Genomic DNA, 139370 nt, shown 5'->3' with positions numbered 1-139370 from the left:
CGCTTATCGGCCAAAAGTGGTTCTCGCCGGGGGCGGCTGGAGGCGGGGATGTGCCGTGTTGCCCCTCGCAGGGCGCGCCCCTAATAATTCTCGCTCTTGTATCGAAGTCTATCTGGCCACTTTGGCACCTTTGGAAGAAGACAAGATCGGTGTGCCGCAGGTGCATGTTGGACAGCATCACATTTTGCAGCCTTGGCTCATTGTCAGGCAGGATTTTTCCACAAGCAAAGAGCATCGCCCTGCTTTGCACTCTGCTTAGTTTGTTGATATTTTCCTGCGTCGTCGGGTAACCATGGTCAAATACGCGATTCTTTTTACGCGCGGCGTGCACCCTCGCAAATTACGCGCCGCAAAGCTAAGCCGCTGCGCCGCTTTCGCCCGCACGATGTCTGTGTGCACACGCCAGCGGAGGTCGCGCACAATGAGCACCCCGAGCAGTCGCTGTGAGTCCGCGTATTGAAGGGGCGCATCATCAAGGACGTACTCAAAATGCAAGGATAGCCGCGCGCGCGTAATGTCCATGATTTTTGCACATTCTTGAATTTAAATCCATGCCATTATTCGCACACCTAATTTTCTATGTTGTTGAGTTCATCTTGAAATTCATTCGCGTCTTCTTGGCACGAGATCTTCTTATGTATGGTGGCATCGTCTGCATATTGCACAAGGGTGCATTTTTTCAGGGCGTCGGGCAGGTCGGAGACGAACACGTTGAACATCAAGGAGCCCAGAACGCTGCCCTGTATCAAGCCCAAAGTGACTTTCGTAGGCTCGGAGCACAAATTAAGTGCGACCGGCCAGGAATTTTTCCAGCCACTTAAGAAGCCACCCTTTAACGCGATAATACTCAAGCTTGGATTTGAGACGCGCGTGATTTACTTTGTCAAAAGCCTTGCTACAATCTAAGAATGCCGCGTGGATATGATCTTCTCGTCCAGTGTCACCGTCCAGTCGTTGATTGTTGAGCAGAGTCAATCAGCTGGACAGCTGCTGCGTTTTGCTCTGAAACCGTGCTGGCAGTTTGGGAACACTTTTTTGTCGTCTAAAAATTTGACCATTCCGTCGCGGATAAATCTCTCGAGCGTTTTTCCAACCAGTGATGTGATGCTTAATGGGCGGTAGTTTTCCATGTTGTCTTTCGGGTTATCATTAGGAATTGGTGTGATAGCTGCTGTTTTCCAGTCAAGAGATTTATTAAAAATATATGAGAGGCTGATGCTGAGTGCGGCCGCGGAGTGACGCAGAATTGCAGCTGGCGAAGTTGATGGTGTAGGGGTTAGCTAAAATCCAGAGAAGATCTTATTGATTAGATTATTTACGTTTACTTATTCGAAATTGCTTCTGAGCCGAGAATATCTGTACTATTACCTTTTTTTAGTAACAACTTTAAATTCTTAAAGTTTAAGTCCGAAGTATCACCTGTGAAATGTATTATTAAACCAGTTAATTATATTGATTCGCAGGTGCGGTCGAAAGATTGATTGAAATCCTCAAACACAACGCTCCGAAAAAAGGTAGGAGCTTACAGGAACTACTCGAGCCCCTTCTTATCTCGTCAGAAGAAAAAAGCGAGAGGAGTTTGCTGAATTCAACTCTGCAATATCACCTCAATTTTCCAGACTTCCCCAGACATTTTGTCAAGCTCAATTTTGCATTGAAAAGCAAAGAAAATGTTGCCCTGACTAGAATGAGCTTTGATGATTTGTTGGAACAAATGAAATCGTCACAAGAAGCTCAAAAAATATGGCTATTGAGTTCAGTTGCCGGCGCAGGAAAAACCACCGTTCTCAAAGAAATCGCTTTCCAGCTTGGAAAATCCGATCCACACATCAAAACTTTGTGTGTCCAACTAAAAAAGAGCTTATTCTGCACGGCGTTAGAGACCTACAACAGTGCGGTTAAATTTCTCGCAGAAGCCACGCGAAACTCTTCAGAAGACATCAATGATTGGATTCGGAAGAAAAGAGCATTCGTGTTACTTGATGGCTTCGACGAGGTCTGTCCACAGTACAGGTCGAAAGTTTTAACTTTGTTAGAAGCTTTGGAAGTAAAGAAGATTCCTCTGTGTGTTAGTACGCGCCCACACGAAGCGAAAGCAATCATGGAAACTGTCGAAAATGCAGTTATGATAGAGATCGAACCACTAAACGAGGAGCAGCAAATTGATTTCCTGAAGAATTTGGGGAAGAACGAAGAAGAAATTGCGCCATTTATAGGTAATTTCCCTATTAAAGACATTCTGGTAAACCCCTTGCACCTTTTCTTGCTTGCCAAGAGCAAGACTAAAGGAAACCTATACAAAATGTATGACAATGTGGTGCGACAGAAGGTGAAGGAGTGCTTGGCCGAAAAAGTCTTTGAAAGACAAGAAGAGGAAGCACTGAGCAGTCTCCGACTTATAGCCTCTCGCTTCATCATGGAATCCAGTCTGGTCCGTCCAGAGTTGCAAGATTTACAAAAAGTAAACAGCGATTATGGAGTTGCGACAGTTTGGAATGGAGAAGTTAGGTTTCTGCACCAAACGTTTGCAGAATTCCTCAGCGCCCAAAAATTCATTGAAGATTTCGAGAAAGAACCAGCTTTTTTCAAACAGAGTTTCTCGGAGGTCAGAAAATTCATAGATCTTTTTTATAGTTATCTTGAGAAGGACGGAGAAAAAAGAGAATTGAGATTGCAAACAGCCGCTCTCCTTACTCTTGCGAGATCACTCGGCCCGTTATTTTTCTTGAAGAAGGTGGTTCAAGAGAATCTGCAGCACATTTTCAAGATCGTGAAACAGCACATTTCATTTCGCGACGAGTTCAATGCTTCGATTTGGATGAAGCCAAGCCCAGACCTGTTCATAAGTGCAATTGGAAGCGAGGAAATCGCCATCGAACTGCTGGACATGGGGGTTCTCGACCTGAAGGGTTTGGAGCAAAATTTATCCGACATCCTGCTGCAAATCGAGGAACACAACGCGGTTGGAACCTTTGAAAAACTCAAACTGATATTCCCTGGTTTTCGTGACATAGTCGACGCCTGTTATTACCATAATGTTGAAATGAGAGAACCACTCCGGAAAGTAGGCATTAAAGCGGCTAGAAGAAATAACGCCAAACTGCTTGAATTGCTACTGCAGATCGGAATTGGAGCGTTCAATCATTTTGAGGTCGAGGACAGCTTCTACAACGCATGCAAACACGGAAGTGTCGAATGTGTCAAGGTTCTGCTCAAATACAGGAGAAGAATTGACGCGTATTACGATCCTTTGACTGTTGCTGCCAGAAACGGTCACCTGGACCTGGTAAAATATCTTCTCGAGGAAAACATCTGCGGATTTAAACGAGATCCGGAAACGTTGAAGGTGGAAGGGTTGGTTCAAGAGTGGAATGCGTTCCATTTTGCTGTCAATGAAGGTCATAAAAGCACAGCAGAATATTTGTTATCAAAGAGTCCTTCTTTGGTAAGATGCAAAACGCAGGACGGCACAGCTCCAATTCAGATGGCAGTTCGTCAAACCAATGTGGAAATGCTACTCTGGCTTGCAGAACACGACTTAGAGTCCTTGAAACCAAGCAAAGAACGAAAAGATTGGTCGGATATTGATCTTTCCTACTTCGAACACTTCTTGATGCTTCAAGGTGACGTCACAGCAAAAGAGGAAAGAGGGAAAACTGCTCTGCACTGTGCCGCAAAATACGGATATCTCGAACTCGTTCGCAAGCTAATAGCCTCTGGGGCCGATGTCCAAGTAAAGGACCAAGAAGGATGGAACGCTTTGCATTACGCATGTTGCAAAGACATCAGATTTGAAATAATTGAAACGCTGCACTTAACGAGCACACTATTGTCAAAAGAAACTACGAATGAGGGAAAAACGGCATTGCACATCCTAGTTGAGAACTGCGAAAACGATGACAATGCTTTAGAAGCTGTGCGTTTTCTGGTTGAGGAATCTGGAGTGGACGTTGACGCTGGGGATAAAAGAGGGCGTACAGCATTGACAATTGTCCTCGAGAGAGAATTGAACAGAGATTTCTTTCAATATTTGATATCAAGAAGCGTGAACACTTCGCTCAAGGACAAGTTCGGGCGATCGGCTCTTCACTACGCCGCCATGACGGATGACTCGGCTGCGTTGCAAAAGTGGATAAAACTTTGTGGAGACTTGAACATTAGAGATGATTTAGGACGGACAGCGCTTCATTTGGCTGCTGAGAAAGGAAATTGGTGTTTCGTGCGGAACTTGATTCAATCAGGATCCAACCTTGGTGCAACTGATAAATTCGGTCGCAGCCCGCTGATGCTTGCATGCGAAAACACATATACGGATATCGTTGAAATGTTGCTGAGCCAAAACTCGAGCCTCAACATTCAAGACTTGGAGGGGAACACCGCGTTGCACTACGCAACCAAGTCAGGAGAATTGAATTTGATCAAAAAGCTGCTCGAAAAGGGCTCTGACGTGAATGTCAGAGAGAACAATGGATGGACAGTGCTGCATATCGCTGTAAGAGACAACCAAAATGATTTATTGCAAAAGTTGCTCGAATACAAGGCCGACGTCAATTCTAAAGAAAAATCCGGCTTGACTGCGCTTCACCTCGCCTGTCAAAGTTATCCAGGACTAGTGCAAAAGCTGCTCGATCACGGAGCCGACGTGAACCTGAAAAATCCATCAGGATGGGCCGCTCTGCACGTGGCCATTCAAGAGAATTGTCCGGAGCTGGTTGAGCAGTTGATCAATCACGGCGCTGACGTGAATATGAAAGGAAATAATGGATGGGTTGCTCTGCACATTGCTACTATTAAAAACAACGTAAACTTGCTTCGAATCCTCCTCGAATCTGGCGCAGATGCAAACCAAAAAACCGAAAAAGGAATGACTCCGCTGCACCTAGCCGTGATTCAGCAAAATAAGGAATCGGTGCAAATCCTACTTGACCACGGGGCTGACGTGAATATTAAAAACCAAGATGGGTGGACCGCCCTGCACTTCGCAACGAAAAATAACTGTCCAGAATTGGTGCAAAAGCTGCTGGAACATGGCGCCGACGTTCGTGTAAAAAACGAAGATGGATTGACCGCTCTTGACCTGGTCGCAGGAAGAAACTACCTATTTTCAGCGCAAAAGCTGCTCGACTACGGTGTCAACGAACAAAAATTAATCACTGCGCATCGTGTTCAGAGAAGACCTGTCCCAGCGGAAAGTGAATTTAGTACATGCATCCTGCTCTAGACATATTTTGGGCTTCAGTTTAGGTATTTGATTTCACATTTTCCACATTATTTACGTTTTTTTTTGCATATAATACCTCTTAGTTAGATTCTTTGTTTAAAGTTTCCTCTTGATGGTTTTATTATTGTAATTTGAATAAAAGATATCGAATATTGTCGTTATGCTTTTCGGCCTGCTCTGTCCTAACGGACGCACGCCAGCAGACCTAGTGCGTTCGCCGGGACGGGAATGTCTCGGGACTCCCGGAATCTCCCGGGAATTCCCGGCGCCAGGACCGACATTTTTAGACGGGAGCCACGGTCGGGACGGGAGCGGGAAAGTTTTTCCGGGAGCGGGAATCCCCGGGAACCTAGTAAAAATTCATATTCACAACTCGCTTTTAGTTTGGCTAGAATGATTAAAAAATAGTTAGGAATGTTTTGTATATTAGATATTTTTCACGGTTTGATAACTTAATGAACTATCCTAATTTTAATTTGTGGAGTTCAAGCTGTAATATTTCTTTTCTGTCATTCACTATTAAAAATACTCAATCACTACTAAAAATGTTACAGATTTTTTTTCATTGACGTGTGATGATTCTCGCAACTTAAAAAAGTTGGGACAAAAGTTCTTGATCTAAATAAAATGCAGTTTTGTAGGTTTTGTTTTGGTAATCTCTGCATTTCTACAGAAAATTGAATTTTTTAAAAACGTAGTATTTAACGTGGCCCAGTAAAAATTGCGTCCGTGAACTTTTCTATCAACAAAAAGTATAATTTATAACTTGAACACATAAAAATAAAAGAGCATAGTATGTTTGTATTTATAAATATGAGAGCTAAGAATTAATTAATTAACTTATAAGTGATCAACGCAGATGTTGTCTACTTTCGATTTTAAAATTTTTGGCGGGAAATCGGGAGCGGGAAGAATCGGGAAAAATATTTGGTAATGGCACCAGGAAATGCCGGTAACAGGAAACATTTTTTCGGGACCGGTACTCCCAGGGAGAAAAATTTGCTCCCGAAGAACGCACTGAGCAGACCCAAGGTGTAACGCGCGGCCGCAGGCTGCGACCCAGAAAACATCGTTATATGTATAAAATTGGATTATCTTTTTTAACATGCGTGACATTTAACATTAACGTTATAAATGCCCCATTTCGCGATCGATATCTTTTTCTCTCTGTTCAAAGTAAAAAACAGTAATAAAACTTTGTCCAAGCGATTTCTCTGATTTAATTGCTTGACCATTTTCTAGACCTATTAAAGAACAAACAGAACGAAAGATATGAAGTAATTGAAACATTTTATCAATAATCTGAGGCTCACTGACGAGGTGCGGCCTCTTCAATTTAGAACAGATTAAACTGTTATCTCTCGTTGCGTGTTGCCCGGCATAACTCATTTTTCTGCTCCTGTTGCCGGAACCCACAGGCCCACTCAGTTTCAGGATGAGTAATTCTCACCGCTCAGCAAGCAAAGATGCAAATCCTATTTCTGCGGCGTATTTTAATTTTTTCCCCTCTCGCTGCTGCGTGCTATGACGATTCTGGAGAGTTTTATTTGCTTAAGAGAAATAGTAGTTCAACTGATCCTGCTTTGGCCACCTGATCTGACTGTCAAAGGAATTAGAGAAAAAGAGTAGTATTAAATATGAGAGACGATTGATCCTGAGAAGCAGCAATTTGAGAGTGCTCGGCGAGATCAAGACGCCGCTCCAGTTCCGCGAGCTGTAAGTTATATAAGAGTTCAAGCGGGTACTAATCATTTTTTGTTTAATTGCATTAGTTCGCAACAAATATATGCAAAATATCATTTACTTATCCTATTTTGTTTTGCATTTCTTAATAAAATATAATATAATTTTATTGGTCTAGGTAGTTCAATTATTCGTCAATTAGGGTTCGTACTGTAATACATACACTAACTATTAAATTCACAAATCACGAATATTAATATTGTTCACTGAAATAATCACTTACAAAGTTGCTATGTGCTGAAGGTTAACGAACTCCTAATTGTGCGGCCGATCCGAGGGAGCAATATTTGCTGCTACCGCACACGTTTATCTGCGAGTTTTGAATAACTGCTTATAAGGTTAACACGGATATACTCAGGCAGCCAGGGGAGGAGAGAGCGCCACATACAGCCCCCGGACTGTTATGGTACTTTGGTGACCCCGACGTGACGCACGGAAATTTGACCTTCCAGGGCAGCCCAACAACTTCAGATATTCCTACAGTCTAAAATACTTTTCAATAAAAACTTTTGTAAAATCTATACCAGCGGGGGCCAGATGTGCGATAAAATTGGTTCGCACTGCGGAAATCCAAGATAGCGTCTGAATGTGGGAAACAAAAAGTTCTCTTTGGATTGCCGTACGAGTGTCAAGAGTTTGTGTTTATGATCCAAAAGATGCAATTAATAGTACGAGGAATAAAAATTATGTCATAATATTCACGAAAACTTGCTTCTTTTCGCGCACTTTCACGTGACCACTGCTTCACTGGAGTCACCGGACGCCATATCTGCGCGTCACACGAATCTGGCCCCCGCAGAAATCTACAAAGAATTAAAAAGTTCCGAGAAGGTGGATCTAGAGTATCCAAGTAAAGAGGCAAGCTTAATCAGATGCCAGCCCACTTATCGCCTTCGCATACAAGTTTTCGGCGAAGAGCTGATTTCCAGAAGAGATATATATTCAAATTTTCTTGACGTGATATGTTATCTCGTGTGTTGCCTCTCTCGGCCACCTCGGCTTCTCTTTGAATATTCCCGCTAAAATTCGCATGCAAGGTGGGAAAATGACGTCTTGTCTGATAAGACTTCTCTGTGAAAGTCTACAGCATCAGTGAGCAGGCGTGCGCTACACTGAAAAAGTCTCATCACGCTAGACTGTTCATTCGTCACCCTTGCAAATAGGTTCGTCTGTTTCATCGCTGCCTCACCTCCAGCTCTAGAGGAAGTTTTGGCTTCCGCGGGTGAGTTTTGGCAAAAAAATCTGTTCTTTCTGTTAAAGTTTATTTTGCTCAGCATATAATTAATTAAATCTTACGAAAAGTCTAAGAGAACCTAGGAAGTATGTTTTCTCTTAATTCAGAAGGGCGCATTTTAGAATAATAATTATATTTGAGAAAATTAATCAATGGTTCGACAAATTTAAGTCAAAACTCAGTAGTAGTAATTTATTAGCCGATAAAAAGCACAAGGAAATCACCTTGGCGAACAAAACTAAAAAAGTCCTACTTCTAACGTAGACATGCGCATTAACTTAATACCGATATTAAGCTGATAAGAACTCGTACTTTTCTCTCAGCTTCATGATAAGACTTTTTTAGTCTAACCCGTATATTGTACAAGGCTATGTGCCGGGCTCACTGACAAACATTTCTAAAACCACGGGCCTGATTTTGCAGAAGGACGGAAGGTCTGTTTCCAGATTCAACCTTGCCTCTCTTTCCATCGCGAGAGGCGCTCATTGATCAAAACGTGAGAAGCAAATAATTAATGAAGCTATTTGTATTTTTTTTTGCTGGTAGGATAACATGTATTTTTTTATTTAATTATCAATCTCCATTCGTGGTCCTATATGTGTTAAAACAGTAAAAATATGAGTGCCATATTGTTTACAATTCTAAAACCTGAAGCATAAAAATAATTTTTTATTACACACTCCATAAGATGTAAGACTTTTCAAAAGTCTACCTTTTTGGCAAGTTAATTCGCAAGCAACAGATGACGCTGTGTCAGAGGAATGTAAGACTTTTTGTGCCTTATCAATCAAATTCTCTGCGTCGATGTCGATGCTTCATCGGTCTAATCGGAACGTACTATCGGTGGGCGGGCGCGACGATGGTGCCTAATTTTACGGCGAGTCTAAATAATTTAAGCTTTTCACCCCGCGGCCAATAGGAGCCAAGTTATTAATTTTTTTAGGCAAAGAAACGTGGTTTAGACAAATCATATTTTTGCGGGGCCCACGCGTGGCCTCTATGGGCTCGACGGGCCGCTTACTCTCCGAGATATTCAGGATCGAAGGCTAAAAACCTGGCAAAAATCAAAACTCCCATTAAAATAACAATAACACACAGTTCAGATAAAAATCAGAAGAAATTGTCACTTCCTGCGTTGATTTTGGGGGTTTGGGGGTGACGAGGGCGCGCGGGGGTTCCGATGGAGTCAGATATACGCAGAAACTTAACACGAATTGCACCAAATATTGGTTTTTGACCGTATACGACTCATAGGAGTCGAGCTATGATTTTTTTAAGGTGAAAGAACGCGATTTGCGACAGTTCAAAATTTTTGTTTTTGGGGGTTGGTCGGGGCCCCGAGGGCTGGCAGGCGGTGAATTTTATGCCAGTCGATGCGCCTCGGTGGGGCGCATCCGCCCATGTGCGGTTTTGCAAAATCAAACCATTTTTCCAAATACCACAAATTTTTTTTAGCGAGATTTAATAAAAAGTCAACATTTTCAAAAATTTATTGCACCCGAAGTTTAGTCGTATATGTCGCCTAGCCATCTGAGCTAGGTATCAAATGAAAATCATTTTGTGAGAGTTTTATCAACTTGGCGGTACTCTAAGTTTGAGTTTTGAGGAAGTGGAAAATTCGTGTTTTTGCGAAAACTTGCACATGACTCACGTTTGGGGAACAAATTCAGCATCAACGGATGGTTGATCGACGCGAAATTTATCTGGCAATCATTCGAGACCAATTACGACCCGTTTCCATTGGCATATTTTTACAAGACCGATTTTTAATATTAAAAAACGTGATTTCTTAACTTTACCCATAAGAACAACACGGGACATCGAAGATTGGTGATTTTTTTCGAAATTCGGACCCATAATGTATTGCTACCCGCTTCACCCAACGCGGATGACAAACGCGCGTCTCCAAACCAAATTTGAGATTTTTTTAGCCCACTAAAAATTAAAAATTTGTTTTTTCGGGTTTTCCTATGAAGCGCGTCTGACAATGGTTTTTTTTCTCAAAATTCAACCGCTAATGCTATCCTCGAACATTACCCCTCATCAGATAGATCTTTGCTTCGGTTTTCATGGGAAATACCCTGACGACCTTTTTCAAGGTACCCCGACCTGAGATCGCTTCAGAAACGTGTTTTTGATGTTTTTCCCACTCTTTTCGAGCACAGTTGGCGGTACTTGGTGCAGACTTTTCACCCTCACCCGCCATCGACGTTCCTCAGGCTCTCCTAGAATTTATATATTTTTTTCATTATCTCTCGCCGCTGCGTGAAATGCGCAGGCGCGCTGGCTGCTTGCATGCACGCCACTTTCTCTATTTATTTCAATATTCGAATTTTTACGTAGTATTGCCGACCACGAACCCTCACCGGATGTCTTTTTTTCGACCTTTACCTGGAACACCAAAACAACCTTTTTCAGTGTACCCCGACCTGATATCCTGACCCCGGGGGTTTTAATGCTTTTTCTGCATAGTTTCTGGCACATTTCCTCGCCTTTTGCTCAGGTCGCGCAACCTTGAGACTGTTTTGTGTGCGGTTTTTCCGGCATCATCGCTGGTTTTTGGCTCTTTCAGTAGTGCGCGGGTTGCGGCATTCGTTGCGGTTGAGCGCTGGCGTTGCACGAGGGGTGGCGGAGCGCAGGCGGTGGCGCCGACTTTTTCGGGCCCAATAGAATAATTAATTTTCAAAATTATTTCTTTACTCTTCTTTCGCCTTATCCACACGAAATGCATGGATTTATTTTTGTCAAAATTCAGCCGCTCGTCCGACCAATATCGATGGATTCGTCTCGGAAATGGTTTCAACCTGCCCTACCCTGACGACCTTATCAGGGACCTCGACCTGACCTTCGCTCCCGTGCCGGTTTCGTATGCTTAATTCAGCCATTTCGAGGACACTCGACGGTGCTTGGCCAAAACTTGAAAATCTCGAGGCTCGCAAAGCTTCGCCAGGTTGCGCAACTTGACCTCGCGGCCCGACGCGATACTCTCACAGAGCAGCCAAGCGCTTTTTACGTGTATGTATGTAGGAGCCATTCTTCGATTGATGCCTCTAACTCATTGATGCGTTTTCATTTGAAACAGGTGCAAACTGTCAATGCGTAGCAATGTAACACCAAGCTGAAGTGAAGACACAAAACGAGATGCTCATTCCTGTCTTCATAATCTCGGCTGCACTAGTTAGTCTCATAGTCCGTCTTCTGGGTAAGTGAGATTAAATAATTATTCAAACCTATATTTTGTTTATGCTAACTATATGTTGTGGATTTAACGATGAAATAAAAAACGCAACACCTGATCGTGTTTATCTCAAAAAGGAGATAAAATTTGAACTATTTGTCTTTTTGTTTTATCTGGTTTTCTAGTGCCAATATATGGTTTGATTATGACAATTTTACAGGTTACGGCAAAAACCGCAACTTGGATAAAATTATTGAAAGAGGTAAGGACAGAATAATCTAATTAAAAACCTTACGGTTATAGTGATGTTCTCCTTAGTCTTGTTTCATGTTAGGAGACCTTCCTCGGTAATTAAATTAATACATTGGTTGCACCATTTGGTAGAGAATTTTTCAGAAAATAAGTGACCCAATATTCATGTTTCGACTTCTAAAATACAGTATTTGTCCTCTCCAACCACCATCGTGCATGACTCTTTTGAAAAACCGCGTTTCGGATATTTTCCAATTATTGACATTTGCGTCATTTACAAAACAGCAGTAAAATAAAAATTCCAGGTTGGAATCTGGGTCAACCCTTGGGACCGGCTAAATTTGGCTCTTGTGGTTTGAATGGAAAACCGGACATGTAAATTTGTTTAGTATTTTTCAAATAGTTTACTAATTTTTTAATTTTAAACTAGTGTTTTCGTCCTTGTTGTCCACTACGGGTTTCCAAAATCAAAGTACATTCGAAAATGCAACGTGAAGGATGTTGAAAATCTCAGTACAACCTACGAGAACCGAAATTGTATTTTCCGTGAACTTTCGTCGCCTACAATAGAGGAGTTGTTTGGACTTCTGGATGATCGAGATAAGTTTCTGCGCTTTTTCGGCTCCGAAGGTATGCCAACAACTACCAAATTGTTTCAGCAGTGTGCCAAGTTATTGTTTTAATTCAGTGATACCATCGGCGTTGGTGCTCTTTGTCCTCTCTCATGGTGAGGAAAATGGCACCATTTGGACCGACCATCCCTTGCGCCAAAGCAGTGGCGACGATGAGAAATTTATTAAATTTAAAATTGATGACATATTATCTCGTGTAGCAAAATGGGATGGTTTCGAGGAATGCATGAAGCTTTTCAATTTCGGTGTAGGAATGACTTGAGCACAATCAAAGATTACTAGTATTAAAAATTTGTTAAATATCTACAGCCTTGCCGTGGAGGGCTTGAGGAAGCGATAAACGACAATAATAATCAAAATCGTCAAATTAAAGATATCAGAACCTGGCCAAAAATGCACAATTTGTATTTGTTTTATTCGACAGTTGAAGGTGAGCTTTGATTATTTCACGAATATCGGGCTTAATTTCAAGTTTCGTTAAAAGGATCCTTGTCGAACACTGATGAAAAGCATGGTTCTTGGTTTGTGAGGGCACACTGCCAGACACTGAACAATCTAGACAGAAATGTGTCAATTATATCATTCTTGACAATGGTACAGAATTGCATTCACCAAATGTCTCAAAATCAGTGGGGCCAAGAAAACTCTGGACAAACTCCAATAATAGTCACGTCTACTCACGATGCAATATTCGTCATCCATAGGTGAGTGTCCGTTGTCCGTTTGGTGTCGCCTTTTTAAAGCCAAAATAGACGATTCAGCCGTCATATTTTCTGAAAACGAGCAAATTAACCTTGAGATAACAGGGATGGCTGATTTCCAGGACATCTCCAAGTTTGAATCATGACGGAACTGGAGACCAAAGTCAAATCACAAGAAGTATTGCACCAATCGCATCGTGTGACTGGAAATCGTACCAAGGACGAAACATATCAGGTCTTCGAGCCAATGTTTTGTGTAATCGGAAGAATGGTCACGTTGAGAGGATGACGAGAGCTTTAAAAATGCAAGGCTTCAAAACAAGTGCACGGGAGCTAACCAGAAGCGAACTTAAACTAAGCTTCAAACAAGGTCAGTGACTGCTATGCCAATATAGATCTCAGTTTCATTCGTGTTTTATGTTATCAGTTCATGAGTCTGATTTCAATGTCGGCTGCTTTGTGACTTGTCTCTTCGCCCCAGTAATTGAAGATGAAACGACGAAACAAACTTTCGTGCTTGTGGACAAAGAACTAGTTCCAGTCTCTGAAATTTTGCAAGACTTTTATGAGCCTTTTAATCATAAACTGAACGGAAAGCCATTCGTCTTGATCATTATTGACCAGCAGGTGGAGGGAGAACAGATATCTGGACATGACGGTGTAAGTTTCTTTGTGTCAAATACATTTAACAAAATAAATCATGCAACTTTAAATTTATTCTAGCCTCGAATCCAGAAATTTGAAATCCCGGCAACTCGACATAGCGGCTTTTTGGCTCTGATTGTGAAATCTGAAGGTATATTTTCAAACCTTTTTCTTACGTAAATACCTATTGTTATTATTTTATGCAGAGACTCTAGATAAATTGATCGGAATCTTCAACGGCACCGAGCTGAGAAAAAGAAGCCTTCAGGAGCTTTTGATGCAATTGCTGGTTACCGAAGAAAAGCACAGCGTTCGCTTGATCTCAACCCTCCAGTTTCTTCTCTACCTACCTGAATTGGCAAGAGCTTTCACCAACCGGAACTTCAAGCTGAAGATAAGTAAACGCTCATTAGTAAAGAAAATTGACTTTGATGGGCTCCTGAAAGAATGTTTGAAAATTTTTAAGAAAAGCAGAATTTTGCTTTTCACTTCCGCCGGTGCTGGAATGGGAAAAACTAGTTTACTATTAGAGATTGCGCGACGAATTGAACAGCAAAGACACTCTAAAATCGAAGCACTGTACATATCCCTCAGAGAAATTTCTGTGTATATCACTGGCATGCCCAGGGATAGGGATCAAATCCAAGTTCTTGAAGATATCACACATAAATCTGGAGAGAGCATACAGATTTTGATTCGGGAGAAAAGGATTTTCGTTTTTCTTGACGATTTTGATCAAATTAGCGAACTTGACCAAGAAAATGTTTGTGTATTAGTTAAGGCCTTAAACGAGCAAGGAGTTCCCTTTATTATCGGTGCGAGACCTCACCACGCAAAACAATTTCGAGAAAACGCACATACCGTGGAAATTGAGCCTATGAATGAAAGGCAGCAGATCGAGTTTCTGATGGCTCTCGGTCACAAGGAACATGAAGCCAAAACCTCGCTAGGACCCATTCAAAGCCACGAGATACGTGGTAATCCGTTCCATCTCTGTTCAGTTTTGAAGTACAAAGTTGATCAAAACTTGTATAAAATTTATGAGATTTTACTGAGAGCTTGTGCAAAAATGTATTTAGAAAGGACAAACCAAAGCTTGGAGAACCCGGAGGTCGAAGTGCACTTAAACATTCTTCAGCAACTAGCGCTTTGGTATGTTAGCGATGCCGGACCCAGAGACTTGGTTGACTTAAAATTAGGTCAAGTCAAGGATTTCGGTATTGCGATTGTTTTGGATGGCCTCGTGACTTTTCACGATCAAATAATCGCTGCTTTCCTGATTGCAAGGAAACTGTTGAAGGATATTGAAAAATTTGTCCCTTCTGATGTTTCTTGGTTCTTCCAAATACGTCACCAGGAAAGCAGAAAATTTTTAGATTCCTTTTACGCCACTTTAACAGGAGAAGTAGTCGAGAGGCATAGAAAGTTTTGGCTATCCGTTGCAAAGGGAACCAACTCGTGTGAATTTTTAACCCTGGTGTGCGATGAGAATCTGATAAACATTTTCGACCTGGTGAAGGATCACTTGACTCTCCACGCTTCGATTGGCTTGAGATTTAATCCAGGGCTATTACCAATAGCAGTAAAAAACGAAGCAATTGCAGTTGTTTTGGTGCCCAAATTCGATACAATGAAACTGGAGGAAGTTATACAGGAGGTTTTCACCGAAATTGAGGGGAACAACGCCATTGGCTTCACAAAAAGTCTGAATGCTCAATTTCCCAACCTGGCCCACTTGTTAAAGAAGCATAAATTGTCCGTAGGATTTGCTGCGGTCAGAAATGATTTCAGCCAACTCCTTGTACTGATGTTAGAATATGGCCTGACTGGGTTAGCAGAAAATCAAAACCTTCTTCATTTCGCCTGCATGTGTGGTAGTGTCGGGTGTATCCAAGTTCTAATCCGTTCTGGAGCTCAAGAAGCTGTTTTTGAAGGAGGATCGCACGACCCTTTGATTGTAGCTATTACGTATGATCACCTGAATGCAGTAAAATACTTGACGGAGAATCATTTTGGCGGGATCAGACGAAACAGGAAGACACTGCAAATAGAAGAGTCAACAGACAACATGAATCCCTTCCATCATGCTGTTTCCAAAGGGCGATTGGACATAGCCAAACATCTATTCTCGATCAGTCCAGATTTGATAGGGATCCGAACAGCAGAAGGCAAGACTCCCCTTCAGTTGATAATTGAACTCGAAAATGGAGAAATGCTGGTCTGGCTGGTAAAAGATTTGAAAGTCGACCTGAGTTCTTTGGATTTGGATCCAAGCAACCGTTTTATTAACGAACACGTCTTCATGCTGAATTCTGACGCCAACGCAAGGGACAGTACCAGAAAAACGCCACTTCACCACGCTGCCGAAAAAGGAGGTCCTGAACTTGTTCAAAAGATCGTCGATTCTGGAGCCAACGTTGAAGCCATGGACGATGATGGTTGGAACCCTGCGCATTGTGCAGCTCTCGGAAAGCAAGTTTTGGTGGTGATGAAGCTTCTGCTAAGCAAACGACCCTTATTGGCGAGAGAACTGACAAGAGATAGACAAACTGTGCTACACATCCTGATCCAGAACTTCAAGAAGCACACCTCTCAGAGTCTTTTTGAGATTGCAAAATTTCTGGTCAAACAAGCAGGAGTGGACGTCAGAATGAAGGACAGGCTTGAACGCAAGGCCGTGATTATTGCTCTTGAACTCAGCTTGGACGACTCAATAGTCAATCTCCTGATGGCGGCAGACGACGACACATCAATCTTGGGTAAGCAGGGCAGCTCTTGTCTCCACTATGCGGTCATGTGCAACGATTTGGAAGCAACTAGGAGGTGGATTTCCTTGGATAGAAGCCTGTTGATGACAAAAGACCAATTTGGACAGACGGCACTACACTTGGCGATGAAATTAGGAAATCTAGACATTATCCAGATGCTGATCGATGCTGGGGCCGACTTGGAAGCAACTGATAACCATCAGCTAACCGTGCTTATGTACGCGTGTCGAGAGGGAAGGTGGGACCTGGTCAAAATGTTGCTCATTGAGGGCGTAGATCTCACCAAAAGCGACCGAGCAGGTAACACAGCTATTATTTACGTCGCCCAGTCAGGGAATAGGCTCTTGGTGCGCAACTTTCTCGACTTTGGCAGCAACATTTCTGTGTTGATAAAGTTGGACGAAAATGGGAAAAACTCCCTGCACAGAGCTGTCTTGTCAGGAGAATATTACTTGTCGGAAGAACTGCTCAAGCGTGGGGCTGACCCAAATGCACTTGACACAGAAGGAAACACTCCTCTGCACTACGCCATCAAGCAAGACAGTGAGAGGATGGTCAACATTCTTCTCGACTTCAAAGCATTTTTGACTTACAAGGACAGGAATGGACAGAACTATTTGCACCAAGCAATGAAGATCTCTCCTAACATGGTCAAGCTTCTGCATGGAAAAAATAGCAAACTCGTCGCAGAAGCGGATAACGACGGAAACACCTCTTTGCACCTCGCAATCAAGAACTGCGAGAGCCAGCATTTGCGTGAAGTGGTTCGCTGGCTTGTCGAGGAAATCAGGGTCGACGTAAATGCGACCAACAATTCTGGTCAGACTGCGTCTCAGCTTGCTTTAGAGCTAAATGTTGCCAACATTGATGAAATCGCACACATTTTGACAACGGTGGCGCTTTAATATCGAGATTTATTTTGCTGTCTTTTTCATTGATATATTAGTTCACTCGAATTCATTTTTCAAGGCATTTCTGAAATATTAAAAAGCGCTCCTCCTGAATTCTCCAAGTGTTACACACTTTCAGCAAACTGGGTTGGAAAATTTGTGCTTTAGTTGGTAAGACCGAAATATTGTTCGCGTATCTTGTGATTGTTGTGCCAATAATTGTCATCAACATTCAATGTTGTACATAGCTATTTCTCGATTAAAGAATATGTACATATGTTACTTGCGAGGTTTTATTCTTTTCCAGTGTGACTAACAAATCAAAATAACCATATTAATTTCAATAAGACAAATCAACAAGGATGAAAGAGCTGTTTTGAGAGTCGGAGTCCATCCTGCTGTTTGCCGATTGCCTTAATTTTATTTAAAAATTTAAGAAGTTTGTCAAGGGGAGTATTTAGTGTTACTGTATTGCGGCATGATGGGAGGATGCCGCGGAAAGGAAGAGAATGTCTACGACCTGGCTGCAACGAACCAGCATCGGTGGAAGTCCAAGTCTCATCCGAATTGAACATTTTTACATGCGAAAATTATTTGTTTTATTTTCACCTATAGTTGATTAAATTTTTCGTGGTTAATCTTTTTAAAATCGAACTATACAAAGGTTTAACATTTTTAAATTAAATAAGCAAGATTTAAGTTTAAATTATTTTTAATACAAATTTTAGTTATGCAGAAGTTTTAACTTTTTCAGTCTGACCGGCGTGCTGAAATTCTGGTAATTTTGTGGGTAGCGGCTTTACCTTTCTTGCAGGAAAAGACTATATATGGAGCAGAATTGATTCTTGCTGTTAAAATTTTAAAAAGATTGAGACTCATTCTTACATTTTACTCCCAAACACCGCAAATTCATAAAAAAAACCTCCCAAGTCAATAATCAATTTTTGAAAGCCACTGCAGTGCAGCCGAGACGTTTTGGTTATTTTCTTCCAAATTGTATTAATAATGGGTTGAATAGAAAGAAAAGTCGAGGTTTTGGTCAGTCAACGCAGTGAATATATTTATATTTGAGTGGTGGTCGTTGGTGGATGAGGGCAGGGAGGAGGGGAGGGTGCGAATCACAGACAATGGCTAGACGTTGATTTGGAAGGTGGTGTCCCTGGTGCGCGAGAGGCGAGGCTTGCGGCCGCGGTCGCACTCGGCCTCGCTCAGCTCGTGGTGCGAATCGGAGAAGCGGCCTGGCTGCTGCACCCGCTCGCACGCCGACGCTCGCTTCGACGCCAGACCACTGAAACACGAATAAAAATTTTAAATCGAAATTAACCTTAAACCAGGGTATTTTTTGGTACATTCTTTTGAGGGAATGTTTTTAAAATTAATATTTTTAAAATTCTGGAAAATTTACAAACTCAGGGTCTTTTCCCTGAGGTCAGGTTGAAGACCTCCTAGCAGGTAAGTGAATTTTGATCAGTTTACCTGAAGGTGGTCTCGTCAGTGTGGCTGGAGTAGCCGCTGGAGGTGCGCACCTGGCGCTTGCCGGCGACCTGGCCCTTGGGCTTGGGCTTGCGCGAAGGGTACGACTTGCGGCCGCTCGACGGCGACGTCTCGGACGACGAGGTGGAGTCGCGGTGGACGCGGCGGTGGCGGAACGACACCATCTCCTGCTCGACCTCCGAGTCGCTGCCCAGGGTGTCGTACTCGGAGATGGGCAGGTGCAGCGTCAGGATCTTCTTCACCTCCGAGTCGGTGCTGCCCAGGTTGTCCGACTCCTGGCTCTCGGCCTCGCGCATCCGCCCGCCTTTTCTCCGCACCTTGCTGTACTCGCCGGCCACCTCCTGCTTCTGCCGTAATATCAGGGTCAACCCTCGTCAGGTCAGCGACAAAATAAGCTACACTCACGTGTCTGCTCTTGTAGGTGTCGGCGGCACCCGGCTGCTTCAGGTCGTGGTACACGAAGGAGCCCTGCACCGAGTGGTACGGCCCGCTGTACACGTTGCCGCTGTACGTGCTCTCGCCGTACGGGTTTTTGCTCAGCTGGAACGTCGCGTACGGACAAATGTCCTCGATGTAGTCTGCAATCAGTTCCCCCCAAAAATCAGGGCTTTTGTTGGACAATAAAATAAATAATTAAACACGCACCCGCAGAGTCCTGCGTCTTGTAGGAGGCGGTGTCCAGGCCCTGGTGGGCCACGCGCACCGCCAGGTACTGTTGGTCCCTGTTCTGCTGGTTCTGCAGCTGCGCCAGCGACGGCGACTCGCCCATGTGCGCCGCCTGCGCCACGTGCCCTGAGGACGCGCACGAGAGATTAGTGAGACACGCCAATGGCGCCTCAGACCTCTACTTACTCTTTCTCAAAACTAGCAACCACGAGACTACGAACAGAGCGAGGAGGAAAATCAGGGCTAATGCCACTGACACTATCACTGCGGCATTGGCGTAAAAAGGCACGTGGTCTAGGTGCTCGGTGGGCGCAGGCTCTTCAGGCACGCCCGACACTATCAGATGCATTGCTCGATTATTCTATTCGCTTGCGAATGTGCCTTCCCACCCCTCTGGCTCGGAAAGGGTCGAATTATAGTTTCAATAGAGTCTGAAGGTGACGGAAAGTTCCAGTGCGCATAATTAAAAAGCACCAATAGGTTCTGCGCAGCCCGATTGCATCATAATGCGTAAATCCGTAAAATTCGACCTTTTCGAGCCAGATTCAGGGCGGGAGGGCCAATCAGGGATTGGATCAAGCAAACAAACCTGCGTGCGGCGCCATGGTGAGGTTGTACTCGGCCTGGGTGGCGCCGGCGTTGTTGAAGGCGGTGACCCTGAGCAGGTAGCGGCCCGAGGGACGCAGGTCAGCAATGCTGAAGACGCGTTCTGATGGCTGCACGTTTGCGGACGCGAGTTGCCACTCGCCGCCGCGCAGGTCGCGCCACTCGACGCTGAAGTACAGGATGGGACAGCCGCCGTCCGCCCACGTGTCCAGCCACAGCGTCGCCACTGTCGCGTTGCTCGTCAGGAGCTGCGCCCCTGTCGGCTTGATCGGCGCTGAAAGAAGGGTATATATAAAAATCCGTTGACTATTACCGCCCTGACAATAACTTACTGGAACCTTTGGTGGTGGCGCTGACGATGTCACTGGGGAGACCGGTTCCAATCCGGTTGTAGGCGGTGACGTAGAGCTGGTAGTGGGTGCCGCACCAGAGGCCCTTCAGCAGGTGCGTCTCGACATTGCTCTCGATCTGAAGCTCCTCCCAGTCGCCGTAGTCTCGCTTGTAGTTGACCACGTAGCCGAGGACGGCGCTGCCACCGTTTTTCTTGCTGCTCCACTGCAGTTGCAGTCCGTCCGCCTGCGCACCCACCACCGCCAGCACTGGTGGTTCTGGAGGAACTGAAAATTCAGGGTTAAGGAAATGTCCACGTGTTTTAACTAATTTTCTCACCCCTAACTTTGACGTGGTAGGAGATCTCGTCGGATCCTAGCGAGTTCTCGACCTTGCAGGTGTAGTTCCCTTCGTCAGAGCTCTGCACGTCCCTGATGGTCAGCGAACCGTCTTTGTTGATCTGCTTGCGGCCGCCTGTCTCGAGAGTCCGGCCTCGCAGCCGCCACCAACCCTGTGGACTCGGAACGCCTACCTTCTTGCACGCCAGTTGCAACTCCTGCTTCCACGCCGTCGCCATTTCCCGGCCAAAGGACAAAATCCGTGCCGGCACTGTAATAAAAAAATAATTAGGAAAATGGTGAAACATAATTAATATGATTTACCAATGTTTGAAGGTGGCACGATGACAGTCTTGGTAGGTTCGCCCTCGCCAACGGCAGTGGAGGCAGTGATCCAGAACTTGATGGTGGAGTCGTCACGGACGAGCTCGTGGCTGTCGGCGGCGGGGTTGAGCAGCTTTTTGCGGGCGCCGTCGCCTCCTTCCTCGACGATGTACAGCGTGAATCCGGTGAGCACGCCGTTGGGCTCCGGCGGCGCCATCCACGCCACCACAACTTTGTTCACCGCACTCACCACCGCCTTGATTCCACCTGGTGCAGATGGAACTAAGGAACCAGGGTTAATGGGGATGGTTGAAATATTTTTGAGTTTAATTTTACCATCTTCCTCGGTGCGGCAGAGCAGGGCGTCGCTGCGGACGCCATCGCCACCGGCCGTAAACGCGAGGACTGACACGGTGTAGTTGGTGAACTTTGCAAGGCTTTGTAGCGTCGTCTTCAGGGAGCTGGTCACCTTCGTTTCTGCCCCTTCACCGTCTGCCAGGTAAAATTTAATTAGAAGGGTTACAAAAGGTGCAAATTTAGACCTTACCGAACCACTCGTCAACGGCCTGATGGGTTACTTTATAGCCCTGAATGATGCCATTGCGGCCCTCGACAGGTGGCGGCTCCCACGTCACCTCTATGCTTTGTGACGTTGACTTGCGGCACCTTACGTTTTCAGGGGACATGCTTGGCGCTGAAAATAAGATACGCACATTAGTCATTTATCTTTTGTCAGAGGAGTTTGCGACTCACCATCCTCAAGGGTGCGCGCAACAACGGGAAGCGAGGGCGGTCCTGCGCCCTTGCTATTGTAGGCCTGAACGACTAGTTGATAGGCAGTGAACCGGGCGAGGCCAGAGAGCACGAGTCTTCCTCCAGCACCTGCCTCGACCGTCTTGAAAGTGAAGGGTGGCGCTGAGGCCATCCCTGTGGATGACAAACCACTGTCGGTGGCCGCCCGGAAGCCCACGTAGTAGCCGAGGATGTTTCCGTTCCACTGGTCACGTGCCGGCGCCTCCCACGACACCAGCACTTCCGTCGAGCTCTGCGCTTCCGCTCGCACGTCCTGTGGCGCTCCACTAGGCACTGGTAACAAGCAAAAGGGGATTTTATTGAACTGTTAGAGAGTCAAGGGACAAAATGGACGTGACTGCGCATGGAAAAAACTTTTAGAAAGCTACTGCGCAGCTATATTGCGTCACATTGCGTAATATTATAAAATTGTTGATTAAATGATAGAACGGCCTACCTTCCTCGTGTGTGGTGACCTGGATGACCTCTCCAGGCTCTCCGAGACCTAGTCTGTTTTCGGCCAGGACGCGAAGGTGGTAGGAGGCGGCAGGCGCGAGATCGCGCACCGTGGCCGTGGTGAGGGTGGGTGGAACGGCTACCTTGGCCGGTGCTGCACCCCAGGCCTCCGCCACCGGCTTGTACTGCACCAGGTAGCCCGTGAGCGGACTGTTGCCTGCGTACGGCTGCGTCCAGGACACCGTCAGCGACCGGGACGTCTGCTCGCCCACTCGCACGTTTTTCGGCGCCTCAGGCACCTCCTAAATTAACAGTTTTTAGATTCAATTTCCTCTGCCAATTGTGTAGAGCCGTACCTGGACGATGAGCTGCACGGTCATCTCGTCGTGTCCAAAGGCGTTGGTGGCGTGGCAGGCGAAGAGGCCGGTGTCGTGTCGGTAGGCATGGCTGATGCCCAGCTCCGACACCATCCCCTCGTCCAGCAGTTGCTCGCGAGTCGTGTAGCGAGCATCTGCCACCCGCTGTCCACCCACGCGCCAAACCAGTTCCATCGGCGTGTCGCCCAGTGCACTGCACTGCAGGTGGGCCTGCTCACCCTTCACCACCTGCACCTGCTTGCTCTTCTGCGCGAAATGCGGTGGAGCTATACAAAGAATATTTCTTAGTGACCGTCTTTGACGAAGTTTCTGAGCACACCAATCGATTCCTTAGGGCCCAATTAGGTAAAATGGTCCAGCGCAAACGTAAGAACTTTTTCCCGCCAAAACAATATGAACGTATTTGCGAGAACTGCACATGCGTGAGAGCTGGTTTGATCACTTGCAGAGAGACCACCTGTACGAATGACTTGATTGGCCAGCTCTGACGCATGCGCACTTCTCGAATTTACGTTCATATCGTTTTGGCGGGAAAAATAAATCGCAGGTTGCGCTGTACTTTTTGATCGGAAAAAATCAACTAAAACTAATTCGACCCTCAGGAATCGATTGGTGTGCTCAAAAACTTCGTCAGAGACCGTCTTTGATGAAATTTTGATCGATTCCTGAGGTTAGGTGACCGAAAGTTCAGCGTGATGTACGTAGCATTGTGTTTTGGCGCCAAAAATCCGTTGGAGCTATGCTACGGACGTAACGCTGAACTTCCGATCGGGAAATTTGGTCATCTAACGTATAAATCAAACCTCAGGTGCACCCTTAAGAACTCACCGTTGACCTTGAGGAAGACGACCTTGCTGACGCCGGTGCCGATTTCGTTCTTGGCCTCGCACACGTAGTGCGCCTCGCTCTCCTTGCCAACGTGCGTGAACTCGAGCGAGCCATTTTTGTGCAATTTAGCGTTGGGCTCGAAGAGGAAGTCCTTGTACTCGCCAGGAGCGTTTCCGTCCGCCCGACGCCAGGTCACGTTGGGCACAGGGTAGCCGTCGGCCTGGCAGTGCAGCACCACGTCGTGTCCGGAGGCCACGCTCGCGTCGCTCGGCTCGATCACCCACCGCGGTGGAACTAGAGGAAAGGTTTAATAAAAGGGAAATAAAGAAAATCGTGACCTTACCATTGACTGTGAGGGGAACGGTGAAGGTGACGGTGCCAGCGACGTTCTGGGCGATGCAGGTGTAGTCGCCACTGTGGGCTGACGAGATGTGTTCGATGACGAGCGAGGCCGAGTATTCGTCGAGGCGGCGGGCGACGGCGGCCAGGCCAGGCGACGGCAGCGGCTGCCCGTTGCGTTCCCACCTGAACGTCACCGGAAGGTCGCCCTCGATGATTTGACAAGGGATGGCCGCACGCATCCCTTCGCGAAGGAGGTTCGTCATCGCCGGAATTGGCAGTATTTTCGGCGGCACTGCGGATTTAATTAAAGAGTCAAAATAACACACAAAGGTGAAAAGTTAAATAAGCAACGCGCGGATGCCGCACAAGTGCTTTTAAGAAGATCAACTTCTATGGCTGCCTGAGTGTTTCTTCGACAACAAAGGAGAAAAATCACTACAATTTAATCCGCTTATCCTGACGAGAAGCTATTTTGACACACTGGCTGGGGAAAGATTTGCTTTAAAGACCGTCTTTGACGAAGTTTCTGAGCACACCAATCGATTCCTGAGGGTCGAATAAGGTATAAAGTGGATATTTTACCAAAGAACCTTTTTCCCGCCAAAACAATATGAACGTATTTGCGAGAAGTGCGCATGCGTCAAAGCTGGCTTGAGCTCTTGCAGAAAGACTACCTGTACGGATGACTTTAGCTCTGACGCATGCGCAGCTCTCGCATTAAACGTTCATAATATTTTGGCGGGAAAAACGTTCGCCCATTGCGCTGGACATTTTGATCGGAAAAAATCCACCTTAACTAATTCGACCCTCAGGAATCGATTGGTGTGCCCAGAAACTTCGTCAAAGACGGTCTTTAAATGTTTTCTTAATATTTAAAAATTATTGTTCGGTGCATAGTTCAATTTACCTAGTACTTGGACCTCCACGTCGCGTCTGGCCAGGTGCTTCTGCCTGTTCTGCGCCTGGCACGTGTAGGTTCCAGCGTCGGCCGGCCTCTGCGCATGCTCAATCACCAGCGTTCCGTTGGGGTAAACGCGTTGCCGGCGGTTCATCGGCAGCACCACCCCGTCTGTAAATGTTTAAAATAATATTTATCATACCCTTCTCCCACCCTGATTTCAGGTTACCTCTCTCCCAGGTGATGGACTCGATGGGGTGTCCGGCGACAGGGCACTTGACGATCAGGTCGGTGCCGGCGACGGCGGTGATGCGAGGCATCGGCCGGATGAACGGCAGGCCGTAGACGTTGATTCGCGCGCTGTGCGACACCTGCGCCACCGCGTTGCGCGCCGTGCAGGTGTACTCGCCGCCGTCCTCCTCGCGCAGGCTCGAGATGTTCACGTGGCTGATCACGTCGTCGTGCACAGTCACGTACTGACCCACGAGAAATCTGCAACACATTCATTTTAACTTGCTGGATCTCAGGTCACGTGACCTGAGGAAGGTCTATGAAGGGCAAGGGTAAGATATTGTGGCTGGATATTGGAAAATGTGCTCGAAATTACGGAAATAGCATTAACAACCGGCCTCGTAGAGGATCTCAGGTCGGGGTACCCTGAAAAAGGTCGTTATGATATGCCAGATCAAAGCCCCGTCCAATGCCTATCCGATGAGGGGTCGTGGTTGATGATCGGACAAGCAGCCGAATTTTAATAAAAATAAAACCAAATTATTTAAAAATTTTGACTTTTTTGAAACATAGGTAGAAAAAAATTCGTAGTAATTCGAAAAATGGTCAGATTTTGGAAAACCGAACACGGACGGGTGTGCCCCACTGAGGGGTATCGATTCGTGCTAAAATCAGTGCCGTCCGGCCCAAAGGGCCCCGTCTGGACCCCGAAAACAAAAATTAGAAATGTCACAAATCGCGTTTTTTCGACTTTAAAAATTATTAACTCGACTTCTATGGGTCGTCGAGTAGAAATTCAAAGTTTTTTAGGCACGCAATTAATTTTTGCGTCTTTAGAATCAATCAAATTATAATTAAAGTCTTTTGGGATGTCCCCAAAATATTTTACTATTATTATTTTTTAAAAATCTTCAAAAATAATATTTTTACCTATTATTGTCAGGTACAGGGAATCCGTCGAGCGTCCAGACGAACTGGGGCGGCGGGTTGCCAGTGGCGACGCACTTGAGCGAGACGGCGGGCCCTGGCTGCAGGGTCTGCTCGGAGAACCAGTAGACGAGCTCCGGGCTGGCGTCGCCGAGCAGCAGCTGCGCCGTCGCCTGCGCCTGCTCCCACTCGTTGGACACGAAGCACTGGTACATGCCGTGGTCGTCCTTCAGCACCGGACGCACGCTCAGCGTGTCCCGCCGCGACAGGTCGAACCGCGCGTCGCCCGCCACTGGACGTCCGTTCCGCAGCCACGTCACTTGCGTCACTGGACTCCCGCCAGCCACACACCTGCAGACAATAATCGTAAAAAATAAATGTTCTAAAAGGTTTCCTTTCAAAATTATTCAGGTTGATTTTTTAATTTTTATGGTTCAAAATGCTCTGTTTTGGCATATTTAGCACCTTATAAATCCAGTTTTTGATTACTTAGAAAGCTGAAAATTAGTATGACTTGAGAAAAACACCCTGAGATTAAACTCGAAAGGTTTCGGACCTGTAAGGTTGTTGTGGAAAATTTAATTCACAGTTGAAAATCGTGAAAAATGAGTTTCTTCACCTCCACATCAATCAAATAAGCATTTTTAAGGTATTATAAAACGCGCCCTGAGAGAAACAGAGGTCTAAAATTTTGCATGATGGTTTAACTGCACCCTGATATCAGGTTAAAATGATTTTTGAACTACTGGATAATTTAATTAAATTTAAATTTTAATTTTAAAAACGCAAAAAACGACATTTTAACATTTTTTTTTAATTTTTTCAATTTAAATTAAAATATTCTCACCTGAACACGGCCGCCTTTCCGACATCGACGACCTGATGCTGAGGCTGGACGTGGGCTGACAGCGGCGCCGTCACCGTCAGCGCCACCTGAACAGTCTCCTCGCCAGCCGAATTATTCACCCAGCACAAATACTTTCCACGGTCCTCGAGACGAACCTAAATTTTATTTTGAAAAATGATAGGTTGAAATTCAGGGTCAGGGTAAAACGCACCTTTGAGATTCTTAAGAGACCTGGCGCTACCAGGGAAAGCCGCTGACCTACGGCCACCGGCAGCAATTGCTCGCGGTCCTCACGGTACCACCTGAAAGTTGATAAATAGGTTGAAGGTTCAGGGTCATAAAAGATCAGGTGGTGTCTTTAAGATCCTTCAGGTGAATGTAATAAAAAATTTTAATATTTTAAAAAATAAAAAAAATTTGTAAAATTTGCTCCAGGAGACAAGTTTGATCCCTTATAAATAATTTTCAAAGTGTTCCAAAGGGTTCAGATTTTTCAGGGTCATACATCTATAACCTAACTTATAATTCCGAAGGTTTGAAACCTCTTGTGTTCCTGAATTTTTTTTAATAATCTCTTAAAAAACGAAAAAAAATTATTTTTATGCAAAACATTTGATTCAGGTGGCATATTCTACCGTCCGCAAATTAATTTCAAAACGCACCAGAGTATTAAAAATTTCCAGGGTGATATTTATGCACCCTGACTTTCAGTTCAGGAAGTTTCAGACTTTTAAATCCACATGAATATGAAATATAAATTTTCAAAAATCGAAAAAAATTATTTTTATTTTCACTAGAAATTAATTTTTCAGTACCTGTAGCTGGGGACAGGGTAGCCCTGAGCGACGCAGGCAAGCGTGACGTCGTCGCCGACGCGCACCAGTTTGGCCGAGTGCTTGTCGACGGTGATGCGCGGCTGGACCGGTCCCTTTGGCTCCGAGACGACGATGCGGCCCGGATAGGCGCTGGCGTGCACTTCTCCGGTCAGCCGGTGCACGGTGCGGCACGCGTAGCTCTTGTAGGCATCGCCAGGGCCGGCGTCGTACACGTAGAGGTCGCCCAGCACGGCGTACTTGCCGCCCGTGTCCGTGTTCGGGTAGATGCTGACGCTGCCGTCCTGCAGCCACGAGCTCACCGACACGAACTCGGACGCGAAGCTCGGCACCTGGCACCGCAGCACCGCTGTGTTTCCGCTGATCACGTACTCGTCGTACACCTGCACCTCGTACTGCTGACGAACAACTGCCAAAAAAAATAAATTCAAAAAATAATTTTAATTTTGTTTTTGTCTAGAAAAAAAATTTCTGGGATGTAAAATAGGCACCTGAGATCAGGTTCTGTAGGTCAGGTTACTTGGAAATGAGATAATAGACCTTTCCAGGTTGTTCAAAATTAATTTAGAATAAAAATTAAAAAGAAAAATAAAATACTACTTTTAGTAAAAAATTTCTACCCCTCGTAAAACCACCCCTTGACCTAACAGGGGGTTGGAAAAATATTTTGTTTCGCATGTTAACCCTGAAAACCTATTTAGGACCTTAAATAATCATGAAATAAAAAAAATTAATTTCCTGACGAGCTTTTTTAGCATTTTTAAACCTTTACTAATCATCCCCAAAAAGACCTAGGAAGTTAAAATTTAGTACTTTTGTATAAAAACACATAGACTTTAAGCTCAGGAAATTTCAAACTCTTCAAAGAAATAAATACAGTTTTAGAGAAAATCAAACACTGCTGAAATGTTGAATTTTTGGCAACAAGTCGACCAAACAGCCATTTTCAACCCCTGATAAAACCACCCCCAGGTCTTCAAAAGGGATGAAATGCCCCAAGAATACTAAACTCAACTTTGTCATCAGGTTCAGAAAATTTTAGGTGAATCTGATTGAAACTTAAATAAAAAAAACTCCCTCCAAAAATGGAAAAAAATCATTTTTGTTCGTAAATACACGTGTACTATTAAGCGACTTGCCTGCGCGGACGTGGACGTCCCTGCTGAGGATGGTGCCGAGGTGGTTGGAAGCGCGGCACCTGTAGAGGGCCGAGTGGACGTCGTGTCGGAGACGGTCGGCGGGGAAGGGCGGCAGCTCGAGGGTGCCGTTGGGGTGCAGCAGCCGGAGGCGGGCGACCGGCAGGGCGGGGCTGCCGTCGGCCAAGAGCCACTCGACTTTGACGACGCCGCTGCCGTGCGCCGAGCAGTCGATCCGGGCGCCCGAGCTGTTCGAGAACTCGACCCGCGCCGCCGGCTCCAGCACGAACACCGGCCCTTGCTGCTCCAGCGCCACGCACGCTGCGCCCCAAATCATTAGTTCCCAGCACGTTCACTCTTATTTATTTATTTGTTTGTGGCTCGATTGAATAGGCTTTTCGGGTGCGAAAATCGACAAATTGCCGGATTTTCTTGCGGTTAATTTCTTTTGAAAACATGCTCAGTGGTCGGGTTTGAGAATTTTGAGACGTTTCAAGTGGCGGAAAAAGAAATTAAAATTTTAAAACCATTTTTTTGACAAATGCTAGTCGATTAAATTTTTTTGACCAATAATAAACCACCCTCTGAGTGTCCTAGAGGGTTGATTTTTCTTAAAGGTGGCAAAATCAACCCTAAAATGAGGTCTAGAAATTTTAAATGACCAAAAAATCGTTAGAAAATGTTAAAATTTGTGAAAATTAATAATTTTGCTGTCAATATCAACCCCAAAAAATTCCACCCCTAAGAGTGCAAGAGGGATGATTCTTTCTGATCATGTTCAGAAATTCCTAGATGTCAAAACCTAAAAATCCAAAAATTCAAAAATAAAAAATTAACCCCTTAGAGTCAAAAGGGGATGATTTTCAAGTTTTTAAGGTATAACCTGATATCAGGTAATGTAAACCAAATGAATTTAAAGTCGAAAAAAAATAAAAATTTTAACCAAATTATAATTTTCATCCCCTTATAAATCATCCCCTAATTAATTGTGACCGTTAATGTTTCTTGAACTTGATAAAACTGTACCCTGAGAACAGGTTGGAAAAATTTCAGTCGATTTAAAGACCAAACAACAATTTGGAACGCTCCCAAACTTTGCGAAAAACGCATAATTTTGATGGATGCGTGCCAAACCGTCATTTTCAACCCCTAATAAATCATCCCCTGATCTTCCCACAGGGTTGATATTTTCCATGACTGTAGCCATGCACCCTGTTATTAGGTTGAAGCAGTTTGACACCTGTGCGTGCGAAATTAAAGGAGATAATCTCAGCCAAAAATCGGGAAAAATCATTTTCGGAAACCACAGAAATTCGCGAAACTCATCAAAATTTTGACACGAAACCGTCTCAAAAATGAAAACCCTGAGCCCGACGTGAGGTTTGGGGCAAATTGCGGCGGCCGGTCGGGGGTTGCGGGGGGCGTGTCCGCGAAAAGCGGGATTCGGGGGCGATATTTTGGAGGCTGGCGCGGAGGGCTTGGCGGGCGCGGGCGTCGGTTGCGTCCGAAGGGACTCACCTGCGAGGAGGAGCAGCAGCAGCAGGGTGCATACCGTCTGCGTATGTCTTTGTGGTTGCAGCAGCATCTGGCCGCGCGACTCTGTCAGTGCATGGCGGCGTGCCTGCCCGCGCCTGCCAGACGATGTACTGCCGAGCTGCCAAGAGATGCAATCGATGCCGCCCCCGAGCCGCCCCTCGCTCCCCTCGCGCCCCGCGGCCCGTGAATGGCGGTAGTACGCTGCTATAGTAACCAGCCTCAGATCAATACCCGCGCGGCCGCAGCCATCGGCAACGCTGAACGCAGAGAGAGAGAGAAAGAGAGAGAAAGAAATGAAACGCGCGCTCGCTCTCGTGCCGTGTTAAATAAAATTAGACTCTTTATTCGCATAATAAACAGCATATATAAACGGGCGTGTCGTCTGTGTATGTGTGTGTGTGTGGTACATCCTCTCTCGCTATCTATCTCTGTACATGTTTAGATATATAATGTATATAATGATGGATGTATTCATCTCGCGTGGATTAGTGCGTGCGCCGCCGCCGCCGCAAACTCGTCACTCTTTTATTTTATTCTTCTCCGCGCAGATGGTTAAAATTACAAGAGGTTATCATACAAATTTAGGACGAGTTCGCGCGCGCATTTTTGTACAAACAATATATATCAGGCCCTTTCCACTTTATTCCTTCGGCAGCAGACACCACGTTCAAGAGAGCAAATAAGTTTGAATGAATTATTCATTTACAAGCCGCCAAGATCATAAAATTTACTGCGGCCGAAAAAAACCACCCCTAGAGTCAATCTGAGGGGTGGATAATCAATTAGAACATCCCAGATCTTTTTTAAAATTTACAAAACAGGTTTAAAATAAAATATTTGGAATTTTTAATTTTTTCGATGCCCGAAAAAACATATTTTTTCAATTTTTTTAGTGAATGTCTCAAAAACGAAAATAAATCTATCCACAAAAATTTTAAACATTAAATTTGGAACATTTATTTCGTTTATTGTACCAAAAAAATTTAATCCTTCAAAATTTTTCAATTTCAAATGAATTTTAGTGACCTTGACCTTTGACCTACAACCTTGACCCCATTAACTAATTTTTAACCCTTTTAAAAATCTTTCAAACGGCGTTGAGTTTGTCTAATTTGCACGTCTGGAAGCCGAGATAATCGAATTCTCATCCGAACACCCCTGTAAATTGGGCAATTTTGTTTATTTTTCATCCAATTCTATTTGAACCCTGTTCCAACCTGGTGTCAAACGACCTGCAGCCAAGGGAAAGAGCCTCAGTTACAAAATTACAAAAAAAGTCGACCTCGTTGTCTCAATGTGGGGGTGGGGGTTGGTCAGTTCCTCTTGGAGGAGTTGATGAGGTACTTGCAGCAGTGGGTGAGCAGGTGCTTCTCGCCCTCGGTGCTGAGGCCCTCGCGCGTGTACACGTCCAGCCCGTACTGGCCCTCCTCGGGGAAGGAGACGGTGAAGGTGACCAGGTCGCCCGCCACCGCGTACGCCACGTACCGGCCCAGCTTCTTCTCCTCCACGCCGTTCTTGTGCAGCGTCGCCATGAAGTCCGAAAGGGGGCGCGACATCCGGAACTGCAGCTCCAGTTCCCGCCCGGCGAACACCAGCGCGTCCTGATGCGTCACAGGGATCAGCCCGAACAGACGCGTCGCCTGGAAACACGCCAGAAATGTTTTAAATGGATTGGAGGGGAAATTTTTAAGGTCGGGGGAAAGGCAAGCGCCCTGAGAAAAATTTCTTATCATGAAAGGTTGATTGATGCGTTCAAATGGTCAAAAATGATGATTTTAAGCTCTGGGGGAAATTCAGGGTACAAATCCCTCCCCTTAATAATAAAGGTCGAAGAATAACCTTTGTGAAAATCATCCTACAGAGCAGATTTGATATCTTAATCTTACAAATTTTAGAGTTAAATTTTTTTTTAATAAAATTGCACCCTGAGCTCAGGTTCAGGTAGCATTTTTCAGGTTTAAATGAAAAATTAGATCATATAATGAATTTTGAGTGAATTCAGCACTTAATGAGATCATTAAAGGGTTAATTTAAGGTGTGCTGTTGTACCCTGAAATCAGGTACGAGTGCCCTGGGACATGTCTGCTTCAGTTTTTCATTTTATAATTAGCAATTTTGTAATTTGATGAAAATAAAACTGCCAATCCAAATTTACAAATGCTACCATGAGAGTGCATCAGGGTAAAAATGGGTTAACTTCAGCACTCTCAATTCAGGTAAAAGGGCAGACTTCGAAATTAATTATGAAAATACAGTCGGCAGCATGTGGAAGTTTTACCCTGAGATTTAATCATGGTCAGATATTACCCTGAGCTCAGGGTAATATATTTTTAAGGGTGTAAATTGGAAAATTGATCAGCAATAGTCCTTTATACATTATTTAGCTTCCATATCCTTATTTCATACACAAGGTAACCCCACCCTGAGCAGAGGGGAGAGCCGAGTTTTCGGAAAACTGACCTTTGTGGGGCCCCATTCGCCGCTGGCACAGTCGGGCAGAGGAACCATGACGGTCTGCAGCTCGTCGCACGCGATGCGGAACTTGCAGACGCTCTTGAACTTCATCGGCTCGCCGGTGAGGTATTCGCGAGGCGTCACGGCGTTCGCGAAAATGTCTAGCAGCAGCGTGCCGGAGCGCGGCGCGTGCACCCTGAACGCCACGATGTTGCCAACCACGGACTGAAATTTAAATCCAATTTTAAACAAAATTAAAAAATTAATTTAAAAAATTACCTGCATGACGAATCGTTTTAGGCTGACGGAGTCGTAGGTGTCGCCGTCGCTGTCGAAGAACTTGAGGTTGTAGTGGAAAATAAGGGTGGACTGCATGTGTGCGGGCATGGCGATGCGCACGGTGGCGGCGCCGGTCGAGTCGGTCAGCATCACCGCCTTCGTGTTCCGGTCCGGGAAGTACAGCCCGTAGCGGAAAAACAGCGACCGCACAAATGGCAGCTCCTCAAAGTCCGTCAGGCTGATCGGGTTCTTCAACAGCTGCCACTCCTGAAGAGAAAATAAATTAATTTTTTCAAGTTTTAATTTTTACCCTGAGAAAAGGGTGTATTGATATTGATACCCTGACTGGAAAAACAAAAAATATATACAAACGGTTTAATAAAAAAACTGAAAAAACCCCTACCCTGATATCAGGGTAACTAAAATATACCCTGAAATCAGGTCCAATAAGTTATCAACCTGATTTCTAGTAATGACAAACAGGCAAACTGCCAAAATTCCCAGTAAATCCCTTTAAATAAAATTCAGGAGAAGGGGAGAGTCGGGGAAGTGATGTGTTACCTGCTGGAGGGGGAAAAACTCGTAGATGAACTCGCGGGGGTCGGTGAGGAAGTAGTGGTCGTCGTACTCGTAGCGCAGGGCGTCCGACTTTGCGCGCGCCGGCACCTCCTTGGCGTTGACGAGGTGCCTGGCGCCCCAGTTGCATTGGACGAAGCGCCAGGCGCCCGCCACGTACACCGCGTTCCACGAATTGCGGAAGCGGTTGTCCTCGAAGCGCACGCCCGGCTGGTAACCGGCAGACTTGCTGTAGCCCTTGATCACGACGCAGTGCAGGCCCGCGTACGAGCACAGCCGCTTGAACAACACGTGGTAACTCTCGGTGCCGTGTTTGATGCCGCGCAGCAGACCCATCGGCGTGTCACCGCGCGTGTCCTCGTCGAACGTCATCGTGTTCAGGTTCTTCACCGTTATCCACCTGAAAGCACATTCGAAGGTTTAAAATCATCAACTGCGCATGCGTAGATAGTAAAGAATTCTACTGCGCAGCTCTTGAATGTTAACTTTGATTTTTAGAGTTATAATAAAGCTATACGCATGTGCAGTTATGTTCCTTATAAATTTAGCTCCTTTACTGACCGTTTGAAATGTTCTGCGCATGCGCTAAGTGCGTAGAATCTTACTGCGCAGGCACAAAACAACACAACTCATGCGCACAAGGTTTTAGAAATTCACGAACATGCTCAGTTTGAATAATTAGAATAACAATGAGTACCCTGAATTATTGCCACCCAACTGCGCATTGGTATGATGCGTAAAAATCTACTGCGCAGTATGATTTTCAGAGCATGCGCAGTACATATTGAAGAATATGACACATGCGCAGTGCCATTTTTTAGTATTCTTACTAATTTTTATTCATTTTGACATCAACTGCGCATGCGTAGTATGCACGAAAACGAACTGCGCAGCTTTGTATCAAATAGCACTCTGAATAAACCATGCGCAGTAGGTTTTAGTGCATTCTACGCATGTGCAGTGATGATTTTCGGTACACACGACAAATTCCTCCTCCACACATATCATTTGCGCATGCGTGGGACTTTCCTGGCAGCAATGCGCAGGTCATCTTACCTGAAAATCGTTCTGGCCTTCTCAACGTCTGAGCCGCAGCGTCCAACAAGCTGCCTGACGAGGTCGGTGAAGGTTTTCTGGTCCTCCTGGGCCACCGAGATGGCGATCTGGTCGATATCAGCGAACTCGATGGGGTCCTGCGCAACAAGAAAGGTCGAATTCAGGTTCCGCGTTAAAACCAAACATTTTTCTCACTGCCACGCCCCTTTTTCGAATCTCCCGCTCCAATTACCTGGTAAAGCTGGAACTTGGGGACGGCCGGGGGGCAGGCCGCGGGGGGCGTGCCGGGGTAGGGGACGCTCTCGGCGAGCATGCCGTCTGGCTCGTCGAGGTAGAGCGACTCGGCCATCATGTACTCGGAGCGCTTCTCGTTGATCAGCTCGAGCATCTCGCGGCTCTGCTTCTCGACGAGCGCCGCCGTCGCCGCGCGCTCGTGCTCCAGCAGCTTGCGCGTCAGGCTCTCCTTGCGCTTGTCCCGCCGCAGGGTCATGTTCTTCTCCAGGTCGTCGCGCTCCTGCTGCATCTTCAGGGTCAGCACCCGCTCGTCCGTCCGCCGGCCGCGACCCCGAATTTCCCGCTCGAAACGCGACGTCAGCTGCTCCAATTCCTTCTCCCATTCCTCCTGAAAGGAAAATTAAAAATTAAAAACGAATTTAAAAAGCGCGGGAAAAATTCTTTGCTCGGAAAATCCTCGATAGCTGTTTTTTCAATTTGCGTGTTTTAATTAATTTATTGCATTAAAATAAACAAAGGTTGTTATTCCGCGCAGCCTTTCACTGAAACTGTTGAAACAATGCTGCATATTTGTTCATAATGCGTAACTTCCTTTAAAACGAAGCAAAAGGAATGCCAATCAATCTGCGCAGAGACAATGGCGACGTTCCTTCTCATGTGTCAAGAGTGAACTATTTTTAGAACATTACGCGTGCGGCGGCTCCGTTTGTTCCGCGCAAACTGGTTTTCTTGCAAGGTGGAAAACTATGCAATCACGATAATTATTGCAGCCATATTTAGTCCCATAGCAGAAAAAATCTGCGTTTTTGGAATCTAGTAAATACTCGCCCTGATTTCATCCTTCATCCGCTTGTCCTCCTCCTCGCGCTGACGGGCGAATTTTCTGTACAGGTCGTCCTCTTCCTTGCGGTGTTTCATCTCCAAACGTGTCTGCTCATCTTTGTCCTGCGAAATTAAATTGTGTTAGAAAGGAAAATTAATTAAAATTCAGGAAGGGGAATTTTAAAATTAATGTTTTTGGAAATATTGTAAAATTTGAACTGTAATTATTTAAAAAAAATCTAGAACGCTCAGAGAGGGCTTTGAAATTATTTTTTACTATTTTTTACCCTGTTTTCAGGGTTAAACGGGATGGAAACAGTTAAGCGGCTTGCTAATGTCAAAATTTTGACATTTTTCAAAATTTAAATTTAAATAAAACGCATTTTAAACTGTCTGAATAATTTAAAAAAATTAAGATGATATTAAATGTCTTTATTTAATTCCATTCTAGGTTAAAAAAGAATATTTTTATAAGGGAATTAAAATATTTTTAAAAGTGTCAAAATCCCATTTTTGGGACATGTTCTGGTCCAGTTTTCTATTTAAATTGGAGTCACAGAATCATCAAATTAAGTGCACCTCATGTCCAGGTTGAGTTTTATTCAGATGGGAAAAATCAACCCTCTGGGAGGCACAGGGGATGATTTATCAAGGGGTGAAAATGGGAATTCGCAAGCAAAATTTTTTTCGATTTTTGGATTTTATTCTTATACAGGTGAAAACTCATTTAAATCTTTAATCAGGGTGCTCAGGTACCTCAGGGGATGATTTAAAAGGGGTTGAAATTATGATTTTCTGAAAAAATCTAATTTCTCTCGAATTTTGGCTTTCCGAAACTCAATAAAATCTTATCTTTACAGGGTAAAAACTCCTTGGACCTTTTTTCAGGGTAAATTTTTACAGGTCTAGAAAATTTTAACCCTTTGTGGTGCTCAGGTGCTAAAATTCGATTCAAACATTTGTTTAAATGAAATTTAATTTTTTAAAAAATGATTTTCTGTAAAATTTATATTTTAAGACTTTTTTAAAAAGTTATTTCTGCGTTTATTTAATTAATTTGAAGTATTTTATTTGTATTTCAAGCCAGTGGAATTGAATTTTAGAGGCAGATGTTTTTATTTGTGTCGGAGCGGAGAGGAAAAAGGAGCGAAATTGCATCTGCATGCAATGCGGAAGTGACGAGAGCGAAGTGAAAACAAAGCGCAGAGGATTTGTCGGGCTGGCTTGGCGCTCGAGTGAGCAGCAGAGCCGCGAGAGCCGAGAGAAAAGAGTGGGCCGCGCGTGGGCTGGGCGTGGGTCGGCGTGCGGGCCGAAAAAGGCGATACTCACGAGGTAGTAGTCGATGGGCTTCTCGCGGGCCTTGTGGTACGCCTTCTGCAGCTCGGTGGCCCTGAGGGCGTGTGCGATGTGCAGGGCGCTGGCGTCGAAGCGGCCGAACTCGGACGCCCCTCCGCCGACGGCCGTCGAGGCCTCGGCGTGGGCGTGTCCGGCGGCCGGCGACGAGTGGCCGTTGCTGAGGTGCGAGCGGATGTTGAGGGCCTCGGCGTCGAAGGTGCCGGCGCGCCCCGAGCCGCGGATCTGCTCGTTCACCACCGGCGACGACCTGGGCACGTTCAGGGCCGACCTGATGCCGACCGCGTGGCCGTCGAGGTGTCCGGGGCCGCTCTTGGGCACGTGGCTGCTGCAGTAGACCTCCTTGTCCTCCTGGCTCAGCTGGCTGTTGAGGTACGTCTTCAGGGTGAGCTTGGTGCCGCACGCGGCGCACTTGAAGCACCCGCTGTGGAAGAAGCTGAAGTCCTTCAGGGGACCCACCCTGTCCACCTGGTACACCGTCTGCTGGCACCGCAGACACGTCGACTCGTAAAAGTTCATGCGGTACATCGCGGCGCGACCTTAATTCGACCTGAGATGACACCCCGCGCGCCCTGCAGGTGCGGCTTACGTGGCGGCCATGTTGCCCGTCGCGGCTCGACTAGGCCCCGACACTCTCTCGCTCTCGCAGCTCGCTCCGCTGACGTCACGCCCCCTCCCCTCCCACCTGCGCGCCGACACGCCAAACGCAAGCGGCGACCAGGGAGGGGCGACCTCTTTTCACCTGACTCACCTTTTTTAGACCCGCTGCAGCCGCCGAATTCCTTAATCTTTCCGCAAATCCTTTCCAAACTTGTTATTATGTCACTCTCCCGGCCGCCACGGCCCAAAATAGAACACGCTTACCTGAGGATCCCTCTCCTCGCGCCCCGGCCGATGAATGGAATTAATCTATACATACTTTTCAGAGCGCCCATCTCCTTTATTATCGAACGCAGAGGTGTCAAACCTCCTGAGCCTGATGGAAGGGGAAAGGTTTACAACCCTGAGGAGAATCAATCCGCTAGGGTGCTCAGGGGATGATTTATTAAGGGTTGTAACTGCCCGTTTGGGATTAATAAAAAAGGAACTACAAATTTTTAATTTTTACCTGATCTCAGGGTAATTGTCCACGTTTTTAGGGTTTTTATACTTACCCTGATTTCAGGTTAAGGTCTCATGGAAAATGTGGGCCAATACAGTAATTAAAAAACGTTCAAGGAAAAAAACGCAAATTTAATTCAAACGTCATTTTCAACCCCTGATAAAGCAGCACCTGAGCACCACAGAGGGTTGAAATTTTCTAGGGTTGTAGAAACCTACCCTGAAAATAGGTTCAAAGGATTTTTACCCTGTAGAAATAAGATTTTATAGAGTTTCAGCAAGCCAAAATACGAGAGAAAATCGATTTTTTTTAAAAAAAAATCACGATTTCAACCCCTAATGAATCACCCCCTGAGCTACTCGAGCACCCTTATTAAAGATATAAATGAGTTTTACCTGTATAATAATAAAATCATAACATTGAGAAAAAAATTTCATTGCAAATTCCCATTTTCAACCCCTGATAAACCAGTACCTGAGCATCGCAGAGGGTTAAAATTTTCTAGGTTTCTAGAAATTTACCCTGATAACAGGTTCAAGGGGTTTTTACCCTGTAAAAATAAGATTTTATAGAGTTTCAGAAAGCCAAAATACGAGAGAAAATCGATTTAAAAAAAAATCACGATTTCAACCCTTCTTTAATCACTCCCTGAGCTACCTGAGCACCCTGATTAAAGATTTAAATTAGTTTACACATGTATAAGAATAAAATCCAAACATAGAGAAAAATAATTTTGCTTGCAAATTCCCATTTTCACCCCCTGATAAATCATCCCCTGAACCTCCCAGAGGGTTGATATTTGCCATCCCAATAAAACTCAACCTAGTCATCAGGTACACTAAGTATTACGGTTCTGTGCGTCTAATCTAAAGAGAAAACTGAACTAGAACACGTCCCGAAAATGTGATTTTGACACATTGACAAATTCATCAAATGAAAAAGTCGTGTTTTGCGGAGGATGGCGCGAGTGAAACTGTGGGTATTGGGCAAGGTGCGGTTGGCGTGTGACGTCGGTGCGTGCCTGGGTCGACGGCCGGCCGGCCGGCCGAAAGTGAAACGCGCGCGCTCGCTGGCAATGCAGCGTGTATTCCGCCCCTGCACAGCCTTGACGACCGCCGCGCGCGACCATCTGTTGCTTCTTGCTGCTACTCTCTCGAATCCACGCACTCTCTCACACACACACACACACTCACACGTGCAGCCAAGCAACCCCCCAGCCGGAGCAAAGCAGTGAAAGAAAACACGTTCGACTCCGCTGGCTGCCGCCGCCGACGCACTCTCAGCGCTTTTTTATTTATTTATTCAATCTCCGGCGTAAACACACACACGCGCGTCAAATAAATTTACTTCCAAAGAAAACACACTTCGTTAATAAGGTAAAGGGTTGAGCAAAACGTGCAACTCTTTCGCCGAACTCGCGCTAATTTCGGGTCTCCGAGCATGGCAGTTTGCGAAATCGTTTGCCTTTTAATTATTATTGTCACTTTGGCGGCGAGTCGCGACTCAGTTTCTCTCGAGGTCGAGACCGTTGGCCTGCAGGCGCCGCAGCGGAGACTCCTCGTTCGGCCTCAGGCACCGCACGTCCTTGAACGGCTTCAAACTTTGAATCTGCCGAAAAAAAAATTAAAAATAATTTTTATATTTAAATTTTTTCAAAAACCGCACGTACGATGAGGATGGCGGCGACGATGCCGATGAGGGCGCCGGCGGTGACGTCCCGCCAGTGGTGCATGTTGTCCATCACTCGCGAGACGGCGGTGAACCAGGCTGCGAGCAGCGCCAGTCCCTGCACCAGCGGCCGCACCAGGAAGCACGCCAGCCGCCGCTCGTTCGAGCAGTCGCGCACGCGGCTCTGCAGATAAAACTGAAACGCGAAGAAAAATAAAAATCATTTTTGAGTCATTTCCCGAGTCACTAATAGGGTTGATTTTTTCCTGACTGTATCAATCAGTACCCTGAAACCAGGTTCAGAAATTTTGACTGATTTAAGTGGAAAAAATGCAAAATTGCCATTTTCAGCCGGTGATTATTCAGAACCTGAGCGTTCTACAGGGTTTAAATTTTCAGGATGTGCAAAAATGTACCCTGGCATCAGGTCCAGGAAGTTTGGCGCCGATGTGTAAGAAATTTTAGGAGATACACGAGTGGAAAATGTGGCAAAAATTAAATTTTGTTAAAATTTTGTTACAAAAATTTAGTGAAATTTCTCTCTAAATAAAAAACTAAATTACCACGAGGTACGAAGGGATGAAGATAGAGAGGGTAGTGAGACCTAAAAATATTTGCGGACCCTGAGCAAGGGCTCTCGGAGCGGAGTTTAAAAATATAGAGCCAAATTGTATTTTTCAACCCTTAATAACCTACCCCCTGATATACCTAGAGGGTTGATTTTTCCTGACATTGTAAAAGCGCACTCTGACATCAAGTTCAGCAATTTTGAGACTGATTGAAGCAAAAGAAAAAAATTTAAAAAAATTTGCAAACCTTGCAAAAAATTGATTTTTATTCAATTTTCAGTCAGTAATTACTCATAATCTGAGTATTCAATAGGGTTGAATTTTTTAGGGTTTTTAAAACTCTACCCTGATATCAGGTCCAGGAAGTTTGGCGCCTATGTGTAAGAAATTTTAGGAGATACACGAGCGCAAAAAGTGCCAAAAATGAAATTTTATTAATTTTGTTAAGTAAATTTAGTGAAATTTCTCTGTAAATAAAAAAACTAAATTACCACGAGGTACGAAGGGATGAAGATACAGAGAGGGTAGTGAGACCTAAAAATATTTACGGACCCTCTCTCTCGGAGCGGAGTTTAAAAATATGGAGCCAAATTTTAATTTTCAACCCTTAATAACCTACCCCCTGATATACCTAGAGGGTTGAATTTTCCTGAAATTGTAAAAGCACACCCTGACACCAGGTTCAGAAATTTTGAGACTGATTGAAGCAAAAGAAAAAATTAAAAAAAATCGCAAACCTTGCAAAAAATTGATTTTTTTTTCAATTTTCAGCTAGTAATTACTCAGAATCTGAGTATTCAATAGGGTTGAATTTTTCAGGGTTTGTAAAACTCTACCCTGAAATCAGGTCCAGGACGTTTGGCATCTGTGCGTTAAAAAATAAAAGAGTTGCTTGAGCGCAAAGAGTGGCAAAAATCGTTAAGGAAATAATATGGCGAAATTTGTCTTAAAATAATAATAATAATAATAATAATAAAAGAAATTACCGCGAGGTAGGTAGAGACGTAGAAAGAGAGGCTGGCGTGTCCCGAGGGAAAGGAGAGGCGCGAGTCGGCGAGCTGCTCCTCAGTCCAGTGGGTGCAGCGGTAGTCGCCGGGTCCGTAGAATCGAAAAGGGTCCACGTTTTCGTCGCAGCTCACGTTCGGCTGGCAAACCTGGAAGAAGTGCGGCCTCAAAGCACCAATGTGGTACTTGGCTATACAAATTAAAATAATTTAAAATTAAAAAAAAAAATATTAATATTTATTATTACCGATGTCGGTGGTCATTTGACTAAATCCGGCGCCGCAGAGAAAGGCGGTGACGACCGAGTACAGCCTCACGGCCCACACTGGCAGGGCCCGGCCCCGACACACGACCCCGCTCGGCCCAGTCTCGCTCATCATCAGCTCAAATAATACCATCTGATTTGCGTAGAAAAAAAATAAAATAATTAGAACCTTTTGGGGAATTTCCAATTTCGCGTATTGGCGCGAACGAGAAAGAAAAATTTGAGGCAAAGCGCGAGTTTCTACATCGCTGGGGAAAGTTTGGCAGCATTTTTGCGGTTGGAGGTTGGCACTGACCAAAAGGAGAGCTCCGACGACGAATCCGACGCCGAGCGCCCACGTGGGAATCGTCTCCTCGACGTACGGCTGCCGGATCGACGTGTCCGAGCACGAGAAGCCGCGCCGCTTGGCGCTCGACAGCAGAGGCACCAGCAACACCGCCGCACCCTCTTCAATGATAAACAATTTATTAAAAATTTTTCTGTGGAAAAATTGATTTTTTTAAATTTTTTAAGTTCCTATTTTCTTCTAAATTCAAAAGACGGAAGGTTGAAACTATCCATAATGACTCTCAGGGTAGAATTCAATCAACCTGGAAAATTTTAACCATCTGCGATACTCAGGGGTTGATATTTTAAGGGGTGAAAATTACGAAAAAATCATTTTCTATGGATTTTAAAATTCCTTTTCTCATTAAATTTATAAAAATTAAAAGAGTTAAACGCAATGAAATGAAGGTCAGGGTGGAGCATTGTCACCATGTAAAATATCGACCCTCAGCATAAACTAGGGGTTGATATTTTAGGGGGTAAAAATTACCAAAAAATCATATCGGTATAATTTTCCATCGTTTTCTTGGATTTTTAAAATTTATTTTATTTACTTTAATCCAATATAGAAAGATTAAAACTTTCTGTAATGAATCTCAGGGTAAAGGTTAACCCCCCTGGAAAGTTTTAACCATCTGTGATTATCAGGGGTTGTTTTTTTAGGGGCTGAAAATAACGAAAAATCGTATTTTGCTCATTTTTCTTGGATTTAAAATTCATTTTATAATTAAATTTAAAAAAATTGAAAGGGTTGAACTCTATAAATTGAAGCTCAGGGTAGAGGTTTGCCACCATGGAAAATACCAACCCTCAGTATAAACAAGGGGTTGTTATTTTAGGGGGTAAAATTCGCTTCAGATGTTTTTTAGGATTTTTAAATTAATTGCAATTTTAACCCCCTGTATTTTAAAAATGTAACAGGGCTCTGAAAAATTCCAACTCTGTACGAAACCATGAAGAGAATCATTTCAATGCTATTTGAAATTTTTAAATCTTGGGTACGAATTTAGAGCAAATTTTTGATAAGCAGCAATCGAACGGCGTGACATTGATTGGAAGATGCGTCACCGATTGCGAAGAGAAGAGACTTTTATTTGGATAATCTTATCTCACACACGCCTCGTCTTGGTTAAAAGTGAATCAGTGTGTGTTTATTCTTTTACAACGACATTAAGAAATAATTAAAAACGACAACTTAAATCATGAATTATGAGCCGCCACGCTCGGAATTTTAAAAATAACGCAATCAATTGTTTCAAAATATTTTCAATCATCAAAAGCGAAAAACATTTCTGTATTCACGAATCAAAAAGGACTTTGGTTGAAATTTAAAAGTAGATCTTTCTCTTGTTTACCAAGAGGAAACATCCGAATGAGGCTAACCAAACAAATCAGATTCCTTTAGAAACAATGAACAAAAAATAATAGGGTTTTGAGACCTGCGAGGAGGATGGTCCAGTCGACGAGGACCGAGGAGCCCAGGAAGCCGACGAGCTGCGCCATGCCGCACGCTGCTGACTGACAATGAATGGGAGCCCCCCTGGCCGCCAGATAAGGAAAGAGATAAAATTAAAAGAGCTAGCTCCCCGTGATATGCTCGCACACTCGCACTCACTTTATTATTATTGTTCCAATATAACCACACACACACACACACACAGTCGCACCACGAACGACAATAATCGACGCGTCACACACGCACCCATAGATAACATGTTTCTTATTATTTAATTTTCATTCTTCTTAAAATTAAAAGTGCGTGTTGTTAAAATAATTGTATACGAATGCAATTTGATCTATATTTATATATTTTTAATATAAAATTCATTTTAATATCATGTTAAACTTTGATGTCAAGGCAGCAACAAGGAGGGCTCTTCAAACGGCGTCCGTTTGCTGATGTTGTTGTTGTCATTCGACGGTGCTGTTGGTGCCGGGCCGCACCATCGGCAGGCTGCCGTCCGAATCGCGGTCCGTCGACCCTTTTTTCAGGCCGCACACCCACCGCGCCTGAAATCAGTCCAACAAGGCGAGCTTTAAAAAGAGGCGGGAAAATTCGGCGCTGTTCGAATGGAGAATTTTGACCCCGAAAATGGATTCCTGGTACCAGAAACAAGTGAAAAACGTGAAAATCAAAATGGCGGGAAAGAAAATGAGGCGTCACGTCGAGTAGAAACATGTGATGGCGTTATTTTTCCCGCCATTTTTAATTCTTGATGGGTTTTTAAGTCAAGCGAAGGTCATTAAACCGTTTATACAAGGAATTGTTGTTTCAGATTGCGCAAAACAGAGCAATAACCAACAGAATTTTGGGAATTTAAAAATGGCGGGAAATAAAAATGAAGAAGAATTGGTGTCCGACGTTTTACTCGCTCTTTTTCCCGCCATTTAACGGATTTCAAACAAATTTTTTCGTAAATTTTTGAATTTAAGGATAGTCATTTCGATTTAACGAGGCATTTCAATAGATTTTCACCTGAAAATAGATAGACTCAGAGGAAAAAACGAAAGTCGAACTGGCGGGAAATTTAAATGTCAACAGTCATGAACTTTCAGAGCACACCAATCGATTCCTGAGGGTTGAATTAGTTAAGGTTTTTTCGACCAAAAAGTGCAGTGCGACTTGCGAATTTTTTTTCCCGCCAAAACAATTTAAATGCGAGAAGTGCGCATGCGTCAGAACTGGCTGGAACTGACAAAGAAGTCATTCGCACAGGCAGTGCTCGAACCAGCTGTGACGCGTGCGCACTTCTCACATTCATTTGTTTTGGCGGGAAAAAAGGTTCGCACGTCGCACTTCACTTTTTTTAACGTTAAAAATCCATTTTAACTAATTCGACCCTCAGGAATCGATTGGTGGGCTCAGAAACTTCGTCAAAGAGAAGTCTTTAAGCATAAGAGTACAATAATTCCTTTTCAGAAATTAGATTTCCGCGTTTAAGCAGACTCGGATGTAGCGAAATTCTCGAACCCGGCAAACAACCAATTTTTTCTGCCTTGGAAATCAAGACTTTGAAATTACTTTAAGAAAAAATGCCAGGAGTATAAATAGTTGATCTGTTTGCTACATTAAACGACTCGTCGCGTTACAAAAAAAAGCAATCTGGTGCTTTTTGCAGCGCGTTGTTGGTGGCACTGTCACTCGATCCACTCGCCTCGAATAAATCACGCTCGCCTCTTGCTTCTTGACGAGACTGACTGAGTGAGCGGCTCATCTGTTTTGTTGCTCTCGAGCCAATATTTTTTTGCTCGCGCGCCCAACAAATATTAGATTCACTCGAAATAGACTTTCGACTTCCTCGTCGCCGACGTTGTTTAACCGAAATAAAATCAATTCTCAATAAGTGAATTACAAATCCGTATTTCCTTTGATAAAAAAATCTCAATTTAGCACTTAGGAAAATAAATGAAATCATCGCGCGGAGCCGATTTTGGCGTCGAGACGCGATGACCGGACGGGAAGCGGCAGTTAATTTTTTGATGGCTCTAGTTCAAGGACAAATAAAGCCGGCCACTCACTTAGCGCGGCCTCAGGCGGAAACTTTAACGAGCCAGACCACTTGTTTTACTCTCGCGCCTTGTCTCGCGCTCGCGGCCAGATAAATAGCGGCTCTTTCAACCGCTCGCTGCCGAACGAAATCGAGTTTGATTCCGACGCCACTCTCGTTTTTATCAAAGCACTCTCTCTCGAGACAGAGACAGAGATCGAATTACTGATTTTCAGCCCCTCTAGCTTCCGACAGACGCTCCTTAAAAGCATTTTGCTGCCTCCGTACGCGTTCAAGTGCATATATTTATCTTTAAATTGTTAATTACGGTCATTAAAGATCGGTTCCCACACCATGACCCCCCTCACACACCGGAGTCGGGGTTGAGATTTGAGATGACAGCAATGGCTGACGGAAACACTCGTCTGAAATTTATTTTGAACCAAAGAATCTCCTTATTCAAACCCCCTGATGCTGTAGAAATTTTAAATAGACTTCCGGTGTAAGGAGGGGGGCCCTGTGTTGTGGAATTCCTCAAATTTCTCGAGCCTACTTACGATGAGGATGGCGACGATGGTGCCCTGGAGAGAACCAACGAGGACGTCGCTCCAGTGGTGTTTGTAGTTGGACACCCTGGTCAGGGCGGTGAACCAGGCCAGGGACAGTGCCAGGAACTGCACGAAGGGCCGCAACAGCGTGAAAATGCGGTGTCGCGTCCATCGAACCTGCACGTAAATCTGCGGCAGAAGGAAAATGGCGTCATCTTGGAATTCAAAATGGCGGAAAATTCACAGCAATCCTTGGAATTAAAAATGGCGGGAAATTCACTTACAACGAGGAAGACCATGGTGTAGGCGGAGAAGGACGAGTGGCCCGAGGGGAAGGAGAGGCGGACCTCCTTGAGTCTGTAGGCGTCGACGAAGGCGTTGGTGCACTCGAAGGCCTCGTGGTAGACGTGCCTGTTCTCGGCCAGGCTGCAGTCGATGTTGGGCTGGCACAGCTGCAGGAAGTGCGGCCGCAGTCGACCGATCGTGTACTTGCCGATGTCGGTCGTCAGCTGCGAGCAGGCGGCGCCGAACAGGAACACGCCCACCACCCTGTAGGTCTCCCACAGCCAGAGGGGAAGTGGCCGCGCCCCCACGGCTCGACAACCCTGACGCTTCCTACGGACCTCCGTGCCGAAGAACTGAAACAACGGTCCGAACGTTGAGGTACCCTGACGTCAGGGGAGGTACCCTGAGATCAGGTGCGTGTTTGGTTTCGATTCCTCGGGATGAGGGAGCGTTTTTAAGTGAGAATAGGGTTCAGGTACGCGTGACCTGAGCTCAGGGTAGTCTGTTAAACTTCAAGAAATAAATCTGTTTTTCCGTATTTGGCAGTTTACACATCCTTAAATCATTCCGAGGTGTAGTTAGTGTCCTTTTAAAGGTACGAAAAGGGAGAGGGGAGGCCAACCAGGTGCCCATTTAAATCCCTATTTTTAAATAAATAAAATAAAAATAATGTAACATACGATGGCGATGGGAATGACGAATCCGGTGACGTAGAGCATCTCGGAGGTGACCGTGGAGTCGTGGAAAGGGTGCTGCAGGGACTCGTCGTTGCAGAAAAATCCTCGCTGGTAAGGCTGGCCCCATAATTTAAACACCAGCAAGGGGATACCGACTGAAAACAGGCCCGAAATAGGGTCAACGCGCGTTCAGGGCGGCGTGGTGAAGGTCGTACCTGCGGCCAGGGCCAGTCCGTCGAGCAGGACGCGCCGCAGCAGGGCCCTCACCTCCTTGTCCATCTTTTCGCACTGCCAATCGACACCCAGCTGCCGCTCTCACTTCTCAGTCCGCACGTCAAGAGTCCAAAGGGAGACGTCACAACAAATAATCATGTGGGCGATACTTTCGATAGCATGGCTGAAAAACCGGTTTTTTAATTGGAAATCTTTTTTATAATGTAAAATTGCTGTGTTTTTGTCTTGCTTGGAAGGAAAATTTATGTATTATTATAGTTTTTTAAAATTAATTTTGAAATTCTTATTATTTCAGAAAGTTTTAATGATAGAATTAATTATATATAACCGGTAACTGTGTTTTTTTAAACCGGTATCACTTAAATTGAGTAACAGCCCGGTTGATAGAGACATCTCCCGGTGTTATTAGAACTATTAGAAGCAAACACCATGGAGAACTTGCACAATTCTTAAGATGATTTTCACTAAAATCGAATTAATTCTCAAAAAATTCCCATATTCACAAGAATTACTTTTAAAACACTAGTTAAGAACTTTTTAAAGCTTAAAATAGTACAAATTTGAAAGAATTTCACGCGTTTTTCAAGTGGAGAACGCACCTCCTTTCCTCACACCCCTGTCGACGGTACTGTTTTGCTCGCGATTTCTTGTTGTTGTTTACTTTGATCAGCTGCAATGTCGGAACAATGCCTTTTAAGCGGAGGTCCGACTGCAGACGGCGGTGTGGACAAGGACAGATTGCGACTCTGGACAACGGGGACAAAGTCGGCGGACGCCAACTGAAAAATATCTGCACGATTTTTTGTTTTTTGAGATGAAAATTAATTAAGATTTATTTTTTCTGATTAAAGAATGGAGGATCTGTGAATTTATTTTTTATTTTTAGAGTTTTCAAGGTTGTGGGAATTTTTGAATATTTTGAAAACGCTAAAAAAACTCGTGTTGTTATGGTACAAGCGAAACAACAAACGCCACACCCAGATTGACCCAGTTATCGCACTCTCCTGCCGCGCGGGTTGCAGAAATTCGAAACTTGCAGGCGCACTCTGGAAATACGTTGCAACCTTTGCGTAGCCAGGCATTAATTCGGCCCGCAGGATAGTTGCCCTCCCTCCCGGTGGAGCCGTGCCCTTTCAGGATTATTTCTGACACCACCAACTTTAATTAGTTCTCAAATTTGGAAATGGAAGATTTTAAATGTACGTTAAGAGAATTATTTCTCAAAATGAACATTTAATTAAAATATATTTGAAATAGTTAAAACGGCGAGAAATATGGTCAGGAAACTAAGGCTTTTATCTCTGTTCAATCGGATCAGATAAAAACAGTTCGAGTTTTAATCGAATGTTACAGGAAATTTAATCGTTGTTAAAAAATTATCAAAGTTTCGATTATATATTTCCTTGAAGTTTGCGAGTTGATTTGGCGGACGGCAAACGCACACAAACCGCTGTGAGAGGACGGGAGAAAGACGAGCGATGAGGCTGGTCTGCGGCTGCGGCATCCTTTGCCTGCTTATTGTGCTGCCTGTGGCACACTCGTCAGTAGGCCTGACTCATCCAGGTGCACGTCCAGTATACGATTCAGTCGGAGAAACAGATCAATCCACTCCCACAGGTACATTTTTTATTTCATTTAGGTATTTCGAACGAAAACAAGAAAATTCGGTGCTTGCTGCGCTTCTTTGACTATTTCATTGAGGAAAATCGGAAAAACGTGTTTTTTTTTTGTTAATGTAAATCTAAATTTTACATTATGTATCGAAGTGGCGCAGACCTATAAACGATTGAAAATAATTATTATTTATGTTTTGGGGTTGGGGATGAGACCCACCCTCTGCTCCCCAAGGACCCAATTTTCTAGTTAAATTATTAACATTGGTCAGAAGTCAGAACTGAGCATTATTTGTGTCGTTTTCATTTTCCGTCAGTTAATTTTACTTTTATTTACGTTCCAGGAGGTTGCGAATGGGTGCAGATGAGCGAATTAGATAGCCTGGCCATTCCGGTGTGCTTCAAAATTTCCGACAGCAGCATTGTGCAGCCAGTGGAAATTAAAGGCTATGATGCTAAAACCGGGGATGCTATAGACATGAAGGATAATAACGTGAAGGCTAAATATAAGAAGGCTAAAATCGTAAGGCGCTATAAGTTTCTCGTGCCTGTAAACACGGAACTGGTTTGCGCTTGTCCCGGAAGTTCGTACGAGCAAATCCAGAAAGTGGAGGAAGGAATTACCAAATATATAAAACCAAGCAACCCGTTTAAGGCAAAATGCAATAATGACCAAATTATGGAAGCTCACGGTCAGGTAAGAGCTCTGCTGGGTGTTAACGATTTCAGGTCGCGATCAAAAATGAATAATATTAAGTGGGATATAGCGCAATGCGTTGCAACTTGAGCCGATTTCACTCAAGTACGGAGCGGAACTTAAAATACCTACTGAAAACCACATTTTTATTTTCCAAACGATGCCTGAATGAAAGGGTCAACATTATTTCTCCTGGCGAAAAATGTTTTGAAACGAGCGAGCAAAACACACACGTTTTGCTCTGGCGTTCGTGCAGAGCATGAACCTTTTGGCCGCTACTGATTAGACATGGCCAAATAAAAATCGATTTTTAATATCGATATTTTTTCTGACGATATTTATTGATGTTTTTTGTGGCTTAACATAGGTTATATAGGACGATATTTTAACATCGATATTTTTTCAGACGACATATATCGATTTATATCGATAGTCAAAAACATTTGGTGATGTCTACATACTGATTGTGAGAAAGCGTCACCTCTCTCTCTCTCTCTCTCGGCTGCCAATGTCAAGCACGGAGCAAGATTGGAAAATTAATTTACCCCAACTATTTCGACCTTTAGAAATCGATTGGAATTTAAAAAAATTTGGTTTTATTGGGTTAAATCTGGTATTTTTTTTTTCAATTTAGAGCGTTTTTCTATAATATGTATGTAGTAAGGGGTTAATGAAATGGAGAAAATAAGCATGTAACAAGATATTTCTTTTCGTTCAATAGAAAAATGTTGATCTTGGGGCGTACGAATGCATGAGTGATATCGATATGGACATCCGAGATATAAAAGATCCTCGAGAAGAATGGATGTGTCCGGAACCCTACGCTTGGCAAGGCATAGGATTCGATGTGAAATTAGAAGGCACCGTTCAAAGATACAATTTACTGGAAATCTGCTACGACAAGATAAAGAAGCACACCATCTACGTGGAGCACGAGTGGATCAACGGCGCATCGTCCGGATTACCACCGTCTTTCACTTGGCGGGGCGAAAAAAACGGAGAATACGACCAAGACTGGCACAAGGGACACCTGGCGCCCGCCGGCGACTTTAACATCTACGAATTAAAAAAATTTACTTACTTTTACGCAAACGCGGCGCCGCAGTATAAAACATTAAACTCGGGTAAATGGTCGCACCAAGTGGAGATAAACGTCCGCAAAGAATTCAGTGAAGCAACAATATTTACGGGCACAAGCTACTTCAAATTCAAAACAGGAGCCAAGAAAACGAGGAATAAACTGGTTGTTTTTTTTATATATAAAATAACCAAACGGCCCATTCTAATCTCTAAAATTCCTAGACTGTCCGGAAAATGGCTAAATCAAATTTAGCAACTACTGATGTAATTGAGGGGAAACCGGATGTCTTTTGGAAAATCGCCATTGGAGAAGATGTAAGTCTCTTCTCTGCATACTCACCTGCTATCAGTTTAATATGACTTTACGATAAAATGTATCTCATTGTTAAATTCCATCTCAAATTTAGAAGGAGCAGAAAGCAAAGGTGAAGGGCTACCTCTACTCGAACAAAATCGACTTTTACTTGGATAGGTTACATCGAATTTGGCGCAAGTCTAAAAAAAGCGTCTCAAAAGGATATCGTTTGGAAGGCAGAGATGTTAAACTGATTGCCGACCTGCTGAAAATAGCGGACGGTAATAATAATTATTCTCGACATGTTGATCATCCTTCGCAGAGAATATGGAAATACATTGAAAGTGTTTTAAATGATTAAAACCGGATTTTCTGCTTGCATAGAATACATTTGAAATGTAGTTGGCCAAAATTGAATAATCGAATTACTAATTTTTAAATAATATATGTATGAGAATTCCAATTCATAATAATCAAAAAATTATGCCGTCGTCAAGTAACATCGAGTGAAAAATAAATTCCCATTTTATTGGAAAAAATTTGTAAATGCACCATGACGAAAAATTCAGCCGTCGAACCCTGATAATTATTCCGTGTTATTCCTAGTGGGAACCAAAATAAGCTTATCACCAATTTATCATGCTAATGTGTGTGTTTTAATAAAAAAAGGCGTGTCATTTGTTTGTTTTAAGTAATGCTTTGTTTTGTTGAGTGTTTCACATAAATTTTTCTCCTTAAAATGTGCTTTCCAAAATATTCATAATTTGAAGTCTCCAGTACATGTAAAATTTTAACCATATTTTGTAATCTGCAACAAGAAAATAAATAAATGCTTTCCCACTTTTAACCGCCTCTGTTACTGGACCCTCCTGATAAAACTTTGAGAATACACGCAACCGGTTCGACTTGTTTGCAGCGCAGGTTGCATACATTTTATTTTTCCCAGCGCGTTGTAGGTGTCTCGTCGAGGAGCAGGTCGTGCTGAATAAAAAACTAAACAACCAGAAATCCAATCGTTCCTTGGACCAATCTTAGAGACGCAAGTGAAGCAAAACAGTGCGTTCGCCGGGACAGGAATGGCTCCCGCGGTTCCAGAAGCCGTAAAAAAAATTAAAAACGCCACCGCAAGGTAATTTACCGCTGATTTTGCGGTTAAAAGAATTTAAGAAAAAAACAAATTAAATCCCTATCTTATTATGGATTTATTTTACTTGAAAGAATCTAACAAAAAATAAAATATACAGATACCGTTGCGGAAGATCATTCAATTCACGAGCAAAGGTTCTCTTCGAAGTAGTGCTGCCAGATCCAGGACGCGATCGCCCACGACAACAGGTACGAGTTATACCTGACGCCGAACCCCACCAGGTGACCATACCGCAGCTGCCGAGCCTAACAAAATGAAGAAATATTAATTTTCAAGGATGCTGGATTACATTTTTTGGAAATAGATTCGATATTTCGTAAAACTACACAATTATATAAGCGACGGCGTCGGCCAACCCGCAAAAAAGTCCTCAGGTCACACGACCTGACGAAGTTTGGTGACAGGCGAGGATTAAAATTCGTCAATTGTGCTCGAAATTACTAAAAGAGCTTTAAAAACCGGCTTCGGAGAGGATCTCAGGTCGGGGTACCCTGAAAAAGGTCGTTAGGGTACCGCAGGTCAAAGCCCCGTCCAAGATCTGTCCGATGAGGGGTCATGGTTGACGATCGGACCAACGGCCGAATTTAAATAAAAATAAAACCAAAATTTGGACTAAAAATCAACCGAAATAAATTCGTTAAAATTCGAAAAATGGTCCGATTTTGGAAAACCGCACATGGGCAGACGCGCCTCACCGAGGGGCGTCGATTGGTGATAGAATCAGCGTCGTCAAGCCCACAGGGCCCCGAAAACAAAAATTTGAAATGTCCTAAATCGCGTTTTTTCGACCTTAAAAATGAATAACTCGGCTGCTATGGGTCGTAGAGGAAAAAACCAAAGTTGATCAGACTCGCCGTGAAATTCTGCGTCTTTTAGGGCCGACGGCCGCCGACACGCGCACCCACTGTCCCAACGCCCCCAAAAATCTGCACTTTTTTCAAGTTTTTTTTTAATTAACCTTTTTCCGAACTGGGGTTTCAACTTAAAAATACGTCCTCCCTTTAATTTATAAAGGAATTATGAAAGAAAAAGGGCCAGAAATCAATTTCCGAACAATTTACACATTCAGGATCTTTACCGAGGTCAGGTTGAAGACCTCTTAGCTTCAATGAGAGAAGGTAAGTGAATTCGGATGAGTATACCTGTAGGTGGTCTCTTCGGTGTGTTTGGACTTGGCCCTTTGGCGAAGGGTTCGACTTGCGGCCGCTCGTCACCGACGTCTCGGACGAACAGTCGGAGTCACGGTGCTGCTGCCCAAGGTTGTCCTTTTCTCCGCACCTTGCCCTTACTCCTGCTTCTGCCAATCAGGGTCAACTCTCGGCAGGTCAGCGATCTTCTCACGTGTCTGCAAAAAAATATTTTTAAACGATCGAAATTTAAGATTTTTAATGTTTGTTTCAAAATGCTTTATTTAGACAAACCTTGTAAATCAGGTTTCCGATTTTTTAGAAAGATAAAAACACCCTGGGATTTGAATTTAATAAAGTTACAGCCCTGTCAGGTTGTAACAAAAATTATTTTTAAACTTGAAAATTGCCAAAAACAAGTTTTATCAACCAAAGCAGCGTTTTTCACCCCTGTGCAAGCTGTACCCTGAGTGAAATAAAGGTTTGATTCTTCGGAGGTTGGTTTAAATCAGATAAAAGCATTTTAAATTAATCCGATCAACCTTTTATGTTAAAATAAAATTTAAAAACCTTTCCGACGTCGACGACCTGATGCTGGGGCTGGCGGCATTGTCGGCGCCACCTGCACCATCTCCTCGCCAGCAGAATTATTCACTCAGCACAAATTCTTTCCACGCTCCTCTAGTCGAACCTGAATTTTAATTTAAAAAAATTTAGGTGAGAATAATTCAGAATCAGGGTAAAAACGCACCTTTTAGATTAAAAAAGAGACCTGGCGTCCCCAGGGAGGGTCGCTGATCAACGATCATCGGCAGAAATTGCTCGCGGTCCTCACGGCACCACCTGAAAAGGTCAAAAGGTAATTATTTCAAATTTCAAGGAAAAATTAAATTCCCTGAGAGTTTGGAACCTGATTCAGTATGCCTCTGTTTAATTAATTTCCCTTTCATAACGCATTGCAGCTAATGAAAACGTCAGACAGCCCTGAATCAGTTCCAAAGGTGCACCCTCGAGGGTCGAAGGAGCGAATTTTTGTAATTTTCGGTACCTTGGCTATGTTTTGCCGCTCTTTTTCCGCAGCTTGCCGGGCATGGCCTCGTCCGGCGGCGCCGACAGCGGCGCCGACAGCGGCGCCGACAGCGGCGCCGACGCCTGCAACAGCCGCCGCATCCCCGATAAACGCGATAAAAGGTCCAAATCTGCGAACTTCGCGAGACGTAAACACACAAACAAGGCTAAATCAGCTGCTCTGCTGACCGCCAACAAGCGAGCAAAGCAAAGCAAAAGAACTCGGGAAAAAGGAGCTGCACTGACTTTCGCCGCCATATTTCTCTTTCATTTTCACTCAACTTTGTGTAAGCAAAATGGCGGCTCCTCTCGTCCCCAGCTTGTTGACGCGGTTATTTTCATTAGGTGTCAGTTAGTTAGCATTAAAATACCGGTTCAAAAAGTTGTACACGACAAAATTTCCTGTTTTAAAAGCAATTTTAACCTAAAGACACTTAAATTTATAAAATTAATATTGATTCTTTGCATTTAATGCATAATTACGGTGAAAATAGGAATATTTCATGAATTTTCCATCATCTTGATTACCGGTATTCAAAGCAAAGCCTCTGCTGCGGTGAAACAGGTGCTGCCCTCGCGTAGCAACTAACTGCCAAAGTTTTCTGCAGCTTGGCAAGAACTCTAGGCCGCCTCTCAATTCGAACACTTTAGGCGCCAAAACCACGTTTTCTCTATGTTGACTGTTGCGTGTCGATCGCGTCATTTTCAAAGAAGAAAATGATAAGTTCTTGTAATTCCCGTTTTGACGATTCATTCCCGTCGAACAAACCTAAAAATTGATTTTTTTTGCGGCGGTTTTTTCGATTTTCTGTGAAATGTCGCAGTCGCACCCCTAACAATTGTTTTTCTAAATTCGACTGTTTGTCATATGGTTGCCCACGACCCCTCGTTCCACAGGTCTTTTGTTCAACTCTTACCTGGCTTGTCTAAATGACCTTTTTCAGGGTTCCCCGACCTTCAATGCTTTTCACGGCTGCGTTTTTGAGCACATTTGACGGTTCTCGACGACGATTTCAGCCTTGACCTTCCTCAGGTCGCGCATCCTGAGGACTTTTGCTTATTTTTGGGTCAACCCACCCTGAAATCGGTCCCAGAGCCGCAATTTACGATTTTATCCGGCAAAAACAATGCCATTATCAAATCAATTCAATGAAGAATCGTTTTTTATTTTGATAATCAAAGTTTTTGATTTAATTGGAGCATTTTAACCTACGCAAAACTACATTTAATTCGCCAAAAAATATTTTTAAGCAAAAAAGTTATCTCAGACAGTGATTTGTAAATTTTAATGAGAGACACGAGTCTTGCAAGGTTGAGGATTGATTTCTTTATTTCATGAAATTGCACAGAGTTTCATGAGAAATTATTTAATGTCAACCTCGGGAACATTAGAAATGATTGATTGGGAGTGGTGGGCGTAGTTATGAAACGTCCAACTACCACTCATATCGCCGGTCTTGGAATCACATGCAGGTCCATACATGCGTCCTTGAACCTGGTTTCCGAAAGCAATTAACGGCGTATTGGTATAGGAAGGCGTGTCATCCGTATAGAACTGCAAATAATGGAAAAATAATTCATTCAGTCTTCCGTAGAGGTATATATGTAGGAGAACTCACTGAACAGTAACCGGGAGTCGAATCCTGGTACGTGCAAAGATAATTTCCTCCATCGGCTTTAGCGCAGTTTGCAGTGCTCATCGCGGAGGCAGGCAATTTCCTCAAGACGTGCTTAAAAAAACGAGTTAACAGGAGGTTTCAATGCAAAAGGTGTGAAACTAACAGATGACGCATTGAAGAAGAGAAGAAACCCGGTTGAATTGACATCAGCAGAGAGGTCGTTGAAGCTGGAGGCCGTCATCGGCATGGTCGCCCCTTCAAATTTCTCACACACCTTCAGATAAGCAAATTTATAGCTCAAAAAGGCTTCAGCCCGTGCTATGGGCCGAACCTTTCCAGATTGATCCGTGACGTCCAAGTTTGAGAGTCTGGAAAAAGTCCTCAATTACGTCGAGCGATTGATTTTAAAAATATATATACTCTAAAGTTTTTGTGTTTCCTGAGGCCAGTATGTATCTCTTGCTAACAACTACTGCTGCTTCAGTTTTAGGGAAACCCATACCTTTAAGATTAATCTTCACCTGAAATTAAAGCTTGGGTATTCAAGTGTGACGGAGAATTGAGTCGAGGACACTCACGACGTAGGGGAATTCGTTGGGTCCGGCATCAGTAATCACCGACTGACTCCAAACAACTGAAACAATTTTAAATAAATCAATCGCCTTACTTTTTACTCGAATTTGAAGAGAATGGCACATCAGGGTGATGGAAATGTAATAAAATACGCGGGAAGGAAATTATTAGGTCGGCACGCCTCTTTTTCGACGCTTCTGATTGGCTGCTCGACTGTCTCATTTCGATACCATTTTGAATTCTGACCGGTGGAAATAAAAAATATCGCAACCCGGACCCCGGTGGGAGTTACGACTGCGCAGAAGGTTTTAATTTGGTTCACGCATGCGCAGTGATGGGCTTCAGGCTCCCTGTGAGATTTAAAAGCGATCTGAACATACTGCGCATGCTTAAGAAGCGCACAAGTTTACTGCGCAGCGTCAACACAGATCAAAACCCGGCCCCCGGTGGCCCTAGTGATGTTCTCGCAACTAACAAACATCTCAGACGAAACGGCAAGAAAATTTGTGGTTCGTTCTCAATGCTAGAGAATAAAATGGGGGGAAAGCCGAGTGCGAGAAAGTCGCTTACCTGAGAGGAGCAGTGGCCAAAGTAGAAGAACCGTAGTCGACCCCATTGTGTCACTGACAGTGCCAATCGACGCTTTTCCGCCCTTTTTATACCCACAGAGGAAGGCAAGTAAATCGTGGACGAATCACGTTCGTCCGCGTTCGAACACTTTTCTCTTTCGTCTTTTGATAAAAAATAATACGGAGGTCATTTCACGAGAAATAATTACGTTTTATCACGACCTGTTTCCGTCGAAAAAGTTCAACTCGCAATTAAAATGCGAGGGTTTTAATCACTTTTCAGACAGGAAAATAGTAATTAAAAAGGCAACTGCTTGAGTGCCGAGGTAAAACTGCGTCGTGAAAACTAGAACGTGTTCGAGTGTCCATCGATAAGAAGGCACAAGTCAGTGCTGCTTAAATTTGTAGAAGAAAAATTGCACAGATTTTCAAAACTCACCTTCTTTGAAATCTCTGACAAAAGCTTTCATTCTGCTAGTCTTGCTTTGTTCTTGTTCTGAGGGTTCTTATCTAAATTTTAGTTTCATCAAAGTTTATCGAGATTTTGAACGGTTCTCTCGGCTCTCGTTTTTCTGTTTTTATCAAATAAATATTTCACCAGGCAATTATTTCGACTGTCCTCATTTTTCGTGGAGTGGACGCGGCGCATTCACGATAAAAAAAACCTTTTTATCACTTCCACGAAGAGAGCAGTTTTATGGAAATTTCCGAGAAGCAAATGACCTCGTGCGAGATAACAGCGACGTGGTGTGGTTTCTTTTGAACAGGTGGAAAATTGTACAACATGCTCGACAAAAACACATTTTCTTCCTTACAAAACTAATACGCGACCGCCGGACACTTTCCCAACCCTTGCCCCGAGTGCGCTTTGGGCAGGAAAAAGTTTTGGGCCCGCCGAGAAAATCACTTCCCTAAGATCCTGGGTAAACAAATGGCCGAAACAGCATGGCCGATCGACGCCGGGCGGCGCCGAATGAAGCGTCCGAGGGTCGAAACCACCCTCGAGCCCGTAGGAGAATTAGTAAAAAAAAATAGAAGAAAATGACGATTTTGCGGCGATTTTGGGGGGTCCGGGGGTTGCAAGGGTTCGCAACGTGTGCAGAATTTAACCACAAATCTTGCAAACATTTGTTTTTGATCGTGCGACCGACAGGAGCCGAGCTATCAATTTTTGAAGTTGGAAAACCGCGATTTGGACAGTACAAAAGATACTAATCCCTATTTTTTTTGCCGCGAATGGACCCGGATCGCAATCTTTGCTGTTTCAAAGCACCAGCAGGAACGACACCGATATGGAAACAGATTTTGAGCTTTCTAGCAGCCGTAGAAAAATTAAAATTCGGTTTTAACCGTTTTTCAGCCAAGTGCACAAGTGTTTTTTTTTATCAAATGAGGATTTTTTCACGTGCTGCTGACGTCATTTCACCAGGCAATTATTTCCACCGTCGAGCAGGAGGACGAGGTGCCTTCACGATAAAAACATTTTCATCGCTTCCGCCAATAGTGTAATTTAAATTCGAAAAGCAATGACCTAGTGTCAGATAGCAGCAAAATTTGTTCTTCGGCACGTGCGGTTTCTTTTGAACAGGCGGAAAATTTATTCCAAACATAAGGCATTACTGCAGTGATACTTCGTTTGCACCGCGGACTGGATTTTCAGGAGAAAATTGATTTTTTTCTTCCCTTTGCATCCTAAAAAATGCCTTGCGGCACCAACGAAATTTATGACAGTTGAAAAAATTGATCCGTATAGGAATAACTAGAAAAATATCCTCCTGCCACGTTTGAACAGGATTTTTTGCTGCACTCGCTATTTCACGGTCGCTGCACGCGTGGCGCATTTATCAAAAAATATAGGGACAAGGATAGTGGGAATCGAAATTACGTCGTTTTATAGGAGTTATCTTCAGGCATAGATTGAGGTCTTCATTTTAACCTGTGAGAATATGCAACTCGCAAAGCAAAAAACCAACGCCGGTTGCATACTTCTTATTGCTGCAGGCGCGTGTTTTCAGAGGAATAATTATACATTACGCATTTTGCTACAATAAAAGGTTTCAATGTGAGAATCGTCGCCGAGTATCGCCAAATATGCTCGAATTTAATGAAAAAGCGTCAAAAACCGGCTTCGGAGAGGATCTCAGGTCGGGGTACCCTGAAAAAGGTCGTTATGATAAGCCAGGTGGAAGCCCCGTCCGATACCTGTCTGATGAGGGGTCGTGGTTGACGATCGATCGAGCGGCCGAAATAAAATAAAAATTTCGACATTTTCGAAAAATCAGCCGAAAAAAATTCGAAAAATAGTCCGATTTTGGAAAACCTAACACGGAAGAATGTGCCCCATCTAGGGGCATCGTCTGGTGCTGAAATCAGCGCCGTCCTGACCTCAGGGCTCCAAAAACTAAAGTTTTAAACGTGTCACATTTCGCGTTTTTTCGACTTAAAAAATTAAATAACTTGGTTTCAATGGGTCGCAAAGTAAAATAAATAGAGTCGCCGGGAAATTGTGCGTCTGTTTTTCATAAATTTGCTGCTCCATGCTGGTGGTGCGCACCTGGCCCTGGCGCGAAAGGTTCGACTTGCGGCCGCTCGACACCGACGCCCGTGGAGTCGCGGTGCTGCTGCTCCACCTGCGAGTTGCCTCTCAGGTCGTCCTTTTCTGCGCACCTTGCTACAAAATACCGGTTTAAAAAGTTGCTGAATAGAATATTTTCTGTTTTATTAGCAATTGAAACCAAGAATCACTAAAATTTATAAAAATTATAATTGTTTTATTGCTTTTAATGCTTAATCAGGGGGAAAATAGGTTTATTTCGCGAGTTTTGGATCATTTTGATTACCGGTATTGAAAGCAAAGCTTCTGCTGCGGTGAAACAGGTGCTGGCCTCGCGTAGCAACTGCCACAGTTTTCTGTTGCTTGGAAAGAACTCCAGGACGCCTCAAAATTCGATCATTTTAGGCGCCAAAACCACGTTTTCTCTGTGGGAAGGAAACGGGAAGGAATTGGCCAGGAGGTCGGCGCGCGGCGCCCGAATGTGTGCTCTTTTACGCTGCGTGTGTGTGTGTGTGTGTGCGCGCCGAGAGCGCGAAAACCGACCATTTAAAATAAATCGCCGTAATTCGGCTATGGGCAGCAAAATTCTCAAACTCAGTTTCGGATCATTGTTCGACAATTAGAAGATGATAGGCTAGTAATAGTGGCCGGATTAAAATTAAAACTAAAAAAATACTGAATTAATTTTTCCCATCCAATTCTTATGGGAGTTTCGGTTTTTTGCAGTTTTTCTCGCTTCCAACCTCAATATCAGCGGCGATAATAACGTGAAAAATCCGCAATTGTAGCTTTTTGGATGCCATTTCATATGAGAGAATATGGTAGATCAGTGTTCCCATCGGGGTCTCGCGCGGACCTGCGTAAAAAATTTAAAAATGCCCGAACCACGTTTTTCGGCCTTTAAAAATTAATAACACGGCTCCTATTGGTCATAGAGTCAAAACCGAATGTTCGTTGCACTCGCCATTAAATTTCGCGTCTTTTAGGCACCATCGCCGCAGCTTCCAGTGCCCTGAAAATTCGCGCAAAGAGGCATATTTTCTGTTTGATTTTTTTTTAAATTGATACCTACAGTCCGGAGGTTAATTTTGACTGCTGGACACTTGATTTGGCACCAAGATTGACCGGGTTTCGAGCCAAAAATCACGTTTTTATAAAGAGGAGAATTAGGAGCAATGCCCAAAGCCCCTTGCAGAGGCCCCAAAGGGTCCAAGGGGTTGCGATATGCCATAATGGCGATTGAGAACGAATTAATTGTTTGAAACCATTTTTGGCCATTTGCTGCAGCTGCCGTCTTTTCGATAGACAAATTTTGCTGCCGCCGCGAGTGAGTGTGTGAGTTTAAACGCGACACGCACGCCTTATCAAATTTACCGCGAGTTGCATCGCACACACATGACACTTTTTTCTTGGCGGATTTTTCTTACAGTTTGCAGAATTAACAACGTGTAAAACCAACCGACGGGAAATCCATTGACGATTTCAAGTGTTCGACAGACACAAACGAAAACAGGAATTTTATTTTAGGTTTAACGTTTCTAATCCAACGATCCGCATAACAAAACTGTTTTTTGGAGTGAATCTTTACGAGAAAGAAAAGTGATTGCGTTCGTAATTATAGAGCAGCTTGAGTTTAAGAATAAATAGGGGTTTCATATTGGGGTGAAAGGTGAAAGCATCTGCTTTTTGGAAATTATTGAAGCACACAACACCAATGGACCAATGGACATTTTCATTTTCCCAGCTCAAAATGTATCACTAAATTGTTTAATTGAATTTCTCGCTTCGCAATGCGATTTAATTATTTATTAAAATAATGCTGTCAGGTGGACTATAATAATAATATGCTCAAAGCAGTGCTTTTAAAATTTTCTCGGAGGTGCGGTGTGCGAGGAAAAACACGCATGGCCGCCGCGCGACCTGATTGGCTGACCTTGTCACGTGGTCCGCACTGGCTCTTGCAGCAGAATAGAAAACGGATTTTCGCGGTCTTTTTATTTTTCGGATTTTCCCTCGCGTAATTCACTGACTTAAATATTTATTAAGGACTAAGAGCTTTTTGGCACTCTTTTACATTTTTTTAATTAGTATTTTGTGTAATCTTTCCCCGCATTTCATACCTTTTTATTAATTTTTTGAGGACCGTACACTGGAAATAATTAATTTCCTTATTTAAAACCCTCGTGGAATGCAGTGCGGCTTTCGACCAATCGTTATTTCCTTATTCAATTAATTAACAATCTTTTTAGATATAAAAAAACCCAAGCGGCTGGACAAAGGTTTCACGGAACCGGCGTTAGTGGTCAGCCTCAGTGGACACTCCAGAATCCGCGGATAAATCGGTTTTCACTATTTGTTTAAATATTAATTATTTAAAGTGAAGCGTAGAACATGTGTCTGACAGGGTCAAGTGCACGGCACGAAAGCGACGCCTTATCGCACCAAACAGCTCGCGGCCGCTGTGCGGTGGCAAAAAATGGAAATGTGTCTCCTTGCGCGAATTAACAGGTCAATGCAAGCCGCGGGGGTGCTCCTTAAGAGACTTAAAATTAATGGCCTGTGCAACGAACAATGGGTTTTGAATCTACGACCAATACGAGCCGAGTTATTAATTTTTAAAGGCCGAAAAACGTGGTTCGGACATTATTAATATTTTTCGCGAGGCCCCGATGGGAACACCGAGCCACCACTTACTCTCAAATCAAATGGCATCCAAAAAGATACAATCACGGATTTTTCACGTTATCATCGCCGCTGATATTCAGGTTGGAAGCGTGAAAAACTTCAAAAAACCGAAAATCCCATAAGAATTACACGGGAAAAATTAATTCAGTAATTTTTTTAGTTTTAATTTTGTTTCGGCCACGATTACTAGCCTATCCTCTTCTAATTGACAAACAATGATCCGAAGCCGAGTTTGAGAATTTTCCGGCCCATAGCCGAATTACGCCGATTTATTTTCAATGGTCGGTTTTCGCGCTCTCGGCGCGCGCACACACACACACATGCAGCGTAAAAGAGCACACATTCGGGCGCCGCCGACCTTCCGGCCAATTCCTTCCCGTTTTAGCGATTGATTCACACCGGGGGAGATTAAACAAAATTATCTTTGAGACTTTGCTAAAATTAATTTTATGCGTTTTTTCGGTTTTGCACTCGCAAAAATGGTTTTATTTTTGTCAAAATTCGGCCGCTTGGCCGATCGACGACCACGACCCCTCATCAGACAGGTTTTTGATGGGGCTTCGACTCGGCATACCCTGACGACCTTGTTTACTCGTTTTTTTAAGCACGTCTTGAGAAAATTGGCTGCCTCCGCGAAGAAAACTGCATCCTTCGGAGGTGATAAAATTTGCATGTACGTCGACTCGACACCTGGTTACTGCTCGGTGAGTTCTTAGTGCGTGAATATATTTCTCTACGCGATACTGATTATCTGATGCAGTTCTTGAGTGATGATGATGAAGCATACACCTATTACAATTCGCCGTTCATAGCATTCGGAAATCAAGTTCAAGGAAGACTGAGTACTTATGCATGTGATTTCTCGACTGGCGCAATGAATGGAGAGTGGACATTTTATAACATCGGCTACTACAACCAATATATCATTAATGCAATTCCCGAGGTCGACATCAAATAATTTCTGTTGCAATTTCATGTAATAAAGAAATCAACCCTCAACCTTGCGAGACTCGTCTTTCTTTTAAGTTGAAACATTTAATTACAAATTCCTCTTCTCCCTATATGTCGTTTTATTTTCATTGAGATTAAAATTTTTCTTATCAGCGGACAATATCTGCAGACAGACACACCCCCGAGATAAAAAAATTGTTTTAGACGCTGCACGCAGAGACAGCTAGATGATTCTTCCACAGCTGCTTCACCCTGGTGGACCTGAGGAAGCTGCTGGTCGTCGAGCAGACCCTGCCTGACATGACCATCTCTTTTCTATGCGTATTATTTCGATGGCACGAATAAATTCAACAAAAGGTTCATGTGACAATTGTTTACACGCACAGAAAAATGCAAAGCAAGGATTTATTCTAAAAATAAATAAAATATCGGTGCGTGGACTGCATGCTTTTTGCTCTGCAACACTTTTTCAGTGCCACCACTGCAGTGGCCGCGATGAGTGTTTTTTTTTTAAAAATATGTGTCAGAGGGTCTCAAGATTTGTTTATTTAAAAACTATTAACTCGGCTCCCTATTATTATTCGTAGAGTCGAAAAACTAATGTTCGCTGCACTTGCCATAAAATTTCCTCATTTTCTGTAGGCTCGGCTTTTTTTACGGCTTCTGGAACCGCGGGAGCCATTCCTGCCCCGGCGAACGCACTGTTTTGCTTCACTTGCGTCTCTATGATTGGTCCAAGGAACGATTGGATTTCTGGTTGTTTAGTTTTTTATTCAGCACGACCTGCTCCTCGACGAGACACCTTCTACAACGCGCTGGGAAAAAGAAATTGTATGCAACCTGCGCTGCAAACAAGTCGAACCGGTTGCGTGTATTCGCAGTTTTATAAGGAGGGTCCAGTAACAAAGGCGGTTAAAAGTGGGAAAGTATTTATTTTCTCTTTGCAGATTACAAAATATGGTTTGAAATTTGCATGTACTGGAGACATTAAATTATGAATATTTTGGAAAGCACATTTCAAGGAGAAAAATTTATGTGAAACACTCAACAAAACAATGCAATACTTGAAATAAACAAACGACACGCCTTATTTTATAAAAACACACACAACATTCGAAATTGGTGATAAGCTTATTTTGGTTCCCACAAACTAAGAGGACAGCATTTATTTGGCACACATGGAATAATTATCAGGGTGCAACACGGCTTTCGAACAAATTTTTCCACTAAAATAAAAATTTATTATGTAATAATTTGTTATTTGATTATTCAATTTTGGACCACAAAATTTCAGATATTCCATTCCATGCAAGCAGAAAAATCTGTTTTTAACCAGTTAAAACCGTTTAATGATTCCTTCGGTCTTCCCATAGTATTCCCTGTGAAGGATGACGACTTGATCCTGTCGGCATACCCTTCAAAATTTCATTCATTGCATCTGTAAAATCAGGATGTCCCCAAATAACATCCGCTTCTTTCAACAGTTGGGTAATCTGTTGAACATCAGCGCCGTGAAAACAATATCCCGCTGAGACGCTCTCTTTATAACTGCACAAAAATCGATAGCAAAACCTCTTCTTCAAGTAAAAGTCGCTCCTTGGCTCGATTTTGTTGGAGTAGAGGTAGCCCTTGACCTTGCGGTTCTGGTCCTTCTAAATTTGAGATGTTTTATAGCAACAATTTAAGTCCAATTAAATAGATAGCAGGGGACGTGAGGTATATACAGAGAAGAGACTTACAGCATCTGTTCCAATGACGATTTTCCAAAAGACATCCGGTCTGCACTTGTTCTCTTCAGTAGGTTCTGTTTTTGGCAAATTTAAATCTTCCATTTCCTGCTCAATCTAGGCATTTTAGATATTTGAATCGGTCGTTTGGTTACGCAAAAAGCAACTTACTTCCAGTACCTCTTTCTCATCGAATATTAAGTTGGAAGTGCCGGTGAATATTGTCGCTTCACTGAATTCATCGCGGATTTTGCTCTCCAGTTGACCCCATTGGCCCGTGTTGAAGGGCCCATACTGCAGCGCCGCGTTTTCGTAAAAGTAGGTCAAAAATTTCAGTTCGTAGATGGGGAAGTCGGCGTCGGGCGCCAGGTGTCCCCTCTGCCACTCTGGGCTGCATTTTTTCTCCTCGTTCTTCTTGGCCCCTTGCCAATGTTTAGACGAAGGTCGCAGTCCGGACGATGCGCCGGTGATCCACTTGTGCTTCACGTAGATGGTCCGCTTCTTTTGCTCGTCGTAGCAGATTTCCAGTAAATTGTATCTCCCGATGCCTCCTAAATTCACGTCGAATCCTATGCCTTGCCAAACGTACGGTTTCGGACAGAACGAGTCTGCTCTAGGATCTTCTATTTTTTGGGGCCCGAACTCGATGTTTCTCCCGCATTTGTACGCCCCAATATTATTGTTTTCCTGTTGAACGAAAAATAATTTCTCTTAACATGATTATTGTATTTCGATTTCATCATATTTGTTCAATTAGCAACGCTCTAAATTAAAAAAGTCACATTTTTATATTCCGATCGATTCCTGATTCCTGAGGGTCGAAAGAGGTGAGGTAGAAACAATTTGAACAACCCTCAGCAATCGATTGGAATATTAAAAACGTGGATTCAGTGGGTATTTATATAAGAACTTGAGTGAAATCGGCTGAAGTTTGCGCTTTAATTCCCATTTAATATAGGGATAATATACACATTTTTGATTGCGGTATGAAATCTTATAAGCACACAGCAGACCAGCAGAGCTCTCGTATTTTATTTGCACTCTTACCAGTATCGGATCATACACTTCCATATTTTCATTGCTAGTGCATTTTGCCTCGAACGAGTTGGTCCTTCAAAATGGATAATTCGTTTCGTCGAAATCAGTGGCTTGTCTTTCATTGTCAGTTGCTGCTCTTCCACGTACTTACTTCCGGGACAAGCGCAAACCAGTTCCGTGTTTACAGGCACGAGAAACTTATAGCGCCTTACGATTTTAGCCTTCTTATATTTAGCCTTCACGTTATTATCCTTCATGTCTATAGCATCCCCGGTTTTAGCATCATAGCCTTTAATTTCCACTGGCTGCACAATGCTGCTGTCGGAAATTTTGAAGCACACCGGAATGGCCAGGCTATCTAATTTGCTCATCTGCTCCCATGTGCAACCTGGAACTGAAATAAAAGTAAAATTAACTGACGGTAAATTAAAACGACACCAAGCAGAATGCTGACCAACAGTTTATTATTTAACTCAAAAATTGTGTCCTCGGGTCTCATCCACAACCCCGAAACGTCAACATTAATTAATTTCAACCGTTTAAATTCTCGTGATTTAATTAAAAATTTCGATTCATGTTGAAAAGAATCACGTTTTTCCGATTGACTTTTGATTTTCTTAAAAAAAGCGCAGCAAGCACCGAATTTCCTTGTTTTAGTTTGAAATAACTAAATAAAATAAAAAATGTACCTGTGGGAGTGGATTGATCTGTTTCTCCGACTGAATTGTTTACTGGACGTGCACCTGGATGAGTCAGGCCTACTGACGAGTGTGCCACAGGCAGCACAATAAGCAGGCAAAGGATGCCGCAGCCGCAGACCAGCCTCATCGCTCGTCTTTCTCCCGTCCTCTCACAGCTGTTTGTGTGCGTTTGCCATCCGCGAAATCAACTCGCCAACTTCAAGGAAAAAAATACAATCGAAACTTTGATAAATTTTAGATAACGATAACATTTCCTGTAAATCCTTCGGCTGGTTTTATTTGATCTGGTTGAACGGAGATAAAAGCCTTAGTTTCCTGACCATATTTCTCGCCGCTTTAACTACTTGAGGTGCGATTTTTTTTTAGAAATACTAACAAAAATATGGCCCAAATAATATTGAATTATATTTTTTTCTCCCTTTTCAAAAAGGACCAATAAAGTCGTTGATTGATCGCACATTTCTCAATTTTTTCGTTCTATTAGAGCAGAGTGCCGACTTCTGACCATCAGAATTTTAAAAACAATTGGACTCGTCTCGTCCTGCCCTGACCAGCGCTGAAGGGTTTACGGGTGCTTAGTCTCCACCCCTAAATTGCTTTACTTCAAAACCCCCTTAAAAAAGTCTAACTCTTGGATTTTTGTATTAATTTAAAACCTTCTTCCTGTTTTCGCTGTTTTGCTATTAAATAATGTGCAGGGCGGTGCAGGGTGATATTTTAGAAGGAATTTTGGATAGTTTAAAATATTTTAAAGCTCAGAGGAAGATTGTTAACAATTTTACTATCAAATTACTAGCAATATATAGGGTTGAAAGGGGATGGGGGTAAGCACCCCCTTAAAACTTTAACTGGTTAGTGGATGTTGAGACGATTGTACATAATATGTGTTCAAGGATTTCTCGACTGGCACAGTAAATGGTGGATGGTGTTGTGGTATATAACTTATAACAATTTATCGAATATCAAATTAATTATCCGTCAATATTTAAAGATTTAGATGGAAACAACAAACGCCGCACCCAGATCGCTTTTCCTGTTACGCGGGTTGCAGAAATTCGAAACTACTTCAAATGGATTTTAACCTAAAACGCAGGAGAGTAATTATGATGATGTATAGATTCAATGCTCTGATAGAATGAAATTTTGGAAAAATTGAGATTTATCAATAAATTCACAAGTCGAATGAGCAAACTGCTGAGGATAAAAACATATATCCGAGACGTTTTTTATCGTGTGTTGCTGCAGGAAATGTTATCGTTAACCGCGGCTGCGTAACAAATCAAGCGAGCACATTTTCCTTTCAGTTGATTTCTCCGCAAACGCAAACGCACAGAAACACTTGTGTAGAGGCCAGGCGAGAAAGAGCATAATATAGCGATGAGGCTGAAAAAATGGGCGTTGCTGCTTTTCCTCCTTTTGCTGCCTGTGGCACAATCCACCAGAAAACCAGCCCGGAAACGTACCCACGACGAATTAGACAAGCAAACTGTTGAACCCACTGTCAAAGGTATAGCTTTTATTTCTTTTATTATCAAAGTAAACATGGCGTCGAAACGATGATGGAGGCCATATTCAGAAGCGTCGAAAAAGAGGCGTGCGAACTTAATAATTTCATTCCCGCGTATTTTGTTTCATTTCCATCGGCCTGATGTGCCATCTAGTGGTCGATTTGCAGATTACCGGGCTTAAATCAGCTGTTTTTAAAGAAATAACAACAAAAGGATTCATTGTGCTGAAGCTATTTTCATGATAAATTTGTTACGTTTGTAATTTCCCGCCTTGTACTCTACCTAACGCCATATTTGACCGTCACGTGAATTCGGCCTATTTAAACGTCAGTTAATTTTTCTTTTATTTAAGTTCCAGGTTGCAAATGGGAGCAGATGAGAAGTTATTCTGACCTTGACATTCCGGTGTGCATAAAAATTCGCGATAAGAGCATCGTGCAACCAGTGGAAATCAAAAGCTATGCGGCTAACGTGAAGCACTATTCGTTCTTCGTGCCCGTAAACACGAAACTGGTTTGCGCTTGTCCAGGAAGTTCGTTCTCGGAAGACCAGCGACCGACGGGACGAGACATCAAATTTCAATTAGGAACCAACTCATTTGAGGCGGAATGCATTGACGACCAAAATATGCGTGTTCATGATCGGGTAAGTGAAAGAGAGAGAATAGCATTGCAAACTCAGCTGATTGCATTCGAGGGTCCAATTAGGCGATTTCGATCCCGTCCGAAAAACATTTTGTGACGTGCGGGCAGAGGCGCAAAACGTAACGCTTTTTGGCGCGCACCTTTTGAACCTTTTGGTCGTTACTGCGCATTCTCCGTTGCTGAGAGACCTGTGAAAAGCGCGCCAAAGCAACGTGCGTTTCGCTTTAAACCTCTGCTCGCATGTCACAAATTGTTTAAAAATATTTTTTCCCCTAGGAATTGACTGGAAATAAATATATTTTAAATTTAGACTGCTTCTAATTTTATTGAATTAAGAAATATGATGAAACCGAGAAATTTAATTTCTTTTTCGTTCAACAGAATGAAGATGATCTTGGGGCGTACAAATGCGAGAGAATCATCGAGTTCGGGCCCCGAAAAATAGAAGATCCTAGAGCAGACTCGTTCTGTCCGAAACCGTACGTTTGGAAAGGCATAGGATTCGACGTGAATTTAGGAGGCATCGAAAGATTCAATTTACTGGAAATCTGCTACGACGAGCAAAAGAAGCGGACCATCTACGTGAAGCACAAGTGGATCAGCGGCGTATCGCCCGGACTGCGACCTCCGTCTAAACATTGGCAAGGGGCCAAGAAGAACGAGGAGAAAAAATACAGCAATCAGTGGCACAGGGGACACCTGGCGCCCGACGCCGACTTCCCCATCTACGAACTGAAATTTTTGACCTACTTTTACGAAAACGCGGCGCCGCAGTATGGGCCCTTCAACTCGGTCCAATGGTTGCAAGTGGAGAAACAAGTCCGCAATCAATTCAAAGAAGCAACAATATTCACCGGCACCAGCGACTTGGACTTAAATCAGGATAAAGTATACTGAAAATAGTATATTTTTATATCGAGTCTATACATTCTTGTCCCTGATGAGCCTAGATTTCCCAGGGAATGGCTAAATTAAATTTAGCAACTACCGATGTGAACGAGTGGAGACCAGATTTCTTTTGGAAAATCGCCTTCGGAACAGATGTAGGTCTCCTAAATTTTGACAATAATTCAAATTTTCTTAAATTTCGCCTCAATTATAGAAGGAGAGCGAGAGTATTAAGATGAAGGGCTACATCTACTCGAACAAAATCGAGCCAAAAAGCGACTCATTCCTGAAAAACAAGATTGACGAACGATTTTTGTGCGCTTATAAAGCGAGCGTCACAGCGGGATATTGTTTTGACGGCGCTGATGTTGAACAAATTACCGACCTGCTGCCCGAAGCGAAATTTCTTTGGAAACATGTTGATTTTACAGATACGATGAATGGACTTTTGATGCGACGAGATTCTCATCCTTCGTGTAGCAAGAAAACTTGCTTGCGTCCTGGTTCCAAATAAATTAAGCTTATTTATTAATTTCCCATGTCAATGAGTGTTTTAAGCTTTAATAATAAAAATGGCGTTTACAATTAATTTCAAAATGAGCTGTAAATTTTAATCTAAATAAAATTAATGAAATACCGCAGCAAATTCTATCATTGACCTATTTTAGATGGGTACCATTTTTTGTTAAATAAATTCGCTAGAGCCGTGTCGTGACAAAAAGAGCCAGTATTACTCGTTATCGTGTCATTATTGCGCGAAATAGTGAAAAAGACCGAGAGGCACCTACATTTTTGGCGCCATTCACTGCTACATTCACTCAATCAAGAGTGCGTATAATATATAAAGACCAACAGGTCAGCCATCTTTCTTACAAGCGCGAATTTAAACGATGAATAGTTTCAAGTTCAAAAATTTATAACATGGCGTCTTCACCAGTCTTTTCACTATGAAGCAGCTGGCGGTTGAAATTGTCGCGGTTAGAAATACCGGTTTTTTATTTAATAAATCCACTTATTTAGCTAAAACTTTATTTAAAACGCATTAAAATGAGTAAATTCAATTTATAAAACAAGAAATTTATTAAAACTGCATAAAAATACAGTTTCTGTCCAGAATTCTGAAAATCAAACTTATAAAAAATACCGGTTTTTCTAACCAAGCAGCACCGTTGGGGCCGGCTTTCGTAAATCGCAGTGCAGGTCAGTGCTGAGTGTTCATTCGTGCCGAGTGTTTGTGTCGCGTTTGTTTTCATCCAAAATGGCGACGGCTCTGTTGCTGGAGCGGGCCGAGGCGATTTCTTCGATCGACACCGAGAAGGGCATCAGCATTTACAAGGAGATCGGTGAGTGGCGGGCCGCCGGCCGCGGTCCGCGGCCGCTCGCCCGGCCAGTGCGGCCGGTGCGGCGGCCAGCGGGCCGACGGCGGCCGTGCGCCAAAGTGCACCGTCACCGTGTCGTCGTCTCTATTTACGAACGAATTTTTCGATTTAGTTTGGAAACTAGACCCTGATGCGGTGGACGAGGAGTCGATCCGGATCAAGGAGCAGGGCATCATGCAGCTGGGCGAGCTCTTCAAAAAGGATAAAAAGGCCAAGGAGCTGGGCGAGCTGATCAAGGCGACGCGGCCCTTCCTCGCGCTCATCAGCAAGGCGAAGGCGGCCAAGCTCGTCCGCTCGCTCGTCGACATGTTCCTCGACCTCGAGGCCGGCATCGGCATCGAGGTGCCCCTCTGCCTCGTGCGTATCACCACCCTCTCCCGAATTTTAACCGAATTTAACTCTTTTATTTCGTTTCGGCAGGAGTGCATCGAGTGGGCCAAGCAGGAAAAACGCACCTTCCTCAGGCAGTCTCTCGAGGCCCGCCTCGTCGCCCTTTACTTCGACACCAAGATGTACACCGAGGCCCTCCACCTCGGCTCCACGCTGCTCAAGGAACTCAAAAAGCTCGACGACAAAAATCTGCTAGTCGAGGTACTTTTATTCCAGAAGGTTCTTCAATTATTTTTGGAGTGCCAAACGCGTAGAATTTGTTTTGACAAATCAGTAGTGTTTCAAGCCGTCGGTAGATGGCGTCACTTGGCTAATTTTCTTGATTTTCGGGAGTCCAGTTGGACCATTTAAGTATTTTTTGGGGTTTTAAAGGATAAATGTCCTGTCTAGAAACAAAATTAGCTAGTTTCACAACTAACTGGTTCCAGAAATGAATTCCTCGTACCTTTTTGCACAGAAATACAAATTCTCCAGGCTTAAAATAAGCTTGTCTAGTTTAAATCTCCCGCAATTTTAATTTCTGTTCCTTCTTCGGACGTATAATTGCTAAAAAATCGTTCAAGGAGGTAAACTTAACTCAAAAATATCGAAGAATTTTTTTTAAATAATTTCCCGAACCCCATCATGAGCGCCGGGTTGCGAATGTTGCGCCTCTTGCGGCCGGAGAGAGTATTTCTCCGAACAGCTGTTACCCGGCAGCTAGAAGTGCCGCGAATTTTTGTTTTTTGGGCGTGAGAATTCCAGATGGTTGAATTTCCGCCATTTTTCTTTAGGCTAATTTCTGCTGACAGTGAGAGATAGTTCTTTAGGCGCCATTTGAGGTGTTCTATAGCTTGAAAACCCTAGCAAACAATTTCTCGTGGCCGTAATTCCTTCGTCAAATAGCCATTCAAATTCTTGAACACTTCGCGCCCAGAATTAAAGCTAGTGCCGAGAATTGCCTGAAAATCACCGCGAATTTTTTATCTGTGTGGATATCCCGCCATTTTCTAAAATCCAGAGCCTCAATTTATCTAAGAATCATCCCCTATAGGCGCTAGCAATCAATTTCTTGTGGTCATTTTGCTGCGAATTTTCCCTCCGAATTTTCTAAGAATTTTTAAACTTCGGAACGTCGTAACTGCGGTCTAGTAAATTGTAAAAATGAATGCTTCCACCGTCTGTTGCGAGATTCAAACTAAAAATTCATGTCGCGGATATTTGGCCGTTGGACAATTTTCGCGGCATGAAAAATGACATTATTATAATTTTTTGATTATTTTCAGGTGCAACTATTGGAGAGCAAGACGTACCACGCACTGAGCAACCTTCCGAAGGCCCGTGCGGCGCTAACGTCGGCGCGGACGACGGCCAACTCGATTTACTGCGCCCCGAAGATGCAGGCGGCGCTGGACCTGCAGTCCGGCGTGCTGCACGCGGCCGACGAGCGCGACTTCAAGACGGCCTACTCGTACTTCTACGAAGCGTTTGAAGGTTACGATAGTGTGGAGAGCGGCCGCGCTCTCACTGCCCTTAAATACATGCTGCTGTCCAAGATCATGCTCAACACGCCCGACGACGTCGCCAACATCGTCAGCGGCAAGCTCGCCCTCAAGTACGCCGGCAGGCACATCGACGCCATGAAAATGGTCGCCACCTCCAGCCACAAACGCTCTCTCGCTGACTTCAAAGTGGTAAATTCTTTAAAAAATATTATAATAAATATTAAAGGTCCTTTAAAGCATGGACGCCATTTTGTCCAAATGATACGGAAGGGTTTATAACACCTCATGAGTATTTTCGAGGTAAAATTAATGCCTAAATAACATCATTTAAATTAAACTTGAAGCGGCCATATTGAAATTCTTTATTCCAAGATGGCGGTCTTTATAATCTGGCCATTATTCCCAAACTCCCATATTTAAATTTTGCTATACGATCTTGAAGAGAAGCCAAAATCGTATTTTTCATTAGATTGGTCCTTTAAAGCTTTCCAATATGGCCGCAATGTCGAATTTTTTTTTCATTTAAATGGTAAATATAACTGTCACAATTATCTTCTATTGAAATTAAGGGGAATAATTTGCCTTTAAATTAAGTAGAAAGGATCCTTTAATGCTCAGCCGCCATATTGGATAGTTAAAAAAATGGCCTCGGCCGCCATATTGGATGGTTAAGTTGAATTTTATTTACTATATTATGTACTTATTTTGGTAATCAAAGAACGCCTCTTAAAATAATCTACAACCGCCATTTTGAATTGTAAAATTCAAGATGGCCGTCTCTTAAATCGGAAATTGATACTTTAAAGATCAGATAATGACATTAAAATTAAAATTTGATTGTATCCTTGTAATTCCTGTAACAATAATATCCTGCCGCCATTTTGAATTTCCTTAAAGGAAACTTCAAGCCGCCATCTTTGATTTTTTAAACTCACGAAAACCAAGATGGCGGCTGGATATTCGATTGTCTAAGCAATAACTTAAATATTTTTCTAAATTAAAGGCGTTAGAGCAGTACGGAGCCGAGTTGAAGAACGATCCGATCGTGCGGGCACATCTGGACACCCTGTACGACACAATGCTGGAGCAGAACCTGTGCAGGATTATCGAACCTTATTCCAGGGTGCAGGTTAGGTCTTATATCGCCCTTAAAATTCAGTTTTATTAAATATTTTCTTTCCAGGTTGACTTTATTGCTAAGACGATTGCACTTCCGATGGGCCAGGTGGAGAAGAAGCTGTCGCAGATGATCCTGGACAAAAAGTTCCACGGCATTTTGGACCAGGGCGAGGGCGTGCTGGTGGTGTTCGAGGAGACACCGGTGGACAAGACGTTCGAGTCGTCGCTCGAGACCATACACAGCATGGGCAAGGTGGTCGACTCGCTCTACCACAAGGCCAAGAAGCTCTCGTAAGAGCGAACAATAAAAAAAACTACAATTCCCCTCCGCTTTGACTGTTTCCTTCTTCGTTTCGGAAAAAAGAGAGCCGCTGAAATCTGTGAAGTGATCAGAGACTGCGATTGATGAGCTGTAACAATCGGTCGATTATGTGCATTGTTAGCTTTAGTCGGAATAATTCGCTCGTTTGTAATAAACCGAATGTTTTAAAAATTGGAGCCGCTCGTTTCGTTCGAACTTTTCCCGCCAGCCAGCAGCAGAGCCGAGCCATTTACGGAGGCGGGCCGCCGACGTAAACACCCGTCCGTCCGTCCGTTGTTTACGTTGGCCCGAGCAGCGCCGAGACAGCGGCCGCGGCGACCCACCAGGGCGAATTCGGTGAGTAGGACGAATTTCGGGCCGTCAGGGCCGAATTCGGCGCGTCGTCGACGGCGGCGGGCGAATTCTCGGCCGGAATTCGGCCGTGTTTTGGCGCGGAGCCGGTTGCGGCGGGCTGCCGCGGCGGCGCTGGCGTCGCTCGGCGCGGTGCGCACTCTCGCCGCGCCAGCCCCGGCCGGTCTCGGATTTCGCGGTGGAGGGGCGACGTTGGCGCGTTTCGGCGGCCCTGCTCGCGAGGCTAGTCCTTGCGCGTCATCCTGAGGCCCCCGACCGCCCGAACACATCGCTTCGGCGATCACGTTGCTTGACGTTGCCCTCGACGCCATTTCCCTCGCGCACCGAACTACTACAATTAGCGTGTTTATAAGGTAAGCTTGGCGGCGTCGGCGGCCGGCGGGCCCGGCCGCGACCCCCGCGGCGGCCGCCGGGCGTCCCGCACCCCGCGGGACGTGCGGCGGCGGCCGACGAACGCGCAACAATCGGCCGGCGTTCGTTTGGTCGCGTTCGTTGGTACGTTACTGACCCGCCGCGTGTGTGTTGTGCCCGTGCAGGTATGGCAGAGGGAAATGGTGAGCCCAAGATGGACCAGAAAGAAGGCGAAGTAGACAAAGAGCCTCACTCGGAGGACCACGGCAAGCTGATCGAGTACGGACTAGACGAAAAAGTTGCCTCAAAGTTAGATGAAATCTATAAAACAGGTAGGTCCCGATCTCGACAGTCTCGACGCCGCAGCCGCGAGAATTCTCTCTCCAACGAACCAACCAACAACCACCTTTTTGCTCTAGGAAAACTAGCTCATGCAGACCTGGACGAGAGGGCATTAGATGCGCTGAAAGAGTTCCCGGTCGACGGTGCTTTAAATGTCCTGACACAGTTTCTGGACTCTAATCTGGAGCACGTCTCCAACAAATCTGCGTTCCTATGCGGCGTGATGAAGACCTACCGCCAGAAGAGCCGCGCCGGCCAGACTTCGCAAGTACCTTCGAGCGCCGCCAAGGCGCCCGACGAGGACAAAATCAGGGCCATCCTCGACAGGACGGGCTACACGCTCGACGTCACCACCGGCCAAAGGAAGTACGGCGGTCCGCCGCCTAACTGGGAGAAACCCACCCCTGGAAACGGATGCGAGGTACTATCAAAACACGGAAGAAAAGCCCCGACCGTTAATTAAGTTCGTTTTTGCTCCAACGGACGCCCAGGGCCTTTGTTTACATTTGTTTGTTTTGCTCCAAGGGAGCGTCCGAAGGTTCCCTAGGAGGTGTCAAGCTTAAAAACTATTTGTTTTGATTTTTGAACTCTTTCGAAGGGTGTCCGAGGCTTGAAAGAATTTTTCAAAAAATTAATTTATTTTGCGAAAGCGTTAGAAAAATGTTTTTATTTATTTTATAAAAGGTTTGGCCCGCTGTGAGCATGGATTTTTGATTTTACAGGATCCCTGGAGTTTTGTTTTGGTAGTTATTTGGCCAATTAGGATTTTGGGTTGCGCTCCGGAGGCGTCAAAAACATCTTTTAAGCTTCGCCTAACTGAGCCTCCCAATAACGTGTCTAAACTTGCTCATTAAATGGTTCCAATTTATTCTGGATTTAATTTTCAACTATAAATTGCTAAATTGAACTTAAAAAATTAAATATTTTGGATTTTTTTTTTAATTTTAAAGCTGCCGAAACGCTCAAAACTTGTTAATTTTTATAGTTCACATCTCTAGAACCTTGATTCGCCACTAATGATTTGTTTTCATTCGTTTGTTTTGCTCGTAGGGAGCGTCTGAATGTTCTCTCGGAGGTGTCAAGCTTAAAAATTCCTTCGAACGAGCCTTGTTTTAATTTTAAACCCATTTTAAGATGGTTAAAGGGGCTTCCAATGCTTAAAAAAACAATTTTCTGTGCGGAAGCGTTAGAAAAATATTTTTAAAAAAATGTTTGGCTCCCTTTGGGCACGGGTTATTGATTTTACAGGGTCCCTGGCGTTAAGTTTTGGTATTTTTCTGGTTTATTAGGAAGTTCGGAGCCGTTCCGGAAGCGTCAAACTGTTACCGAAACGTCTTTTAAGCTTCGTCTAGCTGAGCCGTGTCTAAACCTGCTCAGTAAATGGTTCCAATTTATTCTGAACTTTTTTTTAAACTCTAAAATTGCTAAATTGGACTTATAAAATTAAATATTTAGGATTTAGAATTTCATGCTCTAGAACCTTAATTTAATATTAATTCGCGACTAATTAATTGTTTACATTCGATTGTATTGCTCGAAGGGAGCGTCAGAAGGTTCTCGGCGGTGTCAGGCTTTAAAAATCTTTTGTTAAGGCTTTGTTTTGATTTTTAAACTCTTTCAAGGGAGTTTAAAGGGTTTCCGAGGCTTAAAAATTAATTTTCTCTGCAAAAGCGTCAGAAAAATATTTTTATTTTAAAATAATGTTTGGCTCTCTTTGCGCACGGATTATTGATTTTACAGGGTCCCTGGCGTTTTGCTTTGTTTTATTATGGTTTATTTGGATGTTCCGAGCCGCTCCGGAGACGTCAAAAGGTTTCCTAAGCGTCTCTTGGGCTTTGATTAATCTTCATAGCCTAACAAAACGTTTCTAAATACTGTTTTAACTGTTCATGATGCTCCAATTTCATATAGAATTTCATTTTTAACTCTTAATTGCTGAATTTGACGTAAAAATTAAATATTTGGGTTTTTTCGTAATTTTGGATAAATTTTAAAGCTGCCGTAACTCTCAAAACGTGCCTATCTTTCCAGTTAACATCTCCAGAACCTTAATCGAATATTTATTTGCCACTAATTATTTGTTTACATTGGATTTAGAGCTTCTTTTAGCCTTGAGGACGGAAAAGGGGGCGTGCCCGTGTCGGTTCTGAGTCACTTTCGGCTTATTTATTTTTTTAACGGGATCGAGTCTAGGTTTTACTCGTTTTTGTTTGTTACAGAACCTTTTACAAGGTGGAAATTAGACTATCATGCTTCAATTAAACTGAAATTACGTCTGCGAGACGAATTTTTGTCTTCAAAATAATTTGGAACAGCCCGAGAATTTAAAAAAATAATGTTCCTTTTTAAATCCCTCTATCTATCCCAATTAATTCCATTTTCCCGCATCCTGAGTAGAAGAGTGTCTAAAGTAATGCATTTGCAGGTGTTTTGCGGCAAAATCCCTCGAGACATGTACGAGGACGAACTGATTCCGCTGTTCGAAAAGTGCGGCGTGATCTGGGACCTGAGGCTGATGATGGACCCGATGACGGGCCAGAACCGTGGCTACGCCTTCGTGACGTTCACGACGCGCGACGCCGCGCAGCAGGCCGTGCGCGAGGTAACGCAACCACTCAATCAATCAATCACAGTCTCCCACTTTCTTTGGCAACAACACCCGCGGACCGCGAGGCAGGAATCAGTCAAAAGAGTCCGCCCCCGGCCGTCCGCTAGCTAGCTGGTCTGGTGCTCGGGCCTAACCGCTGCTCTTGTCACTCTCTCACTTGGATTTTTATCAATTAACACAGGCCTCGCCAAAGGTGGCGCTCAATTTTCACCAATTTGTTCCATCCGAACGGTGTTGCAGGGCGGGATTTTGTTTGAAATTAAAGTTTAATTTTTAAGAGCCTAATATTTTCATATTTTTAAACCAGTTTATCTAAAAAATCCGGGTTTCGATTAACCGATTAAACCTAAAATGACTATTTTTTGGTCTCGTCACTGTCAGATAATTTTTTCACCGTTGTAATGTTCCAAATTTTTAATGTTTTATTCTTTACAAATTTAAAATCTGGGTTTTACCCGATTTAAACCGGGTCGAAGAGTCTCGGAACTCTGTCGGAGAATTAATTCTTCATTTTCCGATTTAAATTTTTAATTAATAATGGTACTTTGGCAAGGCCTGCCGACTAACCCTGATAATTGCAATGATCATGACTGAGTGCCCCAGTTTTGTTGGCACCGAAAGAGGTGCAAAGTCTAGATCGAAGCCCTGGAGCGAGCAGCCAGGCGTGAAAGGCCTCGCAAAAGGCAGTGTCACACGAAAAAACGGCTCCTGTTGCTTCCACGCCTCCTCTTTGCCTCTGTTCAAATGAGCAAATTCGAGCAAACGCGCGGAGCCGACCACACCACCCCAACCAACAAACTCTTTCTCGCTGCTCGCTGGCGGAAAGCAAGTTTTCATTTTGTTCTCTCTCAATCTCTCTCTCTCTCTTTTGTTTCGTTTAGTCGATTTGGTCGCATGCCTCTAGTTAGTTTTTCTCTCTCTCTCTCTATCTCTCTCATCTGTCTCTCTCCACCTGTGTTTTGTTCCTTTTTTAGCGGGTTTTGCGTTGATTTTTGCGTGACGAACGACGTACGTGTTGGCATGAATCTGTTTTCTTCACAGCTCGATAGTTATGAGATCAAACCTGGCAAGACACTGAAAGTTAACATTAGCGTTCCGAATCTGCGTCTTTTTGTCGGCAACATTCCAAAGTCTAGAGGCAAAGAGGAGATAATGGAAGAGTTCGGTAAATTGACAGGTAAAGTTGACTCACCACCACTAACCTTAGCATTAAAAACGTGCGCGATCAATCTAGAAAGATTAGAAAAAATATAAATTTTTGCAAAGAAACAGGAGCCAGTCAGTCGGTCGAACGCGCCTCGTTTCTCTGTGTCTCCTCCAAAGGGTCCCGCCCCGCCCCCCAAACGCCCCCAAACGAAAGCTTGAGCAAAACCAAACTAATTGGCGCTCCGTTCGCTCTTGTCACTGTGTTTTTCCAGCTGAATGATTATGAAATTCGAAAAGGCAAAAAGATTGGTGTTACCATTTCCTATAATAATCATCGATTGTTTGTCGGAAATATACCTAAGAACCGTGATCGGGATGAATTGTTAGAAGAGTTTACCAAACACGCACGTAAGTTGAGCCAGCAGCTGCTTTCATGTCTCTTTTTCATTTTTCATTTCATTCCAACAACCATCCACACCAAATCTAATTTTTCATTCATTTCGAATCCCTTCGACTCTCTGTCTCTGTCTCGATTTTTTTTAATTTCCTTCACAATCACACTCACTCACTCTATCTCTCTCTCTATCTCTCTCTCACACACTCACGAATCTGGCTCATTATTTTCACTGGAAACCAAGCAACAAACACACGATATAATACCAGTCATACAGTGGGTCAAAGTGTGTGGCTGCCCTCTCAGAATAATTCAGAAATATCAAATCAAATTCGAACGAAAAAAGGGCTGGTGCGACGCCGAGAGCAATGGCTCGGCGCAGCAGCCCCGCCCTCCTCTCGCTCCCTCGCTCTCGGAGGCTGGCTTTCTCGATCGCGCCAATTGACTGGTATCATATTCAATGACGACAGTTTTTACAGTTGAAAAAAAAAACAATACTAACCGATTCCGGGCCGAGGCGAGCCGCTGCCCCCGCTCAGCCGCTCTCCTCCGGCCCAAAACGCTCCGAACGGCCTTTTCCCAGAGTTTGATGCCGTTTAGAACTTTTAGGGACCTGCGAATCGGCTTTTCGAAATTGAATTACGAATTAAATTATTTTGGAGCGGTTCCAGGCTTGATTAATTAGGTTTTCTACCCTGTGCTGTTCAAATTTGACTCAAAGTCGCGTTTGAAATTGAGTATTCATGCTTTAACTCGTCTAGGGTTAATTCTGATTTCAAATTTGAACTCGGCAGGGTCACCAAACTCGACTATTTTTAGATGGGACCTTCAGGGTCCAACCAATAGTCGAGTTTGGTGTCTCTACACGAGTTTTCGACCACGAGGAGTTCAAATTCAAAGTCAGAATTTCATTATTAAATTTCCAAATAGGATTTTTTTTTTCAATTTTTACCAAAATTTATAGGTTTCTGACAATTTTGATAACTCACTTGCATTTTAACCCCCAAATTTGGACTTGGCAGGGCAGAAAACCTATGAAATGACACCAAACTCGAGTATTTTATTTTGCAGGGTCCAACCCTGATTTTACCCTGAGGTTGAAAACTCTTAATCTTCGAGTTTGGTGTCCCCTCTCATATTTTCGACTACGAGGAGTTCAAATCTGACGTCAGAATTCAAATATTAATTAGCCTAACAAGAATGTATTACAATTTCTTGATCATTTCGAAAGGCTATGCTTGTCATGAATTACTTATTATCATTTCAACCTTTTCCGTGTTTTAACCAATAACTGCTCTATTTAATAAATTGCACACGTAAAATTAGATCAAGAAACTCTTTTCTTTCGCCTGGAACTGCTCTTTGAATTTGATTCGTCGAATTTTAAAAGTGGGAAAAGGCCGCGCGGAATTGTCGCGAGTGTGCAGAAATTAATAAATAAATTAAAATTAACTTGTCGCGAGCGCTTTTGGAAAGGCGAGGCTAATTTGTACGTTTCGGGGCCGTGTTGTCTTTTTTGCAGCGGGGCTGACAGAAGTGATCATCTACAGTTCGCCGGACGACAAGAAGAAGAACCGCGGCTTCTGCTTCCTCGAGTACGAGTCGCACAAGGCGGCGTCGCTGGCCAAGCGCCGGCTCGGCACGGGCCGCGTCAAGGTGTGGGGCTGTGATATTATAGTAGACTGGGCCGATCCGCAGGAGGAGCCCGACGAGGAGACCATGTCCAAGGTCAGTATCGCGCAATATTTCCAACGCCGCCTCGCCCGCGCCCCGCCGACGGCCTCCCAGGAGGCCGTCGGCGGGCCGCGGGCCGCGGCCCCTGAATCCCAGACCTGGGAGGCACTTTTCAAACGGCGTGGCGACTGACACGACAGACCATGGCGCAGGTGAAGGTGCTGTACGTGCGCAACCTGACGCAGGACTGCTCCGAGGAGAAGCTGAAGGAGGCGTTCGAGTCGTTCGGCAAGGTGGAGCGCGTCAAGAAGATCAAGGACTACGCGTTCGTGCACTTCGAGGACCGCGACCAGGCGCTCACCGCCATGAACGAGCTCAACGGCAAGGACATCAACGGCGCCCACATCGAGGTCTCGCTCGCCAAGCCGCCCTCCGACAAGAAGAAAAAGGAGGAGATGCTCAGGGCGCGCGAGCGACGCATGATGCAGATGATCGGTCAGCGAGCAGGGTAACTAAATTTTGTTTTTTTAATTAAAACGAGCCTCGTCTGACGGGCCTGTCGGTTTGGTTGCAGGATCGGAATCGGTCCGCGCGGAGGCCCTGGCGGCACTCCCCTGCGAGGCCTGACTCGCGGTGACTATGGTAAGCACCCGTGCAACTGCGGTGCTGGCGACCAAGCCCCCCTCTCGCCCCCCGACGCCTGTCTGTGGTAGCTTCCGCCCCCGTTCCGTCCGGACCCTGACACCCTGCCCTTCTCTCTTTCTTTTTCGTTGACTGAGTTGCGGACCCGTGCCCAGGAGCCTTTTCTTTCGCTCTCTCTCTCTCTTTCTTTCACTCTCTGTCTCTCTCTTTCTCTCCTGCTCCTGTTCTGTAACACGTCATTGCTCATCACTTTTGATTTGACTCTCGATGATTCATATCATTCCGTTTGGACCAAACAAGAGATATTTATTTCGTTTGCATGGATAGTTTTGTTTTATTTATTATTTCGGAATCCGAGCGCGACGCGCGGAGTAGCATGGCTCTCGCGTCGAACCGGCTCCCCTCAACTCCTGCTCTCCCTGTCCGCTCCGCTCCGCTCCCTCCCCTCTTCTCATCGCATGCCTCCGATTTATCGAATCCGTTCGTCCAGCCCCCCGTCCATTTTTTGCTCTCTGTCTCTTTCTCTCTGACTTTGATTTAGTTGTCCACCACCATTGACCAACCAACCAACTTACCAACCAGATGCCATTTTGATTATTTCTTTTGGTCTCCACTATCTTATTGATTGATTGATACATTGTTGTCAATTGACTGACGCAAAGTTGGGGCGATTTCGGCTAAATTGGATCTCTCTTGGCTGTTTTTAGATTATGATTACGACTATTACGGTTATGGTGATTATCGTGGCGGCTACAGTGATCCTTATTTTGATGACTATTATAGATACGACGATTACTATTATGATTACGCCTTGCATCCATCCGCGGCCCCACGTGGAAGAGGCAGGCAGCCCCAGCCGGTGGGTTTTTCAAATTCTACTCTCTCTCTTTCATGCTCTTTCTCTCTTCACTCTCTCTCTCTCTCTACTCCATCTCAAATTGTTAGCTCAAACAAACAAACACACACACACACCCCCGCCCTCCCCTCTCTCCGCTGTCTCTCTCACTGACTGATTGTTGAATGTCTCCTTCCCGCCCATAACAACAGTCTGAATCTCTCTCCTCTTCTCTCTTTCTCTCTCTTTCTGCCGGATCTGGGCCCAAGCCCACACTCGGCCCCTTCCGAAACACTCGACTAATAAACCGGTCCCTTCGAAATAATCCGATCCGAGGCTAGAACCAAATTATCAATGAAAAATTCTGACGAGGAACTCTGCTCGAGCTGCAGAACGCGCCGACCAGGCAGAAACCACGCTAGAGCCGTTTTAAATTATTTAAATTACCCATTAAATGAGAAAAGAGACCAATGCCAATTGATTCCTGAAGGCTACATTCAAATTTGACGGGCTTTTCGAATAAATCGAGATCAATCGGAGAAGGTCTTGCGGTGCAATTACCGCCAAATTAACGTAAATTCGCATTGGGAATCGATTGGCACTGATTTAATAAATTAAAATAAATAAATTTCCCGTGACAAACACGAGCAATGCGATTATAAAAAAAAGAAATGTCTCTAGTTGTGGTTTTTCTGCTAATTTGGTCGCGAGTGCAGATGCAGATGGATGTGCCGACCTTGGTTTTCCGCTTGCCTGTCTTGAAAAGCTTTTGCTCTGCTGGTTGTGTGTGCCTGTTCTCTTTCTCTCCTCTCTATATATTTGGTAGCTGAGAGACACAAAATAAAAGAAAAAACAACAATAGATGAGTAGTGGCTGTGTATCTTTTTGTTGTAGTAGTGATTTGATTGGCGCTTTGTTGTCGTTGTGTCTCATTGTTGTCTCTAAGTCTAGTCGGCGGCAAACAAACACACACAAGCGCTTGCTCTCGGTGTGAATGGCGACGAATGCACCCCCACTAACCACCCACCTCATCCACCCCTTTCACTCACTCGCAGGTAAATCCAACCCCTGACCCTTCTTCTCGAGGAGCCGGACTCGAACCAAATAGCTCGACGCACGCCCCGCAAACAGATTTGATTCAAAAGGAATTTTCATTTCTTTTAAATCGTGTTTTTGTGCAGATTTCGAGAGGCTTTGACTCTAATTTAATTGGAATTAAATTATTACGAACTACTAAGACCCACCCCTTGCTTCTCGGGGGAGGATTTTTTTTTAATTAAGGGAAATTGGTCAGAACTGGGAGCTCTAGGTGGCCTTTTGGGTGGTTTTCCTTGCGTGAAAATATATTCTGGACTTAATGTCGACGTATTTTGGTTTTCAACCATCAACTAGTCAATTAAATTAATTTTCAACTCTTGTAAAATTTAAAAATTAATTTTTCGGGAACGAATTTAAGCGACAGGGACTTTTAAATGATTCAAAAAATTATTTAAATTTATTTTTATCTTAATAAACTGCCGCTTAATTATTGATAGATCAAATTTAATCAATGAAGTCGCGTATTCATCAGTTTTTGGGCTGCTGAAGCTTTCGAAAGGCCAATTCTCTTGCTCCGATTGTTGGCACTTCCTATTTTTTTAGGAATTACTGAAAATTCATCGCAAAATTCCCAACAATCATGACGCATCCATTTCTCGGGAAGCTGGAACCCTGGAAAAACGTTTTAAAAAAAAAAATCAGTGCTTTTTTTTCCTGAAAGCAATATTTTTTACCTCGTTTTCAATAATTTTCCAATTAATTGCTCATGACCCTGAGAAAATAGCAATTTTAGAGAAAAAATCTGCACTGTAGACGAAATTTTGTATTTTCAACTGGGTAAAATTGAAAAAATTCATTTTCTTTCATTTCTCGCGGTGAAAATTAGTAAAAAATAATTTTTAGCGATGCGTGCGTCGGATTGTGCGTCCGTCTCCGTCTCCGTTCTTGCCTTCTCTGTCTGGCTCTTGGCACGCGACCTGTGACTGTTGCGTCGTTTCTGTGGTGCGTCTGCGCGAGATTGTTGGTCTGACGCGGCCCTTTTGTTGACGTGTTGCAGGCGGCTTCCCGTGGCCGTGGGGTGGTAGCGCGTGGCAGGGCCGGTGGCCCGCCGGGAATGCCGCCGCGTGGCCGGGCGGCGCCCAGCCGAGGGGCGCCGGCCAGCGGGGCGGCGGCGGCGGGGCCGCCGGCGCCGCCAACACGTGGCAAGGCGGGCAGCAGCAGCAGCAGCGGGGCGCCGGCGGCCCCCAATCAAACTCGTGGCCCAACAACGGCGGCGGGGCAGGCGGCCAAAGAGGCCGCCAAGTCGCCGGCGGGCCCAAGTTTACCAGGTGAGGATGGTCTGTATTGCTTCCTTTTTTACTCTCTTCATTTTAAGTTTAAATTTAAGCCGCCCTCGAGCGCCCCGGCACGCGCCATCTTTGAATCAAACATGGCGCCTGCTCGAGCGCTCGAATCGCGTCCGTTTCCGGTTCAGAGCTCTGTTGACAGAAATTTTGTTGTTCTGTTTCTTTTGGGGGAGCTCTTCTCCCACGCCCCTCTCGATCGGCTCGCCTTGTAGACGATGTCCTTTAAAGGACGACTCCACCGGCCGCCATCTTGGAATGCCGAAACCGATCACTGGTGACGAAAACCACCAGGACCGAATATTCAACATTCTTAAATGGTTGGTTTGGTTTTTGGTTTACTTTTCAAAGGATCCGCCATCTTGAAGGCCAGCCGAGGGGGCGGGGGGGAAACGCGGGTCGGGTCACTGGGACGGCACGGGCGCCCGCGGGGCCCCGGGCCGTCCGCTCACACCCGGCCCGCGTCGGTCGAACGAACTTACATTAAGAATAAAATAAAAATTAAGAAAAAAGAACCGTTGAAAAGCGCGGGAAATCTGATTGGGTGTTTCTTTCTCCTTTGGGCATCGGCAGGTAAACGCAAGTTCGACGGAGGGCACCAGAACCAAGGGGAGTCAAAGAGGCGCTTCCAGACGACGGCGGGAGGCGGCGGGGGCGGCGAGGGTTCGGGGGGCGAGGGCAGCGCCGGCAACACGTGGGGCAGCCAGCCGATTCCGCAGCAGCCGCTGAGTGCGTCGTTCAACGGCGGCAACAGCTACTGCGCGGCCGGCGGCTCGGGCGCGGCGTCGGCCTCGGCGGGCGGCAGCAGCGCCGCCGCCGACCAGCAGTGGTACCAAGACTCGTACGGACAATCGTGGAACTGAAAAGCGAGCGAGCGACACGCCGCCGCCGCCGGCCACGCCCACCGGCCCAAGCAAGAACGAAACTACTGACAAATGAAAACAAACAAACAACGCCTCGCCAGCCTCCAGCATCCCTTCGACACACACACACACACAAATCAATTGTTTTTAATCTCGAATCCGCCGTTACGCCCACTCCGCACTCTCGGGTTTTCCCGCCTTTTTTTCTAAATTGTAAATTCCACGCATTCGGACGAGAATTAATTGTTCGGAAAACCCGGTGTGTCGCGAGTGGGAGGGGCGTGGCGCCTGCCGCCGGGCCCGTTTTGGCCGCCGCCGCGCGCCCCCCAGGGGGGCCGCGGAGGCCGCACGGCGGCAGGCGGCCGGCCGCCGTTTCTCTTTGTTTATTAAACTATACTTCTCGAGTGAAGAAGGAATTGTTGCTCAGCAAAACAAACAAACAAAACATAAAAGAACCCACTTTGCCCTCGCTCTCGAGGTGTCGCCACAAACCGAAATTTCTTCGTTCCCATGCGAAAATGGTGTTTTAAGGTCCACTCACACTCACACACTCTCACACACACACACTCACTCACTCACACACACTAGCGAGGTAATATTTTATCACACTCTTGGTCTAAAAAAAATAAATAAAACAGAGACACCGAAACAAACACTTAGTTGTAGCCAGAGTTATCTGTTGTTGACCGAAAAAGAATCTTTTAAAAGCGCATTTTACGCTTGTTACTGACGACGAGGAACGCAAGGAAGCCCAAGTTTGTGATAAAAATGTTATCGGAATCGAGAAGCAGGCTTGAAAAGCCGAAACCATAGTTCGATTAGCTGACTCTACAAACTTTGAAGAAAGCAAACAAAAAGAAATGAAGTGTCCAAAACACTGCTAAACAAACTAAACTCGTGTACCAGGGATTCAAACAAACGACGGTTTTAAAAACCTATTTTACAGAAGCGATTCGCGGAAGTTGTAAACAAACAAACAAACAAACTTTAAAACAAAAAAGTGTTGATTCGTTATTTTTGTAGCCCTCCCTTGCGCGTATGCAATCAGTTGCCTCTCCTGATTTTTGCGCCCCCCAAAGTTCTGGCGACCACATCACACACTCTGCGGGGGACGAATTTCGAGCCACGCCCACCTGTGCAACAGGCGGGCTCTTTTAAAACACACACACACACACACACCGGGACACTTTGAAAACATCTTTTAGTGTTTCATTCATTCACACACACATGAGTAAAATTCGAAATGTAAGTTTTTCCAGCGTTAAGTTGTAATAATATTAGTTTCTACACACACACATAGACAAATAAACAAACAAACACACCTGCAGACAAATCGATCGATCGCCACAGTTTGATTGTGTAATAATTCATACATTGTAAAATAGGCTTAATTGATTATCGCAATAGTGGTATACACAAACTTGGTCTTTGCTGAGTGAGCGAGCGAGCGAGAGGAAGGAGGGGGGAGGGAGTCTGAGGAGCCGGAAGCGGGGAGGTGGAGAGGGGAGTAGGAGGAGGAGGAGGAGGTGGAATGACAGGTGCTTTTTGAGAAAGAGCACGCGCGTAAGACTGATGTAAAATGTGACATAAGAGAGGGGCCGCCCCCTTGTTGATGAAAAAAAAGGACAAAATAATGTTATTTACAAGTTTAAAAGAAGGAATGGGAGGGGAGGGTAGAAATGTGCGCGTGGGCGAGCGGAATAGACCAGTTGCAATTGTGGAAAGCCCCGATTTTTACGATTCCGTGCGAAAATCGCGGCTGAATTAAAACTGCGCATGCGTCATATGACTAGTTTAGTAGTAAAGCTGCGCTTTCCAGGCCCCCTAGCGAGCATCACTAGGGTGTAAGGAAAGGAGAGTAGATGCTAGCAGGCGCCACTGCCTTCAGAGCTGGTACTCTACTACTCCTTGTCTTACACTCCGCTAGGGGGGCCTAGAAAGCGCCGCTTTGATACTAAACAAGTCATTCGACGCATGCGCAGTTTGAATTTAGCCTCAATTTGAGCATGGAATCGTAAAAATGGCGGTTTTTTTACAAACGGAACGGGTTTATAGGCAAGCAACTATTCAACGTGCCAAAAGTAAATAATCTCACACGAGGAAGAAAGCAAGCAAGAAAGCAAGCACACATTCTAAGCAGGAAAACTAACTAACATTGTGTTCACGCCCGTTTTTCTCACATACACACATAGACACACATGAATTCGGGGCCGCCAGTTCTTTTGTCCCGCCGGGAATGGATTTCTTGTCGACACAGAACACACACTCACACACAAATCCATGACCAGCAAAGAATTTTTGTGAATACCACAAAAACGCTATTGTCATTTTTATCTGTTTAGGTTTAAACATAAATCGTGAGGAGTGGGTTTTGGCTTTGATAGCGATTATTACTTTTTAATCATGTACACAGACCTATTTTTTAAACTACAAAAGATCACAATCTCTCAGACAGACAGCAGCAGCAGTCCACAACATTTCTTTTCCATCCCGCACGCACGCACGGACACGCGCGAAACGAAGCAAACAGCTGACTCGCGGGGCGCGGGAGGGAGGGGAGGCCCGGCCCTCCCCTCCACTCCACTCCACCCGCGCCCCGGAGCACACACGTACACACAGATAAATGATGATGTATAAATATGTTTTCGGCAGAGAATGTTGTTAATAATATTTTAAATACGAGTGTTTGATATCCATATTTGGATACTGGCAAATCCGGCGTCCCGCGGCGCGCCGGACACTGGCTGTCCGGCCGCCCGCCCTGCACGGGACGGGACGCCCTCTATCATTGATTAACTATATTCTCCAGTGTTGCTCGCTCGGTCGGTTGGTTGGTTGCGGTTTGTTCAAAGAGAGAGAATTTCATGTCTTCAAATAATAATATTAATTAAAATGTAAACGCTAATGTGCGAGCGAGAGAAAGAGCGAACGAGAAGAGAGAGCGAAAGAGAAAGAGAGCATTCTTGCGTCGAGGGTATGTTACCTTCGGTTCAAGGCGATGATTTTTTTAATAAAACCGGGGAAAACGCGAAAAAAAAGAAGAATTAAAAGCATCGGACACACGTACACACTCACTCTCACACACGATGACGATAATAATCATTTAATTTGCGGCTGAGACGTGCACCGTTTTGTGATCGATTGATTCTATCGTATATTTTTATCCGTTTCTCTTCCTTTTTTTTAAATAAATTTAAATTTAAATCAACTGCAGAACACGCGGCACGCTCGTTTATTCATATACTCTATTCTAAATATTATTACTGTGTATTTTCGCTTTTCCTTTTTATCCTATTTTATTGCATGTTAAATTTTATCTCGTTCTAGGCTGAATCAATTTTTTCCTTTTAATCACAATCACACATACACACACACACACACGATACATTTAATTGGCAGTGTAAAGTTAAGTGTACTATATAGTTGAAAAATTAAATCTAAACGAAACACAGAAACAAACACGCCTCCCTATCTAAAAACCAACCGTTTCGACATTAGCTTAAAAGAAAAGAATGAAAGAAAGAAAGTATTGAACACTCACTCACTCACAACACACACGAAACACAGACGGAAAAAAAAGAAAGAACTCGACTACTTGATTGTTCGGCATTAAATTTCGCAAATTGTCGCGCAGATTTCGGATTAAACGTACGTACATATATACTTGGTTCATGTTCGATTTGGGTCAGTATATATTGTAGCGGAATATTTGAAACTAACAAAAAAATGATGAAAGAAAAGCACTGGCTGTTCAGTTGCATTATACGGCTTTATGTAATCCCCTTACATGTCTCAATAAAGTTGTAAGAGATATACTGAAAACGACAAAACCGACTGCTTTTCCTTCCCCGAAAAAAAAACACCCCGACAGAATATTAATTAATTTAATGAAGAGAGCAAAATAATTTTATTTCCTATTTAATTCATTGGCGGAAATATAAATTAATACCATTTTTAGCTTTTTTAAAAGCAGCCGGAGACCGGCCTTCAACCACCACGCGCCAGGAAACTCATCCATATTGGTAAAATCCGCCTGAGCTGCAGCTGAGGACGCCGGAGAAGATCGACGGCAAGCAGCAAGAGTCAATAGGCATTTTTTTATTCAATAAAAATCAAATGACAAAGCACTCGTGTGATCTGAAAACAGCAAATTTTATTTACTTTCACCACGGTAAAACATGCTAATTATGAGCTAGAAGGAAAGATAATTTTAAAAAGTTGAAAACATTGATTGAAAAGCATTGTGAAAAAACAATTTCATTAAGAATCCTGATTTCAGGGTCTGACTGCTAAACAATTTAACCCTGTAGTGCAAAGTTGTTAATTAATTTTAAATATTTATCCTGGAATCTTTAGGTTTTCCCTCAAATGGTAAGGAATTACACGTGACTCGTTATAAAAAGGGGTTGAAATTTGAAAAAATATTTTTTGGCCATTTTTAAAATAAAATAAAAATTCAGATTTTGTTCTGACCAACCTCATATCTTCAGGATTTGATCTCAGGATTAATGTCTCTAACCATGAAAACTTTCAACCCCCTGTGATACTCGGGGGCTGAGATAATTGGGGCCAAAAATGCCCCCGTGATTAAAATATTCAAAATTTTCGGGTTAAAAAAAATCAGTCATAAAATTTAGATAGTCTGGGATGAAATGAAAACAACCTAAATAAAAGTTCAACCCGTCACTCAAGGCTGACTTTTAGGGGTTAAAAATAGAAAAAAAATCGATTTTTAGCTATTTTTAAAATTAAATTTTAAATCAAGTTTGGTCCTGACAGTTACAAATTCTTCAGGATACGTTCTCAGGACAAAAATCTCTGATCCTGGAAATTTTAAACCCTCTGTGATACTCAGGGGCTGATTTATTCTAAGCCAAAAATGACTCTGTGATCAAAAAATTCAAAATTTTCAGATTTAAAATTTAAAAGCTGGGTCAAATAATAATACTGGGATGATATTCCAGCAACCAAAAAAATATTCAACCCTCCCTGTCAGTCGAAGGGATGATTTATTACTGCTTGAATTAAATTAACAAATTAAATTTTTCGCCTGTTTTAATATTAAATCAGATTTTATTCTTACAAATTTAAAATCTCCAGGATATGTTCTAAAAGCTAATATCTCCAACCCTGGAAATTTTCAACCCTCTGTTATTGTCAAGGGCTGATTTATTCGAGCCCAAAAATGCCACCGCGAGCAAAATTTAAAAATTTTCGGGTTGAAAAATTGAGCGAAAAAATTTAATATCACTCTGGGATTAATAATGCAAACAACCTCGAAAAATGCTACCCTCCCTGTCACTCAGGGGATGATTTATTACCGCTTGAAAATTCCACCTTGGTCCCTGATTGCATTTTCCACCGTATTTTATTTCCTCCTTAAAAAATCAGGAAAATATAAGGGATGATTTTCATCCCTTAACAACGCTGCAGAAGAAATTAACCCTTTTAGCGGTTTTAAAATATAATTTACTCTCTGAGAAGAATTTTCATCCCTTTTTCCTTTAAAAACTTTGAATATTGGGGCGGACGGTGGTCGGGGGTGGCGGGTGCGGGGCGGGGGTGCGTCGGTGGCGGCGCGTGGCGGCCGGGGTGGCGAGCAGCAGAGGTCGAGCGGCCTGCGACACGGCGGCGGCGGGGCAGGCGAAAGAGGCAGCAGCGTCCCGGCGGCGGCCAACTCGCGGCGGCGGCCCCTCGAGGCTCGGCGACGGCAACGGAGGCGGCGGAGGCAGCGGCCATGGGCCGCTCGTGACGGCCCCCGCGCCCCACCCGCCCCCCGACACGGCCCCCTCCCACGGTGAGTGCACCGCGGCCAGCCCCCGGGCCGCCCCCTCGCCCCCCGCGCGGCCAGGGGCGGCTCCCCTGCGGGGGCCGTGCGCCCCCGCGGGCCTCCGGCCCCCGGCAGGCCCCCGGGGAGGAGCCACGCCCTTGCGGCGCCCACTGTTTACGCCCCGTTTCGACCCCCGACCCCCCTCGGCCCCGACTCGTAGGGTCGAAAACCACCCCCTGCCCCCTTGGGGCTGCCCCCGTGGATGCTGAAGGCCCGTGTCGTTTCGGCGTGTTCGCAGAATCGTCGGCCATGGCGTCGTCGGAGGCTGGTGATGTCATCTGGCGCCCGCTGCTCGTGCTACTGCTCTTCTTTTCCCTTCTTCCGCTCTTCTCCGGATCAGGTAACGCACCCCAATTTTTATTCAATCCGAAATTACCACCCCTGACCCACCCCAATGCGTCGCATCTTCGAAGAGATAAAAAATATCAGATATCTGGGTCGTCATCGCTTCTCGTCCTGACCCAGAAACCGACTTTTCCAACCCCGAAGAAACGCTCGCTCCTGATTGCTCCTCATCCCTTAAACACAGGGTGGGTTTAATTTTAAAAATTCCCACATCCAAGACACGTAAAAAAATTATTTGGTAATTTCCCCGCAAAAAAAGACTCCATGATTAAATTTGGCTTTTTAAAAAAATTAAAAGAGGGTGAAGAAATTATTTTTTACCCGTTTAATTTTAAGAATATTAAATAAAATGACCCAAAAACCCCATTTTCGTAGATTTGCTGACATCAGCAGAGTTATTTCCAGGCTGAATTTATTCATTTTCGGCGTAAAAAACGCGGTTGGAACGGAAATTACGATTTTGTCGCGTCGTAAAAAGCGGCAGGCTGCGAAAATCAACAAAAACAGCGTGTTTGAAATATTTAATACTTTGCGGCGGCGAATAAAATATGTAAATATTCGCCGGTCGGGCCGTGGCGAAACTTGTCCAATCGATACCCGGAGCAGGAAAGCCGCAGGTCCCACCCTGGGGGTGGTTTTAAAATTTTCAAACAGCTGATTGCATTTTGATGGCGCTGAGAAATCGATGGCCGGAAATTCTTTCTCCGCGTGGAATACGCATCTCAATTTATCTCTCGTCGAGTTTGCGAACGCGCGCGCGATCTCTGCCCGCGATATATGTAAACTCGCGCTCCGCTAGATAATAGAAAGTGTATATCGATCTGCGGCGCTTGCCCAGAGAGAGAGAGACGAGAGACGCAAACTGTCTAAATCATGCAACAGGCACCAAACCAAACTGCGCCCCGCACTCCTAAATGACAAACTCTGCACCCTTTTACGCAACAAATTCAAATCCGATACGCCAAGGGGTGAAAAATATATTTTCACTTCACAGGTCGTCTGTCAGTTTTTCTAGAAAATTGTAGAGCCTGATTTTTAGGGGTTAAAAATTAAACAAATTTCATTTTTAACCATTTTAAAAATTAATTTAAAAATCAAATATTATTCTGACAACCCCAATATCCTCAGGATATGTTCCCAGGACTAAAATCTCTAACCCTGAAAATTTTCAACCCCCTGTGATACTCAGGGGGTGTTTTATTCAATGCCAAAAATGCCACCATGATTAAAAAAAATTCTTGAAAAAATTTAATGACGCTTCAGGATTAAAATCCAACAACCCTTATAATTTTCAACCCTCCCTATCACTTAGGGGATGATTTATTACCGTTTAAAAAATTAAAAAAATGCCGCCTCGGCGCCAAAACCCATAATTTTTCCTCTTAAAAATCACCTAAAAATAAGGGATGTTATTTTCATCCCTTAAAATATAAAGGGCTGGAATTGTTACATAGAGGTGTCGCCATCGAGTGGCGTGCCGACGCACCAGCGGCCCGGCGGAAGGGAAAAACGGCTGCGAATCGATTCAGCGTGGCGGCTCCAGGGGGTGGGGGGTGGATTGCGCGCAGGGAGACGAACGACGAGTGAGAGAGAGCGAGGCAGAGGCTGGGGGTGGACGGACGGTGCGGTGCTCTTTGTCGGTTGTTACTTTGGGGATGCTGCGCGACGCGTCTCCGGCGGTGCGCGCCCCCGAGACGGAAGGGTGGCCGCCCCCGAGGCGACCCGACAGCCAATTTATCGGCGGGGCCGCCGCTTTGTTTGTCGCACACGCGAGAAATGGCGATAAAATTTCGCAAGCCCCTCGCAAGGGGTGAGCCTAATTGCAAACGGGGGTGGTTTTAATGAGCCTGCTCTCTCTGCCACCCCCGGACACCACTTTCAAACACGCAAGCTGCTCGTTCTCTCCACGAAACTCGCATTTCACATGGAAATTCTAAATATATCTACCCTCGGGGTTGGTTTATAGGGGTGAATTCGCACACTGTGCGAATTTCCATGGGGTTCAAAGGCTTGTTAGTGGTTATGTGTGAATCTAAAGCAGAAATTTGGATTTTAGAGTTAACAACCCTTTGTAGAATTTCTGAAGGGTTAATTTCAAAGGGGGTGGTTTTGCTTTTTAATAAAATTTTAGACATTTAAGAGGGATTTTAGATGCGCTAAATGCTATGCATGCTATTTAATTTTGAAAATTGGCAATATTTCACTCCACAACCCCCTAGGGGTGGTCCTTCAGGGGTTGCGAAATATGTTCGTGCTTTTGAAACTCATTTATTTTAATTTATTTTCGTTCTAAATCATTTTATCGGGAATCTAAATTATAAATTATGATGTTCAATCCTTTTTTAATTTAGGGGTTGATCTGCAGGGGTTCATAAGGGGTGAAATTTAAATGAATATGAATTTTATTTAAATTTTTAATTCCTTAACCTTCAATTTAATGACCCTGAGGAATATAATGGTAATAAATTTCTAAAAAAATAAAAAAAACTACCCCAGAACAAGGGTATTTAAGGGGTTGATCCGCATCCATTGTGAATTTGGTTCAATTTAATGATGCAATTAATCCAGATTTCTGTTTTTCAACCCTTTCCTCCGTTTTAAATATTTAAATTTTCAACTCTAAAAATACAGCAACCCTCCCTGGGGGGTGGTTTTTATAGGGGTTGATTCTTCATATCGGAAAAAATAAAATACAGTGTAAAGCACGTTCCTGATGTTGGTGTTGTAACGATTTTGCCATTTTCCGAGATACATATCGCCGTTTAGGCACGTGGGGGTGTGTGCGCGGCGGGAGGGTCGATGGGGTTGACCGAATTTCGTTGCATATAAATCGGACAGCGCGGCGGCGTATATGCACGAATTTGCAGCGAATATTGGGCGCTGACAATGCACATTCGCGTCGCTCTCGGCATAATTCGCCCGATGCAGAGCTCATTATTTACCGGCCTCTCTCTCTCTCTCTCTCTCGTTTTGTGAGCGCCCAGATAATAATTATCACCGTAGCAGCTCGGCTCTCTCGTTAATAACCACACACACACACGCTCGCTGCTCTCTGGCTGCACAAAAACACGTCGTTACTCTCGATTTCCACACCGCGCGCGCTCTCTTCGGAATTAACACAAAATAATAACTCCCGACCACCCCGCCCTCTCGCTCTGCTCTGCATGCAACTCTTGTATGTATACTCTGTGAAAATCCTCGGCAAGAAAAATATTAAAATGCTGGAAACTTGTCAAGCTTGAATTTCGTCGCTTCTTCAAGAGTTTTTTTCTCGCTTTCTTGCATTTTTAAAATCCTCTGACTCTTCTCCTTTTTAAAACACTTGGGTTATAACTCTATGAAATGTAGCTCAGGGTTAAGGAGTGTCACCTTGGAAAATTTCAACCCTCTAAGCTTACCTGAAGGAATTTTTTAGGGGGTGAAATCTGTGAAAAACATTTATGGTTGCTTTTTAAATTTTTTATTTTCAAAATTTTCAAGCTTCTTGGAGTCAAGCTCAGGGTACAGGTATTTCACCCTGGGAATTATCAACCCTTTAAAGTAAACTGGGGTGGTTTTCTGATAGGATTGGAAAATTACAAAAATCACTTTTTCCAATTTTTAATATTAATTTTCTCTTTTGATTTGCAAATTACAAGGTCCAAATTTTCAGGGACATTACTCAGGGTACAGGTTTATATATCTAGAAATTTTTAAACCCTCTTCTATTATCTGGGGTGATGTTAAAGCGGCGTAAAAAACGACCAAAATGGCAATGGTTAAAATTCAATCGATTTTTTTCCGTTTTTAAGAATCATTTTCATTTTAAATTCCAAAACTTGAAGGTAAAAACTGTATAAAATTAATCTCAGGGTACAGGAGTGTCACCCTGGAAAATTTCAACCCTTTAAGTTTACCTGGAGAGATTTTATGGGGAGGGAAAATCTGTGAAAAAAATGTTTAGTTGCTTTTTAAATTTTATTTTTTTTAATTTTCTTGCTCCTTGGAGTCTATCTCAGGGTGGAGGTGTTTCACCCTGCGAAATATCAACCCTTATAAGTAAACCGGGGTAGTTTTCCTGTACGATGGAAAAATTATGAAAATCAATTTTCTTCAATATTTTATATTAATTTTCTCATTTGATTTGGGAAATACAAGGTCCACATTTTCAGGGACTCGTCTCAGGGTACAGGTTTATATATCTGGAAATTTGTAACCCTCTACAATAACCTGGGGTAATTTTCTTGGGGGTGAAAACTGTGATAAAAGTGATTTTATTTCATTTTTTTAATAAGCCGGTTCAAACTTAAAGGAATTACATTTAAGGTACAAGTTAACCACCCTGAAAATGTACAACGTTCTTCAAACAATTTGTGGTGGTTTTCTATTACTTGAGAAAAATTGGAAAATCATTTTTCTCTGATTTTAGACATTAAAATTCTCCTTTTATTAACAAAACACAAGGTACAAATTTTCAGGAACATATCTCAGGGTAGAATTGTATCACCATTTAAAATATCAACCCTTCTCGACAATCTGGGGCTCATTTAAAGGGGGTGAAATCTAGTAAAATATTCAATTTTTTTATTTTTTTTCGTTGAAGTAAAAATTTAAAAGCCTCCGGAGAGCGAAAGCTGGAGGCAAATTGATCCCAAAAGAGCAATCCTGGCGTCAGGTGGGTTGTGTGTGGCGACCTAGTGGGGCGGTTATTCGATCGGCATTCAGAGGCAAGGTGGATGGATGGATGGGTGGAAGGAAGGTGCGAAAAATGATTTGCGCGCTGGCGTCGGCGGCAGTTTCGATTGCAAATCGCGGGGGTGGTGGAAGGGGTGGGGGGGCGCGCAGGCCCGGAGGCGCGGCGGCGGCGCCTGGGCTGGCAAGTGGTGCTGGGCCGGCCTGCCGCGGGGGGAAGGCAGTCGGGCGTCGGTGGCCGATGCCCGCGGAAGGGCGCGAGTACCCGCGGCCGCAGCCAGCGGGTCCCATGTCGGCCATGGTGGCCATCGCCATCGGCTGCATCCTCGTCCTGCTCAGCGTCTTCATCGTGCTCATCATCTTCCTCGGCTCCTCCTCGGTATGACCAAAATATCGCACCCCTAAAACCCACCCCCGTATTAACAGGTGTTTCGATTTGCCGCCGCCGCGACGCGCCTCGCTGCCCCAACAAATTGTCTCCTGATCGTCTTTAATTTTAATTGCAACCCCTTATTAAGGCCAAAGTGATTTTTGCAACCCCTCTATCGATTCCGCAGCCCCGGAAGACGCGTGTTTATTTTCCGTGTCGCTCGAACGAACGCGTCAGTGACGCCGCCGCCCCGGCCGCCTGACGCAAAACTTTGAAACACACGCCGCATCAGTTGAACAAAAAATATTCCACATGTATTGTGCGTGTGCCATCAATTCAATGCCCGAATAGGCTTTTCCATTTCCACCCCGGCCTCTCGAGGATCGCGCGCTTGTCCTCGTTTTCATTCAGAACAACGCGTTTTATTTACCTGGTTTAGAATTTCTGCGCTTTGAAAGCAATTCAAATTGATTGGATTTTATTGTCAGGAAAATTCCCTAAATTTGCCAATTGTTCGGGACAATATTTATTTAGTATGAGAGAATAAAAATAATGATTTTCGTCAAGTGAAAATTTTATTTTTTTCATTCAAGATTGATTATTAAGAATTTAGAAAGCCCAGAACTAAATTAAAAAATTTTTGGAACGTGTAAAAGACGAGTTGTTTCATTACAAATTCATTCTAAATACAAAATTTCAGCAAAAACCATTTTTTAATAAATTTTGAGACAAAATCGTAGGATTGAAAATATAATTATCCACCAGAATTTTCACTTCAGAAAAGGCTACAAGTTATTTTAATTATTTATTATTATTTTTACTTCTCTACAGGATTCGAGAATTTTAAATTAATACACTTTATTTATTTTAAAAGCGTATATTCTGAAATTTAAAATTAATTAATAATTTAAAACGGACTTTAAATAAAATTTAAATGAGAAAGAACGAAATTCCCAATTCTCGTCAGTTTATTTAAATTTTTTACCAAATCAAAATTAAATTTAATAAAAATAGAACTAAAAGTGGCTTTAAACATTGATGTTCCGACCAAATACAGTGAAATCAAGTCCAGAATTCAGTTTCTTGAAGCGAAAAACATATAAAACGACACTAAGAATGCTCACAGTTTTCACCAAAAGGATTAAACTGTAAAATTCCATCCCTAGGGGGGCAGGGGTTCGATCTCAACCCCTTAGTAAACCCTAGTTATGTAAATAATTACCATTTTCAATCGGATTTCCGCTCGAAATCTGCAATAAAAATTTCCTTTTTAAAACATTATCGATTTTTTCAACTTTAATTTCAATTTCATCCCGAAAGAATTAAACTAATATTAAATTTACTGTTTTTACGTGCTTAGACCACATTTTTAATTTTAGAAATTTAATTTAACATTCCTGAAAAATTTGATTTTTTAATTTAAAGGGTAATTGCCATAATCCCAAACTCTCATCCCACAAAAACAGTAAAGAAAATTGATAATTACGTCCTCGTCAGTTCTTTTTTAAAAAGCGCAGGATGCGCGCGGCAAAGTTTCTCTCTGATCTGACGCTTGGAGCGAAGAGAAAGAAATTCGGCGGCGTTTGGTAATTAAGGGAGGCTTGGGGGTGGTGCGCGGGAACAAAGGCTGGAGGGGCTCTCGAGTCGCGGCCGGCGCGTGACGAAACAATAAAAATCCGCGCCGATTCGATGTGGCAAAAAAAGCATGGCGTCGGCTGGCTAATTTGCTATTCGGGATTAAAACGAAAAACGCGCGCGGGTGCTTCCGTTTTCGGCCCGGCGGCGGCGGCGGACGCAGGTACAAAGTTCAAAAGGGCCTTTCAACTATCTGTGTCCTGCGTCGTGTCGTAAAATCGATGCCGGCCGAAATGGACACGAGCGGCAATTACGCCGCCGGCCGATTCCGCGCGCTTTACGACACTTTAAGTCCCGGCTCTTTTACGACGCACTCACTCATCTGATATTTCAGCGAATCATCCCGCCATCAAAAGCCTTCAGTTGACACACAGATGAAAATGGAGGCTGTAAAAACACTTTCGATCTCAATTTCACGATAAAAAGAGCGGAAATTTATGTTTTGAAACTTTAGGGCACCCTGGTACCTTCAAAAGGGTCGAATTGTAAGGCATGAAATACATATTTTCACTGTCTGTTATTCTGGAAAATTGCAGGGCCTGAATTTTAGGGGTTGAAAATTGAACAAATTTCATTTTTAGCCATTTTTAAAATTGAATATAAAATCAGGATTTATTCTGACAAACCCAATAACTTCAGGATATGTTGCCAGGACTAAAATCTCTAACCCTGAAAATTTTCAACCCCCTGTAATACTCAGGGGGTGATTTATTCAAGGCCAAAAATGCCACCATGATTAAAAAATTCAACATTTTCAGGTAAAAAATAAATTAGGGATTAAAATTTAAAATGCTACAACCCTTAAAATATTCAACCCTCCCTGTCACTTAAGGGATGATGTATTACCGCTTGAAAAAATTAAAACAGCTCCTTGGCCTCGAATCGCTTTTTTCCATCCTTTGAAAATATGGAATGTTGTTTCATCCCTTAAATTCCTCAAAATTGGAACCATTACAGATTCCGTCAGGCGTCCGTAAAATGGAATTTGAATAATATCTATCCATAAAGCCCTTCTAAATTAAAAAATCGAATTTAGAAAAAAAAATCCCGAGAGATTTCCAAATTTTTGTTCCTGTGAAATAAATGACGAGTCGTCTGTGTGTGTGTGTCGGTCCATCTGTCCGCTCTCGAGTGTTGGGTGGGGGGGTGGGGGGTGGGTGTCGAATGGAAGAATTTCTGAGTCGGTTTGTTGGTAATAATTCAGTTGGCCGGCGTGCCGAGTGCTCGGTTTCGTTTTTAACCAGGCGCATAAAAGCGGTGGCGGCGGCGCGGCGTCGGCAATATTTATGGCCATCTGGCATCACCAAAGCGCGCGCGACTTCTTGCTCTCGCGCCCGCTCTCGCGCTCGCTCGGGTTTCATCTCTGTTTGTTCAACACCGCTATTAATATTGCGCCCGCGCGCGCTTTATGTGTCAGTGTCAGTGTGTGCCGACTTACTGCAGCCGCACGCACTCGCCTAAGCCAGCTGTCGCCACCCCTAATCAGCCCCTAATTGATGGACTCAAATTGATTTCGGGGACGCGCCCCTCACGGTCCCGGGGGATCAAACTCCACCCTGAAAATTAATAAGTCCTTTGGGCGGTGTTTTTTTATAATTTGGATTGATTTAGAATTTTTGGGATGAGTTTCAACCCCCTTGAGACCATTAGCGGTTGATTTATTAAGGGATGAAAAATTGTTTTTCTTCAAAATTTTATATTTTCATTTTTAATTAAGAATTTCTTGCCGTAATTTGTAGAAAATAAGGACCTTTGAACTTTACCTTTGACCTTTAATTTCGTGCTCCTGCAACGCAAATATTACACATGCCCACGAGGGAACGTAATATTACGAGTTTTGAACGTTTAAAATAATTTAATTCTAATTTCGCGTGAAATGAGCGAATGAATTCGTGTTTACCAAAATAAAACGAGCTAATAAAAACGCTTCAACTGGCTTTTAACGCTGGATATTTAGCAGTAAAGTGGCGTAGCAAATTCCGCAAATCGTTTTAACCTTTACAAAGCGGCGATAATGAATTGGCGGCGCGTCAGTTGCGAAATGGTCGGGCTTAATCACGGCGCCGGCCGCACTTGACACGCGCCCCTCGTCCGTGTGTGTATTATTGACGAGAGCCATTTGCGAGCCACTCTCCGCCGACGAGAATTATCGGCATTATCCGGCGTGTCCGACGGCGCAAAGTTTGCTTGGCCGGCCAACTCGGTCTGGAAACAACTTTGGCCGGGCTCGTGTCTCGTCAAATAATCATGCCGAACGCGATACTTCCTTTTCTTTTATTGAAAAATCGATCCGGGGGTGCGTTAAATGCGATCGGCTCGCGTCTTAAGACTGTGGGCGCGGGGGTGAGTGAGTGGCTCGAGAGGAATCGATGGTCAGGGCGGCCCTGCCAAGTGCACCGCAATGTGGAGCAAGGGCCATTCAAATCGAGTGCAAAAAGCGCGCATCGACCGCACAAGCTTAATCGCCGCGCACGCAAAACACAAAACCCACCCCCCAGACGCCCACCCCCGGTCGGTCGGTGCTCGAGCCGCTCCCCAGACCACCTCAAAATTCAATCCGACACCTTCTTCCCCGGGAAAATATTTTTTTTTAATTTTCATCCCCTAAAATATCACCCCCTTTTAGGGGATGATTGAAAGAAACCCTTGCATTCATGTCACAAATTAATAAAAATTTATTAGTACAAATTTTTCCATTTGCAGCCCTTATAAATGATAAGGGTAGTTCCAACCCCTGACAATGAGGGAAAACAAAACGTGCAATTAGCGAGATTGCGTCGCGAGGAGGCAAAGTGAACAAGCGTATCCGAGAGTAGCAATTAGGATGAAGCGTCTCTTTCGATTGTCCGCGCGCTCGACTGCTCTCCCTTAACGCTCCAGCAGTTTTCATCCCTTTTTCCACCCCCAAGAGAGTCAATTTTTTGTTTCGGGAAACGCAGAAACAAAAATATGTCATGTCTGCCGAGCACCACGAACGACGCACGCCATTTTCCTGTTATCAAGCCGGAAATCACAAGAAACAACCCCCTAGAGGCTTAGGGGTGGGTCAATCGAAAGGGGATGATACCAGAAAAGTCAATGCATTGCTTTGAGAACAATTTAAAATTAATTTCAAGGGTTAATAAATTGTTTTAAAAATCATCCCTTAATTTCAATTCCATAGGGGATGAAAATTTTCACCCCTGAAAAAATCCAGTGCTTTTTAAACGTTTCAATTCTATAAACATCAATTATTTCTTGCTCAAAATTTTTGAAATTGGCGTGCGTCGGGATGGGGGTGCTTTTTTTCGAATTTGAAACCGTGCTGACGAAACGAAACTATGCAGTATCCGCGGCAAAGGAGTCGGACGGCGTAAGCGGCGACGCAACGTCTGCGGCCGACGGCCCTCGGCCAGCGGCCAGCTCCACTTCCTTTCCTACTAAAGCTCCAAGTATGTTTTCTCTCCATCTCGTCTGACGAGCAACACGCACAAGTCGATTTCCACCCCCACCCCTCACTTAATTCTTTCCAACTACAGTTCAAACTTTCAAATTGCCCCACGCGTTGCAAAAACTTTGTTTTTAGCGTTTTTATAGAGGCGATAATGGCCTGGGTCCTTTAAGGAGACACTTGTGGCCGCCATTTTGTGAAGATAGTTCCAATATGGTGGGATTTTTATGATCCAACGTTGTTCCTATTCAAAATCCAAAATGGCTGACATTTTGGTTCTCCACCATTTTGAATTTCCCGCCATTCTCCACCGCCATTTTGGAATGTAAAAACGAACCAACGCTCCTAGCAATCCCAGCACCCCTACGCACTCCAAGATGGCGGTGTGAATCCCCTTTTTCTGTACAAAAAAATCGGCTTTTGCGTGTTTTGTGTGTGTGGGTGTTAGAGCGCGCATGCGTGTGTCCCCCGGGCCCTTTTCCTTGCGTGTGTTAGCCGCTTTCGCTGTCGGACGTGCGCGTGGCGGCCATGTTTGTTGCTAACGCATGCTGGTGTGTTTGTAGAGTGCGATCGGAGCTTCGTGAGTCGGCCGAACGCGGCGCAGAACGGCACGTTCGAGGCGCCGCTGCTGTCGGCGCCGCTCAAGCCCAACCAGACGCAGTCGCGCCAGTGCATCTACACGTTCATCGCCGGACCGAGACAGCGCGTCGAACTCATCTTCACCGCCTTCGCCCTCAGGGGCACCCCGCCAGAGTGAGTTTTCCGCCATGACACACCCACAAACGGCCATTTTTCTTAACGGTTTTTTCGTTTATTGGAGTTTTTGTAGGGATTTACCTATTTTTTGAGTTGGTTTCTTGGGAAAAGTGTTAAAGGGATTACTTCCCATAAAATTTCAACCCCTGAAGGAGATGTCTTAAAGGGTTGATTTTTTTCAGGTATGAAAATAATGAAATTTTGACATTTAAAGGCGAGACTGCCAGTTCAATTTAATTTCCACTAAATAGAAATTGTAATAAACACACCCCTAAAAACCATCCCCTAAAATTATCAACCCTTAGGGCTGAATTTCATTACTGGAAATCTAATATTTTCTTTTTTAACTAAAAATAAATTCTTGGAAATGAGTGAAAGGGATTTCAACCCTTAAAATTTCTACTAAGGGTTGTAGTTAAGGGTTGAATATTTTATTTAAATAAATTTGGAAATAATGGCATTTTAAAGGCTCGATAAATACAATTTTCATGCGTAATTTTGTAGATTCAGCATAAAACCATCCCTTTAAACTACCCTAATTTTTTTAAAACCTTAAATCTTCTGGTTTTTTCTCCATATCTTGACGGAAATAAATATTTTAATAAAATACCAAGACTTTTTTACTCCCTGCCTTATTAAATTCTCCCCTAGATTGGGATGGAATGTTTTATTTATTTTATTTGCTGAGAAAAATGGGGGTGTGGGTGATTGTGGTGTGCGTCTGCGATTGTGTCTCGTGTACATATATAAAAAGATGTTGTCCAAGTGGAAGTGAAGGGCCCGACCACAGTTGTTTCTCTTTCTGTCTGCATTCCAAATTGTTAATTGTGATATATTTATCTGTCGCCGCTGAGACTCGATGTGTGTGTCCGCCGCACTTTTCCTTCTCTCTCTTTCTCTTTCTCTCCTTCTATTTCTTTGTACAAAAACTGGATATTTTTCTCGTGTGCATTGATTTCGTGTCATTTCAGTGGATCTTCGATCGGACATTTGCCAGCGTAAGTAGATTATTTAGGCTCTCTGACATGCGACCAAATTCGAATGCGATGAATGTGTTTTCTCTCTCTCCATCTTTTTGCCACTCTGTCTCTCTCTTTCTTTACTTTCCATCTTCTCTCTGCTGATCGGATTTCGCAGCTCCGCCCCCCAGAGCATGAAACGCGACATTCAGAACGGAATTCCGCGATACGTGACCATTTTTGTTGATTTTCTCTCGTATTTAAAATTCGGCGGGGCGCTCACTTTTCTCGCTTTTCCGACCAGCAACTTGCCACACTCCCTCTCGCTTTGGTTATAATTTGCTGATCGATTTTATTACCATTTTTCATCTAAAATTCATAAATCTGGCATTTTCATCAATTAAACTAGAAAAAATCACCCCCTAAAACGGAATTTTTGACGGTGCGCGACGAGTGTGGCAGGCGTGATTTGGGTGCGACCATTTTTCATTCCGAATGATCCTTTGGTCGGCGGCGTCGCATCCCTCACTATTTGCGTTCGATTCCCAGCTGCAGATTTAAGCCTTCCACAGTGTCGGACGCGTTCATCCCCCAATAATCATCCCCTTCTCTGCCTTTCCAGCGCTGCAGTCCTTTCGACTCTTGCCTGCTTTGCTTTCGATTCTATTTCAAAAAAATTTAAATATAATTTCCTTTAAGAATGTCCGCCATTTTGAAACTAGGCGCCATTTAAAAATGAAAAAGCAAAGCTGGCAACGAAAAGTAATCATCAGCATCTTGTCCTGTCCGGCAGAAACCGGCTCCTGCTCTCTCAAGGACGACTTATCGAAAAAGAACCGGAAAAAAGACGCCATTTCCCGTTCTTTGCCCTGAGTCGCCCTGAAAAACTTCTCCTCCATCGATCGATCGCTCGCTCACATTCTCTCACAAACATAATATAATTAATTATTAATTAAATTTGGTTTCGGCCCTGTTTTGATTTTGTCTCTCTGGTTTTGTTTTTGTTGAGCAAAGTGCATGCGCGGATGAGGGGAGGTGGATGAAGGTTGGCCCTGAGAGCCGGCGGCGTGTGTTGCAGGTGCATCCACGAGTACCTGGACCTGTACGTCGAGATCAAGGACAGCAACGTGTCCGACCTGATCAACACGCCCTTCGGCGGACGCTACTGCGGGCCCATCGCTCCGCGCAGGCGCATATCCCTCTACCGCACCCTCGCCCTCGGCTTCTTCACCGACAAGAACACCACCTACCCTGAGCTCTTTGCCGGCACCTACGCTTTTATAAATGATTGTGAGTCTTGATAAACATTTTTTTGAACTAGTATCCTTTAATGTCGGCCATTTTTGTTGGAGTTTTCCAAGATGGCGGACTGCGGAACTTGACTTTTTGCTATTTGTGGAGGTTTAGAGTCTTCCTAACCGATTTATAGGTTGATTTATGAGGTCCAGAGGAAAAAATTGTAGCCGGAAAGGGTTAAAACTACCCCTAATTGGAGTTTAAAGGGATAATTATTCGTTATAAATTATTTGGGAACTGAATACAATCTCAAATTACTGATAAAAATTAGAAGGGCTTTAAATTTCACTCTCTGAAATAGATAGGGGTGGTTTTTGAAGGGGGTGAAATGGATATTTAACCATTTTCTGTAATACTCTCTGATTTCAAATTAGATCTTGGTAGTGCGCAGCATGAAAATAAATTAATCTAAGCTTTGAGAGAGAAAACAACCCCTAATTGTAACTAGGGGTTGATTTTTTAAGGGATGAAATATGAAATTTCACCGTTTTTGCGAAATACTATTGGCTTAACGCATTTTTAAACCTCCCTTGACGTGAAAGAAGAATCATCCCCTGTGTAAACTATCTAAATAAGGGTCGGAACTTTTTAGCGGACTACGAGGTTGGCACCCCGGAGCCGAACACGCCATGCACGTTCACGGTGCACACGGAGGTGACGCGAACGGGCAACATCCTGTCGCCCACCTACCCTGGCGTCTACCCCAAGGACCTGACCTGCTCGTACCAGTTCATCGGAAAGCCGGGGCAGCGAATCCGCCTCGAGTTCCGCGACTTTGACTTGTTCTTCGGCGGCCCGCAGTGAGTGCAAACTAATTTTTTAAATATAAATGGAAATATTTTTGAATTTTGTTGCAGCTGTCCGTTCGACTACGTGAAGGTGTACGACGGACTGACGAACGAGAGCGCCACGATCGGCACGTTTTGCGGGCAGCAGCGGAATCTGGTGCTCTACTCGAGCGAGTCGTCGTTATTTGTGTCGTTCGTCACGCTGCAGCGCACGGCCAACACGCAGAACAGGGGCTTCAAGGGCATCTTCGAGTTCAGCGAGAGCTTCGTCAAACTAGGTGCGAAAATACATCTCATAATAATAATAATAATAATCGGGAGCGGCTGCTGCTCGCGCCTGCCAGCCCGATCAATAATTCAAATTGGTACCGGAAAAATCTTTCTCTCTCTCTCTCCGTCTCTCGCTCACGTACGCGCGCGGCAGAAAAGGAAAAGGCAAACGTGTCAGAAGTGAGTGACGCGCTTATCAGATATCACAATAAAAGCGATGGGCTTTCTCCTCTTGGCCGCTCTCTGTTTTGACAACCTTTTTTCATTTCGCAGATAAATCGGCCCCGGGGAGCCGTTTCCTACGAGTTGCGCTTTCTCCTTAATCTCTCCCAGGAAATGGAATGCTCTCGATATTTTCTAATGGCCCTAAAAGCAGTTTCCCGCCAAAATTTATCACTCGTGCCGCGGAAATTTGGCCGATCGCCCGAGTCTGCTGATCGAAGGGAAGGAGGTCTTCCACCTGGAGCCAACTTCACTCCGATCAGCTGACTCGTGCGCGCGATGCGGAGGGATATATTATAAAAGTGGGCGTGGCCGAACTTTTCATTTGCAGATTTTATAAGCAAAAACGAGGGCGAGCACATCCGCGGGTCGGAATGCGACCAGAAGATCCTGAGCAAGAAGGAGTCGGAGGGCGCGGTGTACAGCCCTAACTACCCCTTCCCCTACATCCCGAAGATCGTGTGCCGATACTTCATCTACGGCATGCAGGACATGCAGCACCTGGAACGCGTCCGCCTCAGCTTCGACAAGTTCGAGATCCCCCGCCCGCCCAACAAAGAGTGCGTTTGCAAAGCAGGGGAGGGGAGGGGAGATCAGGTTCTCATTTCTATTCCAATTTGAAGGTGCACAGACGGCTACCTGAAAATCTACCTGAAGGGCCAGGAGACGATGGACGCGTACGACAAGTACGACTACGAGTTCTGCGGCGACATGCTGCCTCCGCAGGTCGTGTCCGACGGCCCCCGCCTCGTCATGGTCTTCAGCAGCGGCGAAGTTCAGGGGCGTGGCTTCAAGGCAAAGTACAAGTTTGAAACCGGTGAGTTTAAATTGCTAAAACTCCCGTAATTTTGAACGAAACGGTTTGAAATTCACAGAACGTAATGATAAGATCGAGGGTTATAATTTTAGGGACAAATTATTCAGTAAAACTTCCAAGGGATGATTTATTAGGGGTTGTTAGAAATATCACGTTTTTCGTTGACTTTAAAATCTAGATGTCTCTCTTAATTATTATGCTATCAGTTAGAAATTTCATGGGCTTCATAACGAAATATAGTTTTTACCAGTCTGACAAATTTTTTCACCCTCAGACACCCCTGAGTTGAGTTATTATAAGGGTTGAAAAGTGGAGTTGACCAAAATAACTCATTTTCAACAGCCCATCATCAAAATCTAGATATAAGTTGATCCTCCCTCTGTTCTAAAGGGTGGAAAACATCACCGCGAAAACCACTCTTGCATAAAACCGCTGCGTAGAATTATTCATATGCAAATGCGGCCGGACGAGGGGATTATTTGCATTTCGCAACTGACCCCATTTCTGTTTACTTAACCTGCTTTTATCTAATTCAAAGAAAAAAATTGACTCGAAGATTGTGTGTTGTTGCAGAGTACCGGATCCCAGGAACGCCGACGCCGGGCGGCTCGTGCTCGTTCACGTACCGCAGCACAAGTCGCAAGCGGGGCGAGTTCAACTCGCCTCGTTATCCCTCCAACTACCCGTCGGGCACAAACTGCACCTATATTTTTATCGCCACCCCCAACGAGCAGGTCAACATCGTGTTCGACCATTTCAAAGTGCGAGCCGACGCGGCCAACACCACTTACGGCTCCTACGGGTGAGTCACCCCTTTATCCCTTCTATAACATAAAGGGGTTGTATTTTTTTCTTTATACTTTGACTTACGATTTTCGGATGCTCAGCAGCCATTACTGCCAGGAAGACTGGCTCGAGATCTACAACATGTACAAGGACGGCACCGAGAAGCTGGTCGGCCGCTACTGCGGCGTCACGGCGCCGGGGCCCGTCGAGTCCAACCGCGGCGCCACCGGCCTCAAGGTCCTGCTCCACTCGGACGACGACGGCGTCTTCAGCGGCTTCAAGGCCAGATACATGTTCGAGGTCGCCAAGTCCATTTTCGGAGGTAAAAATAAAACAAAATGGCGTCGCTTCTGTTGGAATAAATTTTTAAAGTTAATAAAAATGACGCGAACAGCAAGATAATTAATGGATATTACCGATCGGAAGCTGAAGATTTGGACTTGAACCAAAAATAAATAATTTATAGGTGGAGAATTCGGCGGCGAATTCATTTCATGGTCTGTAGCGCGAGAAGGCGAGGAGACGCCAGTCACGTGACGCAGGCGAGCACGCTGATTGGTTGCTGGCCGCGCCCGCTTTTTCAGTCACAACAACAAAAAAATTCTTAAGACGCATTGAAATTGCGCATAGCGCAACAAACACCATTAATTTCTCATTGAAGAATTCATTGTTGCTCTTATTTTGCAACAAAGTATGAAATTTGAGTTAGTTTATTGTTGAAATATATGCGAATTTCAAAATGGTAGCAAGAATTTTTGTTGTTTCCGTTGTGACTGAAAAAGTGGGCGTGACCAGAAACCAATCAGCGCGCTCACCCGCGTCACGTGACCGAACCTCCTCGTCTTTTCGCGCGCGAGAGAGCATTAATTATGAAATAAATTCGCCGATTTCACACTGGTTATTTTTATTTTGACGCAAGAATTTTTAACTAAATGCGCATTTTTGCAGACTGCGGGAGCAACGTGAGCAGCCAGGAGTTCGGCGTGATCACGAGTCCGAACTGGCCCAACAACTACGAGGGCCCTGAGCGCGGGCTGGCGAGCCGCACGTGCAACTGGTACCTGAGCGTGCGGCCGCGCTTCCGCATCGTGCTGCACTTCGAGAGCTTCGCGGTGGAGGGCGACCCGCAGAACCGCGGCTGCCCGGCGGCCGTGGTGCGCATCTGGAACGGCGGCGAGGGCCCGCCGCTCGAGCTGTGCGGCGAAAAGCTGCCGCAGGACCGCACCCAGTTCACCTCGGAGAACCACGTCATGCGCGTCACCTTCATCTCGGCCGACAAGTCGGTCGGCGCCGTCGGCTTCCGCGCCGTCTGGACAGAGGTGCTTCTTCCCGATCACTAAAGCAAACAGTAAATTGCACTCCTGCAAAATTCCGTTTGGCGCCAAAAGTTTCAATTTTTAAAAATGGATGATTTTCGGGTTTTTAGCATATTTTTTTAATAATTAGTTTAAAGTAAGGCGACAGTAGAAACATCTGCGCATGAGAAGTGAAGCTCACGCAGTCACGTGACTCAATCTCATTAGCCAAGAGAGTTTTTTGCTAACTCCTTTCCATACTCCCTCCTGCGCAGTTAAATGCGTGCCTGCTCTCGGCCAATGAGAAGGCCGGATCGAGTCACGTGACTGCTGAGCTTTACTATAGAGACGTGGATCTGCGCAGGGCGCATGCGCCTCATCAACTCTTCTTTTAAGAACTCTACTGCGATTGGCTGAACCGATTTTTTAATTTTCTTTAAAAGTATTTATCAGTTTAAGTGATTAAATTTTCGTTTTTCGGTCCAGGTGAGCGGTTCTCCGGCAGGGTGCGACCAGTTCCAGTGTGTGAAGAGCGGCTTTTGCGTGTCGGAGCGGCTGCGGTGCAACGGCGTGGACAACTGCGGCTCCGAGGACCGCTCGGACGAGACAAACTGTGAGTCCCGATCGTAGCCTCCATAATTATACCTTTCTCTCTTTTCTCTCTTTCTCTTCTCTCTCTTTCTCTCGGTGGTCACTTTCCTTATTTCTATACTCTCTCCCCTTTTCTCATCATTAAGTCTATCTGCATAAATAAAAAAAAAATAATAATTCAGAGCTGCCACTGCGACCATTGCTAAAAAAAATCGTTTTATTTCCATTCGGACCAGGGTGACGGTCCATCATCTCTTTCTCTCTCTCTCACTCTTTTTCTTCCTTCTTTCTCTCGATTTTGGCATGCAGACTGACATTCTCGATGTCGTGTGCATTGAGTTCTCTATCTTGACGAGACCCGAGTGCATTATTTCGGAACCACCGCAATTTTCTCACAGAATTTCTAAAGCGAGTCCCGTTGCCTGAGAATAAAACTGTCGATGCCAGGGTCTCTTTCCCTTATGATCGAAATTTAAAAAAAATGGACCTTTCGGACAGTGAGAGGGAAGGAGAGCCTGCTCGGTGCACTCCCCGGCGCAAAGAATTTCCTCTCTCTCTCTCTTTAATCCATTATATTATTGCTCTATATTCTGTCTATCTCGCTTGCGTGTGTTTCATCTGATGACGTGTGTGTTGATTGGTGCCGCAGGTGGTGCATTTGCCTCCCCAGTTTCGTGCAACACAGACAGCCTTGTCCTCTTATGTGGTCTTTGCTTTCTTCTCATGTTCTCGTGATGTTCCCTCCTCTAGAACTCACTCTCTCGAAAGAAACACGAAACAAAAAACGAAGCCGACCTCTCTTTTCTCACACTGCAAAAGCCAAAACTCACTCACTCACTCTGAAAATGTGTCGCGAGACAAGCTCAATTCAAACAAACGCGCCTGCAATGCTATTTTTCCAAATCTAAACACGATGAGGTAAACACCAGCGATTTTTCTACCTTCTATATACCAAGTTGATTCTCGCTTCTTCTTCTCTTCTTCTACTTCTCTCTCTCTCTCACTTTTTTCCACCCCGCCGAGCAGAGCGACGCGCGAATTTCGCCCGAGACGCCATGGTTTTCGTGAAATAGGCCACGTGTCGGGCGGAAATTTCGATTCAACTCTGTCTGCGGGGTGAATCCAGATGATTTTTGTTCCTTTTCTAACTGTAAATCTGTACATTTTGTCCTGACTGATCTGAATCGGTGCTAGATTAAATTATAAATTGTTCTCTCCGGGCGCAGCATTCAGATCAGTCTATTTAAAAACTATGATTTGGAGCAGAGCCGTTAATTGTCTTTTTGGTGCACTCTGAAATGCATTCGAAAGATGCCGCTTTTGCGACGTGTTTGCGTGTGTTCGCTTCATAGTGTTGAAACGAAAATATAATTAATTATTACAGTAATTAATTAATTAAACCAGTCGCTAGGACTTTGATTATTTCGTTGTGCAGTCGGGTGAAAAACCGCAAGTCTGTCGCTTCCGAGAATGAACTCGGCTCTTCTTTGCTAAACTGCATCCAAGTTTTCAATCCGCACGTGCACCTTTGTCTCTTTCTCTTCTCTCTTCGACATTTTCTCCTCATTTGCTCTGCATGCCGCATGTCCTCGTTCGTTGCCTGCCATTATTCGATGTTTTTTTTTAATCAAGATTAAAACTCGTTCGCTCGCAACTCCGCACGCCGCCAAGTCAATAATTTTGGTCAGGGTCACCCTGAAACCTTTAAAATGAAAGTTTTCTTGAGATTATTAATGAAAGACCTACCTTTTGATAGTTAAGAGTTTTAACTACCCTGAGAACCCTCCCTTAAAATGGTTTGCATTATTAAAATGCGTTTTAACAACAGAATTCTGGCTGTGGACGAATATTAATCACAAAAACATAATATTTTTAATTTTTGAGGGGTAAAATTAATTTACCCTGAGAAAGGTCACCTTAAAAGGTCCACCTTGGAAACCGTTCTAGTTAAATTTGAAACTTGTTTTTCCACAAAAACCGTTGTAAACTTTAATAAAGGATTAGTCATCTTCTAAATTGACAAATCGACCTTTGAAATACCCTGAAAACCTCCCTTTAAAAAGGGTTTAAGTCATCAAAAAGCACTGTAACAACAAAATACTGGTTGTGGACAAAATATTAATCTTATAAACATATTCTTTTTTTAATTTTTAAGGGGTAGAAGTCATTTACCCTGAGAGAGGTTACCAATTGCACCTTCAACTAAATTCTTTACTCATGGCCATTTCTACAAAAACCATAGTTAACTTTGAAAGGGTTTAAAACTGATGCATAATCTTAAAAATGACGAAACAACCTTTGAACTACCCTGAGAACCCTCCCCTTTTAATACGTTTTCACTATTGAAAAGCGTTCAAACCAAATAATTCTGGCTGGTGTATAAAATAATATTCTCTTAAAAGTTAGTATTTATATCTACCCTGAGAAACACCCCTCCCCTATACCTGAGATGACCTGAGTCAATATTATCCACCATACTTCTTTATCAAATCCTAAGAAATGATTATAAAAACCCCTAAAAGGTCTTGGCGGTGGGGAGCGGCTGCGGAGGGGAAGGGCGGGCTTACCCTGAGAGAGCTAATCGTGTTTGGACTGTTCCGCAGGTGAGACGGAGGCGCCGCTGGAGCCACTAGCGATGCTAGGTGCGTGCGTGGGCGGCGCCGGCGTGTTGGCGCTGGCGCTGTGCGTGTGGTGCCACCGGAAGCGGCGACGGCGGCGCCGGCAGAGTCGGCGGCGGCGTCTGCAGCGCGGCTCGCCGGGCGTCGGCTACCGCGGCAGCCTGGCCGGCAGCTTGGCCGGCAGCAACATGGCGCCGGCCAGCCTCCCGCCCAGCCTAGCCGGCAGCCTTCCCGCCAGCCTAGCCGGCAGCCGTCGCAGCGTGCAGCACGTGTGCGACCACTACGCCAGCAGCGTCGACAGTGTCTAGTGCTGCCCCTCCCCTCTCTCGCTCGCCCGCTCTCGGGACTGTGCGGCGTTACGCCCCCTCCACTCACGCACCGACGAACGCCATCTTTGCGCCGCGGCGATGGCTCTTTCAACCGCAGTTTTTTCTTGCTACCGATTGGACACGCCCCCTTTTTGAAATAATCCACCCATCGCCCGCGCAAAAAATCTTCCAGGAGGGCCGGATGTTGACTAAAACTGTGAAGCGTCGAATTTCGAAGAATCGAGGTTTGTGATAGCGTGTAGCGAGTTTGGCCCCTTTTCGATCGATTGTTGGGTACGTGTGCCAAAAAGTAATTCTCGTCATTGTTAACAATCATTTTTAATACGCAAGTAAAAGAGAAATACACCGTAACACGTAAAATATAAAAGAAAATAAAGAAAAAGTGTTTGTTATCTCGCGATTATTCTATGCATTATATTATACCAGGTGTTTAACAAGCTGTGTTAATTATATGCTCTATAATGAACCTTAAATAAGAGAACAGAATAAAACACAATTACACACACACACGAGATAATCTAAAAGGATTTAAATTAATAAAGAAAAAAAATTAGACTCTCAGCGCAGTTCTTGTCGCAGATTAGATAGCGGAGAGTGCGTATAAAAGTAAAATATCCACGTGCAGCGTATATTTATTCGTAAACTCTATGTTTGTAGCCGTTTCCTTTCACACACGACGCGGCGGCGGCCAGAAATAATTAAATAAATGAATAAAATTTGCTCAGCGATCTTGAATGTGTCTGTCCCCGACACGCTACTCATCCCGTTCAATGGCAATCATCGCGGCGACATTTCGTTTTCTCTAATTAATCTCCCGCGTTTAAAAAGCCTAAAAAAGAAAGAAAAAGCAATTCGGTGTCTCTCTCAGCACACACAAACACACACACACACATTTTAATAAGCGCCTTTGCGTGCCAAAGCTTTGTTCGTACGAAAGAAGAGAAAGATTGGAAAAACACCCCCGACACACGAGATTCACGTGAGCATTTTGTAATTTATATTGAACTACCGATGTTAAATGACTATACACACACACACGCGCGACATCAAATTACGAAACGACGAGGTAGCGAAACAATGTTGGCAATTTATATAGAAATGTAACAGTTGAAAATAAAATGGAAAGAAAATATTGACACAAATGCGCGAGTTTTATTTATTTCTGCCTTCCTCTTTATCTAGACTGAACATTTTTTAATGAGAAAAATTATAAGCAAAAATCCAATGGTGAAGTAAAAGAATAAACAAATAAAACAGCTGTTTTTATTAATTATAGGGACAATGTCTTGGAACACGATTTCCTAAAAGAGCGAGAAGAAGGAGCACAGAACGCTGGCAGCCTCACAATTAATTATTATACGCTTCGATCTAGCATTTCTAACGAGATAAACCACAAAAAATATGTTACCTGTAGCACACTTTGATAAATAAACTCTCGCATCTGGCTTTGATTTGTTTACATTGGATAGGAGGTTACGCCCCCTTTTTACATTCATGCTACACTTTCGGGCTCTTTTGTATTTCTAATTTGAATTAGCAGATAATAAAATACGAAATCCATCGGTTATTGTGAACTTTTCAATTCAAATATCCCTGAAAATCACTTCCTCTGTTAGGGTAGCCAGCAAAATGCACACTCGCTTCAGCTAAATGCACCTGAAACAATTTCCTGTCATAGATTTGGACAACGAATGCCTAAAAACACGTAAATACAACCGGAAACTGCTGAATTCTACGGACGCTTACATCGATTTTAATTTTTATTGTTGTAAAAATTTAAATTTTAGAAATAAAACAGTTGGCCACCCGGCTTGGCAACGCCCCCAATAAGGTGTTTGTTTACCTCTCCTCTCACCATCCCATCGATGAACAATTCGATGAAGAATTTTTTAATCTCCTCTTTCTGCCTCAAATATTTGAACAATAAAACATTGAAGACTACAAGTTAATCGAGGAAATTAATTGAATAATGAGATAATAATCATTTTATTTTACATGTTGCACGGTTTTATGGCATTTAAACGGCTTTGAAGCTAAAAATATCAATTTATTTTTATTCAGGGGCCGTCTAATTACAATTTTTATAATATTGGACTTGGAAAAAGTCATTTTAGAAACTTTGAAAATGTTCTCCAAACGTTTTCTGATCTAGAGCTTTTAATTGATCTTTAATTTTAACTCAGAAATTTCTTCAAATAATTGAAATTGCTGTCTAGCCATTTTACGTTCGTGAAAATGAGCAATTTTTATTGCGGAAAATATTTAAGATATTTTATTGCCAACCCTTGAGACGGAAAAACAACTTGCAGGTAAAATTAACTTAAGAAATTGCAGCCAAGACGGTGACACGTGACATGTGGTTTAAATTTTCCCGCCCTGGCTCAGGAAAAAATGATATCCAACGTGAATATCAGCTAGGGTTGCCACATGTACAATTTAACTCGAAGGTATTTCAAAATATTCACAGTTTGAAGCACGGAAAGCGTGTAAATCTGCTCAATTTAAATTGATTTTCAAGTTTTGACACTAAAATATCCCTTTTCTGTCTTAAAACACTCGGAAAATTCAGATTTTAATGTCGAAGCAGCTGGTAACCCTAGCTCCATGCTCGCAGCGCCACCAACCCTGAACTAGAGTTGTTTTTCTCCTCTCACAGCTGGAAGGTCGCGTGCGTGTTTGCAGTTGTGTCTTCAAATATCTGAATTTCTGTTGAATTTAAGGTGAGTTTGCAGTTAAATTCGTTGAAATTACATTATTCAAGGCCCGGCGATTACTTTAAACGTGTAGCCCGGCTCCCATGGCGTCAAATTTCGAGCGAGTGAATAAAAAGCTATTCGACTATCAACACAACTTGCTCGATTCGCAACCCTGAGAGCACAAATTTCTATTATTATCGGGGCCTATGGGCTTAATCTATCTTTTTCCTCCGATTCCATAATATTTCAAAAGGAAAACACAATTTGGAAAAGGCTTCACTGCAAATAAATGTTTAATTATGTTAAAAACGTAGTTACACACATAATGTTGACGCTACAAAATATGGATTTGCTATTTGCACGTATATTTGGTGTAAATTAGAAGGATTGGTGTTTAATGAAGCCAAAGTATCCGCCCTACAAATAAATAATAAAATTGGTATAAAATTGAACGGTTTTAATAGCTTATTCTATCTATTATGTGGAATTTATAAAATAAATTATAAAATTATAGTTTTTTCTGACGTTACTTACCAAATAAAACCTCAAGCTTTGATTCCAGATTAAATCATTTGTGTGTTGGGTCGAGACGGTTTTTTAGGAAGGTCAATGGGGTCGATTCAGTAGTTTATAGTTTTTTATTGAAATCTAACTTCATTGTTTTACTGGATTTTTATAAAGAGGAAATTAGAGATCAATAAAACTTATTTTAAACTAGTTTTAGAAATGGCAAAATATTAATGAATACAAAGTTAACAAAAGCCGGCCAAAGGAATTTGTTGTTAGATGTTTGAAATGCAATTAAAATAACAAAGTTCAACTCAAAATTCATGCTTTCTGTCTTTAGGCTAAAAATCGCGATGATTTCTCTAACAAATTTTCATTTTACTTTCAGATGAGTGACTGCTCGACCGATGCAGAAACAGACACGGAAGACTACAGTTGGGTATGCCTTTATTTTATTTTTTTGCTCTTTTTATCCCTGTCCTCGGAGCGGGAAGGGCGCGCAGTGCACTAGCACGAATGCTGAAACCCGGGTCCCAATAACACCGCGAACGGATAACATGGGCGCAGCAGGCCGCACAGGGACCCAGCCCACTCAAGGGCCACTTGCCTCCGCACCGAGGACTGCATTGAAACGCTAGACATTTGTCCCGTGAAGCCAAATCACGCATGCTGGAAAGGTGCAAACCAGCCCGTTGAGCAATTTGAGCATTTCGAGTCACTAAACTAACAAATTTTTTGCCATTTCTGACATTGGGTAGCCAGTATTAGATCTCCGAACTGCTCAAATACCTCACATTGCTTTGACACTCCTGAGAGTGCCTTAACAATGCGAGCCAACGGGCTGGTTGAGTTTTATTTTAAATTGTAATATCGATGAATTGAGGACACAATTAGTCAGCTAATTAATGTTGTTAATTTAAGTACATTTTGAGATAGGAGATATGGGGGAAACTTTTCAGCACCATCTTAAGGGGGGGTGAGATGTCACACGAGCACAGGGCGCACTAGCACAAAGTGTGGGAGAGAGTCAGAGCCACCACAGGAGGTGTTTTATATTTAGCGCAAATTAGGACGGTTGTTTTTGCTCCTTAAGCATTTGTGTTTCCTTCAAATATGAATTAATGTCATAAAATTATTTTTTTAACTCTTTCATTTTCTCAAAATACATTAATGTTATCATCATAAGCCAAATACAATTCAAATCATGTTTCTATGATTAAAATTATATTGATCAATTTTTTAAGATCATGTTATAGGGGTTTTCTGCCGTGAACTCTTTCCATAAATATATTCCACCAAATTTTGACGCAAGAGATAAAATTTCTCGTATGTTGGGTTAGGAGATTTTTTTAGGAAGCTGATTGAGTAGTTTTTCAGGTGTATAATTGCAATCTAACTTCATTATTTTACTATGGTAGCTTATGAAGAGGATGATCAATAAATTGATATTAAAACCATTTTCTTAATTTGTGGCCAGCACACAAAATTCATGAAAGATGGATCAATTAATGTATGCTTTGGCATGCAATAAAAATCATAACCAAAACCGTAATTTAATGCTTTCTGGGTTCTGACTAAAAAATATTATTTAGATCTTTAACTTAAATAATAATTTTGTTTCAGATGACTGAGTTCATTGATAACCCAAAAAAGCTAGAAAAAATAGCTTTTAACACTATCGTAGACAACTTGGGACGCTACAAAGAGCTCATCAAGTCAAAAATTTGTAAGAAAATAATTACCAATATGATAAAGCAGCACTATTGTTTTCTTCTTTCAATTTTCAGCTCCACCTTTTCGGAGAGAATTGTTTAAAGCAGCGAAAAACTGGGTCAGATGGGATTCCATGAACCCTTACGACAGAAATTATGAACTTTGGACTGATTTACCATATCTTGAGCTGCACAAAACAACGGAATCAATTGATTTGGAAGAGTTTCGTTGGATTTTGCCTAAGCTTAAGTTGAACCGCACAATCTCGGTTCATCCTGATGATGAAAATGAATCTGATTATGATGATTACGATGAGTATGAAACTGGTGTCCGCTTAGACGAGGTAAACAAAATACAAGACAAAAAGAAATCACTCAAAACTTACACGAATTTGTTTTGTTCACTCAGATTCTACGCTACCTTGTACAAAATGCGCCAAACCTGAAAAAAATATTCATAGATGACCCAATGAACTACGATTATAACCGGGAAGTTTCAAAATATCAACGGCTCGAGCCGAGTTCCATTGATCTGATCGTCCAAATGAAAAATTTAACAATAATCTCGATGACATATGCTAGAATCAAATTTTCTGGATTTGTGCGAATCTGCAGAGAGTGCAAAAATTTGCGCGAAATCGAGACACAGAGAATCATTTTTGACATTCCAAAATCTGAAATGAAGACGACCCTGGAAACTTTCAACGCTGAGTTTGACCACCAAGAGTACAATGAATTGACTTTCCCAATTAAATTTGGAATAATTTTCAAGAAAACGGACTCTGAAGAAAACTACCGGAAAGCGCGAGTCGGATTGGATGATTCGATTTTCGTTGACTCACTCCCTGAGCTAACGCACCTGAAGGTAATATAAGTTTTTAAATTTGGTGATTAGCTGTTAAAAAGGTTTCTATTTTGCAGGCTTATTGCGGTTTTGATAATATATGTGAAAATGATCAATGCCATACGAAGAATTTGCAGAACATCCTGAGAAAAGTAGGAGGGACATTGAAAAAGCTTAGCCTCTGTTTTTTTCATCCAAAATCGAAATTGACGTTCAAGCACATTTTTGATAACTGCAAAAGCTTGGAGTCCCTCAAATTAAGAGTGTTTATTGCTGATGACAACGAACCAATAAATTCTTTTGGGAAACTGAAAAAATTATTCTGGCTACAAGGGTAATAGAATTAAAATTAATTTATTAAAATCTCTTCATATTTGCTTCATTTTTGCAGAATGCGGGGCTATCCCATCAACCTAAAGAGCATTCTCTCTGCGCCGTTTCTGGAAAAAATTGAGATCTACGCCGATGAATTTGATCTGGGCGACAAAGAGACTCTTTTCAGTAGCATTAGAAATGGCGAAATTTGTACCAACGTTAAAAAATTGAGTATTTGTGGCATGACAGAAGATGATGAACCTGTTTCCGAGGCCTTTCGCAGACTGTTTGAAGCCGTTAACATGGACCAGAGCCGATACGTTTTCATTTAGAAACGTTGACTTTTTGCTCTTTTGGTGTTATTTTAGATTTTCACGATTTCTTAGTTAAGATTGTTATATATGTCTTTTAGCAAAATGTAACATGTAAATACAATATTTAAAAATATTTTTCGGCCTAATAATTTGTATAAAACCTATTATCAATCATAGCCGCTGCACATAGAGTCAGAGATTTCTAAAATCCTTGCTTGATGTAAATCTCAGAACTCAGAATGTCGAAAATTAAAAAGCAAACTGGATTCTCTTATTCCTGTATGGCAAGGAAAGGGATAGGTGTGTTTGTCAACCATTTATCACTTAAGTGTTTCGTTTTATTCCTATCTTATTTTCGTTATTTTCTATGCAGTCCAATCTACATTTGCTATTTTTTCAGTTTAGCGCGTCTTTTCTCTACGCAACTAAAACAGGACTACACAAATGGACTTAACACTCGAATCTGATCAGGGGGCTGAAACTCATGCCTTTCTCTCACTTTAAAACTAATTCAACAAAATTCAAAGCACCGCGGCAGCAAGGTAAAAAGTCTTTTAGCGAGATGAGCTGCTGGGTTTGTGAAATTGCATAAGAGAGAGTGTTGTGACTTGGGTTTAAATTCTCCCGCCCTAGCTTAGGCATACAAATGAAAACTGTCCTGTCTATCAGCTTGGACTGGCATACGTGTAATATGTACAATTTAACTCTAACGATTTTCAGAGTAATTAAAAGGGCACCGATTCAAATTGCAGTCCTGATCCCAAGCTGCTTCCACCCACCAGGAGCCGCGAGGCTTTCACACTGTTCAGAATGACCATAGAGGAACTTCAACGTCGGCTTGGAAATGTTTAGGCTTACTCAAAAATGACATGTCTTGGGTGGAATTATTTTGAGCATATTCTCTGGCGTTTTAGTCAAAGTCTTCTTATGTGTGTGCTGTAGTGTAAGGAGGAGTGTGCGCCATGATGGTCTAAAGGCCCTTACAGAACACGAAGCTTCTAAAACACACCAAGTTCACTTTTCCAAAGCCAGTACGCAATCAAAAATTGATACTTTACGCTGTGAAGGAGCTCTCGAAGCCAGACATTGAAATCGCTGTCGCGGAAGCAACCCTTTGCTTCCATGCAATCAAGCACCACCATAGCTACGCATCAGTTGACTGCGAAAGCAACCCTGCAAGAAAAAAAATATCACTGTGACGTCATATTGATGTCACATGATATCACCCGGGTGACGTCATATTGACGTCACTTAATGTCCGTCAGAATTGGATCATATTGATATCATTATGATATCACGACCAAAAAATTTTCCTCAAATGCTATTATTTTAATAGCATTTTCAAAACTGACAGTTTTTGGATCCGTATTCCGAGCTCCAACCTGGAGTGACGTCAATATGACGTCATATTGACGTCACTTGAGGTGATATCTTGACCAAAAAATTTTCCCCAGAAAATTTTCTTTAAATCATTTTAATAGCATTTTCAACCTCAAGTTTTAAAAATGCAATAAAAATAATTTTCTGGGAAAAATTTTTTGGTCGTGATATCATAATGATATCAATATGATCCCATAGTGACGGACATTTAGTGACGTCAATTTGACGTCACCCTGGTGATATCAATATGACATCACAGTTATATTTTTTCCTGGAAAATTCAATTAATTTTTTGATTAGGAACGAAGAACACACATATGAATTATATTTTATTGTCACATGCATCGCATACAATATAATTCTGAGTGTAAGGAATCTCCACCGTTAAGTGCGTCAGCGGAAAAAGTAGCCCCGTCACGCTTGTCACTTTTATTTTAAAAATCTTAATCTCCCAGCCATCGCAAATTATTTGCGTTTCAACCCAATCAAAAACATGGAGTTTTATCCAATTTATAAAATAAAAATATTTACTGATTTCCTTGCCCATGGATTAAATTTTCCATCCCTGCAATGACGTCACTGTGACATCACTTTGATATCACTCGCGTCACAATTGCACTTAAGTGCAAGAAAAATGATGTCAGTGACGTGAAAATGACGAAAAATTTTGTATTTCCAAAAGGCTTTAAATTTTTATTTTGAACAACTATAAACAAGTTTTGTTGGTTTTCCATTGAATTTTGAGCAAATTTGGAAAATTTCCCATTCCCTCTATGACGTCACTGTGACGTCACTGTGATATCACTCACGTCACGATTTTTATTTTAACAACTAAAAACAAGTTTTGTTGGTTTTCCATTGAATTTTGAGCAAATTTGAAAAATTTCCTCATCCCTCCAATGACGTCACTGAGACATCACTGTGATATCACTCACGTCACGATTGCACTTCCGAAGAGACGAGGAATGAAAATGATGTCAAAATGATATCATATTGATATACTCACGGTGACCAAACGTTTTAATATTTTTCCGTTGATATTCCAAAGAAATTAATATAATATCTCTAAAATTTTTCAATTTTGGAAAAAATTTGAAAAATTAAAAAAAAATCAAAATATTTTTTTTGTCATATTTTCATATTTTTTATATTTCATAGCATATGGAGCCTACAATTCAGGTGTGCAGGGTCACGATTCGATGTGATGTCAAAGTGACGTCAAAGTGACGTCAAAGTGATATCAATATGACATGCTCAGCGTGATGATTTTTGAAATTCTGGGGATGCGCGTGATATCAATGTGACATCAATGTGATGTCTCAAAAGAATTTTAAACAAAAAAATATGAAATCTTTGCTAATCATTAACATTTAAATTAATTAATTTCATAATTTTTTGTTTCAAATTCTTTTGGGACATCACATTGATGTCACATTGATATCACGTGCATCCCCAGAATTTCAAAAAATCATCACGCTGAGCATGTCATATTGATATCACTTTGACGTCACTTTGACATCACATCGAATCGTGACCCTGCACACCTGAATTGTAGGCCCCATTTGCAATAATATAATTTAAAAAAGTATGAAAAAATGACAATTTTTTTTGAATTTTTTGAATTTTTTCCAAAATTGGAAAATTTTAGAGATATTTTATTGATTTCTTTGGTATATCAACGGAAAAATATTAAAACGTTTGGTCACCGTGAGTATATCAATATGATATCATTTTGACATCATTTTCATTCCTCGTCTCTTCGGGAGTGCAATCGTGACGTGAGTGATATCACAGTGATGTCTCAGTGACGTCATTGGAGGGATGAGGAAATTTTCCAAATTTGCTCAAAATTCAATGGAAAACCAACAAAACTTGTTTTTAGTTGTTCAAAATCAAAATTTAAAGCCTTTTGAAAATACAAAATTTTTCGTCATTTTCACGTCACTGACATCATTTTTCTTGCAGGGAAAAGGTAAAATATAAAAGAATAATGGAAAATATCAACTTGAACACTCTTAGAGCGATTACATTTTTACATTAATATTTCACTATCATCCTTTAAATAAAATATTTGAAATAATAGGCCTTTCTAGAATCCTAATTAATTGTTTCAGTTGCTGCCCAAAATGTTCAAAGATTCTAAAACAGCAGCCAAGATGACCTGTGGAAGGACTAAGGCAGCAGCAGTCGTGCGGGGTGCTCTCGCCCCATATTCGCTCTCCATGGTCAAGATGGATCTGGTTTTGTCCCAAGACTCCAATTACAACCGGCAACCCCGCTATTTTACTATCATGAGTGATGGTTCAACCAGATTCAACAAGTCGATTTACCCATACGTTGTCCGGTACTTCAAAGAAGGAGAAGGCCTCAAAGAGAAAGTCATCTCCGTAGTCTGTAGTTCAGACGGAACAGCTCAAAGTAATTTAAAATGATTAATTTAACAAATTTTTCATTCGCCAAAATTTTAGAGCTGCATTCTGACCTCAAGAATAGCCTTACTCAGATGGGACTAGCAGAAGTAGAGCAAGTATAGCAGCGTTTTCTGGGGACAGTTGCAACGTCAATTTTGGCACACAAAATTCCGTCTATGCCAAACTTAGAATGGAAAATCCAAAGATTTTGCCTCTTAAGTGCCCTGCACACCTGTTGCACAATGCTGCCAAAAACGCTATGGTCAGATACAAGCCAGACTGCGAAGCTATTCTTTTAAAAATCTGTGGACACCCAAACCAATCGTCGAAGAGAGAAGCGGCGCTGAAGGAGGTATTCGAGTACTGTGATGTGGAGTACCAGCAGGTAGGAATTTAATTATAATCATATTTAATGTTTGATCTTAGATCACGAAGCACACCAACGTTCGCTGGCTGTCACTCGACGAAGGATTGAACAAAATCTTAAAATTCTGGAAGCCATTAAAGACTTACTTCTTGGGTTTGGGTGAAACTAAATGCCCTCTAATGATTTGGGAGTTCCTACAAGATCAAGAGGTAAATTTTAAAAGTTAATAAATTTTCTAAATTTTTTTTATTTCTTGCTAGCATGAACTCACAAATGAGAACAACCCGACCTTAAATGAGATGCACCTTCAATTTTGGTCAACTTTGAGCTCAGTGTTTGCTACGTCCATCAAGTCTCTAGAGAGAACCGAAGCAACTATCATGGATGTTGAGGAGTGCCTATCAGAGCTTGTAAGCAATCTCAAAATAAATTTTGTTAAATTTTAAAAATTCATGTTCTGACTTCTGATAGGGTTGAGAGCAACTACTATATGGACGAATAATTGACGAAGGACTAGCAGCGCTTACCAGCTCTGAAAAGGAGTGCTTTTTGGATCAGTGTAGGTGCTCAGTTCAAGATGCCATTGACTACATTGAAAAGAGGTATGCTCTAGGAGGATTGTACGCTCAATGCCAAGCCCTGAACGTCAAGAAGACGGACAAGCTCGTATATAGGGAAATTGCGGATCTCTGTCAGTCACTCAAAATTACAGTTTGACTACGATCTCCTCTTTGCTGATGTTGTGGTAGCTAACAAAATTTTGAGGAATGTGCAGCAGACCAATCTATTGTCTCAAACTCTACCCAAGATTTGGGCTCAATTGTTCAACCAACAAAACGAGCGCCCAATTTGCACGCTATTTAAAGTGGTATCCTTTGTGTTATGCATCCCATCATCAAATGCCTTTGTTGAAAGAATGTTCTCCGTACTCAAGGCTGCATGGACCCCTGAAAGGAACACATTGCTTGTATCATCTGTTGAATCTGAGATGATGGTCTTCTTTAATTTCGACGTACCCTGCGTTCCTGCGTCATCCGAATCAAAAGAAGCTGGTTGAAATGATTGTGAGCTCAAGAAAATACTTTATGTCTTAGGCCTAATAAGTATAGTCTGAAAGTTTATTAATCAACTGAAAAATATGAAATGATGTGATTTAAGTAACCAATGCTGTGTTCACTTGCTAAGTTCAATTTCTATAGTACAGTTCCATATGAAAAATGCGTTAATTTTGTTCTAAACAAGCATTTACCATACGTGAAGACTGCTCATTTGGGACTTGGGACTGAAATAAAATTGAAATGACTATCTAAGTCAGTTGACATTATCGTAATAAGAAATGTGAAAATTTACGTCTGATATACGTAAAATGATGTCAAATTTATAATTAAAATAAAAATTTTTGTTTTGAAATAAATTTTTTTATTGTTTGAAAATATTATTCCAAGTTTACGCTGCGCAGTGCAGATGTCAACTTTGCTTTTGGAAAATGCAAAATTTTTAGATCGGGCGAGAGTGAGGGAAAATTCCCTTTAATTGCGCGTCTGAAGTTTGAACAAAGGCCGACACATCCCCTCTGACCAGGGGCAGACGAGGCAAGCAAAACCTTAATCGCAGTTTCATACTCTCTGCAAGTGTGCAACAATTAGCTGTTTAATTAATTTCACAAGAGAAGGTTTTGTGGTTAGTTGTTTAAAATTTTCCGCCCAAATTCAAGCAATCGAATGATATCCATCTTGACAAGCAGTTAGGGATACCACATGCACATTTTTACTTTAGGATTTTATATGGAAAATGCTGTTTGAAGCATGAGAAGCGTGACAATCTGCTCATTTTAATTAAATTTATATAGTTTTAATAATATTAACACCTTTTTTGCTTAAAACACTCGGAATATTTGGATTTAAATGTTCAGGCAGCTGACACCCCTAGCACCGCGATGCTCGCAGCGCCACCAACCCTGAACTAGAGTTGTTTTTCTCCTCTCACAGCTGAAGGGTCGCGTGCGTGTTCGCAGTTGTGTCTTCAAATTTCTGAATTTCTCTTGAAGTGAAGGTGAGTTTGCAATTAAACTTGTTTAATTACATCAGTGAGGGCTCGCCGATTACTTTAATCGTGTGGCCGGGTTCCAGTGGCACCAAATATCGGCCGATTTAATCAAAATCTTCTCGACTGAAACACAACGTGCTCCATTCAAACCTCTGATTGGCGAAATTTAAGTTATTTTCGGAGCCTTATCTATTATCTGTCTCCGATTCTATAATATTTCAAAAGGAAAACAAATTTTGGATAAGGTTCAATGGCAAAGAATTCTTAAATTACGTTTAAAACGTAGTAACACATTTTTGTTGACGTTTCAAAACATGGATTTGCTATTTGCACCGACATTTGGTGCAAATTAGAAGGGTTGTTTATTCTGCAGCCCCTATGTTTCCATCTTTAAATAATTTTATATAGAATATCTCATTGCTTTATTTAGCCTGAACACAGAAGGTATAAATTTAAAAGTTTCACTTGTGAATTTTTTGCATTTCAAATGTCTAGCAACAAATTCGTTTGTGTATTGGGTACAAATTTTTCATTCCCATTATTAAAAACTGGTTAAATTTCAGTTTTATTGTTCTCGAGTATCCTCTTCAAAAAATAATGAAAGTTATATTGCGATTATACATATGTAAGCAAAGATCATCTTATTTTCAGATGAGTGAGAACGATGCAAAGAAAGCGAAGAAGCTGTTCTCTCTAGAAGAAATGGCATTTAACACCATCGTTCAGAACGTGGGAAGATACAAGGAGCTCATCAAGTCAAAAGTTTGTAAGAAATCAACGTCCTCGTGATAGAGCAGAATTTAGTAATATTTTTTTCTTTATTTTTTCAGCTCCACCGTTTCGAAAAGAATTGTATATTAAAGCGACTGGGGCAAGTAAGGGAGATTACGAGAAAAAATATGGATTATGGACAGCTCTACCTTACCTTGAGCCGTACAAAACGAAGGAAGATTTTTTTTTAATTTATGACTTTGATTGGATTGTTCCAAAGTTTGAGGTGAAAACTGGCGAAACTGATCCTGATTATGATAAGAAACGGAACTATGAAGTTTCATTGGACGAGGTAAATGAGATTTAAGAAAAAGAAGACTAAAAACTAACACGATTTGTTTTGTTTACCTAGATTCTGCATTACCTTGTACATCATGCGCCAAACCTGAAAAAAATAGATATGTACGACCCGCGGCCCTTTCATTACGAGGATATATTCAAAAAGCTTCGGTTCGAGCCAAGTTCCATTGATCTGATTATCCAGATGAAAAATTTGACCATAATCTCGCTTCTCGGCTTTAAAATCGACTTTTTGGGATTCGTGCGCATCTGCAGAGAGTGCAAAAATTTGCAGGAAATTGAGGCAGACAAGATTTCGGTTGACGTTCCAAAATCTGAGTTGAAGGCGATCCTGGACACTTTCGACACTGCCTTTGATCATCAAGAGTACACTGAATACTCTTACCGACGCAGAATTGAAATAATTTTCAAGAAAACGGACTCTGCAGTAAAATACCGGAAAGCGGCAGTGCCATTATCAAATTCGAAATTCCTTGACTATATTCCTGAGATGTCACACCTGAAGGTATTTGAATTTTAGACCTGTTGAATAGCCTGTTAAAAATGTTTATATTTTGCAGACTCCTTGCGAATACGCAGTTGAAGATTATCAGTTCCACAAGATGAGCTTGCAGCGCCTCCTGGGCAAAGTAGGAGGGAATTTGAACAAACTGTGCCTCTACTTTTGCAAACTAGTTGCGAAAATCACTTTCCAGCAGATTTTTGAGCACTGCAAAAACTTGGAGTCCCTCCATTTACGTGGTTCGTCTATTGCAGATGACGAAGAACCGATAAATTCTTTCGGGAAACTGAAAGAATTAGTCTGGCACAACACGTATGTATAGCATTATTATTTTTTATTGATTGAGCGCAATCTATTTCACATTTTGTTTCTCATTCGCAGTCTTCGGGAATATCCCATCAACCTAAAAGGCATTCTCTCTGCGCCGCTTCTTGAAAAAATAGATCTGATGGCCTTCGAATTTGATCTGGGCGACGTAGAGGTTCTGCTCGGTCGCATTAGAAATGGCGAGATTTGTACCAACGTTCGAAAGTTTATGGTTCAAGATCTGGAAAATAATGATGATCCTGTTTGGAATGTCTTTTACGGCATGGATCGCAGCAATTCGCCCGTTGAATGAACTCTTGGTGTTCGAATCCGTCAACAGATGGTGCCACCGTATACTTTTCTAAAACTAGTTTCACGATTCTACGGCGATTTGCTTAACCGATTTTTGTTTTCAGCACGTCAAAAGAAAACATTTTAAGTGAAGAATCCACAGTGGCTGGATTGAATCTGAAATGGCAGTGTAAGTGCCTTAAATTAAAAATATTACGAAAAAATACGGTGGCGCCATCTGTTTTTTTCTCACTTACAGATATTAAATGCAAAGCGTAATTAAAGGTTATCACGATTTCTTAGTTGCTATAATGTATCACTTGTGTAGCCAAATGGAAAAGCCCAGGTGCATGAAGCAATGGATTTTAATCAATTAATTATGTGTAATATAATTGTGAAATAAAACACGACTTCTGCTCACAGACGCTTGAGATTTCTTCCATCATTGCTTGAGAAATGTCTCGAAAAATCCCCAATTAACAAGTAAATTAGACTTTTTCCCTTGCGGCAAGAAAAGGGTTAACCAATTCGACGATGGCTTGGTACTCAAAGATGATTGGTCAGGGTTGGAATTATTTTGAGAATCCTGGCGTTAGTCAAAGTTGACGCTCCACCCTGGCCCCCAGCAGCTCGCCAGGGAGATTTTACTCCTCCTGTTCGAGGACCGGGAACGGCGCGCACTGCACTAGCACGAATGCTGAAACCCTGGTGCGAATAACACCGCGAACGGATTGAATGGGCGCACCAGGCCGCACATTTCAGGGACCCAGCCCATTCAAGGGCCACTTGCCTCCGCACCCAGGACTGCATTGAAACGCTAGACATTGATCGTGTCCCGTGCATGCTGGAAAGTTGCAGAGCAGCAAAGTAGCGAGAAATAAAATGTACCAATATGCAGTCAAATTTGATTCTACTTTTCATTAATGCTGCTTTATTTCAATTGAGTGTTAAGCCACTCGTCTACACTCCTCTCAGAAATCAAATCACGGAAACAAATACGGTTTTGATCTTGTCATTCAACTCCAATCAGCTGTTATTATTTATAACAGCTGATTAAATCCATCTTGAATAACAGCTAGGGATACCACATGTACATTTTAACTTTAGGATTTGTCATTGAAAATGCAATTTGAAACGTGAAAAAGGTAAAAATCTGCTCAATTTAAATTGATTTTCAAGTTTTGACACTAAAAATTCCATTTTTTGGAATAAAACACTCTTAAAAATCAGTTTTTAATGTCTTAGCAGCTGGCAACCCTAGCACCGATGCTCGCTGCGCCACCAACCCAGAACTAGAACTGTTATTCTCCTCTCTCAGCTGAACGGTCGTGTGCGAGTCCGCAGTTGTGTCTTCAAACTTCTGAATTTCTCTTGAATTAAGGGTGAGTTTGCACTAATATTCGTTGAAATTAGATCAGTAAAGGCCCGGCGATAACTTTAAACGTGAATCCGGGTTCTTGTGGCATCAAATACCGGCCGAGTGGATCAAATGCTAAACTGTAGATTTGCTATTCGCACGTACATATGGTGCAAATACGAAGGGTTGTTCCTGCAGCCCGTGTGTTCACGTCAAATTAGAATTAAAGGCATAAAGATCAAATAATATTATAATTATAATTGAATTAATTTAAAGAAAGAGTAAAATATTACAAGTTAATCTGTCGTGACTCCATACCAAATCTTACCCCAATCTTTGAAATTAATTTACATGATTTTTAATTTAGGAGGCGCAATGGGGCATATTCAGAAGTTTTCAAGTGTGTAATTCTAATTAAACTTGCAATATTTTACTGGTAACGCATGAAGATGATATTAGAGATCAATAAAACTGAAATTATTCCGGCTTTTGCAATGGAAAATGAAAAATAGTAACCAATACACAAAGTTCACAAAAGCTGTCCCAAAAAATGATGTTTGGCATTTAAAATTCAATAAAAAATTAAACCGAAACCGAAATTTCATGCTTTCTGTGTTCAGGCTTCAGGATAAACTGATAAACAAGCAAGCAATTAGATCTGTAACTTATTTAAAATTATTATTTCAGAGATGAGCGAGTCCGATGCAAAGAGAGAGACAAATCTGTCCTCTCTACAAGAAATAGCCTTCAACACTGCCTTAAGGAACTTGGGACGATACAAGGAGCTCATCAAGTCAAAAATTTGTAAGAAAAAATGGCTCACATTCTACAGGAAATAGTAATAAGTTTTATTTTTTCAGCTCCGCCTTTTCGGAAAGAACTGTATGACAAAGGGGTGGAAAGTGTTTGGTGGCTAACTTACGAAGAAAGACACGGACTTTGGACAGCTTTACCGTATCTTGAGCCACACAAAACGGCGGAAGCTATTGATTTGAGACAGTTTGTATGGGCTATGCCTAAGCTTGAGGAGAAACTTAAAAACTGTGCTAATTTTAATGATGAGAAAGACGATCATGTCACATTGGACAAGGTAAATATATAATTCATAAAACGAATCACTAAAAACTAAAACGATTTGTTGATATCCTCAGATTCTTCGGTACCTTGAACAATGTGCGCCAAACCTGAAAAAATTAATTATAGCTGATTCGCAGACCTTTGATTTCCCGTTAATATCCAGGAATCCTCATCTCGAGCCAAGTTCCATTGATCTGATCGTCCGAATGAAAAATTTGACAACAATCTCGATAAGCGGATTTACCATCAACTTTTCGGGATTCGTGCGCATCTGCACGGAGTGCAAAAATTTGCAGGAAATCGAGTCAATGGGTATTTTGCTTGACGTACCAATATCAAATATGAAGACAATCCTGGAAACTTTCAACACTGCATTTGATCACCAAGAGTACAATGAAAGGGTCTTCCCACCAAAATTCGGAATCGTTTTCAAGAAAACGGACTCTGTAGAACACTACCGGGAAGGGAATGTCAAATTGGACGATTCGAATTTCGTAGACTCACTCCCTGAGTTAACGCACCTGGAGGTAATAAGTTTTAAGATGAACTGCTGATTAGCTGTTAAAAAGGTTTCTGATTTTCAGGCGGCTTGCGGTTGTAATTGTGAAAATTATCACTGCCATATGAAGAACTTGCTGCGCATCCTGAACAAAGTAGGTGGCAGTTTGAAAAAGCTCACCATAGTCTTTTTCGATCCAGAATCGAAATTTACGTTCAAGGATATTTTTGTGCACTGCGAAAGCTTGGAGTCCCTCCATTTAGAACGCTCGTATATTGCTGATGACGACGAACCGATAAATTCTTTTGGAAAACTGAAAGAATTACGCTGGAACAACCCGTACGTAATATTAATTTTATCTGATTTATCGTAATCTTTCTTATTTGCAGAGACCCGGACTATCCCATCAACCTAAACAGCATTCTCTGTGCACCGCTTCTTGAAAAAATTGTTCTCTCAGCCTACGAATTTGATCTGGGCGACAAAGAAGCTCTTTTCAATCGAATTAGAAACGGCGAGATTTGTACCAACGTTAAACATTTCGTGGCTGAACATCTGGCATATGTTGATGAACCTGTTTGGGATGACTTTTACAGACTGGTTGAAGCGATTAACACGAATTTTCCAGAACCTATTTTTTCCCACTTAGAGATTGTAGGGATTAGCCGCCGGCGTCGCTCCCGTCGTCGCAGATGGCAGTAAATTTTAGAAGACGATTCGGATTCCGAGTTCGAAATCACATTGATTTACCCGTGGAGCTTGAGTAAATTTTTTAGAACTTAATTAAGTATTTTTTAGTAACGCAAAATTTAAAAATAAAAACAAAAACCCGTCTCGCAAATCGATTTGTTTTTATGGTAGATTTTAGGACAGTTATTTTAAGCTTACTGGCATCGAGAAAACCGTTCCCATGGAATTTAAATAAAAATAAGGAGATATTTAACACCAAATGGGACTTAAATTTTGTATGGTTCCGTGTATTTTTTTAATACTTTTAATTTAGGAATTACGTGGAGACTTTTTGTATGTATTTTACAGATATTTATTTGTGACTCATTAAAAATCCATCCTAGCTAAATTACATTTGGGATTTTACATTATTTTAAAAACAAAATTGCAATTCTATTTGTCTCAGACTGCAAAATTTGTTCAAAAAAGTAGCAAATCTCGTGCGGATAAAAACTGAACCCACTTCCTAGCAAATGCAAGATAATTAATTTAATTTCCTTTTATTTGAAACTGTTTAAAATCACGGTAAAAGCCTGAGAATTTCTTTCTTGGAGGCAAGTTGAGAATGCAATTAGTACCGAAGGTCCAAGAGCTGAAAACTCGATTCCATGAACCGCCGGTTCTTCACCTATCAGCCCTATTTTCAACGGCAACATTTGTGACAATTGTGCGAATGAAGTGATTATGTGCGAATCTGTGCAAAAGCGAACTCGTGTGCAGCGCGTGGGCGACAGCACAGCGAGCAGCTGCTTCGCCCTCCCAATTTCTGCACCTTCGATAGGTGTCGCAGGTGGTTAGCCTGAGGTAGCCCACGGTAGGTCAGGGAACAATTGATCAGATGGCCCAAATTCGCCGACGGGATCGCACGTTACCTGAGCAGGAAAAGCGACTCCCACTGCAGACAACGAAATTTTAGGATTTCGGACTCGACGTTCAATTTACTCCTGTAACACAAAAATTGTAAGTGAAGATTTGCTTTTCCAACTTTGGGGATTATCGTTTTGAAAACTTCCTTGATGAATTTCCAACACATCCTAAGAAAAGTTGGAGGGAATTTGAAAACACTTCACCTCATTAAATTCTGTCCAAATTCGAAATTTGACGTTCAAGAACTTTTTTGGTCGCTGCAAAAACCTGGTGTCCCTCGATTTACATCGCTCACATATTTTGCTGATGCCAACAAACCGGTAAATTGAAAGCATTTTGCTGGAGCTAATTGTACGTTTTAATAATTTTAACCGATTAATCGTAATCTGATTTGAATTTGTTTATTATTCGCAGAGGTTTTGACCACACACTCTCAGCATAAACAGCATTCTCTCTGCGCCGCTTCTTGAATCAATTCAACTCACATCCTACAAATTTGATCTGGGCGAGAAAGATGCTCTCTTCAGTCAGATTACAAACGGCGAAATTTGTAACAGTGTTAAATGTTTTTTTGTTGAAGACCTGACATATGATGATGCACCTGTTTGAAACGATTAACAGGAATTTTCCACGACCAATTCGTTCCCACTTAGAAACACGGTCGAGATTTCGCTACTTTTATTTTTCCTCTTGGATAATAAGATTCCCACGATTTCCATGTTGAGATTGTTATTATATCATTTAGTGAATTGGGGCAGCCGAAATGCATGAAAAAAGGATGTTAATTATGAAACATACTGTAATATTATTGTTAAATACAATGTATTAAAATATTTTTGGCTAGATAATTTGTACAAATCCTATTAAAGCTGCTCATAGAGTCAGAGAATTCAATTATACATGTTTGAAGTAAGTATCGGAATGTCGCAAATTAATAAAGGCACACTGCGGACTTTGTTTCCTGTAGCAAGAAAAGATTTAAGTTCGTTTGACAGCTATTAATGTTATTTTGCCATGCCGTCCAAATAATTGCAAGCTTCTTTTTCTAAATTATAAGTAAAAAATTTTTAGTGCGCGGCGTGTCTATTTGCCGCGCCTGGCTGTACGTTTCACGAGAATAAGAGGCTGCCGCGCGCGCGTGCAGCCATTGCATTGGTCTTCACGATGGAAATTTTTTAAATTAAATAATCAAACCGATTTTGGTAAATCTGGCATTTCAAATAGCAATCAAGATTGTTTTATTGAAGGGATTGCCTGCTGCTATTTATTTCCTTGCAGATTGCCAGCAAATTGAACGCTAGAAATGCCGTTCGTAAAATTAATTCAGACATGCTGGAAAGGTGCACAGCAACAAAATAGCAATAAGTCGTAAATTTTGAAAATTTCACTAACGAAAGCATCACTGCGGTTATCAAGATAATTCAGAATTTTCCTTTAGAAAATAAAATTTTGTATAATGCAAATCGGCTCTTACTTAATTCTCATAAATTGAGTAAAAAGAAACACTCAAATTTAATCAACGAAGAAAATCATCCGATTACTTCTGATTTAATTTATTCCTAATTGCTCAAATATCTTAAACTTAAAATAGAAATAATATTCGAAATTAGATTACGAGTATTAGAATTAATCATATATAATATTTTTTAATCAATCGTAAAAAATCACTCATTGCCAGAGTGTGTAAAATCCTTAACTTGGAGCTTTGGTCGACTTGATTTTTTCTTTTAGTCTCTTTTGTTGCAAGGAGGCTATTTAACCCTCTTCCCTCGCCTGGCATCCCGCTGTTAGTTACCATGCTTTGTACTTTCGTAGCGCGAACACATGTGCCGGCTTGAGAAACCAACCTCGCTGCCTATTAAAAAGAGAGATCGAAGCGACGGACGGCAACACTATTAACGCATCCTGCAGGCCATAATTTCAAACATAATTTTCTTAAAATTTTCGATTGAAAACTATACAAAAAAACGATTTCAAACCTTACTAGAGTAAACTGCAGATTTAAACAAATTTCAACTATAATTAAAAGGACTTGATGAGCAACTCGACCTGGCAGGAATTCAACAGAAGCGAGCCATAATACTCCTCCTTTAACAAATCTCCAGCACGCATCACAGAGCAAGCAAGCCTCTGCCGTTTCATCTCGCAAATAATAATTAACACGCAGACGTCGCTGCAATCAACAGAATTATCAGTTTAATTTTTCTTCTAAGGGTCGAGCAAGGGGCAAATTTTTGCGATTTACTTGGAAATTTAAATTTAAATATCTTTATCTCATGTCCACTCCAAACTATTTGAATTATGTACCGATCTGCACCTTGTAATCAAAAGAGAAAACTTGAAACCAAATCACAAAGATGGCTCAACGAATATGTTGGTTGCCGGTTTTAAATTCAATATAAAACAGAAGGAAGCCCGACATTTCATTATTTTTGTGCTCCACTAAAAAAGCAATCAGATTTCTTACAAAAATATTTTATTTTCAAATGAGTGAGTACGATGCAAAAACAAAGAAAAAGCTGTTCTCTCTTTGCTTTTAAAACTGCCTTAAAAAACTTTGGATGCTACAAGGAGCTAATCAAGTCAAAAATTTGTAAACATGAGAAAGCAGATAGTAATAATGTTTTCTTCTTTAATTTTTCAGCTCCGCCTGGTACTATTTCATCAACGTGGGGTAGGCCAGCTGTCTGATGTACGTTGCATTACCCACACCCACACCTATGTGGAAAGTGGAAATCGTTGCAACATTGTAGCGAAAAACTTCTCGTTCGCGTAGCAGTGCAAAGTGACACGAATTGGCAGTTGGCAGCTCATCAACTTCAAAGAAACTTTTTTATTTACTTCTGGCTACAGATTTTACCCTAATTCAGGACCAATTATACAGATACCCTAACAAAAATTTTGAATCCAAAACTCTAACAAAACACTGTGCTTAAATTGCACCATCCGAAATGGTCTGAAACGCGGTTTCGGACCGGTTTCACGGCTCTCTGCAACTCAGCTTTCCCTGATCTACCATAGAAGCTACAATTCTATTACTCTAGTCGGAGTGGGCTGAGTCTTCAGTTGGTGGATCTCGTGACGCGCCGTTCACTTCTTTTCTTCGTGGCCGACCGCATGTCACCTGTACGCAGAGTCTTCTTCAGACGAAGAAGAGGCCGCTGGGCTCTGTTCGTGGGGAGGTTCGCGGTTCTCATCGGTGGTTTTGCATCGTGCTGCTTTGCTTGCTTTTTCCAGCGGCCCCTGAATTGAGAATTGTACAGCGTCGAGGGATCCACCTTTTGAACAGTCACCTGGGCAGGGCCCACTCAGACTAGAGTAATTATTGCCACAACACTAGATTAGGGAACCATATATCGGTTGTCTTGCTTGCTCTTCAATAAATTGCGGCTCTTGGGTCTTGGGTTGCGGTCGCTGGCGGCCGCGCGCCGCACGTTGGGTCTGCAGACACGCGCGTTGGGGCCGAAGAAGTGTCACAACACTGGCGCTCTATGAATATTTTAGTATCATTAGCACTATTATCGATCAATGCAATTCTTTTAATTACCTTTTGATTTTGGGTCGTTCTTATATTATTTTCTCTCATTTGTAGCGAGATTCCTTTTTCATATTGATGTTTATTGCGTTGATGTTGTCAGGCTTGCAATTCAATCACGAACGCTGAAAAAAAAATATTTGCATTTTAATATAAAGTTCCGCTAGAGATAAATTTCCATAAATTAAAAATTAAAACTTTTTCTGCTTTCCAGAGAGGTTAACGCAATATAATTAACAATTTGTCGTACAAAAATTAAACGTGCATTAATTTATTTTCTTGCGAAATTCTTCACAAGGGAAAAAAGCTCACCTACTTCTATAGTTTTTGAGTCGTTTGGGCAGGTTGTTGAAAAAGTAAGTTGGCACGTTTTCTCAGGGCTGTATTCCGTTACGTCAATGAGTAGCAACCTGTAAGTAACAGAGGAAATATAAATCATGGACACAAATAGTATTAAAATAATTTTATAAATTAATCAGAAAATAGGTAAAAATTCAAATGGTCTAGTGCATTTATTTATCATTATTTTATAAAACAAAAACCTGATTGAATTATGAATTTTCTAGTAAAGTTGCATCAAATGCTTAATTGAGTTTTTACTTTGGCCAGACTTTGGCGGCTTATCGGGCCACTTTGGCTGATTGCTGGGTGCAACCCCTTTTATCAAACATCGGTTTTGTGCGCACATCAATAGCCAGCAACCTTCCGACAGAGATTTTAGCGCCGATTAAATATTTTAAGCGGGCAGAGCGTAGGCGGGTGGCGGACAATAATCACATCCCGTTGGGTCTGCTCTCTTTGGGCAGGGGGGAGATTCTGACAGTGCAATTAAAAACACGGCGGTTTTTTACCTTCTCGTCAGGGCAGGGTTTCAGTCCAGGGTCGGCCGGTCAGGGTTCAGATAGGAGCGTAGCTGCCGGGCCGCGGTGGCTCCGTGGGTGCGATGAGCGGCAAAACGAAACCTTCTTTCTTCTCCTTTCTGTTCAGGGCAAAGCTCAAAATAATTTTTAAGTGCGATTGGTGAAAAGTTGTTACCTGGAAGAGAAGCCTGGCGTTGTATGCTCTTCTGCGGAACCATTTTTGCGCGCTAAAACTGACCCGGCAAAACGCGGCAGGCTGTCGGCCGGGCCGGCTTACTCTCCTTAACTTGAATGGTGTTGTTGCATCCGGCCAACCGGTACATCCCTGACAAAATTTTTGTTCCTTCAAACAACCCTCAATAAGGTGGGTGCCCGTTTCTAGGCCCATTTTTAGGCCTGCAATCACAATGCGCCAGATGCGCGGCGAAACAGCCTTTTGTTTTCACCCGCTGCGATGCAGGCGAGCGGGCCAAGAGCCGCACGAAGTGACAAGTGCATCTCCCTTCTATCGAGCCAGCACTTATCTTGCTATTCGAGTTAAATTTCATCTCAAAATCAACTATTTCCAGAGTGGTTAATTAAAATTCAATTTAAATATGACTGGTAGAACTCTGTTTCGATAAAATGCCCAAATATTAAAAAATAAGGGCATGCAATTTGTAAAGAGGGCAGCGGCTGACCTTGACCTCGGAGGTGGTTAAAATAATTATTAGTCGATTCCAAATTCGAATTGAAACTCAAATTGACTAAAATGGTGTTAATCCAATAGCTTATTGCCCGGCAGCTTTTCATGTTCGTCCCGATTTTTTTTGTATTTTTTAATTAATTTTTAGTTGAGTAGCATAAGGATTGGGAAAACAACCCTTGAATTTTGTCTCCACATATTCGTGCTGTTCGCGAATTTTTTTCTTGCTTTATTAAATCTACTAAAACAGCCAAAAACTTCACTTCAAGAAATTAAATTAAAAAGTTTGAACTTTTTTCGATAAAATCGATGGAACTTTTTGATAGAGAATTTTAATAAAAATCTTGTGTGAAAATGTCACCTAAATCAATGCGATAGAGAACGAGGAACTTGGGCAAAATCGGTATTTTGAATAAAACCAATTCTCTCGTGCAAGCCGCTTTGCTCTCACTCAAGAGCAGACACAGATTTTTACTTCAAAATCTAAAAATTCGTAACTCCGGTGTTAATCAACGTAGACACTTCGAATTTGAAACATTTTATTTCATTTCATATTCTCAACCTTTTAAGTTATTTTCAACATTCAGATAAATCCAACAGGAGCAAAGATAATAATAAAAACGTCATTTTTACAATTATTTTTAGAAAAATTCAATCCAATTGGAGTAAGAGTGGTTTGACAACATTACATGTTAACTTAAATTGTTACAATTTTTGTATGAATGAAGCAATATTTTTATTCCAATATTTCAAATTTTAATGAATTATTCAAACTTTGAATCCGATTTTGATAAGTATACCAAGCGCAATAAATAATATTTAAAATTCGCCTTTAATTTCGATAAATGATACACTTATTTTTAAGCTATAGTGTAGGGTTCAAACCTTAATTGCGAGCTTCTTTTTCTAAATTATAAGTTAATTTTTAGTGCGTGTCTTTGCCGCGCCTAGCAGTGCGTTTCACGAGAATAAGAGGCTGCCGCGCGCGCGTGCAGCCATTGGTCAACACGATGGAAATTTTTTAAATTAAATAATCAAACCGATACGATGCAAAAACAGAGAAAAAGCTGTTCTCTCTATAACAAATTGCTTTTAAAACCACACTAAAAAACGTTGAATGTTACAAGGAGCTAATCAAGTCAAAAATTCGTAAGAAAAAATTTGTAAAATGAGAAAGCAGATAGTAATAATGTTTTCTTCTTTAATTTTTCAGCTCCGCCTGGTACCATTTCATCATCATCAACGTGGGGTAGGCCAGCTGTCTGATGTACTTTGCCATAAACCGACACCTATTTTGAAATCGTTGCAAAATATTGCAGCGAGCAACTTCTCGTTCGCGTAGCAGTGCGAAATGGCAGTTGGCGGCTCATCAACGTCAAAGAAACTTTTTTATTTACTTCTGGCTACAGATTTTACCCTAATTCAGGACCAATTATACAGATACATTCACAACACTTTACGTGAATTAATAAATATCAACCCTTTATGCATATCCACATAAATTTAATACATTGATTTTTTTACTTTTGAACGAAAAAAACTTCTTCTGCGGATCATCGCGCTTATTTATAAACAAAAATTGTTTGTGCTCTAGCTGCTAATCTAAAATTCTTACACATAAAGTATTGGCTACGGTGAATTTATTCAAATGGCTTTAAATTTTCGCAATGTGCTTTAAGTAATACGTAGATCATCATTAAAATAAATGTTTTATTTAAATTCAACCATGAAATTAAACTGATGTTATTCTAAATAAAACTTTGAAATGCTTTATTCAAATGATTTTAAAATCTCGGCGAGATTTTTGTCAACATGTTTGGGAGGATTCAAGCGATCATACCGACTCTTTCGTTGGTAGAACAAATTTAATTTTCTTAATTCTGGGAGACCTGCGGCTGCATTCGACACTATAGCCGCAATTTCCTTGTAGACGCGATCAGGAGTAGAAGAACACATTTTCCATTCGAGGGACTTCAACGAGGAGAGTATCTTGTTTTCCATCAACAATTTCTTAACCTGCTGCAGATCCTTGAGGTTGTGCTGGCTGGTGTTGAGCATC

The 139370-nt window shown here is 42.9% G+C and overlaps 10 protein-coding genes and 2 long non-coding RNA genes across 20 annotated transcripts in view; 6 read left to right on the top strand and 6 right to left on the bottom strand.

Moving 5' to 3' along the window:
- Window positions 1-6430, top strand: part of LOC135942105 (uncharacterized) — an 8855-nt gene extending 2425 nt beyond the window's left edge. The window contains exon 11 of the mRNA XM_065488054.1: window positions 1464-6430. Within this exon, the coding sequence (XP_065344126.1) occupies window positions 1464-5221 (3758 nt within the window). The 3' untranslated portion in view covers window positions 5222-6430. The remainder of the gene's footprint in view (window positions 1-1463) is intronic.
- Window positions 6431-18303: 11873 nt separating this feature from the next.
- Dscam4 (Down syndrome cell adhesion molecule 4) lies at window positions 18304-30355 on the bottom strand. Of its 4 annotated transcripts, none has more exons than XM_065488051.1 (24): window positions 30208-30355; window positions 28693-29010; window positions 27536-27962; window positions 26932-27022; window positions 26721-26875; window positions 25877-26224; window positions 24945-25207; window positions 24725-24886; window positions 23819-24109; window positions 23476-23769; window positions 22627-22913; window positions 22272-22572; window positions 21776-22108; window positions 21570-21716; window positions 21359-21514; window positions 21023-21304; window positions 20700-20969; window positions 20363-20647; window positions 20014-20304; window positions 19611-19760; window positions 19404-19550; window positions 19164-19336; window positions 18741-19102; window positions 18304-18552 (listed from the first exon to the last, which is right to left on the bottom strand). In XM_065488051.1, the coding sequence occupies exons 1-24, from the start codon at window positions 30272-30274 to the stop codon at window positions 18396-18398; spliced, it is 5757 nt and encodes a 1918-aa protein (XP_065344123.1). In that variant the 5' UTR covers window positions 30275-30355; the 3' UTR covers window positions 18304-18395. The 4 variants fall into 4 exon arrangements, with proteins under 4 accessions (XP_065344123.1, XP_065344124.1, XP_065344122.1 ...); XM_065488052.1 differs by having other exon boundaries at window positions 18741-19099; XM_065488050.1 differs by having other exon boundaries at window positions 18741-19105; window positions 30208-30354.
- A 187-nt stretch (window positions 30356-30542) lies between these two features.
- Window positions 30543-37850, bottom strand: Hil (Hillarin). The gene is made up of 8 exons (XM_065488063.1): window positions 36976-37850; window positions 35653-35769; window positions 34823-35212; window positions 34591-34727; window positions 33520-33934; window positions 32959-33225; window positions 32686-32904; window positions 30543-31865 (listed from the first exon to the last, which is right to left on the bottom strand). The coding sequence occupies exons 1-8, from the start codon at window positions 37525-37527 to the stop codon at window positions 31539-31541; spliced, it is 2424 nt and encodes an 807-aa protein (XP_065344135.1). The 5' UTR covers window positions 37528-37850; the 3' UTR covers window positions 30543-31538.
- Window positions 37851-39352: 1502 nt separating this feature from the next.
- LOC135943895 (uncharacterized) lies at window positions 39353-47299 on the bottom strand. The gene is made up of 10 exons (XM_065490563.1): window positions 47149-47299; window positions 46937-47088; window positions 46256-46609; window positions 45981-46160; window positions 43375-43492; window positions 41904-42055; window positions 41591-41741; window positions 41325-41533; window positions 39771-39965; window positions 39353-39709 (listed from the first exon to the last, which is right to left on the bottom strand). Exons 1-10 carry the CDS (start codon window positions 47210-47212, stop codon window positions 39605-39607), a joined length of 1680 nt encoding a protein of 559 aa, XP_065346635.1. The 5' UTR covers window positions 47213-47299; the 3' UTR covers window positions 39353-39604.
- Window positions 47300-49204: 1905 nt separating this feature from the next.
- Window positions 49205-51637, top strand: LOC135942882 (uncharacterized). The gene is made up of 4 exons (XM_065489223.1): window positions 49205-49477; window positions 50199-50720; window positions 50780-50872; window positions 50965-51637. The coding sequence occupies exons 1-4, from the start codon at window positions 49259-49261 to the stop codon at window positions 51211-51213; spliced, it is 1083 nt and encodes a 360-aa protein (XP_065345295.1). The 5' UTR covers window positions 49205-49258; the 3' UTR covers window positions 51214-51637.
- Window positions 51638-52035: 398 nt separating this feature from the next.
- On the bottom strand, window positions 52036-54379 carry LOC135943601 (uncharacterized). The gene is made up of 5 exons (XR_010575229.1): window positions 54175-54379; window positions 53878-53969; window positions 53697-53817; window positions 53142-53344; window positions 52036-52244 (listed from the first exon to the last, which is right to left on the bottom strand). It is a non-coding gene; the product is annotated as an uncharacterized LOC135943601 (long non-coding RNA).
- A 1171-nt stretch (window positions 54380-55550) lies between these two features.
- Window positions 55551-57030, bottom strand: LOC135941756 (uncharacterized). Its single transcript, XM_065487452.1, has 6 exons — window positions 56957-57030; window positions 56392-56447; window positions 56234-56334; window positions 55977-56181; window positions 55814-55924; window positions 55551-55749 (listed from the first exon to the last, which is right to left on the bottom strand). Exons 1-6 carry the CDS (start codon window positions 57000-57002, stop codon window positions 55558-55560), a joined length of 711 nt encoding a protein of 236 aa, XP_065343524.1. The 5' UTR covers window positions 57003-57030; the 3' UTR covers window positions 55551-55557.
- Window positions 57031-64162: 7132 nt separating this feature from the next.
- LOC135941796 (uncharacterized) lies at window positions 64163-65182 on the bottom strand. Its single transcript, XR_010575010.1, has 3 exons — window positions 65044-65182; window positions 64885-64989; window positions 64163-64797 (listed from the first exon to the last, which is right to left on the bottom strand). It is a non-coding gene; the product is annotated as an uncharacterized LOC135941796 (long non-coding RNA).
- Window positions 65183-67983: 2801 nt separating this feature from the next.
- Window positions 67984-70274, top strand: LOC135943523 (uncharacterized). The gene is made up of 5 exons (XM_065490091.1): window positions 67984-68118; window positions 68472-68764; window positions 69145-69651; window positions 69714-69806; window positions 69866-70274. The coding sequence occupies exons 1-5, from the start codon at window positions 67989-67991 to the stop codon at window positions 70163-70165; spliced, it is 1323 nt and encodes a 440-aa protein (XP_065346163.1). The 5' UTR covers window positions 67984-67988; the 3' UTR covers window positions 70166-70274.
- A 579-nt stretch (window positions 70275-70853) lies between these two features.
- Rpn6 (regulatory particle non-ATPase 6) lies at window positions 70854-74521 on the top strand. The gene is made up of 6 exons (XM_065491208.1): window positions 70854-70994; window positions 71143-71387; window positions 71451-71621; window positions 72686-73093; window positions 73908-74033; window positions 74088-74521. The coding sequence occupies exons 1-6, from the start codon at window positions 70910-70912 to the stop codon at window positions 74316-74318; spliced, it is 1266 nt and encodes a 421-aa protein (XP_065347280.1). The 5' UTR covers window positions 70854-70909; the 3' UTR covers window positions 74319-74521.
- Window positions 74522-74849: 328 nt separating this feature from the next.
- On the top strand, window positions 74850-89762 carry Syp (Syncrip). 4 transcript variants are annotated; one of them, XM_065491204.1, is made up of 11 exons: window positions 74850-75049; window positions 75233-75379; window positions 75467-75810; window positions 77815-77991; window positions 79416-79551; window positions 81060-81265; window positions 81412-81719; window positions 81786-81853; window positions 82561-82712; window positions 84784-85063; window positions 85643-89762. In XM_065491204.1, the coding sequence occupies exons 2-11, from the start codon at window positions 75235-75237 to the stop codon at window positions 85930-85932; spliced, it is 2106 nt and encodes a 701-aa protein (XP_065347276.1). In that variant the 5' UTR covers window positions 74850-75049; window positions 75233-75234; the 3' UTR covers window positions 85933-89762. The 4 variants fall into 4 exon arrangements, with proteins under 4 accessions (XP_065347276.1, XP_065347275.1, XP_065347279.1 ...); XM_065491203.1 differs by lacking the exon at window positions 79416-79551 and adding an exon at window positions 79039-79174 and having other exon boundaries at window positions 74851-75049; XM_065491207.1 differs by having other exon boundaries at window positions 74854-75049; window positions 81424-81719.
- Window positions 89763-91530: 1768 nt separating this feature from the next.
- On the top strand, window positions 91531-114082 carry LOC135942232 (tolloid-like protein 1). 3 transcript variants are annotated; one of them, XR_010575062.1, is made up of 15 exons: window positions 91531-91729; window positions 92001-92102; window positions 102110-102214; window positions 102777-102966; window positions 103941-103967; window positions 105007-105218; window positions 105817-106024; window positions 106082-106290; window positions 106836-107064; window positions 107128-107321; window positions 107895-108123; window positions 108209-108429; window positions 109056-109455; window positions 109889-110015; window positions 110643-110911. XR_010575062.1 is itself a non-coding variant. In XM_065488243.1 (15 exons), exons 2-15 carry the CDS (start codon window positions 92012-92014, stop codon window positions 112917-112919), a joined length of 2736 nt encoding a protein of 911 aa, XP_065344315.1. In that variant the 5' UTR covers window positions 91531-91729; window positions 92001-92011; the 3' UTR covers window positions 112920-114082. The 3 variants fall into 3 exon arrangements, 2 of the variants coding, with proteins under 2 accessions (XP_065344315.1, XP_065344316.1); XM_065488243.1 differs by lacking the exon at window positions 110643-110911 and adding an exon at window positions 112597-114082 and having other exon boundaries at window positions 109056-109426; XM_065488244.1 differs by lacking the exons at window positions 103941-103967; window positions 110643-110911 and adding an exon at window positions 112597-114082 and having other exon boundaries at window positions 109056-109426.
- Window positions 114083-139370: the final 25288 nt, after the last annotated feature.

The sequence above is a fragment of the Cloeon dipterum genome, chromosome 4 (assembly GCF_949628265.1).
Source record: "Cloeon dipterum chromosome 4, ieCloDipt1.1, whole genome shotgun sequence".
Lineage (NCBI taxonomy): Eukaryota > Metazoa > Arthropoda > Insecta > Ephemeroptera > Baetidae > Cloeon > Cloeon dipterum.
The sequence above is the reverse complement of the archived record's forward strand: the minus strand, read 5'-3'. Positions and strand labels throughout refer to the sequence as shown.

Coding starts and splice junctions, on each gene's coding strand:
- Syp (XM_065491204.1), top strand. CDS start 75,235: ATGGCAGAGGGAAATGGTGAGCCCAAGATGGACCAGAAAGAAGGCGAA. Junction 77,992..79,415: donor CGCAGCAGGCCGTGCGCGAG/GTAACGCAACCA, acceptor GTGTTTTTCCAG/CTGAATGATTATGAAATTCG. Junction 81,720..81,785: donor ATGATCGGTCAGCGAGCAGG/GTAACTAAATTT, acceptor GTTTGGTTGCAG/GATCGGAATCGGTCCGCGCG.
- LOC135942882 (XM_065489223.1), top strand. CDS start 49,259: ATGAAGGATAATAACGTGAAGGCTAAATATAAGAAGGCTAAAATCGTA. Junction 49,478..50,198: donor TTATGGAAGCTCACGGTCAG/GTAAGAGCTCTG, acceptor TTCGTTCAATAG/AAAAATGTTGATCTTGGGGC. Junction 50,721..50,779: donor AGAAAACGAGGAATAAACTG/GTTGTTTTTTTT, acceptor TAAAATTCCTAG/ACTGTCCGGAAAATGGCTAA.
- Hil (XM_065488063.1), bottom strand. CDS start 37,527: ATGTACCGCATGAACTTTTACGAGTCGACGTGTCTGCGGTGCCAGCAG. Junction 35,770..36,975: donor AGCCCATCGACTACTACCTC/GTGAGTATCGCC, acceptor TTAATTTCGCAG/GACAAAGATGAGCAGACACG. Junction 33,226..33,519: donor AGTTTTTCCCCCTCCAGCAG/GTAACACATCAC, acceptor TTTTCTCTTCAG/GAGTGGCAGCTGTTGAAGAA.
- Dscam4 (XM_065488050.1), bottom strand. CDS start 30,274: ATGCTGCTGCAACCACAAAGACATACGCAGACGGTATGCACCCTGCTG. Junction 24,887..24,944: donor GTCCATCACCTGGGAGAGAG/GTAACCTGAAAT, acceptor AAACATTTACAG/ACGGGGTGGTGCTGCCGATG. Junction 22,109..22,271: donor GGTCACCACACACGAGGAAG/GTAGGCCGTTCT, acceptor GCTTGTTACCAG/TGCCTAGTGGAGCGCCACAG.
- LOC135941756 (XM_065487452.1), bottom strand. CDS start 57,002: ATGGGGTCGACTACGGTTCTTCTACTTTGGCCACTGCTCCTCTCAG. Junction 56,448..56,956: donor TTGGCCACTGCTCCTCTCAG/GTAAGCGACTTT, acceptor AAATTGTTTCAG/TTGTTTGGAGTCAGTCGGTG. Junction 56,335..56,391: donor CCAACGAATTCCCCTACGTC/GTGAGTGTCCTC, acceptor CTTTAATTTCAG/GTGAAGATTAATCTTAAAGG.
- LOC135942232 (XM_065488243.1), top strand. CDS start 92,012: ATGGCGTCGTCGGAGGCTGGTGATGTCATCTGGCGCCCGCTGCTCGTG. Junction 106,025..106,081: donor TTGTTCTTCGGCGGCCCGCA/GTGAGTGCAAAC, acceptor ATTTTGTTGCAG/CTGTCCGTTCGACTACGTGA. Junction 109,427..109,888: donor TCCGCGCCGTCTGGACAGAG/GTGCTTCTTCCC, acceptor TTTTCGGTCCAG/GTGAGCGGTTCTCCGGCAGG.
- LOC135943895 (XM_065490563.1), bottom strand. CDS start 47,212: ATGGACAAGGAGGTGAGGGCCCTGCTGCGGCGCGTCCTGCTCGACGGA. Junction 46,161..46,255: donor ACACCATGGTCTTCCTCGTT/GTAAGTGAATTT, acceptor CTTCTGCCGCAG/ATTTACGTGCAGGTTCGATG. Junction 43,493..45,980: donor CCATCGTCGCCATCCTCATC/GTAAGTAGGCTC, acceptor TTTTATCTCTTT/CCTTATCTGGCGGCCAGGGG.
- LOC135943523 (XM_065490091.1), top strand. CDS start 67,989: ATGAGGCTGAAAAAATGGGCGTTGCTGCTTTTCCTCCTTTTGCTGCCT. Junction 68,765..69,144: donor ATATGCGTGTTCATGATCGG/GTAAGTGAAAGA, acceptor TTCGTTCAACAG/AATGAAGATGATCTTGGGGC. Junction 69,807..69,865: donor AAATCGCCTTCGGAACAGAT/GTAGGTCTCCTA, acceptor CCTCAATTATAG/AAGGAGAGCGAGAGTATTAA.
- Rpn6 (XM_065491208.1), top strand. CDS start 70,910: ATGGCGACGGCTCTGTTGCTGGAGCGGGCCGAGGCGATTTCTTCGATC. Junction 71,622..72,685: donor ACAAAAATCTGCTAGTCGAG/GTACTTTTATTC, acceptor GATTATTTTCAG/GTGCAACTATTGGAGAGCAA. Junction 74,034..74,087: donor AACCTTATTCCAGGGTGCAG/GTTAGGTCTTAT, acceptor TTTTCTTTCCAG/GTTGACTTTATTGCTAAGAC.